Source organism: Rissa tridactyla, chromosome 2, assembly GCF_028500815.1.
Source record: "Rissa tridactyla isolate bRisTri1 chromosome 2, bRisTri1.patW.cur.20221130, whole genome shotgun sequence".
Lineage (NCBI taxonomy): Eukaryota > Metazoa > Chordata > Aves > Charadriiformes > Laridae > Rissa > Rissa tridactyla.
Window position 1 is genome coordinate 164867091 of NC_071467.1, and position 102680 is coordinate 164969770.

A 102680-nucleotide genomic window follows, 5' to 3' on the forward strand; every position below is an offset into this window, starting at 1 on the left:
AGATACTGGCCCTTCTGCTCGGTTCTTCCATCTGTTTTGAAGCCGGTTTAAAGTTTTATCTGCAGGTGCAGTAGCAGATACCTTCCAAAGACTTCCCAAAGACACAGAAGGACTGCCCAAGTTTTGTTAGTAACGAAACTCAGCAACGCCTTTGAATCAATGCAATTTCATTTCTGAACAGATAATTTGTACTATTGCATGAGCTGAACATAAAAAGAAATTATTTCCTATTAAGTCCTGCTTTACACTTCAATATCTATCCCCAAGCTGAAACTTTGCCCATTTGGAGCAAACCAAAGCAAATTAAATGCTCCCCAGCCGCCCACGAAGCAGCCTTGCTGACGCTTCCCAGCATTATGAGATCCAGCAAACTGTGGAGCGCAACAACTGCCAGAGGCACGAGGTGAATTCTTACAGGATTAAACGAGCAAACAGCGTCTTTCCTCCACCACATTGCTGGCCTCAAGGAAGAGCTCAGAAACAGCAATTTTAGCACCCAGCTTTTTTTTTTGGTAATGTCTATAAGGGGCCAGCTGTACTTACTAGAATTACAAAGTCATGATAGGTTCGTTTTTACCACTGTCATGATTAGCAGCTCAATGACTCTTGGTAACTGATCGCTGGACGCACATGGGTGACGCTTCTCTGAAAAACAGAACAAACACCAGAAAAATTCTCCACCATACATTGAGACATAAATAATGAACTCCCTGCAGGCTGCACCGCCAGAATCTTTAAGAAGGATTAGGTAATTAATATGCAGTAATCACTATTTGGAGATGCAAATTATAGCACAAAGCAACTACACCAGCCCCACTTGGCAGCCCTGTGACAAAAGCCTCTGCCTGGCCTCCAAGCCACCATCTCTGATCCTGTTCATTTCTGAAACGAAGGCACATTTTTTTGGAAGGGCTTCCACCAGTGCAGCTCGTTTCCATGGTTCATGTGGTGCCTTTCAAAGATGGACAATAAACGTCTTTTTAATTTGTCTTTAGCCAGGAAGCGAGACATGTGGAATGTGGTGTTTATTTTAAGGAAGGCTTTTAAACATTCTGTGGTCAGGAAACCTGAGCAATCCTTTTACACTGGGAGGACAATCCTCCCTACAATCCATGAAGAAAGTGCCCAAACTGGGTTTAATGTCATATATAATGGCATATTGTCACCTGTTTACCTAATGGGAAAGAGGATCCTTGTCTGGATTGTTCCCCACCTTGGCATATTGTCATGGAGCATTTATCTCATTATTTAACTGTAAGTTCCTTCCAGGTCAGCTTACGGTGTCTGCCAATACTCAGGACTAGCATCTTCTAGGCACCACGTGGACAAGCGATAATCAATCCCTGTTCTTGCACCAGCCACCTCTGTTTTGGATGCTGTCACTCGCCCTAATTATCTTAACACGGCGGGATTGCCTGAGGTACCCTGAAAGCTCACTAAAAATGAGATGAACTGAAATATCTATAGTACCAATGTGTTACTTAATTCACACAGGAACTACAACAGGTCAAGGGCTTAAAATAAAGTAAAACCTACATATGATGAGCTAATAAAAGCTTGAATTTATAGAGAGAATGCTGAAAGGGTTGAAGGGCTCTTTTTCTTTGAGAAACCAACACATAGCATTTCCATGAGTATGTTTTCTTCCCACTCCAAGCATCAGGGAAATGCGCTTTAAATAGCAGCTTATACTCATGCAGTTTTAAAATACAGAAAATTCTTTCCTTGCACTTGAAAACTATATCTCTGAGCTCCAAAACTGCTCATCTAAAGCCTTAAGTTGAAAGTAAAAGGATGTCAAAGTGATTCAACAATAGCTTACAGACACTGAAACAAGCTGGGGTTTCCTCCAAGAAATCAATTAAATCATTTGAATTACTATAACTAGCAGGCCCTGAGGCATTAGCTCTTATTTCAATATTCCTCTTAAATACTTGATTTTTTTCATAAAAAGGCAGGGTTTTGTCAAAAAAAAAAAAAAAGATTCCTGCTTCTTCCTGTGGGAAGATTTAATTTCATTTTTTTCCCATGTGATACCGTACAAAAATGTAAACTCTGACATCATTTTTTCTTCTCGGTATGTGTATTCAGTTTTTACAGAAAACTAAAAAAAAAAAAAAAAAAAAAAATATATCTTGCTCTTTTGTCTCCCCATCTGACATTAAGAAAAATTCAGGAAAAAAAAAAATCTAAGCTAGTAAAAAATTCCCACATAAATAACCCACAGGCAACATGAGATATTTTTCCTACCACATTTAATTCCGATAGGTAAGATCACCTAATTCTGTGTTAAACATCACCAGCAGCGCCCTACAGCACTCCTAATGTGTGAGAGCATACTCCTCCAAAAAAGGTTACGTGTGCCTGGCAACGTTAATTAGTAGAGTCATGAAGGACACAGAAAATTACTATATTACAAAGGAAAATCTAAGGACTATATTGAGCTAAAAAAAGAACAAAAGGTGCTGGATGCACTTTTTTTTTTTTTTTTCAAGGACGGTTTTCAGAACTTTAGGAAAAAATTGATTTGTTGACAGACAACAATGAAATGGCAGAAGTGAGACATGCTTGCCTGGCTTGGTATGAAAGGCTTCCAAAAAAAAGCTTATAAAGGTTCCTACATCTTTTTGAGTGCTTCCCTGCTCTTAACATTAAACTTTTTCCTACGTAGCTGATCTGAATTCCAAAATTCCTCCTGTAATTTAACACCGTATACCCCAAACAGCAAAGCCACTTGGTGTCCTTCCATTTGGGCAGGACACCTGGAGATGTTTGAAGACCACTGTCTCCACTTGCCTCCTCTTCTCTGGCCCCAGTGCCCCCAGCTCATTGCTGAGCATTTCCATCTCTCTCGGCTGGACCGACTCCAGCTCCCTACATCCACTGGAAGAGCGAGGACCAAACCCGGGCACAGCCCTCTGGCTGCTGCCGTATCAGGGAAGATCAGAGGATTACTGTGTCTGCACTGCCGCCTTTGTACTTCCCATGATGGATTTTTGCCTATTTCAAAGCAGTCAGGCACTGTTGATCCCAAATCCACTTGGTGCTTCCCAGTAATCCCCAAATCCTTCACAGAACTGCACCTGAGCAGCATTTTCCTATGCTGCCATTGAGCACTAAATTATTTTTTTAACCCTTTCAGGGAACTTCACGTATTTTTTCATTCACGAATTTGCGATCATGGAACTCTAAAGCCTGACTTGCCAAAATCTTGAGACATCCTGCCAAAAATCAGATTTTTGGTAAAAATATCATTAGTGCACCTGCAGCACAGCCTGGGTGGTTCTGCTTGACCAAACCTTCAATAACTACACATTGAATAAGGCTCCGCACCCGTTCTACAGCACTTTCCAAAACACATCACATTCCAAAACTGCTTGCAAGACTGACATAAAAAACAGTGTAAAGTTTATTTTTTAATTCACTTTATATTTCTATCTGTATCACTGTCATACAGAGGAATCGGACCAGACTGACAAAGCTTCACACAGGCTAACTGTGACTCTCCTTTTAGCATCTTTTCAGTACTTACAAGATACATTCTTACTTTTTTTTCTAATATCTTTCTGGGACTTGAGGTCCAAATACCTGACCTACAATTCCCTGCTTTTGTTTTTGTTTTTTATCTTTTTCCATTTTAAAGACAGAAGTGCACTTGCCTTTCACTGGTTTTCTGGTACGCTGGCCACCATCATGAGTTCCATTGTGATGATGTCCAGATTTGCTCACCATCTGGAACATCCCGATACCATATGACAAAGTTCATGAGGTCCAGACATTTTAAAACATCTCTCCTTTTTATGCACCTTCTAACATTCTTCTTACCTGTTAAAAACGAAAAGTATTTACCTCTTTGTTACAGGCATTAGCTATGATACTCATCTGTTTACAGCCTGCTTTATAGTCTGTAAAAATGAAATAAAAATAGAAAAAAACAAAACAAAAGGAATTCTTTAGCAAGTCTCCTGCTTTACTGAATATTCAACCAATCTTTACTCAACCTTTTCTTATCCCTTATACAATTGTAAAATTATTTTTGTTATTCTTAAATCCCTTGCTATTTGCATGTTATTTCATACCTTTTCTGGAGCATCTGTCTGTGCTACGCACCGTCTTTGAGCGCGCTTCCACCCACAGTGGGAACAGCAGCACAGCCACACTTATTTTTTCTGATCAGTCCACAAACCTTCCTTGATTGCCGTGCTCCGCTCTGAACAAGGACATCAGCATTTCTCTAAGTGCAACTCAAATTCATCTGCATCTCAACTGCATATAAGGCGGGGAGGGGGGGGAGGCGGGGAGGGGGCAAGTTCTTTGTGAGGGTGGTGCAGCGCTGGAACACATACCCAGGGAGTGGCATGTCCACCTACAGAGATATCATAGAACTGTTTGGGTCAGAAGGGACCTTAAACCAACCCCTCTGCCATGGGCAGGGACACCTCCCATCAGACCAGGTTGCTCCAAGCCCCATCCAGCCTGGCCTCGAACACCTCCAGGGACGGGGCAGCCACAGCTTCTCTGGGCAACCTGTTCCAGTGCCTCATCACCCCCACAGGGAAGAATTTCTTCCTGATATCTAATCTAAATCTCCCCTCTTCCAGTTTTAAACTGCTACTCTTCATCCTATTGCTCCACTCCCCAATCAAGAGTCCCTCCCCAGCTTTCCTGGAGCCCCTTTAGGGACTGGAAGGGGCTCCAAGGTCTCCCTGGAGCCTTCTCTTCTCCAGGCTGAACAACCCCAACGCCCTCAGCCTGTCCTCACAGTGGAGGGGCTCCAGCTCTCTGATCAACTTCATGGTCTCCTCTGGACCTGCTCCAACAGGTCCATGTCCTTCTTATGTTAGCGGCCCCAGAGCTGGATGCAGCATCTGAGTGGACAAGGCTCTGAGCTGTCAAACTCGCCCTGCTTTGAGCAGGGGTGGGAGTAGATACTGCAGAAGTCCCTTACAATCTTAGTTATTTTATGTTATGATCTTAGAAGCTGATCAGTTCTTCTCTTAAAATAAGTTTCTTGGAGATTTCCCCCTTAAATCTGTCTATGAAAGCTGTCTAGTACTTCTTGAATATTATATGGGTTACTTTTGATTTAAAGGGAATAAAAGAACCACAAAGAGTTAGGCTTCACTAGTTTCTCCATGGATTTATACTCTACATGAAGAAAAAAAATCATGCTGCTAGAAACAGACACGGGGTTTACTTCTTTTCCACTGAGGGCAGTGCAATTGCCATCGCTGAATAAACTCTTTGTAGAAAGCGGTCACCTTTTTAATAGAACTGTTTCTCAAAAACTCTTCCATTGCTTTTAAGTTCCCACCATGCCTCCTACATGTGTTTGTCTTTTTTCTTTTCCATCCCTTCCTCTCTGTCACAACTTCAATCTTAAAATAGTCCATCCTTTCTGTAAACATGTACATTCTTGAAGCGCAGTTTTTTTGCGACAAGCAGTATTGCTGCCTGGGAAACCACCATTTTCCTGAAAGTTTAGATCCAGAAGCATTTTCACAGTAGGCTCTGTATCGCTGCGCGTCAATGGTTGGCCAGCTATTGCCTGGCAACCCAGGAAGGTTTTATAGCGAGGTTAAGGGGTACTATACTGGATACATTCAGATTCAATTCTGATCTAAGTAATCTTTTCTTTGTGAACAACTTCTTTGCTGAGTGGTGAAGATCTTCGTATGCAAATATCTTGGATCACACAGAGTCAACTGAAGAGAGCAGGGAGAAGCAGGTCAGAAGCTTTTGTATGTAAATATTCAGGCAATAGTAGGACATCAGAAGAAATTAGATGTTGATTTGCCTTGTGGAATGGCTTTTACACAAGACATTCAATCCATTTCAGAAGGTTCCCTAAAAGTAATGTCTATTTTTAAGCAGTACCACTGGTGTCAATGGGATTAGACAGATGCTCGAGGCTAGTCATACGCACAAATCTCTTCCTTGGTAGTGGTTTCAGCTGGGGAAGAGGAGTCAGCATTGATAAAATTGTCTTGGTTTCTCATCCCGAGCCTTCTCTGGACCTCATCCAGTGACTCGGCTCTTCCCAGTGCCTACCCATCACAGCCGCCTGGCTGCCGACAGGCAAGTGCCCGAGGAACATGCTTGAGTGTCGCCTCAGCCTTTCTTCTGCCTCTCCACTTCACCCATCTCCTGGACTTCACCACCAGCAGAGCCTGTAGTGGCAGAGATAGCATTCTCCTTGTTAATACATCACCCTGCAATCAACGACAACAAATGTATTACTCAAAAATAAAACTTTCATGACTACATTATTATTGGCTGAGGCAATTTCTACTTTCCAGGGATTACCTAATTGAGTGCATATTACTTATTTTGGACATGATGGAGAAGCGAATACTGATGCCTAACCTCTAATTTCTTCCAATACCACTATTATTAAGCTGAGTACGTTCCAGTCACAACCAATGCCTGTGTCAAACGCTGAATCTGGAAGAGACGTGGCATTCTCAGCTCTGAATTAAGAAAAATGGCCATAAACATACCAGCTGATAGATAAGGGAATATTTAGATTAGAGGGTGACAATCAGGTTGGTTTTTTTTTAAAAAAAGCTATCTTAATTATTTTAGTTGTATTAAAATTATTTTTTTTTAATTATTTGAAATGATCAACGATTGGGTTTGAGTTTTTCCCCATTATCCTTTGGAAGGGATGCAAAGGTCCTGCAGGAAAGAAGGAAAGAGTAAGCGCCAAGTTTCTCCTCCAGTCTGCTCTTCTGAAAGGGACCTATCATAAAAGCAATTTCATTTACAAGATAAACAGTGGCAATACTTCACCTTTCAATCACAGGGAGATTCTGAGAACATATTTGTATTGAAATAGTAATGGCATTAACATTGCACAGCTTGTAAAAGTTAAGAACAAAGATAATCTTTAATCTTCCTGCATTAAATACTAAAACTCATGGAGAGCGTATTCATCTCCCCATTGAACACAGATGGGTTTCGTTGGATTTATAGACTCCCGCGGCCACTTCTAAAATTACTGGGGGGTGACTTTATGTCCCTTGCTCTGCATGCCAGTGTCACCTTGGCTCTTGTACCTTACATGTTTCCCTAAACTTCAAGGCAAGACGTTTGCAAGTTATCTAGTGACATATATTCATATGATTATTTATACAACCATAGTGGTAGTCAGTGGCACCTACAGACCTTTCGTTATGTCCCAATGGGACGCACGTCCACACTCTAAAAAAAAGTGTCTGCACAAAGGATTTATAATCCTAGTGAGGAAATTTCTTTCCACTTCACCGTAGAATTCAGTCCTTAATTTCACCTAAATTACAAGGTGATTAAACATCCAGGAAAGCCTTCACTTATACACCCATAAATCCACACACCAGCTTCTCTTTGCAATTGCTGTCAAGCAACTGTCTTCAAAATCTAACTTGGATACTTGGACTGAATTTTGAAGTGATTCCAATGAAAATGGAATATAACTTTGTTTGCTGATAAACGATGCCTGTGCTGAACACAGGGAAAACAGAAGCTGCTGCTACCACACACACAGTGATTAATAGCAGAGGACACTGACTCTGTCCTGTTTGGTCAGCAACAGTAGCACAAACAATACAAGAACACCATTCCCGAGAGCCATCCACACACCACGTTGGAGGAATGTGAGTACAAGACCTGCAAGACGAGTGTAGTAACTTACTCTATAAAGCATTTAGGGAGCCTGAGGAAATGCAGAGGGTGAGTTCTAGCCACAAAACAAAACAATAAACCCATGGCAGCAAGTTAAAAATCTATTAAAAGCTAAAAATCTATCAACCCCACACTCAAGTTTGCAGTTCATGACAGATCTCCAGCTCTTTTACCCTGCAACATTAATGGTTTGCTGTGACAGACGTTTTTCATCCACCATCACAGAGGAGGAAGGTCACAAACACAAGGGCTGGGGCGGGGGGAAACTGCATTTGAGTTACCGATTACCTTCAATAATGACTTACCCAAGCCACAAGGATGTGGGAATGATGTACCACAGGCAATAGCAGAAACTACTTGGCAGGCAGTCATACAGGCTGAAATTACTGCAAAAAAATAGCGTTTTGTGGTAAAATTTAGAAGGCAAGCAGTGGCTCTGCTAGGAGGAAGAAAACGGCAGGAGCTGGTAAGGCAGTACGCCTTGTATCACCAGCGAAAGGGAGATCCATTTCTAGGGAGAGACATAAGCACTTGTCACTTTTTTAGTTGATCATTTGTTCCGTTTTAACAGCTGGACTCAGATCTTTACGCTAGATCTCTTTTCTCCACTTCTGATGTTCATCTTCTGCACTGCACCCACTGACCCTAAACAAATGATCACTTCAGATTTACACTTATTTATAATCCATTTGCAGTAACATTGATTTTTCAGACAAATACAATACAGCAAAATTTGTTCTTTAAACAGTGCAAAAAAATGCGGCTTCTTTTAGGATTACTAATTCTTCAAGAGTATTTAACTGAATTCACTACTTACTGAGGCTGTGCATCTTTTGCAACCCAACACTCTCGAACTACATATACATATGTATATATCTATACGCAGCATGATTCATCAGCTAGAATCAAAGGTCTCCTCGGTAAGTTTAATGAGCTAGCACTGTGGAAACACAGTGTTTTCTTTTTTATATGGGACCATTATTCAAATCAGAACAGTACAACCAAATTGCACGGCTTCACAAAGGTCAGCCTATCAAACAGACACGGATTTAAAATACTTTCAATTATTTAAAAATCAACACAAGATACCAAATGTTATCAGACTAATTCAGAGGGTACAGGCTAGGAGGAAAACATTTTGCTGCGACTGTTTTCCAGAGTATCTTCACAGCCAAGTTGCCAGCATAGTTATACTAAAATAGTTGCAACTATTCCATTACAGGTGTTTTGGAACAAGTATCAAAGCAACCAAGCTGCATTTGAATAAAAGCAGATCATTAGGGAAACATCCCTCCACTAAATAACAGTGCTTTGGAAATCCTCCTCTTTACAGAAAAGGAAAGAAAGAAAGAAAGAAAGAAAAAAAAAAAAAAGAAAAAATTAAAAGAGAGAGGGGTCTTCTTGCAGTGTCCCCAAAATTGACTTAAAAACATGGGTCCAAAACAGCAACGACAGTAGAAACCTGATAGAAGTAGATGAAGATGGCTTAAGTCCAGAAACAACACACAAATCTGATCTGCTGCCATTACCCTTGTTCGGCATTTTTACAGGAAGACTTCACGTTTGGTTCTTAAATTATCCTGCAGTGATGGCACTGAGGCTATTTGGTAACCAAAATTCCTGTGGCCTGAGAAAAGTGACAGCCCTTGATCATTCCTAAACCAAGGAGCATCTACAACCTGACCCCAGAGTGGAACGGTGGGATGGATGGAGGGATGCCTCAGGGAGACACCGTCATCTCCTCCCTTGCTCCACTCCTGACGCTTGCTCTCGGTTCTCTGTGGTATTAATGTTCCTGCCCTGTGGTGCCACACAAAAACCTCAGGGCATTCTTCCTCGGTCACCTACTAGATACGGGAAATGCAAAAAGTTGGGGATTTGGGTTGGGAGTGAAGGGAAAAGGGAACCAAAAATGTTCGTGGGGTGGTGATTTGGGAGGAACTCTTTCAAAAGTGATCTATGGAAAAAGAGCTCAAGTAACGTCATACTGAGATATTTGACCTGCACAGGTCAGTTGCATACGGAAATGCCCTGCCTGTAAGTTACATGTGTAAATTATTCAAAACACCATGAAAATTTTTTATAAATTTTCCACTAAGGAAAAATAATTATATAAATTATTTTTTCTGCATGCCGCCAGAAATAAAAATGCCTAGAAATGTTAAACTCTAAGCTGAGGAACATTTTTTTTTTTTCCCCCCCCTGCGAGGTCTGAAATTTCACACTAGACTCGACAAGACAAACAAGCTGAACTCTTGTATTAGCTGCGCAATGCTTGACTTACGACCAGTAATAACATTCACAAACTACGCAGGACAGGATTAATCCTATCGACAATGTAAGTAGCAACAGGGATAGTCAGCTTACGCTCCATCTGTTACTAGTGGAAAAAACAAGGGCAATTCCAGCACAGGTGATCTGCCGGACCGGCACCACAAATCTATGTTGCTAAGAGGAATCTCCCTCGATGCTTATGAAGTACATAAAATGCTGGCTGTTAAATGCAGAATAGAAGGGATCCTCGAAAGCTTATAAAGAGCAGCTGACAGTGCAAACAGAAGCAAGTGTTCACAATATACCAGCAATATGTTTCCTTTTTTTGAGTGCCTAAACCTATCTCCTGTGCACGTACAGACACACTATGTGCAATTCCAGAACAGAGAGTTTCCATATACCTAAATTTACCTAAATTCTTTACCTAAATTCCGCGCCCAATAATGCTGTGTGAAGTGATGGGTACAACTTAGTGAAGTTACTTTATTTTCAACTATTTGATGCAATTCTACATTTTCAGAAGTGGTGTCTTTGTGTGACCTCGCATCCAGGTCAAAGGACATTCCTCAGACCCAAGCACAACAAACGCCAACCAAAACCCCCCATTCTTCTCCCACAGAATTTGCTGAAGCAATAAAACCAGTCACGTAAAACATGAAGAATTTTAATTTTTTTAACTGCGTTAAAGCAGAACACATAACATGTCTTTTCAAGGCAGAATTACCAAACCCAAATTCATCTCACATGGAGAACAGCAGCAGATAAATAGTGTGAGTTGAACTAAACAAAACAAGAAGCTGTAACTATTTATTAGGGACATACATACAACACACTTGATTATTTAAATAAAAGGAATAAAATCACATACATAAAAATACTAGAAAATTACACTGGCCATGATTTATTACAGAATTCTTATATTTCTTCCATACATGTAACACAAACTGTATAATCTCTTTTGACCATTGTACCTTTTGCTGAATAGAAACCACGTGTGTTCGCGTGCACAGCGTGCCCGAAGCTACTCTCCGCAAGGGAACAGACTCCAGCCCCAGCCACAAGGCATCCCGGTGTTCCACAGAAAATAACAAACAGAAAAAGAGGAAAAGCAGATGAAATCCACAAATTAAGGTGTACCGATGCCCCATAATATCAAAGTACATCCCAAAGAGATCTGTGAAGTATAATTTGAAAAATGGTACACAAGAGGTAGAAGTAAGATTTTTGCAGCGTTCAAACATCCACAGTTGTTTTACAGAAATACTTAAATAAGCCTAAACTGATAAATGATTAAAATCTTGTATAATCAACAATTGACTTTTTTTTTTAAGCTAAATTATACTTCCACATACTTCTGTTGGGCCTGCTGAATGGATCAACTCACAAAATTCTCCTCCAGTAATATTTCACTATCAGTGTAAAATTTGCTATTTTAAGTAAATGAGTTTGACCAACAAACATGTAAAAGATCTACTTCAGACACCAAATAGTATATTAAAATATAGACACTATTAATCTTTGTATATTTGTCATAAAAAATAAAAGGAAACTTATTTTTCCCATCTATATTGGAAATAGCCTAATTCTGTGAAAAAACTATGCTCATTAAGTTATTACTGTGCATAAACAAGTTTTAAATTGGTTGTATTTTATACAGTAAAAAAAGGTAAAGCAGTCTTTGTCTCACAATGATTTTAAGTTGACTCTGATTTATTCTTTCTCTCTAACAAGCTTTTTTTTTTCCCCTTACACACTTTATGTAAATATTTTCCTTTTAAAAGCTCATTTGGCAAACAAGCAAAGAGGATTTATACTTCCAGTTCCTCAGTTTTTTTAAAGTTGCTCCTAACCTGATACATTTTCAATCTCTAACAGCACAGACTACATAAATAATACATCTTAATTTTTTTTGCACCTTTGATTACAGTATTGCTAATGAAGAAAAATAAGGACCTTCTATTCTATATAACTGATAAAATTGATTGCCAAAGTTGTTATTTAAAAAAAATAAAATTAGAAAGCAATATCTACCAAAAAATAAGAGATGCTTGATTTTTACATAATGTTCTGCAAAGCAAAAAATTGCTGGTGACTGAGATGGACAAACTGCACAGGAAATAAACCAACACTTTAGTACGGATAAGGCTATATTAACACCAAAGCAGATCAGGATAAAACAAGGTGCAAAATTCTCACAAATTCAATTCAGCCAAAGTTTCTGCAGTAAGTACATTCCTTGGCTTGAAAAGAAAACAAAATTATCCTGCTAATTCCAAGTTGTCAGTGTAGCGAGAAACCTTATAAAAAAGGTTGGGAATGCATCCTTCTGGAGTTTCTCAATAACAAATGTTCAAGGTGAACTACTAAGCTTGTATTTACAAAGAGCCTACTCAACTCGAGATATCATGCCAGGAAAGCAACAAAGCCAGATAAAGACAAAAAAATCTGTTCAAGCTCCTGGCTCCGATGGAAGCAGGACCACCCCCATCTCTTCAGTAGCCTAATTGCAAATGCACCTATTAAAAAATAATAATAATAATATATATGCCAAAGCCAACTGCTCTCATATTCCTAATGTGCAGTATTCCCTGTTCTTGTGCAATATAACCTACAATGGTGAAGAGTTAAATAACCAGCAACTCAAGTTTTTCCACTTTAATGACTGTATTAGAAAAAAAAAAAATCTGTAGAAGACTGTGGCCATAAAGTAGAATTAAAAATTTAGTTTTACAACTATGATCATGTACACTGTCAAAGCAATAAAGCTACAAAGAACAAAAAAATCCAAACTACTGCTTTGGGTTGCTCCAACATGCAGTATTTGACATCACAGCTCCCCCACAGAGAACGGGGGGGGGGGGGGGGGTAGGAACAACAAAACACACCAGCTTTCAGAGCAGGTAACAATATATCTTTTAGAAAAATACATATAGGCTTAAGGTCTATTTGTTGCATAATCTTTACAGCATTTAAACAAAAAAAAAATCCAACTTCCTACAGAGTTAGAGCTATGACCTAATATAAATTGCGTATCTGAGAAGATCATACCGAGCAAAGCCGAGTGCTGCCGCTTGAGGAAGAACAGATTAAAACCCAAACAAACAGTTCAATGGAAGTTTTATGCTAAGCGCGTGCCTTACCATTTGTCATTTGCTAAGTCTAGAAAAGCTGAGGATTTAAACCCTACCTCATTCTCTTCCCTTACAGACAGCAGTTGAGAAGCAAGAGATGGTGATCTCGATCCAAGAGGGATGACCATAGACCATTGGACTGAACCAGCGTTCCCAAGCCCTATTCTACCCCCTCAAGATGGTGCACAGCTCAACGCCATACGATTAAAGCACACACGGGTGGAAGGGTGGCTACCAGAGTGGGACAAGAACAATCCAACTCTGCCGCAAGTCTCAGCAGTTGGACCCTGACAGCTCGTGTGAGCAGCAGATGGGGAAAAGGATAATAAAGTTCAAGGAAAGACAGACTCCTGGCCCCTCAGTCTCACACCCTTCTGACCACAGGAGCCACAGAGGAGTGATTCTGTCCACTGGAAGCAGGGTTTCCTGTGGCTCAGTGCTTGCTTCCTTCCTGCAGTTCCCCTTCCCTTCTTTATTTCCCCAAACAGGATGGGAGAAGGCCTAGGTAGCAGATAAAACGTAATCCCCAGGAAGCTGTGCTCGTGGTCACTTCTGGAAAAGTGCATAGGCCTAAAGCTAGGCGGCTTCCAACAAAATTTTGGAGTATCTCCACACCTTTCCAAAAAGGCAGTAAAGGTTAAAGTACCTCAGAGTCTCCCACTTCCGTAACCTCCGTCTTCTACTGTTCATTTACTTCACCAAAGAGAAAAGGTACCAGAAAAAATAGTAAGAGACTTATTACGAAGACCAGAGCATCAGTTTTCAAGCTGCAAGGCAAATTATTTCCAAATTATATGTATCCAGGTACAGACAAAAAGATCAGTAGCAGCAGTAAACACTAAGAGGATAAGAGAAGAATATGCAGTCTGGAAAAAAAAAAAAATAACAATAGCAGTAGCTTGGGAACTAATAGTCTTACACCCATTCCTGAAAAGGCCACAGCAAGACAAGCACCGCAAACCTAGATAATCTCCCTGTATGCTGTTCTAACTAATACCAATTTCGTAGTTTAATTTATATAGATACCATCAGACTAACTTAATTGCCAAGGGACCCTGCGGATACAGAAGAAAAGCAGATACCAAACCTATAACCAGAAAAAAAAGTGCTTACTCTGATGCTGGCCTCTCTTCTGGGAATCAAGAAGGTTGAATCACCAGAAGCCTCCAGTTATTTACAAACACAGAAATAACTGTAATTCTTAAATCTATGCCATATTGGACTATCAATTTTGTGATTTTAAAGCATTAAAGATTCACTACCAACTATCAAAACATTTTTCAAGAGTCAAACCCAACTCCAAACAAGAACACCTTTCCAGCTTAAATACGACCTAATTAATACCTTAACTCTGCTGCCACTGAAGTCAGTAAAATGTGAATACAATTAGTCCCTAAACCCAGAAGCTTTATACTTATTTATACCAACAGTTCAGTGCAATACTTACAGAATTTGTACATTGTTGCCAAATTAAACAGCAGACAGCTAAAAATATGTTACGACTGTAACAGAGCTGCTGCAACTCCAGGTGGTTATTTTACAAAATACAGTGGTTTTTTCCCCCCTGAAATACAAAAGGGTGTGTAATAAAGCAATAGAACTGAAGCATTCTTTTGTCTTTGTAGGTCTAATGTTGTCCATAATCAAGTCATTTAAAGAAATGGGCATAAAAGTCATTTTGATATGAAGACCCAGACTTTTTATGAAGCAAACAGAGCAAGGCAAACTGAAACATGAGCGCGTGCTGCTCGCATTTGTAGGGCACGACAAGGAAAATCTGATACTAAACACATTTGACCTGTGGCGACTCTCTGCAGCTACAGCGCTTTAGGCTCATTAAAGAGCCCACGGCTGGACGGTCTAACAGTATGAGAACAATATTAACAGTGTATGCTAATTGTTAGCTGGAGTCAAATGCAGCCACACTAACTCTTTTTAAATGCATTTTTAAACTGCAATTGAAAACAGAAGTGAGCATACAGCTATTTACCATTTTTGAAAAATGAAACTGTTAAAGGCACATTAACTATATTATGAACCGATTAAGACCACATTCCTTCACAATAATAAACAACACACGAGCAATACAATAAGGTCCTACCTACGCCCTACACGTTCACCACTAGAAAACAATCCTGCAGGACTACACTCGTTCTGTAAACAGAAAAGCCGATCAAGACTTCCAAAATCTCATTTCCTGTCAACACAGTAATCACAACTAAAAAACAAAATTATTCATTAACTGAAATACTGTAGACTCCACTTTTTAAACCATGGAGTATAGTTAATTAGTTTCACAAACGTAAATTTAACCTTCTTAAATTAGTTTTTGCAAATAAATTGCACATGCACACAGAGAAAACACTCACACTAAAATAACTCTCTCCACTACCTGCTTTTTAGGCTAAAGCTGAAAATGTTCTTTTAAGTTGAATTTACTTTCTTTAGGGGAAAAAGAAAATCTGGCTATACTAAGATCCTGATTTCCACCGACTCTTATTTTTAAACTTTACTGAGTGGACTACGATGAGGCTTGTGTAACTTTTGCCTACAATATTATGTAGCTACTGCCTCATTACAGTTAACGATGGTACTATTGAGACCACACCTGCTCTAGAAACATCCACAGATCCAAAACTACAGAACGGCATTTGGAACATTTTGCAAGTACATATATATATATATATTTATATGGAAACAATTAGTTATTGATCCACAAAATGTCAAATTCAACATCGAAGACTATGGAACATAAAAAAAATCTTCATTTTTGTCTTTCAAACTTTGCTCATATCCCCAAAGTAATTCACTTTTAAAATAAGAACTGCTCTTATCTAAAGCCATTTGTTAATACACCGATACTTACGAACCGTAGTTGGTTATTAGTACACGTTAAGAGATCATGTAACAGTAAGACAGTTATTAAAGCATTAAAATATTTATAAGTGCCCCAAGAACAAAACTCAAATTCCTCATTCATTTCTAATTCTCACCCTGAACATTCACACCAATACACCACACTTCTGATTGTCTAAGCCACAGAATGGAGACTAGTTAACAGCAATTAAATATATTAAATCTTCCATGCGAAAAATTAATCAGTTAAATAGCTTTGGTAACCTAGTATATAGTTAGCTTTGTGTAAATATTTTGCAAACATCCCTTCCCCCAAAAAAATCCCTATATACCGTGTATATTTATATAATAATATACATATTTCCTGAGTAAATCGTTAAATCTGATTATTCGGAAGATTTGGCAAAATATCCAACTTTATATTACTAAAATAGAATTTTAAATAAACATTCAATAAACACATTAAAATAAATATGGAATGTTTCTGAAAATTATAGTACCGTGAATTTACATTAATAACAAACAATAATTTTTTTAATTAAGTGCATACTATGTTATATAGTTACCATTTTTTAACCCACTGAGTAATCAATAAATCTAATTTCTAATCCTGAGTGACAATTTTTATCACCTGCTAATGTGTACTTCAATGCAAATCTACAAAATCCTTTTTTTTTTTTTTAATGGAAAATTTTAACAGGCTATGCTATAGAAAAGCTCGGTTTACATTGGTTTAACTAGAAACTGAATTGGCAGCAAAACTGCTGAAGCATCTCACACAACCAACATTAAACACTGATTATTCTTGTCAAACTGCTAGCGATAACCTGAATGACCTGACTCCCTGTCACAACAACAACACAGGAGTGTGGATTGCCCCCCTATGGAGTGATCGGATGCAAACTACTTAGTGATCACTTTGACACTTAAAAGAACTACATATCGGTGCCAAAACCCCCTGAACAACTATGAAATAGCTTTCAAATCGATTTTTTTGAGTATGCTAAATTGTATCATTAACAAAAAATAAGGAGAATTAAGTTCTGCCACACTCTGGTTTCTCAGGTCATGGCTTGACTGACAGCTGACACATAGCTGTGGATAAGCAAACAAGGAAATGCTCAGCTATTGTTTAGTTCCTCTTAATAATAAAATTCTTATGCAGCAGACATTGCAATATCAGCAATATTAAAATTGCATTAACACTATTACAAGATGTGTCTCTCAACACCAGAATCACAGTAATCGAAGTGCAGCACTGATCAGTTATATGAACCCTTTTGCATGTGGCTAACCTGTCCAAAACACCTTCCATGGCACTATGCAGGGCACTTTGCCCTTCCCTCCCAGTCCTCAGCCTTCTGCCCTCCCTTTTGTTATTATTGTTATTATTATTTGTTATTATTCCAGAATTCTCATGGGTTCCTCGGGTTTTTCTTTTTTGCTTCCTTTGTTTTCATGCTCCATGCTGCTTTTTTCTTGTGTGCTTGTGTTTGGAGGACAAAGCTCTTGCAATGCCCTTTCAACAACTTCTTGTTTTACTGGACCGCTTGAAGAGGTTTTTGGCAAAGTCATCTGTAATGCACACCATAAAGCGGTACGAGCCTTGCGTGTGGAAGCAGCCAACTCCCTGATGGCAGCCGCCAGAGCCAGAACATCTGCAACAGAAAAACACGTTACAGGTTAAACTAGTATACAAGCCTCGTAATACTAGAACATTAAAAAATTCTGTAAATTTGATCAACCCATCACCAGTACCCAAAGTGTCCTCAAGAAACAGCTAATGCTGTGCCCTGGGGTACTGCACTGGTTGAATTCCATCAGTTATCTTCCTTCTCTTGCAAGTGATAGCTAGAACATCTCACACTAATAGCAACCATAATTGTGTCCAAAATTCAGTGGCATAATCATCAGGCCTGCAATAAAACAATTAAGCTCATTTAATTAGCGTTATCAGAGCGGACTACCTACAACGATACTAACAAGTATGACTAGTAAAACTACCTACTCAAATCTAGTAGCTATGTCCTTTTTTCCCTCCTTTGTCTTGTTTCAGTGGCCCTGATACCCACCCAGCCTCACTGCCGACCTTTGGATTTGCGATCACCAACAGAAGAACTCAAAGAAACACACAATTCACAGGGGAAAACAGACCAAAGGCTTTTCCATACATGATTTAGATTGTGCTCAGGCACCCAACAGCAGCACAGGTCTTCTTCAGAAACATAACTACACCACAGATGTTACCATTAACCATAAAAGATTAATTGCAATTTGTCTAACTACAAGTATGATACAGGATGGTTCAAATCATGCTTCTATATGCCTTTACTAGAAAGCATTATCGAAAACATGGTTTGTAGGATTTTTCTTTTTTCAATAAGACTATGACTACCTGCTTTCCTGGCTTATGCTTGGGGCTAATGTCACATTACTCAATTTTAGGAGTACTTTTAGAAGTTGGTTTGCATATAGGATTATTACTTTTAAGGATATGACATCATGCTTGACACCTAACTCGTGAAAGCAAACCATTTTCACTCTTCACGGTTTATGTTTCCCTTCTTACAAGGAAGAACTATCCCATAATACATCGCTGGAAGCCAAAGGAACCACACTCTCAGCTTCACTGCAGCAACAGGAAATAAGACAATATAGGACTGTGCTGAGCAAGGATCCAAAAGAGGATGGAGGTGAAGCAGGGGAAATGCATTCCTCTTTGGAAATCATTTTCTGAGACACAGGTATTTTCTGCAGAAAGATAATGTGATCTTTACCACCAACCCCCAAATTCTTGTATGTATCAGCTGTATGATAATTACACTGAACAGCAGGTTATCACTTACAGGATGCTATTAGAAGGGAATGCAACTTGACCAAGTTTTGCACTACTTCTCCAGAAGTACATACACCTGGTACAAATTATTCTGGCTTTACGTCAACAGAAGTTGGGAACCTTAAAATGTAATTTCTAGCATTTTTGTGATTTAGATAAGGTAGACAGACACAATTAACACAGCACCAACACATTTCTTTTACTTTATAAGCTGAAAAGAAAGACTAGCTATACCACTATAAAAAAAAAATTAAACTTGTTTAAAAACAAGTATATTTTTACTTTTAGGACAACTACTATGGTTATATAATATCACTGAACAGTTTTTACAGTTCTTTTAGTTGAGAGGAGAAGGTTTCAAAGGGTTTAAACTAGTAACAGAAAAATAGAAGAGGAAAAAAGATCTCAAAGTAATTTAAAGTCTTTTTAAAAGTGACAGGTTTAGATTTACAAACTTTTTTGGTCGAAGTTGTAATAATTGCTGCATATTTCAAATTTGCATATTTTAAATGGCACACTTTCACAATTAAATCTTCAAAAAAGCTTTGAAAACTACAGAAATGGAAAGCAGTTACCTTTCTCATTGTTATAACGTGGTGCTCCTTGTCTCTGTGGATTAGCAGCATTAATAATCTCATCCTTGCGCCTCGCCTGTGTTACGTGAATGGCTTCCATATGGTGTTCCAATGCAGTGGATATGTTCCCGTGTACAGGGGTACCACGAAGCCTTTCCATTTTTCCTATTAACGTGAGCACCTGCCAGATACATTGAAATTATCAAAACTGCTAAATCTCCATTAAACAAATGTAAAAATCAAGCTCAAGAAAGCTCACCCTGGCTTGTTCTCGTAACTGGTCGACAATCAAACGATCAACGCGTGATGGGTTAGCAGGAAGTCGGGATACAGGAGTGTTATTTGAGCTAGATATGCGCTTTCCTGGAAAGTTTCTTGCAAGGTCAGCCTCAGTCTGGAAGGGAAATAAATAGCCATTAACAATGTTTAAAATTAGTACAATATTTCAAGCCATATTTTTGGGGTCACTTAGAATTTTCAAATAAATTAGAAGTGCACTTCCTATCTTTAATTCTGACTGCATTTACCAAAAAAACACTCCCAAATATCTGTCTAGGTGTAAAACCAGATGTTGTAAAAACAATAACACTTCTCTACTCCAGCTCTACCTCAGCATGCAATGCTCAGCAGCAACATTTAGAACCAATGCTGTACAACTTTATTTTAACCAATCCTGGACCTAGGCAAAGCTATTCTTGACAGTACCCCAGGAATTTAAACTGTATGCCTCTCCCTGCATCTCTCAAGTGTCACACATTATGATTATTACCAAAAGAAACAGGTGATCACACCAGCATAAGTTGTATCTGAAGTGCATCAATGTTAAAAGCCAGATTTAACACAAACTGGTATCAACTCTGAAAGAGTCATCAACAGAGCTGCGAAACTCCCTATTGAGAAAGGAACCGACAAAAACACTGTACAATGCAGACAGTGACTAAACATCTCCAAACTTATTTCTGGACAGGAACTTATTATACTTGGACTAAAAAAGACATAACTAGCAGCTGATACTCTCTCCTGTTCCTTCTGCAGTGTACACTGGACTTAGGAGAGAAATATTAGATACCACATTACAGTTCAAGGCAAAGTTAAGTCCACATCCACACTATGCACATTCATAATGAAGGTATGTGCTGAAGTCCTTTTCTTTTTGCTTTACTGACATATCCATATTATTTAGTCTCTGTCCTCACCTAACATGAGCTACAAGAGCTGATTGACTCTACTTGCATTCATCTCAGAAGGCTTAAAGATATTCGGAAAAAAATGGATGGAGAAAGGGCCATGAATTCATGTAACACCGCCAGGTATTTAAGAATTACAACTAATAAGTAATTCTCAGTACTCGTCTATTCGCGCATTTAATATTGTGGGCAATTCCAAACAGACAATTTGTAGAATTTTTTTTAAAAGAGGGATCTGTAGAAGAGTGAGATTTATAAAAGGAAACAGGTAACCTCACTGTCGCTGTGAACACCAAAGCAGCTGCAATGAACAGGTTGCTGAGAGCTGAAAGGGCTGACTGATTGGACAAACTAGAATTAAATGCAAGTCCTGCTGGGGGGGAATTTCTGTCTACACTCTTAAGGAATTCAGGTAGGACAAAAATATCAGAAGGGTGAGAATATCAAAAGAAAGTCCCTTCCCATGTACATATGTACAGGTGAGCTATACATACTAGTTTGTTAAACAACAGTTTAGGTGTGGCCAAGGACAGCGCCTTGGGATAGTTTAGGTTGTTCAGACTGTAAAAACAGCTGCTGAGAGTTTTAAACCCTGCCAACTAGCAGCCTCCCAAACTGTACCTACAAACAGGGACTAATGCAGTGCATGTACATTCCCGCCAGGCAGACGGGATGCAGTCATCCTCTTTTGAGGAATAAGTAGTTTGGTTGTAGGAATGTGAGCCACACTATGGCAGCTGGTTTGCAGGACTGAGATCAGTTTATACTCATAAATAAAGCTATCTGCAGGTGTAGTCTCTAACTACAAAAATCAAGGACTGAGAAAGCCTGAGTAGATCACTAGGATAAATTTGGATGACATAGAATGGACCAGATAAGTTCAACGATTAAATCCCTTTGATTATTAACAACATCATGAAATGAAGGTAAATAATTTTTTTAATGATGAAAACACAAAAACATAAATTATGAGATAAAAGCTATGATTCAGTCTTCCCAAATGACTTAATGGACCCAAATCCTGCATGAGCAGGTTTCGAACAGCCGCTTTTGCCACAACAGAAAGCAGAGTGGTTTCTCTGTCTCAGACACACTGGAGCAAGAATCATCATCACTCTTTCTCACTTGTAGAGAATTCCTAGAAGACTGGACAGGCAGAAAGAAGTCTTGTTTAAAGGCATCAGTGTGCAAACAATACAGGCAATTCTATTTACACTTCCAAAAGTCCATTAGCAAGGTCTCACAGTTGATGCTGGAAAGAAAAAGGTGCTCTCCAGAGATCCAGTTTGGTCAGATACCTGTCTCTTTCTCCAATCACCAGGAATCTTCTCCAGCATGGAAGAAGTAGACAGGCACTCACTGTAGAATTAGGACCATGGGTTACTGACAACCTAGTTTTTGAGACCTCGTATGGAGATTTGAATCCTCTTGGGAAAGCATCTCCTGCTCCTTTTGAGCACAGAGCTTTCATTCCCAAGTGTAACACCTTTATCAGTAGCGTGACCCCTCCCTGACAACAGCTCTTAGCAAGAGAGTCTGAGGCAGGAAAGTGACTGTAACAAGAAGAGTATAAATTGAACCTTCCTTTAGGAGAAGTCACGTGCATTCAGAACACTGTATGTTTTCCCTACAGCTATGTACAGGGTGCCCAGGATTACTTACTTACTACTCTTTTTTTCCCACTAAACAAAAGATTTAGTAAAACAAGAAACAAAAAGAATAAGGGAAAGACACCACTATATCACTGACAGTAAAAAAAAAAAAGGAAAAAAAACCCAGCAAAACCAAAAAAACATTCCACAGTTTCTTTCCTTAAATGACTGTGTGGGGAAAAGGAGAACCTGGATTTGTAATACTGGAATTAAAGATTTAATTGGAGAGAAGGAGTATGGGACAAGAAAAAAAAAAAAGAAACGCATCTAACCAAACTGTGCAATATGGACATTTAGAGCACTAAGGTGTATTAAATGCCAGGACTTTAAGAACCACCACCTGTGGCAGTGAGGGCCCTGCTGGATCACCATATATGGCTGGTGGCCCTAGAGTCATAACAAAGGCAATAACAACTAGCTAATGATCTTTTATTGACCATATAAATGAAAAACACCCACGCTAACGACAATTCAGTGCTTTGGCCAGTGACATTATTACCACACTTGCTGTAGCAAATACTGTAAGTTAACAGAAATCTGTTAGCAGCCCTGTCTAAGGGGAAAGGGCGTTAGAAACTGAAGCTCAAAGCCACACACAATTTAAAAGCAGTCATGGCAAACAACACAAGCGTTATATTTAAAGCAGATGTTGTAGGTGGTGCTCTAGGTATTTAACATGACAACAGACTTCTTGCCTCCTCAAATGGAGTGACAGCCCCGAGGATCTACTCTCTATAAATTGTTTCAAGCGCTCACCAGCTTTGATAGGAAGCTATTATCAGTTGGGTTTTACCTTCTTTCTCTCTTTCTCCAAAGCTCTCCACTGCTCGTAACACTCCTCCAGTCGGATATGAAGCTCATTAGCAGGTCCACTGCGATTTCTGGGAGGCCTGTACTTGTTAAATGGTGTTGGAAAGGCAAAGTACGGTGCAGCTATTTCCCCACAAAACAGATCGTTGATGAAGGGATTCAAGTGGTTAAAATCATCGTAATGAAAAAGATCAACAAGTTCTGAGAATGGAAATGGTGATGGAGGAAAACTGAAATTATTTGCTGATGAAAACAGATGGTGATTAAACGGAGGAAAGCTGGGATTTTGCTTAAAATCAGACATTAATGGGAAAGAAGGAAGAAAAGAAGGATTGATGAAATCTGCCATGCTACCACCATTCTGTTCATGTTTTTTTCGGAACATATTGAAGTGCTGACGGTTTGGGGCTGTATACCCAAAATGAGGAATCCAATTCTTTTTGCCTCTTCTGTCATCTTTATTACTAATTTCTTGGGTCTGCTTTTTTTGAAATCTGTGGTATTTTTCAGGGTCTTCACTTAGAACATTCTGCTGTGTTAACCAGTCAGATGAAAAATTAATGGGGAATTTACGGTATTGACCCTCCTTATTAGTCAATGAACCATGCTGGGATCGTCCCATGGGTTTTATTTGCTTCTGATTTTCTGTGATGAAATTAGAAACTCCCAAATTATTAGAAACACCATTTGATATTTGTAACCTTCCATCTTTCTTTGAAGGGAGGAGAGGTAAGATCTGTGAGTAGTAAGAGGACTGTGTTACAGACTGATGTGTGGGAGAACCACTGGACATGGTTGAAACCCCTGAAGATGATTGCGGACTTGTTACCACTTGCTTTCCATACGTGATATCAGATGCAGATGTTGGACTTGTAATTTTCCCATCCAGCCACGTATGTCCATGGTACGATGAAAAACTCCCATTTTGCATGACATTTTTTACAGATAAATCATATTGAGATACTTTATGAGAGCATTCTTTCGGACTAATATGGATCTTACACTCATTATTATTAAGAGCATCCCCCAAAGTAAAGCTATGACGACCATTTTGCACACGGGTTTCCTGTGGTTTTCTGTTTGTCCCTCCAGAAAAATTATTTTCTTTAGGGGATTGATTGAAAAAATATAGCGATGGATGAACAGATGGCTGCAATTTGTGAGCAGCTGTAAAGTTTTCATATCTTTTAGAAAACAAGTGGTTGTTCTGGGACACTTTATCCCAAGAGTCATCAACAGGCTGATTGGAAAGATCAGAGGAATACTTAGTTTGTTCTTGAGCATCATTTTTCAGAGCTTTGCCTCTTGCTCTTTCAGTTTTCCAATAGTCTTTCTGAATGCTAGTACCTTCTTTCATTATGTTCTGAGAAGAAAAAGTGCTAAAATTGGAGCTGAATTTTTCATAGTCTCCATTTAACTTCATGTGGTCATAACTGCACAAATGCTGATTATAGTCCACATTTTGAAATGAAAATCCTTCTTGGTGAATTGTATTATTATTATGCAAAGAGGAATTTTCAGGATAACTGTTCTTCAGAATATTATCTGGCTGAGAGCAAGGGCCAGATGGAGAAAGCCAAGACTCTATGAGATGAAGATCTTCCAAACCTCTGTGTAACATCTCCACATCATGAGACTTCTGCAAGTGCTCCTGATAGTAGTTCTGTGTGCTCAGCAGGTTTGAAAACTCCTTACTTTCAACAGAATGCTTAGATGAGAGCCCTGAGAATTCACCATTGCTTCCAAGATCAGGTGCCCACATCGGTGGAAACAATCTTGAAAGAGAATTCCTGTAACAAAGTTAAACAAAGCTCCTGTAATGATTTAAAACTTTTCATACATTAAAACAGTTCATGTATCACAGTTATTTCCCCAACACACACATATTTCCCTCATTACATTCTGGGCTAACCATACACAGCTCTCCTCTGGAATGTAAAGTGGGGGAAATATTCCTGCTGTAGTTGAGTAAAGGCTATGTGAAATCTGACTATAAATGCTGTTCTCATTTACAATATGTATACTCAGAACTGCAGAGTTTATTTGGATTTATTAAATATTTTACATTTGACTGTATTCAGTCAACTCCCTACTGGTTAAAATAAGATTATTCCCCCCCGCCCCCCCCAATGCTGTAGGTTGATGGAAGACTTCAGAAAATTTGCATTTCTAACGTTTTGTTGCCTTTTTTTTTTTTTCTGACAATTGAAGTAAAGAAAAACACTTCTATATTTCAAGGGGATTTAGACCTTCATTACTCAACTCCGTGAAATAATTCAAAATGTGTATCATATCCGTGTGACAGAGGACATAAAAACCAGTACACAACACATAAGAACTTTCAGAACAAACTTACCAATCTGTAACTGGTTCTGGCTTGCTTGGCTCCTCTAAAATGCTTGACACTAGCCCAAACATATCAGGGCCATTGCCAGAATAAGAAAGGTTTATCGGTGCCCTGAAAAAAACCAAAAAAGCCTAGGTAAAAAAAGTCTTTTTCTCCTAAACAAAACAGGTAAAAGGAAAAGTAAAGCATTAAACCTTTGATTTATTTTAGCAGCGTCTGCTAAGTGTTCTGAATTTCATGTATTCTCAGCACAATATATTTCATATACAGAAAACTCTCCCTGCATTCGTGAATTCTACAGCCTAAATGAAGTAGAACAATTTTCCTAACTTCTTGCTTCGACAGAGACTTCTCAAGCTGTTATGTGAAGAGACAGGAGCAGCAAAAGATTTTCCTCTCTTCTCAATCAACATAAGTATTTTATAGACATTTCCTCAAATCTTGACTGCCTTCTTTAGAGGGCAAATAGGATCAGTCTTCTCAAGATCTTGAGCATTCTAATTGATCTACTTCCATAATTCAAGAACTATTATTTTAATCTCAAAAAAAAATTTAAGTTATACTTAAATTGAGCCACTCCTTAATCCCTCCTTAGAAAAAAGTTGGTCACAACTGCATTAAATATTCATGATGAATACCAAAGGTTCAAGCATCACCACTCTCAACACAACCCCAAATTTTATCTTTTACTTCAGATGCAAAATGAGATCTTTACAGAGCTGTCTGTAATGATACCTAAATCTCTCTCAGAAGTTAATTAAAACATAACACTGTTAAGAGATCCTTGCCTCTAATATGCATTGGTTTGCATCAATAAATTTCACTCATCATCCTATTCTCATCCATCTGATTGTTTCAGTGTCCCTGAAGATCTCTCAGGCTTCCCTGGTGTCAGTTTATCCAAACAACTACATCTTCTGCTAATGCTGCCACATAACTACTCACGCTGATTTCACAATTTGATTAACAAAGACTATAAAACATGGGATAAACTATGAAGGCTGTCACCTTGTTAATCTCTTGCCACAATGAATATTAGCCACTTACACTTTACTACTATTTAAGTCAAAACCACATTTTGACTTCTAGCTACCTCTATTATTTACATCATGACCACTCAGCTTCCTCTGTAAGGAATCTGGCCTACATGATTTTGTTTAGAATATACATAAGTGCAAAGATTCTTGAAAATGTTTTATGAATATAGAACTGTAACTAATATTTGATAGCCTGATCTCTTCTGTGTCTCTGTCAGATGGTAATTTTTTTTTTTTTTACTTTTTTTTTTTAAATGAGACTGACTTACTGCCAATTTCTGCAACCAACTGGAGATCATAGATGAAAGCCTGCATCTACATGATTTTCAACAAGGGTGAGATCAGAGTCAATTTACAATGTGGCATGGAAATTAAAAATAAAATTAGTGGCCATTTTAGAACAGCAGACAGGGCAGCAGGAAGCTGGGTGGACTATAAAAGAAAAAAAGAAAAAAAAGACAAGAACAAGCACAGGACAGCAGTGAGTGTGTAAGTGCCCAAATAAATTTTACAGACTAGATGAAGGTGAGATGAAATGTTTAGCTTTTCCTTCTTTTTTTTTTTTTTTTAACCTTAAGCGCTAGTGTATATCTGCAGTCTCAGAATGGGTGTACAGATGGATTGCCAGTAACAAAGAGCACTTAGTTGTTTAATTCTTTGGATCACTTAAAAAAAAAAAAAAACAACACTAAACACAAAACCACCCTACCTTGCATTTATTACCTTGCAGTAACCTTAAGGCTGTTTTTAAGAAGACATTGTGTATTTTAATGAGTGGATTGGCACTCAGAGGTTAAACTTAGAACTTACAGCTAATACTGGGGGGCCCAGGACAGCTGGTCAGTATTCAAGGATCACCTTCTCCATGTCCAGGAGCAAAAAGAGGAAGGCAGGAAAGAATGCTAGGAGACCTGCCTGGATGAACAGGGAGCTCCTGGACACACTGTCACACAAAAAGAAACTTTATAAGGAGTGGAAGAAAGGGCAGCTAGAATGGGAGGCATATAAGGAAGCTGTCCAAAAGCAGCGAGAGACCTGGTGAGAAAAGCTAAAGCTCGGTTAGAATTAAACCTAGCCGAGGAGATCAAGGGAAACAACAAAAATTTCTGTAGGTACATTAATGGTAAGAAGAAGGCTAGGGAGGGTGTGGGCCCCCTCAGAAAGGAAACGGGGCAGCTGGTGACAAGTGATATGGAGAAGGCCGAGGTTCTCGATGACTTCTTTTCCTCAGTCTTCACTGGCAAGGGCTCCAGCCACACTCCCGGCGTCACAGAAGACAATGGCAGGGGCTGGAAAGAACTGCCCATCTTAAGTGAAGATGAGGTTCGTGACCATCTGATGAACCTGAAAGTAAACAAGTCCATGGGACCTGACTGGATACACCCACGGGTACTGAAGGAACTGGCGGATGAGGTTGCTAAACCGCTTTCTATTATATTCCAAAAGTCACGGCAGTCTGGTGAAGTCCCCACCGACTGGAAAAGGGGAAACATAATCCCCATTTTCAAAAAGGGAAAGAAGGAGGAACCAGGGAACTACAGGCCAGTCAGTCTCACCTCTGTGCCTGGTAAGATTATGGAGCAGATCCTCCTGGAGGCACTGCTGAGGCAGAAGAATAACGAAGAGGTGATTGGGTCCAATCAACACTGCTTCACCAAGGGCAAATCGTGCCTGACAAACCTAGTGGCCTTCTATGAGAAGGTCACAACATCAATAGACAAGGGGAGAGCAACTGACGTCATTTACCTGGACCCGAGCAAAGCCTTTGACACTGTCCCACATCACATCCTGGTCTCCAAGAGGATAAAATATGGGTTTGATGGACTGACAATTCAGTGGATAAAGAACTGGCTTGACGGCCACACCCAAAGAGTGGCTGTCAATGGGCCCATGTCCAAGTGAAGGCCAGTGACAAGTGGAGTCCCTCAAGGATCAGTACTGGGACCGGTCTTGTTTAACATCTTTGTCAGTGACATGGACAGTGGCATAGAGTGCACCCTCAGCAAGTTTGCCGACGACACCAAGCTGTGCGGGGCGGCTGACACACTGGAGGGAAGGGATGCCATCCAGAGGGACCTTGACAGGCTGGAGAGGTAGGCCCATGCCAACCTCATGAAGTTCAACAAGACCAAGTGCAAGGTCCTCCACCTGGGTCGTGGCAATCCCAAGCACTGATATGGGCTGGGCAGGGACTGGCTTGAGAGCAACCCTGAAGAAAAGGACTTGGGGGTGCTGGTGGAAGAGAGGCTCAACATGAGCCATCAGTGTGTACTAGCAGCCCAGAAAGCCATTCGTCTCCTGGGCTGCATCAGGAGAAGCGTGGCCAGCAGGTCGAGGGAGGTGATTCTCCCCCTCTACTCCACTCTCGTGAGACCCCACCTGGAGTACTGCGTCCAGTTCTGGAGCCCCTACCACAAGAAAGATATGGACGTGCTGGAACATGTCCAAAGAAAGGCCACAAGGATGATCAGAGGGCTGGAGCACCTCTCCTGTGAGGACAGACTGAGAGAGTTGGGGTTGTTCAGTCTGCAGAAAAGAAGGCTCTGAGGAGACCTTATAGTGGCCTACCAGTATCTTAAGGGGGCCTCCAAGAAAGCTGGGGAGGGACTTTTTAGGATGTTGGGTAATGGTAGGACTAGAGGGAATGGATTAAAACTAGAGATGGGTCGATTCAGAGTGGACAGGAAGAAGTTCTTCACCATGAGGGTGGTGCGACACTGGAACAGGTTGCCCAGGGAGGTGGTGGAAGCCCCATCTCTGGAAGTTTTTAAGGCCAGGCTGGACGGGGCTCTGAGCAACCTGATCTAGTGGGAGGTGTCCCTGTCCATGTCAGGGGGGTTGGAACTAGATGATCTTTAAGGTCCCTTCCAACCCTAACAATTCTATGATTCTATGAATTGTTACCTTTCAGCACCTTGTGAACCAGTGAACTACCATTTCTCCCCACAAACTTCCTCTTGTTAGGCAAGTGATAAAAAAATGCAATGAGATTGAAATTAGAAATGCTAACAGCATAATCATCGCTGTCAAAAGCTGCTGTGCCAGTCTGTACCAACCAATGCTGCCCCCACCAAAAGGTAATATTTTGTTGCCAGCACTTGGCATTAAGCTGGAAAGAAGAAAGTGGGAAGCCTAATATGAAATAATTATTTACGCATTTCTAAGGGTGGAATAGAAACACTACAATTTCAATTGCTGTACACAAGCTATAAAATTACCAACGTGAAGGAGAGGCCGAATTATTTCAGTGGGTATCCCCTAGTTTCTAGACTGTGAAATAATTATCCCCTGTTCCTTACAATCCTTGTACCATTTGTGATTTTATAGAAATCATTCCTCTGCAGAGCTGACTTATCAAAACCCAAGAGGAGTTTCATTCACCCTCCACTGACATGGAAGCTTTCAAACCCCTGTGCAGCCTCACTGCCCTTCTCTGTAACTTTAATAATTTTACTGCATTATTAAGACTAGATGATCAGAAATGCCTGCAATAGTCAAGAATTGGGCAGAGTGGCTTTTTGCAGGGGAATAAAAATCTTTCATAATTCAAGTAACACAGACCCTTTGCATTCATTCAGCATCCAAAACCACAGGTTTTTTTTAAATATATAAAATCAAACTTGAGTGCATTATATCAAGGGCACAATAAGACAGTAGGCTGGCGTATTTTCAAGAGTAGCTGTATGCATATCTGTGCTTTCAGCAGCAGAGGTACCACTTACACGCGACCTGTGTCTAACACTCTCTGCATTGTTCTTGTTCCAGGAAATATTCTACATTATCAAGCAGGGTCATTATGAGCTACAGTACTGAGGGATGGGAGGCACAGAAGGAGAGTGGCTTTTTTCTTTAAGGAGTTTTCAAATTACATACAGCAGTTTCCCATTTCCTTCCCTCAATGTAGTATTCTTTCCAAATTTTAAAATGTTTTCACATCTATACACACACATCTATACACACACATCTATACACACACATCTATACACACACATCTATACACAGACAGACCCCCTACCTTCCCCCCACCTCAATCTCTATAATAACTTTTATACAGTAAAGAAAAATTTTGAGTTTCTAGTTATCCCATAAATTCTTCCAAAAAGATCCAGAATCCCATTTACTCTGCTCCATAACAATTTCAGCGTTCCAGAACAGTACCCTAAGATTTTACCAAGAATGCTCATACCGTTTCTTTGTGCAGTCTTGAAAAGAAGCTTTTGAGCCAATATCCTCTCCACATGCCGACCAGTCACTATACAGACGGGAAGATTCCAGCGGAGGTGGCGTACTAGTAATGGCTCCTAATAACGGGGAAAATAATTGAGTGTCCATTTTTTGTTTCTTGCTATTTACCTATGTTGAAAAGAGAAGGAAACGTATTTAACATTAGATGTTTATATAAATAAGCAGTAAAGGCAATAAAGCAAGCCTTCTTTTTATATCTTGAGTTAAATAATTTTTCAGGAAAATCAAGTGCAGCTATGACAAAAGGATACAGTCTAAAACTTGTTCCCTCTCCTGCCTTAAAGCAGTCCAAATCTGACAAATGTATGCATCTTCTAAAAATAAATAAGTAAATAATAAAACTTACTTACTATAGAATAATAGGAATTCTCTACACATTGTAGGTGTTTGCGTGTCACGTTCACAAGCTCAGAATCTTCTAGTCTATATGACTGGAAATGCACATGTCACAGGCATACACATCCCTTCTGAGAAAACAAAGGGAAGAGCTATTATCCTTGCTATAGCCCTGCAAACATAAAATATTCCAACAGAGCGCCCATGGTAAGCAAGGAGGGACATTTGTAAACTTCACAGAGTAAAATCTGGGTAAGATCAGTGATCTGTCCTTAAGTATTGGTCCAGAAAAGACTATTATAGATAAATTATTTATTCAAAGAATAAATAATAGGAGATCCAGGTAACATAGCGAACTGTACCTCACGAGGTATCTCAACCAGGAATTACTACAACAGAATCTGTGATTGATAAAGGTTTAAGTAGAATATCAGAAAACTACTTGGAGTTGGAAGGGACTACTTGGGGTCATGTGGCCTAATGCCCTGCTCAGAGCAGACCCCATTTGATCAGGCTGACAGAAACTTGCCCAGATGACTTCTGAGATCCCACCACTTCCTCTCTGGGCAAATTTTTCTAATATCTCACTGCTGTCCTAGTTTAAAAAAAAAAAAAAGTCTTAAAATAGTCTGTACTACCTTCTCTACAACCTCCCGTAAGGCAGCTGCACACATCTGTAAGATCTTCCCTTTCTCTTCTCCAGGCTGATCAGACCCAGCTCTCTCAGCCTCTTCTTGGGCATCCTGTTCTCCAGCCCACAACCATTTTGGGAGCCTCTGTAGGACTCACTCCAGTACCCCTCTTGCACTGGGAGCCCCAAACTGAACACAGTATCCAGTTGTGGTCTCACAAGGGCAAAACAGAGAGGATCATAACTGCGCTCACCCCTCTGGCTACACTAAGACAGCCCAGTATAAGGGTGGCCTTCTCTGCTGCACACTGTTGATTAACGTCCAGCTTGACCACCAGGACTCTCAATCCTTGTTGATTAACTTTTGCAAGTTCTGACTCCAGGAGGAAAACCTCAAGCTTTCTTAAAAAAACAAAACCAAAAACTTTTATGACAGAGAACTGAACTAGCTGCCCTTTAATTCTCCTAAGTAACGGCATTCACTCAAGATGGAGTACTTGTGGTTCTGAAAATAATATTTGGGAGACTCAAAGGAAAAAAAAAGAAAACCAGCCTGAACCCAGAAAACCCAAAACCAACAAAAAAAAAAAAAGGAAAATAAAAATCCAAAAACCCAGATGTATCAATAGTTGCAAGAGGCCATGGAATTGGATACAGACTGGAGCTGACTGTAGCATCCCACCCTGTGCTTTACACCTTCCTGAGGAGGCCAGTAACTAACAAAATTGCCCTAAGGAGAACACTTAGCAGCCTCTGTACCCATCCAATTCTAGAAGCATTTCTCAGTAAACTGAGGCTCTTATAAGCACAAAGAAAAATACCACTGCATCAGTTGAAAAGAATCTATTGAGGGGATTTCCTATTTCAAGATATATTTCATTGAAGATGCTGCCTTTCAGGTTCTTTGAGTAATTCAACCCATCTCCCTGAAACAACTTCTGAATTTGTTTGTGTTCTTGGCAAAAAAAAAAAGTCAGTAGGCCAACTCAAAAAAAATATTTTTTTTTTTTGGCAGGGAGGACAAAAAAAAAAAAAGGAATTGCTTCCTTACAAATACTAATATATTTCATCTTCAGCTCTCAAAGAGCATATTAAGAGTTGCCACCCCACTGACTATTAATATATGGATAGCAATGCCTGGGAGATTGGAAAGAAATTGCAGATTAAATGACAGGAAGTTCCAATATATTTACACTTAACTAAGATCACTTCTGAGGGCATGAGACAACCTGGAGATAGTTTGACGATCCCCAGCTTCTCTTGGATGTGTCAGTGACAAAGGTTTTCAACAAAAGCAGCAGGTTAAAAAGAGATGATGTTGTGCATGTCACTCCTCTAGCAAAGCCCTCCTGCTAAGCAAGTTTGTCCATCTTTCCAAGTCTCCCATTACAGACAGAAGGGCCCAGTGTTAGGACATTAACGAACTGGAATTTGCAGAGGTGCTGTTGGCAGGTGTCCTGTGTGTACAACCTGGAGGCAGGAAGAGTTCCCAGCCTACTGCAGAAAAACAGTGCAATTAGCTTACTCTAAGACCCTAACATGCTGAACTGTGGATACCTGGCTGCTAAGGATGGAAAACAAGAGGGTTTTTTAGAACTATGAGGATAAAAGTAACTTCTGTCACATTGTTCTTTGTAAATACAGCTGGGATAGGTACAAAAAGCCAGCTAAAGAAAGCTCTTTCATCAGGATGGTCAAACTAGCCTTGGATCCAACAAATGGAACCATTTGCTAAATCCTTATTCAATAACTGCAGAAAGATCTCAACCATGTACTTATAAAATTCCCGAAAAGGCTAAAAAACACAAAATGAAAGGAACAAATGGTGCTGCAGTGATGACTGATCCTCACACTTAAAAACATTTAAGCTGATCTACAAAACTTCCATTTTATTGCTTCTGAGATAAAAATTGCATTGTCACTAGGAAGCATATTGCCAACTCTGTGAGACTGGTGCTTCCTATTGGACAAATACCTCTGAAGCCCTGAACAATCCAATAGAAAACAGAGGGTTTAAGGGAAATTTACACTGTCTGAACACAGCCTTATGCATTCAGTCTGTCTAGAGTCACATTAAAAGTTTTTTGTAGGTAGAGCTTTTTAAAAGTTTTATCTAAATAAGCTAAAAGAACAAAACTTCAATGTTGATCATTTCACTATCTCATGTCTCATCCTTTTAAAAAAAGAAAACACTGTTAATTTAATTTTTCTCTCTTCCCTCTTTTCTCAAAGTAGAACAGTAAAATTTTGCTTACTACAAATCCTCAGCTAGAATTTGGGTTAGTGAAAGCTGTCACAGACTCGGAAGGTCTCCCTTCCTGGGTCTTGTCTGAAAAGGTAGTAAAGTATTACTTGGCCAAGTGTGCTTCTACCAGGAGCAGAACAGAACAACCCTTTAGTGAACTGCTCCAATAAAAAATAAAATTTTACACTAAGGGCTTATCACTTCCAATAAACTTGTCTTACCCATCCAAACATACCCTTATTTAATAACAGAGTTACTATAACCCTATAAAGGCTAGACACATAATCTGTAACATTCCATACAAACACACTGTCAATATCTATATCGTTAAATAAGAGACAAGAACAACTAAGTGGCAGAGCAGTGCTCATGTGATAGAAGTAAATGCTTACTCTGCAGAAGAGAAGGAGAGTGATATCCAAATTGTCTGCTACAAATGACTCCTGAACCACACGTAGAGTATCCTCTAGGAAAGCAGTAGCTGACCAAGGCCAGAATTTTAGCAGCAATCTAGCAGTATCAACAAGCACACGCCAATGCCCAGGCCCTGCTCTTGTTTAGCTTACGAGGAGGCAACACAGAGATAAATTATGCTCCTTGGCTAGAGTATAAAACACGTTTCCATCGATTAAAAATAGGATCTGTAACTAATGGATTTATCTTTTCTTTTCAGAGCCATTAATCACTGCTAATGAAAGTTGTGCAGGACAATGTGACTAAAGATCAGTAGAAGAGGTACTTTATGTACCCTGGATACAGCCTCGTCACTCAGCACTTACAAAACAATGGAGTCTGTCATTCTACCTAGTTAAACAGAATTAAAAAAAAAAATTAGAAACTCTTGTCTGTGCTTTACATATGAACTACTAACAAGTTACAGCAAAAAAGTGAAAGGGATAAAACAGTGTATTTTCTCCTACAGTTTGCTTTAGTTTCAAAATTCTTCACTGAATTTTAGATAGTCATAACCTCTGTAACTGGCTTTGGAAAGAAAGGACTGCCTGCAGAGGCACAAACGTGTTTTGCTCAGAACTCCAACCTTAAAAATCAGTGAATGAAATACTGTCTCAAAAAAAAAAAATTAAAAAAAACTCAAATGACAACTCCTACAGTCTCCCATAGGGCTTTTACTTCATTCTTTACACCCTGCAAATCATGGGAAAGCCACTGCTTTCACTAAATTTCCTCTCAAAACAATAAAAAAATTACCACATCTAAAACCTAGATACATTATCTCTTTCTTTTTTCCTTTCAAAGCATAACAAGACACAGCTTCTGTTCTTTCCTGTAAAATAGAAATGTGCATTGACTAAACTCTCTCCCTGCGTACAAAACTGAAGACACTTTTTTCCAAGACATCTAACACTGTTATTAAGTCACACCTTATCTTCAAATGAGCTCAGAGGGCTTTTAACTTCTGCAAGAAGCTCATCACAACTGAGGTATTTACCAAAAACATTCACTATTTCCAAAAGCCTCAAGCAGTTCCTTGTATTTAGAAGCTCTTTCAACGTTTCTTTTATTTGAGGAGAAATAAACGAGTAGAACTTCATCGGTATAATGTTAACATTTCAACCGTAAATATATATGAAACTAAATAGTATCAAAGCTATTAGGCATTGATATTGTTATGGTATCTGTGACATGAGTTCTGTGCACACTGACTTGTTTTGCGACCCAGCTCCTTTGTGCTTCTGCTTCGACCAGGCTGTGTGCTAAGGATTTGCTGTTATTACGTAGATGGCTTCACTGCTCCAGCAGCGAGGGCAAAGACCTTGAGGAAGGCTGTTACTCCCTCACTCTTACTGCTGTCCTCCCATCCCCCCAACCAAGTGCCAAACTAGCACAGCTGCCAGGCACGTAGAGACAGATGAAAGCTACAGATCACAGTTAAGGACTTGATAAACAGTAAATTGTATTGGGAACAGAGAATCCTGCATGGCAGAGATCTCGGAACAGCTGAGGTTGGAAGGGACCTTTGGAGTCAAGGCCCCTGCTCAGAGCAGGCTGCTCAGGACCACGTGTGGTCAGTCCTGAGCACTGCCATGGATGGAGAGAAGACACACAGAAGTGCCAGTGTGCCCCCACTGTGCCCCCATACACAGACACAAGACAAATTTTCCACAGAGAGAGGTTTCTGCCTTACCACCACAGCTTGAGATGGGCAGCTAGGAGACAAGAGATCTGTGACCTTCCAAAAATCCTTCGTCCAAAGATTTAACAGCACTGTGAATACAGCGGACGACTCTAATATTACTACTTATTACTGGAAATGTTTTGTTTCATGTACTATCCAGCTAAGTACTGGAAACAATTCCAGACTGTCACCATCTATTCTGAGATGGTAATAGCTGCTGACAGAGCAGTGAAGGCCCCTCAAGCAGACTGGCAGGAGTTTTAGGGACTTTCACAGAGACCACTACATTACGCCAATTGTATAAAACATTTGCAGTGACATTATGTATATCTGGGGTACCTTGCTGAACTATAGCATTAGAGGACACAGGCTAAAAAAATTCAATAGGGTTTCACTGTCCTCCTGTTCGGAGGTGAGAACAGTCTGCAGCTTATATCAGAGTAACAATTCTCTGAAAAGATATAAGCTAAAAAATAATGTAATCAGAGCTAAATATTTGCTTCTTTATATAATTAGAAAAAATTACTTTAATTCACATAAAGTCCCATCCGACAGGAAGTTCTTGATTTGCCAAAAAGCATTTGAGCTAAATTAGGTAACGGCCTTTTTACAGTCAGTTATCCTAAAACTGCAGGAACTCACTGCTACAGAGCATTGCTCGCAGATGCTTTTTATAAATATCTATCACAACAACAGTAAATGATAGCACTGCACGGTGTTATTACTTCTATACTGAATGTATTCTTCTCTGATTTCTTGGCAGGATAAACATTTCCTGTTTATTTCTTGTTTTTCTTGGCAAGATAAAACAAACAAAAAAAAAGTACTGTTTTGTTTTTTTTACTTAAGGCTTCTAATAACTCCTGCCTACAGCCATCTTAATCTATAGCTCACTGAAACAGGTTAACCCATTCAGGATGCACTGATATGAATTCTCTGAAACCAGTGGGTAAAATAAATAAATAAATAAATAAATCAGAATTTGATAAATTGTCCTCTTGGACTACCTGGGAAACTAACTAGCAGAAGTTAACAGGTGATGAGGATGTGTCAAAAACTAAAACCAGGGGATTAAATAGGTCAGTTATTCCGATATCTCTTAATATCAGGGACAAAACCATAAGAATGGCAGATTACTGGAGACTTCCTTCTGAATCCCAATTTTGTATCATCAAAAAGGCTTGTTGCTGCAGCAAAGGGAAACGTTCCTTTTCATCAGTCAAAAAATTAAGATTTTCTTTTGCTGAGAAAAAGGAATCAATTCTGTCAGACATCTCATAGACACTTAAGTCAATATCATATAAAAAAGAACCGCTTAAGGTGGGGCAGAGCGGGAGAAGTACATTTATGAGCTGCTTGTTCAATATATGGGTTGTGTAGCCCACTTACAATTAAGAACACTCATGGGCTACTGGGCTATTTCTTTTGTTTAAACACTAGCATGTAAATACAATTATTGAATACAACAAAAAAAAAATTTTGACCATGGTAACTTCCAGCAGTTGTTCCTCAGAAGACTTTATGGTAAGTCTCACAAACACCCTTGACAAGAGGCACTCAAACCCAGACTGAATAAGGAACTGCTGACTTCCATGAATAGAGGATCACTCTTCTGGACTGACACAAAGTAATAGTGAAAGCTGCTCCATCTGTAATGTAGAATTCTCTTCAGGTGCTGAGGGGTTTTTTTGTTATGTGGTTATTCAATATATTTAGTTAGAAAAACCAACATACCATACAAGTATTTATTTCTGTTTACTATTCAAGTTCACTTTTTGGACTCACCTGTGACTCATAATTACCAGGGGCGGCACTTTGTTTGACCATGTCCTTGTTATAAGGATACAAGTTCTCTTCCCTGAAGTATGCAGCATTGCTGTGCAAGCAGAAATTTAGATTCCTATGGACAGACTTAGCCTATTTAAAAACAATTAAAAAAGAAAAAAGAAAAAAGGTAATAATTACCAGGTCTGTTAAAGTTGTATTTATTATGCATGAAACTCATTTCTAGCTAGCCCTCATTGCTCCTCCCACCATCTCTCCACATCAAACCACCCACAACTCCTCCAGTACCACCTATGTCTCACATTCGCAGAACAATGGCAACGTTGCTTTACTGCTGTGAGAGGCCACATGACAGAACAGCTCAGCAGATATGAGAGCTGCTGACCACGGGTCACGTGGAGTCCCAGAATGGGTAAACCAGCTGCGCTGAGCTGCACCTAAGATCATGCAGGCAGAGGCAGCTTGACAGACAAGACTCCTCTCTTCAGCTTTATCCTGTCACATAGATACATCACACAGGTCCACATCTACGACGCCAGTATGTAAGCTCACCCCATGATTCTGCTCACCAGCACACGTCTGCCACAGAACTGAACATCCATCCCTGTCAAATGACAGGACAAACAATCCTCAACTACCTGGGACTGCACCCATGTAAGGGCTCCACTCCATCTTCAGACTCGTAGCTTCTCTCAACGGCAAAGGCAAGGTTGGCTCCTGCCACACATTGCTATCCAAAACCAGGAGTCATAAAAGCATGTTCCCATGAAAGCCCAAAGTATAACATGCTGATTCTGAAATCCATTCCTATGCTCTCTGCACATCCATTCACACATTACAGTATAACCTCCTATACTTCCCTTATTGAAAAGGGGATTATCAAGATGCCACTGCCTACTGACATGCCTGCACTTTGCACGCGTGCCATTTCTCCAACTTCAGATGTCTGCACTACATGACACAGCAAAAGCCTGTGCATTACACAAATATAAGGCTTCATCTTCACTGACACAAAGCCCTAATTGGTGGAAGAAATGAATGGGGGAAGGGCTGCTTTTACAATTAAGATAAACCAAGATAAAGTGTGCAACAATATTATGATAAATTCTTAAAACTTAAAGCACTTGCTCTTCTCCTAAAGTAATAAGACTGTGTCAGACAATACCCACATCCAACTGTGGCTGACCTACTCTGACCTGCTGAAGGACAGAACTAAGGATTTACCTATCCTGATGTCCAATCTGAAGTCTGCTACAATGATTTGTTCAACCCACAGTCAAGTCCTTGCTCTTCTCTTTTCCCAGGGCCTGCTGGAAACAGGCTACAAGCTGGATAAATGAGTTCATCCATTTCTGACAGTCACTTGTGACGGGTTTCCTATAGTGTTTCCATCACCATGCAGCAGAGAAACATGCTCAGACTGACAGGAAAGTCTGCAGCCAGGAATGGGTTGCAGAACAGTTCCATGAAATGTCCATGTAGATGTGTCGACGCTTCTGGGAAGTGCTGAGCTTGCTGCTCTTGCGCCAGTTGGTCTTCAGTGCATGTACAATACACCAGCTGTATTGCAAGGGAAGAGCTGCAGCAACACATCCCTTGACACTACAGAAAGCTCTGTGGCCCACACAGATGGAAGATTAGGCTCCTTGTATTTAAGCTAAATTAGTGGGCTCTGCAATGAAATGACTCAGGTGCACACAATTGCTCCTAGGTGCTAATTTTATTACCCACAGTCTCCTTTCAGAAGGGATGACTAGTGATGTCTTTATACCTCCCATGATGATTTGTTCAGTCAATATGTGTCTAAGCTGCTAACCTTTACTGATCCGTTAACTATTTGTGTGATTTATTAGCTGCTGTTCTGTCAAAGCAGACTTAATGAAACCCATTAATGATTTGGCTAATCACTACCTCTGTGACACAGTGTAACTATTCGGAACTTTAAAAGTGGGTTTCACAAAGCATTAATTGATATCTGAAACCCCAATCAACAATCCATTTATATCTCAAAATAGGAACTACTTCAAATCATGGGAAACTTTCAAAGCGTTACAGATGCTGCAATTAGGCTGCACAACCTATGTAAAAGTACAACCGAAGCTTAAAATTTACACAGCTGTTCAACAAAGGTACGAGTGCTACCCTCCGTGCTCAGGCAAATACACCTTCTTTCAGAAAAATGGATTTTCAATGGTAACTTTCTGCGGCTGTCACTTAGCTTTTAGGGGCTGATAAAACACATGCTTATTGCACTACTGATAAATTATTCATTCCTAGAAAGACCTTTTGGGATATCTTCAGGATGTGAGGGTACTACATTAGAGCTTTAGTGGAAGCCAATGCTTTACTTAAAGAAGCACTGCCAGCTTGCATTGCGTTAAATTAATAATATTCAAAAAATGATTCTCATTGAGTACTTTAATACCACATCCTCAATTTGTAAATGGTTTTGTTTTCTTCTGACGTTGTTCAAAAAGAACTCTTAAGCAAAAAGATGAATGACCACAGCTCAATACCAAAGGGAAACAAGTTGTTCCATCAGCAGCAAAGATGGATGACCTGCTGCTTCTCTGTTCATGCTGTAACCCAAGCTCATCCTAACAGAAGCAGTTTCCTTACTGCATCATCTCCATCTCCCCAGTCCCTCCCTACTCACCCTAACGGCAACCAGCTGGGAGCCCACTGTAACATGACAGGATAAGCAGGCCACACTGAAGACTTAAAATCATAGAATGTTTCGGGTTAGAAGGGACATGAAAGATCATCTAGTTCCAACCCCCCTGCCATGGACATCATGTGGAAGCCTTTCTCCCTGCAAGGACATTGATCTGGATCTCTCCTCTGTGGTGCTGTCAACTTCCATGGCATTTACAGAAATTCTTTACCCTCAAGACATCCATCTGCCTCACCCCCCATTTCATTGAATTTGATGGACAGTTCAAAACTGACTAGAGGAATGACAGACACCCCAACAATGTAACCATTCAGCAGCTGGAAAAAAGCAATGCCTCTGATCTTCCTTAGGAATGAAATGTCCACTCACCTTCTCATCAACACTTCTTAAAGCTAACACTAGAAATTTTAAACAAACCTTGCAAATAGCAAGCCCTCTCAGCATGTGTATAGTCACCCTACTAATTTTGGTGCCTTCTGCCCCCAAATATCCTGTCCCACAGTAAATACAGGGATAATGTATTCCCTGTACACATATGTATGTACACAGACACACTTTCCACAATCTTCTTGCATTTATCAAATAGAAGCCATAGTAAATATGAAACTTAAGTTTGAATTATTCCTCACTGATTAATGTGAATTTTGCTAATCCGAATGCCTGCTTTTCAGAGTAATACAAATAGTGGTATCTTCAGGTGGATTTATATTGCACTTCCAGAGAGACACAGTGTGCACATGTACACACACTGATGCCATCGTGGAAAAGTCACAGGTTTTGCAGTTCTGCACACTACGGTACATCGAATCCTTCAGAAAACAAAGTCGATTTGAAACATTACCTTAATATTGTAAGGAGATCATGAGGAAAGCCTAAAAACTTCCACCTACACTACTTGAGGGTTTACAAGTTCCAGAACCAGGTTACATGGGAAAACTACTGTTAAGTCTAAAGACCCACTCTTCTTTTTTTAACACACGTGTTTTGAACCTCTTTTATATTTAGGCCTATCTGCTTTACGAAGCTACATGGCAGAAAGTTTGTTGGGGAAGATTCCAATCTGCTCCTCAATTTTACCTTTAGAAACATTATCCTTGAAACAGTACACCAGTACTTCTGTGAGCTTCCTCAGTTAAACCCAAAAACACAAAGAACATTTCTGCAACATTTATATTAAAACTTAGAACATCAATGACAAGAAATTAAGCATAATAAGCACTTGGGAAATCATGTGATACAGATTTATCTACCAGGAACTGTGGCTATGTACGTGCCATTATCATAACTTCAGCCTTCCTAAAGTCAGTAAATTCAGAAATTCAAATTTGTAACCTCCTCACTTACTGCAACTTTTGCTTTATTAATTAGAAAAAATAAGGATAACTTGCCAGCAGGTAGTTTAGAAACAAAGCCCTGATATGCAATTCATTTAAGCCATTTTTTAAAAGTTACAATATTGCTTTTAAAGACAGATTTTTAGAGATCTAAAAACTCGAACTGTGATCCAAAGCCACAAGTACTTCTAACACCAAAGTCTTACTATTTCTAAGTACTTCTGCATGCAAAAAGGACTGAAGCCTCCTGCCCTTACTCTGGAGTTTCAGAGGATGTTTTTTTCTTGTTTATAAGAGCCATGAAACCCTAATCCCCCATTAAAAAACATCCTTAATGAAATATTGACATGAAGTTTCAGTTTTAAAAACAGCAAACACAACTCAGCTGCAAGATGTCATTATCCAAAAGTTCAAATTTGGGACTGCTAAAGGAAAGTTTTAGAAATGTGGTGAAAGACAGCTACTTTAATGCATCTATCACTAAGCAGCCTATGACACTCAAAATATCTAGTCAGCAAATACACATCTAAGTATTTGAATAACATATTCATGTTTAATGCAGGCTCCATGGAAATAAAAGGGAACTTAATACCATCTACCTCTATATATTCACCTTCACTTACAATTCTTACCACGTGTCACACTCCATTATCTCCTGGTAGACCAGGGAAACACAAGGGACTAAAACAAACAGGTACAGAGTTTTTTAACTGCACTTCCACTCATTTTAGAGTCAACTAATCCAAAGGTAACTTAACTGCGTGATTTGTAGGTTACGTCCTTTCAAACACATGTAGCTGCAAAATAGGATTATTGGTATTAATATACTCTCAGTATAAACTTTTTTGTTTAGGAATATAAAATTCTAACTGCAGTTGCAAAATGTTTTTCCAGATTCATTTTGACAGATGGACTATCTAGTACAGTTTAAACTCCACTAAATCAAAACGTCTTTCCAAATATATTTTTAAACAAACAAAAATTATGAAATTATCAATTACTGTATGTGTAAAAGCAATTTTTTTGAAGTTACAAGCCAGCGTATGTGGCCAAATAAATATTTTTTTAATCAGCTGCACAAGGATCTGTATACACTATATATCATTATATGGAGACTTGTATCATTACATTAGACTACCAAGATCAGGTATAAAGCTACTTTTCCCACTTGACCTGCTCCTCACTTTGTGAAATTCAAGTACTAAGTAGATGCCTTCAAGATCTCAGACTTGAGCAAACACTGTCATAATGCCATTCAACAGATATAAACTGTTTCTAAAGAGAAATGAAAGGGGATCTATTACCTGTTTGAGAATTTATTACATTTCTCAGTGAAAAGATCACAGCAAGTATTCCCAGGTTTCCCATTCACTTTGTAAGCCTCTCCTCATTCTCCCTATTAGAATAATCTGGCAGTCAACACCAAGAGACATTTGTGTTTAGAGAATTATGTTTTTGTCAGGCACTTACAATATGTGACCACATGAAAGGCTGGGCACTATCAGGTGAATAAATCATTACACTTAGTTTAAACTACAGCAACATAAGCAAATACCCCACTGCAGAAATTGCTTTGCCAGATTGTTTTCCACCTTTCTAAAATACGATTATTACTCCAAACCTCTAACATCTCTCCTGAACAACAAAATCGACATAAACCTCATCCCGTTGAGAGAATCAACTTCCACGGAGACAAACCTGCACAGATGTTGCCACCAGCCATTCCCTGCCTGCATTCCTCCCACCGACACAGGCCACTGTGGAAGCACAGGCAGCACAGGCACTCCAACATGCCAGCTGTACACACTAGAGCACTGCAGCAGCAGCTGATCCCCGTGCTTTCAGGTCCGGCCGCTGCCGCACCTCATTTACCTCCCCTCAGATCGCTGCCATGGGACACACACTACACACCTCACTTACTACACGCACACAGAAACTGTTGCCAGGCTATGGACAGCGTCTCTCCTCCATCCGTTGAAGCTGCAGGACAAAAACAGCAGAAAAGAAGCAAGCGGATTTTGGGCTGTGGGCAAGGAAACGGCCCCTCGAGACAAACTAGCAGCGCTGGCATTAAACAATTACTCCACACAGCTATTCCTAGACAGAGGAGTCTCTAAGCTGCACCAACACTACGAGAAACAGTACAAATTGCTTGCCCTTAAATGTCACCTCATGTTTTCTTTAGATACACACCCTTTCCAATATCTCTGCGGCAACTGAAATCCTCCCCTAGTAAGCAAAGATTTCACACTGCCAAACGCCCTGCTACAGAAGTGAAAGAAACACCAAGCTTACATTTTTAGTCTTCTTGCTTTACAACCAGTCTCAGCCATGTAATGTCTGATGTCACTGGAGTACCAGTATGTGGAAGTACTATGGGAATTGTAGTCTTTCCTCCGTTGTGCAATAGCTACAAGGTACGGGATCGAGGACTGCAGCTGTGAGCTTTACAAACTGTCCCTTTCACACAGAGGCTTACAGGGACCACCTGAGAAATGCAGTTGAACTGCTTTATTTGGCCAGGAAATGCTTCGCAGATGGGAAAAAAAGAAAAGTGTGTGGAAGGTTTTGAAATGCACCTTCCCCTCATTCCCATGCAAGAAGTAATTTCTAAGCAATTATTCTCAGGTGATCGCATATTTCCAAAACCATTTAAGTTGTAATCAGGAGGCACAACCCAGTGAGAAAAGTTTAATCACTATAATATACATATAATAAACAATATACATATAATAACCTTGTATTTAACAGTACAAGAGTTCTTATGACAAGTTCATCATCTTCTGTACCTCTGGGGCTTTGGTACATCCACATTATAATTCTCTGGAATTGATGTTTTTTGTCAGTGGTGATGATGAACCTGCCACTTTTGTTCCTATCTCTCCACTGAAATCTACCATTTGGCTCACCTCAGCTATGTAACTATGAAAGAGTTGCAGCGTGAGCAAATGGAGCCCTATGCTTCCTGCAACAAGAATTAAAAATAAAGGTTATTTTAATTAAAGCACTTTCAGGCTAAAGTGCTGCACCTGATGAAGAACCTGAAGTACCTGACTTACCATCTCCCCACTTTTAGTTGAGCATCTCATAGACAGTTACATTTTATCACCTTTTACACATTTTTCCTTAGTAAAGTCATTATTTTCCCATAACTCTTTGCCTTAACTCAGATGATGATGATGAACTCAGATGATCCTTCCCTCACATCGCCATATTTTTAATGCTACAAAAAGACCAAAGAGATATAATTTAAACAAATAAAGGAATCCAGAGACAATGGAAAAGGCTAACAGAGCCTTTTTCATCTTTTTGAAGAAAACAATATAAAAATCAACTATAACACAGTTCGGCTGCTGGGAAGCATAGTCCGTCCTCAGTCAAGTATTATTACAGAGCCTTGAGACTAGAAAAAAAGAGAAAGCATAGTTCTAGCAAGTTTCGGCTAAATTTTTCCAAAAAAAAAAATCACGATAGTCTTCAGCATAAACTTAAGTTATCTGTGTTAAATCTAAAAACATATGTTGTTCATCCCGAACAATAAAACTGCCCCAAAATCCATCTTACAGAATATGAGAAAACTCCTACGACAGCTAGAAGTGTTACAGTGGAAATCAGAAAAGCATTCCATCTTAGGTTCTTCAACAACTCTATGGAGGCAGATTAAAAACAAAAGATCCTAAGAGGGAGGGAAGGAGGAACAAAACTTTCTCCAAAGTTTTCTTCTGTTCCCAAGGCATTTTCACAAAGCCTTGTTCTGCAGAGTCCTTCCCTCGTCACTATCACTGTAGCCCTTACCAGTAAAGCACTGCTAAAACACACTGCAGAGTGCCACGTAGCACACAACCTTCTCCAAATATTAAGTGTATTCCGTATAGCTTTTCTGACACAGCAGTAAATAGGAAGTGAGGTCACCCCTCCCTAAAAAACCTCAGCCCTTGCTTACATTATTGCTATTCTCCCTCCGGTTTCTCTCCACAAAGCTATAATGGCATTCAAAGAATGTGACCGTCCTCCTCCAGCTCCTACAACAGTCTGATATAAGCACAATTTGAGAATGACAACGTATATAAAAACGACACACTAAGCTTTTATACCCATTTCCACATTTAGGTTTTCAGAATAGCATATCGGCACCAGTGCTGCCGATAGTACGCACTGAACTCATTTGCTGCAAGGAGGGGGGTGGGGGAAAGAAAGATCAAAAATCTCAAGCCATGCTCTGACCAGGGATTAAAGAAAACAGTGAAAGCCCAAATGTTGCCAGTGTTATGGCAGCACAGGACTAAAGTATATGCAGTAATTTTAGTCATATGAATAAACCCCAATAGCTTCGAACAAAGTCCAACAGCAGAATTTCACACTTGTTTGGCCCAAGCAAGAGAGAGGGAAAGAGAGGAAATGCAGACACAAATCCTCAAGAACAGTTTAGGCATAAATTATTTCCACTAGCTGGAGAACAGTGTGTTACAGAAGAAAACAAGACAGCCTTTTCTGAAGGGCTCACAGGCTACCTAAAAGCAAAGTAGTGCACACAGAAAGGAGCGAGAGAAGAGTTTGATATCAAAATGTAGCACATCTCCTTGTTACCATCCAGCAGAAACTGCTCCCACCAACATTCTTACAAAGTAGCTAGAAGTAGTAGCAGCTACACCTTCCTCAAAGTAACATGCAAAAATGCCCCTAGTGCCTGTGCAAAAGCACATCAACAGATCCTGGCTTCAGCAGTAATGGCTGTGAACAAGGGCACCAAAGCTGCCAAATTCTCCTGCCTTTAAAACTCTGGAGAAGACGTGCCTGCTGGAAAAGCAGGATCACCGCAGGCTGCAAAGGATAAATCACATTTGTGAATCTTAGCTGTGCAGTATTCAGATACCTCATGAAGATTGCAAAGGTTTCAGCAACGTATTAACCAGCGGGCAAATATACTCAAAATATTAATAAAGCAAGGACTTTTTAAACTTGCTAACTTCAAGTAACTCAGCATGAAGATGATGCTCACACACAATGTCCTAGCACCAACCTGGCCAAAGCGGTATAAATTCATTCAATGATGCATTTTAAATAGCAGATTGTAGTGATTTTAATGACTAAGTAGACTATCTGTTTATACTTCAAATATTAGCAGTCATTCTTCCGGACGCATCACCACACCGGGACAACTTTTGTGGCTTTTTACTATGATAGGAAATGTAAAAAACATAACAATGCAATCAAACACTGCTTCCAGAAAAAAAAAGAAAAAAAAAGCCAAAAAAGAAGAAAACAATTTCTTTTTCCTGAAACCAAACATTTCAACGTATGCCCCTCCACAGCCTCAGAAAGCATCTTACTCCTGTCTTACCCTATTGGGATTTCAGGCTAACACAATCGCTTATTCCCCGCTCTCTTCTGCTATCTCTCCGTGCAGAAACATCAGTCATTCCTGGTGTGTCAACACCGCTCACGGCTCTTTAACTTCGGAGGGCGCTCAGCTTTCTGACAGGCTGCATATGACAAGTGGAAGAGGAAGACAGCCTGGTACTTTCGCAGACAGGTCCTTTATTTACATGGTTCTGCTCCACCAGCAGCCACAGGGCTCTCCCTCCCTCCAAGGGAGCCTCGCTGCAGCTCCGCCGCCGCCCCTCACCGGGCAGAGGCCGGTTCCTCCCCTTAGAGAGTGGCCTCACGACCTCCCCTCCACCGTTCACCCCACTCGGCTCCGAGACCCCAGCCCCGTCCTGACAGCGGGGGCGGCGGCGCTGACGCCTCACCTCTGCCCGACAAGCCCCGCCAGGCCTCAGGGCGGCCAGCCGGCCGCTCCCCGCCACCATTTTATCCTCCCGCCTCACACTCCCGCCCTGAGACGACCGGGCGGCACGCGCCGCCGGCCAAGGAGGGAACGGCGCGCGCCGGGGCGGGCAACACCACTGCGGGAGCGGGGGGGGGAAGTGGGGGACTGGAAAAGGCGAACCATCGCTGAGCACGGGAGGGGAGCGGAGGGGGTGGCCCGCCATGGAGGGGAGGGCGAGGGGAAACTGAGGCAGCGAGGGGGAACTGGGGGGATGAGGGGAAACTGAGGCAGCCAGGGGAACTGAGGGAATGAGGAGGAAACTGAGATGGTGAGGGGGAACTGGGGGGTGAGGGGGAAACTGAGGTGGTGAGGGAGAACTGATGGGATGAAGGGAAACTGAGACGGTGAGGGGGAACTGAGGGGATGAGGGAGAACTGAGGGGATGGGGAGGAACTGAGGCGGTGAAGGGAAACTGAGGCAGCCAGGGAAACTGGGAGGGTGAGGGGAAAGTGATGGGATGAGGGGAAAGTGAGGCAGCCAGGGGAACTGAGGGGGTGAGGGGGACCACCCAGAAAACAGGTATGGGGAAGGGGTTGGCCCCTTGGAGAGTGGGGCCCTCATTTTGCAGCTGTATTTAGTCTGAGGCAAGCACCCTGAGCAGTTTTACCCGATGGCTCCCCTCAGCTGCCATGTTCATCCCATGCTGAGGGAAGCACAAAAATATGACGGAATTGTGCCATAAAAGCGTCTCGGCTCCCCCCAGGGGTTGTGTGGGCCTGATTCCAGTGTTTTATTTCTCAACAATTCCCCCTTCCTGCAGAAATCAGTTATGAAAAGTGCCATTGAGGATGTTTCAGCCCTTTGGTTGAGGTGAGGAAGAGGTGATTGGTTATTCGCCCCTTTTTAGCTGGCTCCGCCATGGCTTTGGCCAGCAGCGGGGCTCTTCGCTCAGTCCCCGCTTGGCATTTGCTCTGTCAGGGATCGTTGGCGAGACAAACACCTCTGCAAAACCAACCCTGCACCTCCACGGCCAATCGCCCGACCCTCCAGCCCAACCTCACCCAGCTGAAGCTGTTAACGATGGAGCAGGCTGCGAGGGAAAATAAAAAATGGAAGGATAGCGTGGATCAGGGCTGCCCTCTCCCACTTCTGCCACATCCTTCCTCTAGAAGTCATCTAGTATTACCTCTGAAAAAAAAATCAACCTGTGTGTTTATTTTGTGTCTAAGCAGCCGCATTTGTAACCTGCAGCTGTTGGCAACAGAAAAGCCTTTCACATACGTTACAAAGACAAAAGAAACGTGTGTGCGACAGAAAGAGATGCAGGGCTTCCCCTAACAGAAAAAACATGGTGTTTATTCAGGCTGTGTGTATACCAGGACAATATAACTATTCTGAGAAGACATTGCACAATGGGCAGCAGAGGAAGAAAAGGCGCTTCTGGCAAAGCGGCATCAACGCGGGCAGCACAGTCTCGCCTTTGTGGCATTCGGAGGATCCAGAAAGGGTGAAGAACTGCAGTTTCATTATTTTTTCCGGCAGAAAGACTTTCTTAACAATCTCAAACCTGACAAAAGGGTGTCAGCGATGACAAGAATGAACAGCGTAAGACGTTTCTTGTCAGCAAACAACCCAAAAAAGTATTCTGTTGTGTATCTTCACACAAGGTAAATAAAAGGCAGTGTCTCTACTCTTTCAGACAAGTCACATTTAAATTATTGATACAATAAACTTTTAATGAGAGATTCCACAAACTCATTTTACAGCAAGCATAGAGTTTTCACCAATATGAGCATTTTTCACAAATCCCCTTCACAGTACCAGTGACACTGAAACAGTGGCAAAATGTGCTTTGGACGGTTTTTGTTACAAATATTCATGCGAGGTCTTGGTTTTTTGGCCAGAATGGGATCTCACCAGCTCATCTCTCTCATCACCCCCTTCTGCACAACACGCCATTCCAAGAGCACGCACGCAATGGAATTATCGTAATACAACAATACAACAGTCACCCCAGGCCACGCACCAATGCGCCTTATTTCTGTAAAACACCCCTTTCCTCTCCGAAACGGTCGTTTGGGCGAAGGACGGAGGTCGGGAGCGGCAGAGGAGCTGGCTGCTGCTGGCTGTGCTCCCTCTGCCGGTGCTGAAGCTGGGGACCGGGATGTTTGAGAGCTTTCACACCGGGGACGACTTATTAAAATCAAGGTCTGAAATGTGGAGTACAAGGAATTCCTCTTTCTGAACATAATTACAAGTTGGAGTGGTGGGAAAAACCACCTACCCAATCGGGAAGTTTAAGAAGCAGCTCAATGCAAGGAGTCATTTGCAGTGAACAATTTAGCCTGAGTACGTACCTTGTGCAAGGAAAGAGTGGCACACTCGCCGTTAAAAAAAGACATTATAATACCACAGAATGGTTACTCTGAACAGAAACATTCAGTGCACACAACGGATTTGAAGAATCCTGGAATCCTGGCATCAAACACCACAAACAACAGCTGAAGGCAGAGTCGCCTTCCCAAACTTACCACACAAGAATATATCCTCAATAAGGCAAATGTGCGAGTGGTGGTTCCTCATTTATTTACTAGCAGTTTTTGGCCACCACTCAGGTATATTTGCAGTGAGCTTCACTTTATCACCTGCTACATTTAAGCAGAGAGTTTCATTTATATTAGCTAACCTCAGCAAAGCTATACCCAGTTCACCTCCTCCTGCCCGGAACTTGCCGGCTGACTTTCCCGATTCAGTTAAGATCTCGGCACCCTCGGGAATGCTGTCCTTGGGAAGCGGAGCTGAAAAGTGGACTGGCAGCAGACGTTTGCGGATGACACCCATGTGGTGGGTCCTGGCTGTCAATTCCTGCCCGATGTAACAGCCTTTGGTAAAGCTGATACCGTTCATGTAGGCCAGGTTTGATTCCAGTGGGAGGGCTACTCCAGGAGGGAGATCTTTCACACCTTCGGGAATTCCTAGGAAAAAAGTAAAACCAATGGGTAAATGCTGTAAGACCTTCAGTATTTAAGCTTTCTGGAGTGTGCCTCCTTGGTCATAAACCAAGAGAACCCATAAGAAGCAGTGTGAAATAATGAACTTCCCAGTACTCTGGTTTGGACCTAAGTGAAATCATTAGCCATAAACGACGTTTACTGTTAAGGGCTAACAGAGAACAGCACTAGAACCTAACTTCATGAAGCGTACAGCACCTCCCAAGCACACCGGTGGAACTTCAAAGCACCCAGAGAGATGCAGACTCCCACACAAAGGCATCAACGTTGATGTCAATGCCGAAATCCTTCTCACCCACAACTTGACTTTACTGTCGATAGACAGTTGGCCGACTGTCTTTCTTAAATCCCAAATGCCGAATGTCTGTATAAGTAGTTGTCCTTTTAGTGACCAATGACACAAAAATATTATTTTTTTGAAGCAGAGCATTGGACCAAGCTTTCTGCAGTGGCACCGCAAGAGGAGTGCTGGTGTTCTAGGGAAGTGGCACATCCCCACAGTCCAGCCCAGTCTGACCCATTAACAGCTTGCTTTTCCGAACCAGACGGACTCAGGTTCAAGCAGAGGACCATGATCTTTCAGTCCGCCAATTAATTTAATCCACTGTCTGCATGGACACAGTAAAATCGATGGGAGCTCTGCACAGGCAGGGGGACTCCCAGGACCAAGTTCCCTCTCATTTCAATCATCCGCCCCTTGGCCTCCGAGTTAACTCTGCAAATCCAGTCATGCATTTTTAGGAAAGTACGTTAGGGTGTTTCCTTTTCCTCCCTTAGCAACAAGGAAAACACACACTGTGCACAATCCCAAAATAATCAAAATGACTCAAACCACAGAAGTCTCCCTCTAAGAAAATGAATAACTCTGGTTTTCTTTTGTGGTTAGCGTTCCTGACCCACTGCCCCATAATCTTAGTAATGGGGAACTATACCCAAATATTGATTCTGACACAAGAGAGAATTGTAACTACCTTCTATCCTCAAAGTAGTAAATAATACCCGTACTTATTAACAAGTTAAACACTTTGAGACATACCAATGTGGCTTTTATAATTTATTCCTCTGTCTTATATCAGCTTATGGACTCTGATAATAAGATGGAGCTGTGAAAATACATGAATAAATAAATTTCCCCAAAATCCGGTGACACAGAGTGCAAAACAGGACTTGGCTTTACCTTGTTTGTACCTGTGCCTGTGGTAATCCTGAATATTTCCAATCTGACTCCCAGGGATAATCTCTGACAGATTTGCTCCTTTTTTTGTAATCAGTCTCCAGCCCATGACTTCTGTCCTGGGGTCAGGAGTTAAAATCAGAGCCTGGTCTGCAGATTTAGCGAGGGAACTGGCGATGTCTCCAGCCTGCTCCCCAGGGACGACGGCCCACAAAGAGAGGTCAAGGCAAGGGGCGATGTTTACTTTCCTCCGGATCTTGTACAGTTTGAGATGTTTTTGTATGGCCTCCAGCACGCCGCCGTCACACTCCAGCAGGATGTGCGGCTCTTCTTCTGGATTCTCGTGGAGCCTAAAAAAGTAACACCTACAAGGTCAGAAAAACAAACCTCCCACAGCAGCAGAAGCCAACGCGCTTTATCTTGATCCTGGTGCGAATCCAGGGATCTGGGGAACCTCACTGACGGCTGCTGGTGCACACAAAAGCAGCACTCAGCTCCCTGTAATATTTTTTTCAGCCGCCCGTTCCACTATTTTCTAGTAAATGCTGCCTTCACCTCTCGTAGGGACAGAAATGGGTCTGGCCTTGCAGTTTTCTGTACCGGTCACACTCACCTAAAGCGACGTGAGTTTCAGCAGGAGAAGAGGCTTCATTCAGCTCTGCCATCCGTTAATTACCACACTGTTACCCTCACGCGACACTCCGCCAGCCCAATTTTTCCCTGTCACCATACCTGGCTATAGGGTGTAATTATTATATGTCATCTGTCAGTGACTATGGTGTCTGTAAGGCAGCACAAAACGCTTGTTTTGTATATGGCCTGAATATACTCATAGATGCCGTGCCTGGGGCCTGCCCTGAGGCCTGCTTTAAACATACTAAGATTACAGAACATAGAATTGTCCAGGTTGAAAGGGACCTTTAAGATCATCAAGTCCAACCATCAACCTAATACTGACAAAAACCACCACTAAACCATGTCCCTCAGCACCATGTCTACCCATCTTTTAAACACCTCCAGTGATGGTGACTCAATCACTTCCCTGGGCAGCCTGTTCCAACGCTTGATAACCCTTTCGGCGGATAAATTTTTCCTAATATCCATCCTAAACCTCCCCTGGTTCAACTTGAGGCCATTTTCTCTTGCCCTATCGCTTGTTACTTGGGAGAAGAGACTGACCACCCCCCTCGCTACACCCTCCTTTCAGGTAGTTGTAGAGAGCGATAAGGTCTCCCCTCAGCCTCCTTTTCTCCAGGCTGAACATCCCCAGTTCCCTCAGCTGCTCCTCACAAGACCTGTGCTCCAGATCCCCCACCAGCTCTGTTGCCCTCCTCTGGACTCACTCCAGCACCTCAGTGTCCCTCCTGTATCGAGGGGCCAAAAACTGGACACAGCACTCGAGGTGGGGCCTCACCAGTGCCAAGATTGAGGGCAACGATCACTGCCCTAGTCCTACTCACCACACTATTCCTGATAGAGGTCAGGATGCTGTTGGCCTTCTTGGCCACCTGGGCACACTGCTGGCTCATATTCCACTAGGCAGCTTTCCACCCACTCTTCCCCAAGCCTTTGGCATTCATGGTGGTGGTGTGACCCAAGTGCAGGACCTGTCACTTGGCTTTGTTGAACCTCACACCATGGGCCTCGGCCCATCGATTCAGCCTGTCCAGATCCCTCTGAAGAGCCTTCCTACCCTCCAGCAGATCAACACTCCTGCCCAACATGGTGTCATTTGCAAACTTACTGAGGGTGCACTCGATCCCCTCATGCAGGTCTTTGATATTAAACAGATCATAGAATCACAGAACGGTTTGGGTTGGAAGGGACCTTAAAGATCATCCAGTTCCAACCCCCCTGCCATGGGCAGGGACACCTCCCACTAGACCAGGTTGCTCCAAGCCCCGTCCAACCTGGCCTTGAACACCTCCAGGGATGGGGCAGCCACAGCTTCTCGGGGCAACCTGGGCCAGGGGCTCACCACACTCACAGTAAAGACTTTCTTCCTAATATCTCATCTAAATCTCAAAGGCATTACCCATTGTCCTATCACTACATCCCCTTGTAAAAAGTCCATCCCCAGCCTCCCTGGAGCCCCTTGAGGGACTGGAAGGGGCTCCAAGGTCTCCCCGGAGTCTTCTCTTCTCCAGGCTGAACCCCCCCAGCTCTCTCAGCCTGTCCCCACAGCAGAGGGGCTCCAGCCCTCCCAGCATCTCCGGGGCCTCCTCTGGCCCCGCTCCAACAGCTCCGTGTCTCTCCTGTGTTGAGGCCCCAGAGCTGGAGGCAGCACTGCAGGGGGTCTCCCCCGAGTGGAGCAGAGGGGCAGAATCCCCCCCCTCGCCCTGCTGCCCACGCTGCCGGGGATGCAGCCCAGGACGTGGGTGGCTTTCCGGGCTGCGAGTGCACGTTGCCGATTCATGCCGAGCTTCTCAATTATGCTATTCCACTGAGGTAACTCACAGAGGCCAGCGGTGAGAAATATCCAGAGCGAGCCCTTTGGTTTTTTTACGCCTTGATTTGCAGCGATGAACCAGGACCGCGTCAGCGACTGGCGCGCAACGTGGCGGCCGAGCAGGGAGAAGCCCGCCAAAGCGGCGCGGCCCCGGTCTCCATGGCAACAGAAGGCCCCGCTCCCCCCGCCCGCCTGGCCCCGCCCCTCGGCCTCACCTGTAGAGGATGACGTCGTACAGGCAGCGGCCCTGGACGTTCAGCGCATGCGCGTAGAGCGCGCGCGGCAGCCCCGCGGCGGGAGGGGGGGCCCCGTCCCCCTCCACCAGCCGCGTGACGTCATTGGTGAGGAGCCCCTGGAGGAAGATGGCGGCCTCGGCGCCCCGCACCGCCAGCAGCGCCCGGCCCAGCTGGAAGCAGGCGGCGGCCCCGCTCCCCCCGCCCCGCCACAACCGCCGCAGCCCTGGCAGGGTGGTTGTTGCTGTTGCCGCCGCCGCCGCCGCTGCTCCCGCCCTCACCAACATGGCGGCGGGCAGGCCGAAGGCTGTCAGAGGGCCCCGCCGCAGCTCACCGCCGCCGCCGCCATCTTGTGTGTGTCGGCGGGGAGGGCGCCGCCGGCCCCGCCCCTCTCTCCCTCCCGTCCCAGGGGCAATCGGGTACCGGTCGGGTAGAGGTCGAGGGGCGTTTTGGGGAGTGATGGGTCCTGGACACCCCTAGCTCTGCCCTGCAGCTGCACGGAGGGGCGGCAGCGTCCCGCTGGGTCGCGGGTCCCTCCGCCAGGCAAGGGGACGATGGAGGAAGGGAAGGAAACGGCCTAAACTAAAGCCACCTCCTGCGGTTTGGTTGTGCGAGTCCTCGGGGGCTGTTCAGGCTACCTCTGCCCTGCTCTCGGTGGCTGCTCGCAGCATTCCTGCTCCCTTAGTCATTCCTTCCCCCCCCCCACCCCCCTGCCGAGCCTTTAATCCCCTGGAAACTGCAGATGGATAGGGTACGTACCCATTCTCCTCCAGTGGTGGTTTGGCTGGCGTGCTGGAAACGCTGCTGCTCCAAAGGTTCCTGTTTTCCACTCTATTTTAATGCTCCGTTGGATATGTTTCTAAAGGACCCGTCAGCTGGCCCCATCCTCTTTTAACACTCCTGGAAAAACAGTCAGTAGCTCTCTTTTGGAATCAACGACAGTGTTTGACAGTAGTAATTTCTACTCATTGACACTGCACAGAAATAAAGTCCCCGCATTAAAAGCGTGGAGCTGAAGGTGCTGTTCTCCTGCCTCTTTAACATTAGTTAGCGCTGTGAAGGGCCTAGGTAGCCCCGGGTTTAGCTGCAGCTGCTTACGCTGGAATTCATCCCACAGTTCAAGACATGGCCGTGAGTCACGGCTGTCATTTGTGATTGCTTTTCTTCAGTTGCCGCGAGTCGGTTTAAGGCCATTCTGCCCCTTGCTGCGGCCAACGCCGGTGCGTGTGCGGCTCTGCAGGGAGGGGGCTCAGGCTGGCCCAAAGTGAACTCTGCAAAACAGAGCCATCTGTGTTCACCGGGACAAGCAGCACCGGTGCAGAGCTCCAGCTCAAACACACTGAACCTAAAACCCTGAGAAAAGGGGCTCGTTTTTCAGGAGCTGCAAATGCAATGGCAGCAGCCGGCGCATCCAACCAGCTGGCCCTTGGGCAGGACCAGGCGCTCCCTGCGTGTCCCGGCAGCGATAACCTTATCACATATCCCTGTGTGCAAGGGGACAGATCCGCTGCCGGTGGTGGAGAGCGATGCGGCATGTTGGCCCCTGAATTCGGCGCTGGCCCTGCTCGGAGGCGACGCTTGTCAGGCAGCTGCGCCGGCAGAGCAGGTGGAGAAATAAAAACAGGCCGCGGATGTGATTCAAGGTGACCTTGGCGCACAAACGCACTCTGCCCGGCTGCTGGCACGTGCTGTGTGTAAAAAATGGGGCTGAGGAAACCTGCCTTCCTTTAAACCAGGGCTGAGGATGCAGAGAGCTTTTTCCTCTCCTTGGAAGTGTGAATATGCCAAGAGTAGGAGCTGCACTTTGCTTTTTAGAGATCTGGGAGAAGGGTGAAAATCATGTAGCTGGAAGCACGTCTGGGCTGAGACGCGAGGGTCAACGGGCACCGGGGACCCACATCCAGATCCAGCTTGGCCCTTCTTTGCCCAGTGCTGCATCCCTGTTGCACCCACCAGGACACGGTGGCTGTCCTGTGAGCAGCCCTTTGTCGTCTCTCTCAGTGCATGCCTGTGCTGCCTCCTAACTATCACATGTGTTGGGTGAACCCCCCGCCCCGAGCATATTTGAAAGGATGGCAACGGAAAGAAAAGTGAAAACGGAAAAGCATTAGGGAGCCAGTTTGAGCCTTTATTTGGTTTTTCACTTCCTACAGCTTTTATTCACTTTTTTTCTGGGTTTTCTTTTAGCACAGAGTTACGCTGCCAGTAAAGGAGTATTTAAACATTTCAGTGATCAGAAAATACAACTTTGCCAGTTTAGAACATTAAATTGGCTCAGGGAATGGTTTGAGGGAAGCTATAGTGTGGTCAGGACCTGGGATGCTGAGAGCCAGGGGGAGGTTTGTGGCAGCGCTCGCTGAGCGTGTGTCTGAACTAAAAGTAGGGGACCTGAAACCTGGTTGGAGGGACAGTGTGATTCCCAGAGCTTTCTGTGAGATTAATTTGGCAGATATTGATTGGGTGATTCTTCCCTGTCCTCCACATCCATTGCTCAACGCTCTTTGGGTGAAGTTACGGTGACTTTAAACCCCACTAGCAGAGCAGGACCCGTCTCCACTGGCATCAGCATGGAGTTGGCTGCTGTGTTTAAGGCTCCCAGGTATGGTCACGGATCCCCTCCTTCCTTTCCTCTGAAACCAGAGTCCCAGCTCAGCAACCGAACAAAAAGGAAAGCATGATAAAAGGAGTCTGTGTCCTCAGGTTTCTTCTTCATTTCTGTGCTTTGAAGGCAGTTTAGGAACATCAAAATGGCCTGGTGCTGAGTGGGGTTGGCAGAGGCAGGGGGAATTTTGAAAAGCAAATACTCTGTGATGCTCAGTCGACTTCTGTCAGAGTCTCTGACCTAAAATATCTAAACTTATACTGGAAAACCAGTCCTCTCCTCTACGGAATTCATCTACCCAAATGTGGACATCCGCACCCGAGTGAGCTGGGCTCCTTTGTAGGTGACAGAGGTGAAAAAACACTTTCAGCATGTTTTACCCTGAAGCCTCTGCATAAACCAAGTCACACCAGCTGCGCCAAAAAGTGCCTCTTCTCCCCACCCAACTGGTCCTGGGGGGACCATCTCCATGCAGGCATCTAATGGTAATGGAGATTGGTCTCTCCTCTGTACCTAAGGCTATCCACGTCCCGGTGAGACCATAAAAGGTACAGCTCCCTCTTATGATACTGCACCCACAGCAGCCTGATGAATTGTCCCCCACCAGCTTATTCATTTCTAACGTTTTTTGTGGAAGGAGAGCTGGTGGCACGGGTGGCAGGGTGATGAGATGCAACGTCCCCAGCTAAGCCCTATCCCAAAGGGGACATCCACTGAAATCCCTCCCCCAGAGGAGCATCTCTCACCCAGGCAGGTATCTCGGGGCAGCTCAGAAACCTTTCTCACAGCTAAGAAAATGGTGGAAAAGGACAGGGAATCTCTCTCTCTGTTCCTCACCGGTCCCTGGGCAGTTGCACAAGCTGCCGGCAGCCTCTTGCTCCATCAGCTTTCCGCTCTCTGCTCTCCCACTGCCCGAAACCCTGCCGTGTCTGGGGCTTGCTGCCTGCCGGAGCAGCAGGTCAGCTCGCGGCGGCTCATCCTCGGCGTTTATTCATCCATAACTGAGCTGCACTAGCATAAAGCGGGGATAACTGCTGTCTCTCTGCAGCCAGCCCTGCGGATTAATGCTGTTATAATAAAAGCTGTTTCTCCAGCTTTTTCTTGGGGTGCTAAGCACGAACTCTCATCCACGAACCCATGTGAGCTGCAATTATTCAACCCTAACCCTGTGCATTAAATACTCCCCAAGCTGTGCTCCAGGAGGTCAGTCGCAGGCAGCCAGCAGCTGGGACGCGGGGCTGCGGTAAACCAGAGCAGCACTTCTGGCACGGCAACAGTATCCCACAATCTTGGAGAGGAAAACACACATTATGGCCTGGGCAATGCAAAGGCCGGTGAAGAGGTGGGGGAAATTGCAAGGACAACAGGCTGGATGTAGAAATAAAGTAAATTGGCAGCTCAGGGGCAACCCGGCTGAGTTTGCAAGGAGTGAGTCTCTGCACTGAAGGGGTTGTTCTGTGCTAGCGGGGCTGAAAATGAAGGTAAAGCTGTTATTAGCATCTCCCCAGGGGGAGCGATTAGGAGTTAGTGAGATGCTGTTGACAGGAATACTGGCTGCAGCATGGAGCAGCTGAGGAAAAAGACGGGTCTTGTGATCCCAGAGAGAACGGGACGCTGGAGGGTCACTGGTATTTTTCAGCCTGGCTTTCTGAAGGAATGAGGGGTTTTGCAATTGCTCTGTGTGTTTCCAAAATACAGGCAGATGGAGGCTGGTTTTGCCGCTCCTCCTTCTACTGAGCATTAGACTCAGGGGCACCGTCACCCTCTGGCTCTGCCCTCCCTCTGTCCCTATCACACTCTCCAGTGACAGCAATTTGGAGGTGACCTGGGGACAAGGGACGAGGCTGCTCCTCACTCACTCCCCACTGATGCCAGTCACCCAAGCCATCAGGGCAGGACGTGGCTGCCTGGGTGTTGGGGCACAGAGACCTAGAGCAAGCCTGGCAGCGAGGGATGAAGGACTGCTAGCGAGGAAGACTCGCTACAGGGTTTGTTCCTGCGTGACTGTGGCTAGCACCAGCATCAAGCTAAGGTCAGCCACCCGTTGGTGCTTCAACGGGCGAGTAAATCTGGTACCAACCCAGCAGCCAACAGCAAGGATAAGTTCACCTTATTCCTCGGACCTTTATGGTTTGAAGGACGCCTTGTTATTTAGCAAAATTTTTCTTTCTTTTGCATGTTTGATGTAGCGCTGCAAAGGATGTGACCTACGAGGCTAAAGTGCTTCTGACTATTGACCTTCCTTGTGGACTTCTTTGAGGATCCTGTTCTTCTCTGTCTCTTGGTGGGAGCTGGCCCTGCTCATGTCAAAAGAAGTGGTAAAGGTACCACAACTGCCAGAGAAACAGCAAAAAATGCATGATTTTGTCCAGAATTTGTTTCCTGAAGACTCTTTGGACAGTGGTTGTGAGTGAACGTGCCTGCTCTTTAAAGGGATGAGCAAAGATTGAGGTCGTTTGGAAAGTCAGGCTTTCTCACAAGTGCTTTCCCATTGTTTGCTCAGCTTGAATCATCAGTTTCTCCCCACGTCCGCAAAGTTTTCTTGCTTTTGAAAGTACAGGCTTTCCTGAGCAGTTTCAGCTCTGTGCCTGAAGGAACTGTAGGCAGTGATTCATCAGAGAGACAACACATCCCAAACAACTAGAAGGTCAACTGCTTCTTAAGGCAAAAATATTTTGCAGTGATTTATAGCCATATCTGGGAAAATAGAGCTCTTAACGTGGCTAAAAACAGGCAAATAATAGATGGAGAAGAATTTCTTGTCATCAACACTCAGCGCCCTTCTTATGGAAACACCACACGCTTTACATACTGTAACAAAATGTAAGTTTTATTCCTTTTTATTAGTAATGGATGTGGAATAGCCAGTTGAAGAGTTGGGCTGATGTATCTTTCTCTTTTGACCAGTGTTTAATATTGTAACTACAGTCCAGATGTAACATTTACACTGAAAAATACTTACAGATTCAACCTCATACTCAAAAAATTTCTAGTACAAATACAGTTAGTACATAAAAAAATGAACGACAAAAAAAAAAAAAAAAAACAATCCCAGAAACTTCGTAACAGCACAGACTAGTTATGGCCTTGAGTTAAGTTCAAGTATTTCCCAGTGGAATGCAATGCAAGCAACAAGGTAATCTGGCTTTTACGTGGGACATTCCTGGCCCTGAATGGTAAGAATAGAAATATAAGTGTGGGCACTTTATCCGACCAAGTTTAGCGAGAGAGTCAACATTTACGATTAGTTCAGCTACAAAGCCAAACCCGTCTTGTGTGTGAACAAAACTGCTAATTGTAAAAAAAAAAAAAAAAAAAGCAAAGCATTAATTATACTACTAGTGTTTCTTCTGTGGCCAACTGCCTGTCGTCTAATTGAAATTCCTCGAGCCGCTGGTTTAGTTTGTAATGTTGTGATGGGGGTTTTGCTTATGGTTATGCTTATTTTGCCTCTCTATCCTTTTCCTTCCCAAACTGACATCATAAAGGAGGTATTTTTGCTCTTGCCCTGAAAGGATTTGTTTCTGCAGAGGCATTAATGCATGTCTGTTGCCTTTGTGGCAGTGACTTGGTGGAAATATACAATATTCTAAAGGCTTTAGAGGCCAAGGAGTGGAGGAGGAAGGGGGGAAGTGAGCAACTCAGTATACATCATCATAATAATAATTCCTTATATTTCTAGGGCTGTCTGACTCAAGCTGGCTCCTGTGTGTGGCTCAGATGGGATCTGGGAGAACTGGGGTCCCTCCTCCCCAGGGTCAGAGGAGTCAGTGGTGTCCTCCGGGCTGGCTGGGACCTTGCAGGCAATTTTGCATCTCATCCAGGCAACCCATGACACCAGAGAAATCCTGCTGGGAATGTGCCCTTGTGCTTCTGTCCTTGTCAAAACGCTTGGGAAACATGAGAAAGGAAGATCAGCTCCCACTCCCAAAGCATTTTATGCAAGGAATTGTTTCAAGCCTGATAGAGGAGCGGGGCTGGCTGGAAGAACGGCTGAGAGAGCGGTTACCCTGTCTCTCTGCCCAACGAGGAGGTTGTATTGATCACCCGAGAGTCTGCCCTGGCTCTAGTCCTTGTCAATATTGCAATTATTGACTCTCACTGTGGAAAACAGTGTGTGCGTATTAAATGCGATGGTGACACCAGCCGGGAGGAGGCTGCGAATCTGCCACAGGACAGACAGATCATTCAAATCTCCCTTGGTGCACTGGGTCTGTGGTGTGAAAATAAAAAGGCAGTTTGATGGAGGACAGGAAGATCCCAACTGTACAAGCACACGTCTGAGGAGGGGAGCAGTTCCCATGCCTGCAGAAGATAGGGTTTTGGGGAGGACCAGGGTGGCAGATGAGCACATGAAGAGCAGCAGAGTGGGAAGGTGGCCTGAGGACCATCGCTGCCACACTGCTGGGAAGACATGGACTGGGTGGTGGTGGTGGTTCAAAGCCACCAAGGAAAACCATGCTAGAAAAGCAGCCCTTGGAGAAAGGTTGATGAGACCAGAGTTGTTTAGCTTAAAGCAGACTGGAGGAGGGTGAAAACAGACTTCAAACACTCAAAAGCTTCTGCAGCCGTTAAAGGCATGAGATGTTCTCCATGGCTGCTGAGGAGAGGAGACACTAGGGGTTGCAGTGAGGGGGGTTCATGTTAGCCATTAAGGAAGCATTTGATGGTGGCAAGTTCAGGAGAAGATCCATGGTCCTTTCCAGCCCTGTTGCTCTTAAGTGTCTCTGAACCTGCAAGTATGGTGCCCAGGGATCTCCTCCTGTCAGGCACTGACCAGCTATATTGTTGGGGAAGTGGGTATAGCCCTGCTGTATAAAATGGGTTTAATGATTCAATCAGTTCCCTGTGATCATGTTCTGGGGTTTCTGGCTTAAAATCTACCCCCCACCCCTCTTCCCCATGGTGAGGCCAGGATGGTTTCCTGAAGCAAGAACAAGGGAGGCACATGCCCATCCCTGCGTTTGGTGACTCGCTTGTGAATCTGCAGGTCAGCAGGAGCCGAGGGGCCAGTCTGAGTCATCAGGAAATGCTCAAGCCGTGTCTGGGGCTGAGGGAGGTATCGCTGGTATGGGCAGAAGAAATCCAAAATCCGGACTCCTGCACAGCACAGTGCCTTCCGGCATTGCGTGAGAAGGATGAGTTTATCTGGGGCTGTGATATTGCTGCTCATCTCAAAGGAATCAGAAAAACTCAGACAGAATCCAACCATCGCTCTCCTCAGAGTTTCCATCCTTCCCTTGGGATTGTGACTTTAAATACACGCAGTTTCCCATGGAACGCAGGGCTGGCCGTAAGTGAGAAGTCACATCAATATGGAGGACGGGCTTGTGCCCTGAACAGCTGTAATTACTAGGGAGCAAATTTCCACCCACCAGCACCTCTGCTTTCCTCCCCGGCAGCCCTGGGCTGTGGACCTGCATGTGTTTATCTTTATGGTAATAGCAGCGACAGCAACCAGCCTCTCCTGCATTGCCTGGTGCAGCACAGCCCAAGAGGAGAGCCTTCCCACGCGCAGGAGAAGGACCAACAGCACGGTTGGATATGTTTGTCTCCCCACCACTGTGGTGTGAACTATCTGAGCCTGTCATTCAAAATTCACGGCAGAAAGGCTGTCCCTCCGCACGACAGATGTGTGTTACTCCTGACCATTGCTGGTGGGGGGGATGAACCGATCCTCCTCCCGGATGCAGTTGTCCATTTTCAAGGGGAAGGTCTAGCAGCGAGAGCAGGCAGCACTCCAGGCATTTTACTGATGCCTTCAGCAGGTCCAGGAATAAGCCTGAAATTGTTCCCCAGACTGTTACACAAAGCCATAGTGAGTATTTAAAGCTGGATACTTCCCAGGATATTTCTTTGATTTCTTTTTAAGTCTACTTTTTTGCTGTCAGCACTGTTCTTTAATGGCATGCCACAGCTCAGTCGAGGTCTGGAGGAGCTGAAGTTCTCTGTCTGCTCCCCAGACTGCCCAAAGGGTCTGGCTACCTGGAGAACGGGCATCCTCGAGACTTTCAGGGACCAGTCTCAAGAACATGAGAAAGATGCCCAGCAAGAAGTCACATAGATCCAATGCATAAAAAATACTGGCACAGGGACCTGCGTGTGACTTTCAGTGTCTGGCATGGCCCTGAGGGAACAGCTCGGCACAGGGACAGCTCTGTGTTCAGTGAGGATTTATTTCATTCGCGTTAGGTTTGATCCTGGAAGGCTCTGCCTATTTGGGTTCTCCATGGTGGTGAATCAACCGTTGGACTCTTGGGAGGTTGCAAGAGCATCTGCCAAGCCACAGGCATCTTGGGAGCATCTCGGGGATCAGACCTGCTCTAAGACCTGGCAGAGAGGTTTCAGCCTCTACCAACCTAAATGATTCTATGATTCAGTAGGAGATGCTCCCTGTGACCCCAGTGATGAGGTTTTCTTTCTGTTTTGTGTTACTGGAGGGGTAAAAAGCCACAGCCCCACAGCTGTGCAAGAGACACAGTATGAAACCACACTGACAAAGCACGTTCTCAGCACTAGCAGGAACCTTGGAGCTCAGCAGCTTGGTTTTAACACGCTCCCAGTTCCTGTAGCTGCCTGAAAACCACTCTAAAACCAAGCCAAGCTCAAAAAGCTCCCTATAAACTAGTGAAAAACTTCCTGCTGCTGTCCTGGTCCTGTCCTCCACTGAAGCCAGATCTCCTGCTAAGCCCCACAGACAAATGCGTGACACTTGCCAGTTCCCCAGGGGAGGCTGGAAGCTGGAAGCCCAAAGACTGCTCTAGGATGAGATCAGCCATAGTCCTGGACCAGTGGGGTTTTCCCAGGAGAGGTGGAAGGCTGTAAAATTACCAGAGGGTTGATATTACGTTTATATATTCTCTCTATGGCTATATTCATACACACATGTTCATATGTGTCTGTATATATACGTACATGTACACACACACATCATATACACACTATGCATAGTTCTGCCATCTGCCACTATTTATAAGGGTGTTGATTAAACAGAAAAACAAATTTGCCAACGCTGATCTTCCAATCTCTACTAAAATTCAGCAAATAAAGAAGTCCAAACCCTTTATAATTTTGTTTTCCTGGTTGCATGAAGGCACTTTCTGGTGATGTGAAGCAGCAGTTTGTTAAAAACAGTGTGACTGCAGCCGTTCCCATCGCATCTGTAGCAAGCGCTACACAGGCACCAGTACGACGCAATGTCACTGCTCGCTCCTGCTGTGTAGTGTTTAATCGTATTTACTTTTTGCTTCAACGCAGAGGAATAAAAGACGAAAACCATCAGCGCCGTGCTATGCTTTTAGGTCTCCCTGTGTAAGAGAGTTGCTGTGTTTCTGCCCCATAACCTGATGTGGGTCCCAGCTCGTGGCTCGAATGATGCCTCCTAGAGCATCTAGCAATTCAGGCAGGACATCAGCTGTAAGCATGTCACGAAGGTTCCTGCAGTGTGTCAGTTGTTTTCTTTTATCGAGGGATCAGAAATTAATTTTGATTAAGGATATTTAGTAATTAAATGCTGCCTGACCTACAGCACTCTAGCCTCGCCATGCAGGAGGGGAGCTGCTCATTGTTGGCCTGACTTCTCTCCTGAGCCACCAGGAGCTCCGCTTCCCATCATGGCACGTTGTCCAGTCTCTGTTGGGAGCTCCAGTGGTGGTGGGAAACGCAGGGGGTTTGCTATTGCTCACCGGAGGTTCCCAGCTGGAGAGCATGTTGGAAACAGGGAAGAAACGTCTTTTGTTAATGCGCTGGAAGACAGCATTAAATTGGTCTGAAACTCCGTTACTTTCTTGACTTCCATATAAAAATTGCGCCTGTGCCCTGTGAAACGAATGCAAGACAATACCGAAAAACAGAAACAAACCAAAATAAAAACCCCACTTACGCTGCCTTCTCTCCTTTTGGATGACTCTATATCCATACAGACGTCTTTCCATCTTTACTGCTTGAGCTCCCTTTCTCCAAACAGGCCTTGGGTTTAGCACCTTGTTTCTCCTGGGCGGTGTTGGCCCTGTTCTGCTCTACCACTGTGCCACCCGAGGCAGGACTGCTGGTTCGAGAAGGTTGTGTGTTGCCCTGGGTGCTGCTGTAGCTCTGAAACGCTATGTCTAACTGCTCCTGGGCCACTCGCAAGTGTTTGTGAAGGGTGGACAAGTCTGCCGGGAGGTTCTCGTCTGGGCTGGTGCACTGCTGCTCCTGGGCGACGTTAGCCAAGTTCTGCTCATGAGCCATCAGGCTGTTGGGGATCTTGGTGGACTTCTCCGATTTCACTACCAGGTTGTACTCAGGAGGGCAGGAGATGTTCTTTGGGTAGGCATAGTTGTAGGGAGGCTGCCTAAAGCTGTTGATTTTCCGGTTGCGAATGGCATCTCGGATGGTCCCAAACCCTAAGTGAAACATCTCACACATGTTCAGCAATAAGCACAGGCAGCTCACAACATACATCACCAGGAGAAAGATGGTCTTCTCTGTTGGCCGGGACACAAAACAGTCCACAGTGTGAGGGCAAGGGACTCTGTTGCAGACATAATAGGCTTCTACCTCAAAACCATAGAGCAAATACTGCCCTATCAAAAAGCAAACTTCAAACGAAGCTCTGGTAAGTAGCTGGAAGACATAAATTTTCATCAGTCCTTCTTGCTGGATGCGCCTCCTCCCGTCATGCTTTTGTTGCTCTTTGCTCTTGGGTTTGGCTTTGGCTTTCTCATGTTCTGCTGTATCGTCAGAGATCATGGGCTCCTCTTCGTCAGCCTCCATGGGGTCCTCCATGTTGCGCACTGCCTGCCAGTTCAAAGCAAACTGCTTCTTCTTCTTGAATCCCTTGAATTTCTTCTCCTCCTCCGCCGACCGGGCAATCCTGTGGATGGCATAGCCCAGGTACATGACCGAAGGGGTGGATATCATGATAATCTGGAAAACCCAGAACCTGACGTGTGACAGCGGTGCGAAGGCATCGTAACAGACGTTGTCGCAGCCGGGCTGCTTGGTGTTGCAGGTGAACTTGCTCTGCTCATCGGAGTAGATGGACTCCCCCCCCACCGCTGTCAAGACAATGCGGAAGACGATGAGCACAGTGAGCCAGACCTTCCCCACGAAGGTGGAGTGATTGTGAATCTCTTCTAGCAGGCGGGTTAGGAAGCTCCAGCTCATGTTGGTCATAAGGGCTACTCAGTTATAACCTGCAGGAAGAGGGGGGAAGAAAGAACACATAGCTGTAAGTTAACATCTGTGGCTGCAGTCAGCGATACGGCTGTGACATTGGCACATCTGTGACAGATGAAGTCATTTTATCTCAAAGAGGCACCCTTCGCTGCTGCAACCCATCTCCCCAGTGAGGGACCATGACATGGGGCTGACCATGAGAGCGCAGCATCGGGGAATGTGCCATGGCCAGTGTGGGGATGTGCTGCACCACCATCATCGGAGGAATGGATACCTGGTGGTACCAGATAAACACAGATTAATAACGTAACAAGCCACGGCACCCACTAGGTTCACCATTACCCACTTTGTCACCTGTTTCAAGACCTTGCTCAGCTGCAAGAAGGGTTTGGGTGACTGTAAAAGTGGATGCAAGATGCCACGGAAGCCACGTAGGCACAAAAAGGTGCTTAACTTGTGACAATCTCTTGCTTGCACACCATGGGCTCAAGCGCCTGAGCGGAAAGCGGGAGTAGAGGATGCTGCCCCCATCAGAGAGACTTGCGCTGCTGAAATATCTTTCATTAGCAAACCCAGAAAAATGCAAAGAATCAGCAAAAGAATGGGAATATTTATGTTTACATGCTGATGGCCCTTTTAAGTTCCTTTTGAGAAAACAAAACAAAACAAAACAAATGTTTAATCAAATGCAGGCTGTTTTAAAAATAAACCTTGAAAAGATTTCAGAGAAAAACATGCACTTATGAGAAGACCTGGACAGCTGGGGAGGAAGAGCTCGTAATACCCATTTTGTGTTTAGCTTAACTTGCGATGGGGCCTCAGCCCGAGCTCCTTGGGATGACCCCAGGCATCATTAAAGGCAGGAGGCAATTTTACTGCTTGACTGGCAGCAGCCCTGACAGATACCTGGAGACGCAAGCAATAGGGAAAGCACTCAGATCCAGAGCACCGTGGTGGGGGACAGCAAGGCTCTCACTCCATGGCAGCAGAGGATGGGATCATCCTTTCTGCTCCCCTGAATCCTTCCTCTGAATCCTTCTCAGGCTCTTCATGGGGTTTACCCACCTTGTTTGCATGCAGACACCAGATGGCTGTCAGTAAATTAGGTATCCGTGAACTCGATCCCACCCATGAACTGATGCCTACCACTGCGCCCAGAAGAAGAGTGGATGTGTTGGTGGCAGATATAGGAGCACATGAGCGTGGACACAAGTGAGTGAGTGCGGAGTAGCACATGGCAGAGGTGTGTTATGGCTTGGCAGTAGCTGCCTTGACGCAGGCTGCTCCCCTGCCGTCCTCCATGATCACGCAGAGAACGAGAAAGAAGCCGTTGTCCATATGTTGCAAGAGTATGGACACCAAACCTACTCCTCCATGCTGGCTGAGCATGGCTGGGTAAATATCCAGGGGGTAAAACGATGCCGTGAGACGTGATCCTGGTCCTAACGTGGTTTTGCACCACTTTTCCCTGGAGACACAAAATTATGCCCTAGGGTTTCTGTGGCACAAGCCGGGCTTTGAGCCCATTGCCCGTGCCAGGCGCAGGGTGGGAGAGACACCAGCATCGGCCATGGGCACAGCCCCACACGGGAGCAAGAAGGGAAATGTGCCTTGCTCCACGTCAAGCCTTTCTGGAATGTGATTTTGCTCACGCTGCTTCTCAGGACAGGAGCCAAACAGCACTGGTTCGCTCAGCCCTTGCCTTCGCGCCACCCTGAGAGGCAGCAGCACCGTCCGAGGCTCGAGAAGCATCGGAATTCTTCCTCTGTCGACGGCTCTCGAGAGCTGGCAGATGGAATTTTCTAACCCTGCTATTTCTAGATCAAACAAATCCTCTGCGAACCCAAACTCCCAAGTCTTCACACGCCAGACCAGGACCGCAGGAGCACTCTGCAGATGGTGTTATTCTTGTCCTGTAGCTGGAGAAACTGAGGCAGGGAGCAGAGAAACAGCTCACTCCAGGCTGGGTAATAAGCCAGAAGAAGAAGTGGGGAAGGTCTCCTTTCTTTCCTCAACTTACTTGGGGAAGCATGACAGCCCTGAAAGCTGCTGGGACCAGAATCCCCATCTCCTGCCTCAGAAGTGACACCTGGGACCCAATGGTCAGTACAGAAGTGCTGCTGCAGATACAATTCAGCCATTGCAGAAGAATGTGGGAAGCGATCCCCACAAAGCTTATTCTTTATTTATTGAGGAAATTGGGTTTATTCAGGGGTGAGATGAGAAAGCATCCCCTTTGAGTGCCTTTTTTGCTTCTTGACAGTGGATACACTCTAAAGTGTCTTTAACCCTTCCTCTGACTTGTGTCCCCACTCAGATATGGGCAAAATGGGGCATTGAATGATTTGCAGGATTAATCCAGGCACTGGGCCAAGCTCCAGCTGACAGGGGACTGGGAAGGGAAGACCCTGCTGGGTGCAGCAATGTCCTGCTGTGGGACATGGTGCATCTGTCTGTGGAGCATCCGGGTCCGGCCGAGGCAGGGCTGGGGCTTAGCTGGAGCACACATTGGCCCCAGCTTGGTTGGCCCCATGCGGGCATTCAGCCACCTCCTGGCTCCCATCCACATCCCCGATTAGCTGCAAGCCCCACATTGTTCTAAAACACGGGCTGTAGAGCAGTTCATTTATAATTGTAGTGCTCACCTAAAGGGTTTACGAGGTCTACACCGGGGATAATTTACCATTTTGCAAGTGTTACTCAAGGACACAGTTCCCAAAGCTCGGACTTAGCTCCCAACAGCAGTTTTGCTGGGGCGGGGAGGGTCTAACCAAGGTAACGATGGCTTTTGGAGTAAATGTTCAAGTTTTGATCCTATATTAGTCAGGGTTGTTAGCAAAGCACCCAGTGCCTCATCTGGGAGACACATTTTGGAAAGGAGCACCCGATAGCGTTGGCCCAAAACACTGACAAACCTCCTGAGTCAGGGAAAGGGAAAGAAATTGCAAAATAACCAAAGTGGAAGGTTGTTGCTTTGAGACAGCCACCTCTGGTTACCAGCCACCAGCCCAAGCTGTTGGTCCTGCCATTGGCACTACGGCTCAGCCCTCCGTGAACATCTGGGTCTGCAGGAACATCTGCAGGAAACAGCCTCAAGCGGTCTCTGCGCCCCTGGGACCCCGCTATTGCCTTTGCGGATGATCACACCTTGACGTTAGACTCTTGTGTGTCCACCCACTCTTCTGGCACCATTTTTGAAAGCAGAAGATGAAGGAAATGAGTTAAAAACCCCTCCTACAATCAGTTCAGTTAAAATTCCAGTGGTTTTTGCGACTCATTGGCTAGAAAGACTATACTATGAGATTTCAATGCCTTTAATTGCTGGGGGGGGGTGTTAGTACACCACTGTATTTTGGAATCAATTACAAGGCAACAAGCTTCCAAGGAAGGATTTGTTCACAACACTTTTGCTGATGAATAGGATGGCACTAGGAAAAGACTATGTCGCGTCTCCTCACAACGCCAACTATCAAAACAGAACAAGTCCATTTTTGCACCTTTTGTGTGCTTCAGATTGAATTCCTCCACGCAACAGAAAAGTTACACAGTCCAACTCCCTGGGGAAAAGTCCCAAGTCCCTCCCTGGGGAAAAAAACACCTGTATGCGTCTACAGCAGGTAGATGGATTTGATTAGGTGGTTCAGGTAGCTAAATTAGCTGCCAGAGCGATCGCATGAGAGGGCACACCATCCCTCTGGCTTTGAAATCCATTCATTCACAGTCTTCACCTATCTTCACACGTCGCCTCCAGACTAGCTGACATGCAGTGTATGAAGCGCAAGCGGGGTACAAGTTTCACTTCGAAACAGCCATACAGGCAGAGCTGAACCGCTCGACCCGACAGCAGCACTTAAAATCATGAAAATCGTGCGTAGCCAGGTACAGGAATGAGCTGTTGGCTCCATGTTCTCTTCACTACTTCACTACTCACTTCACCTCTGCGTAATCTCAAGCACAACTGTTGGAACTGGGAAAACTTTAAAACCGGAGTCTAAAAGGAGCAGAAGAGGGAAAAAGCTAAATAGAAAAAAAAAAAAAATATCTGTGCTAGCTGGATGTCCTTCCTTTCCGCACGGTTGCCACAGCGTTGCTTAAACTGCAGGGAAAACAATGGGGAAGAAAAAAATCTACTCACAGAGACATGGTGCTTCTCGCGGCGGCTTTCCCTCCTCCGCCGACATTCCTGTGCCGCCGGCCCTCCGCCTTGCCTTAGATAAACTCCCGCCGCCTCGGTCCAGCCATACCCCGGCCGTTGGAAACTGGAGCTCGAGGGAAGTATTTAATGTGCTATCAAACCCCGCCTCTGCCGGGCACCCACCACCGGAGGTCCTGCCCGAGCTGCCTGCACCCCTACGGCCGATCCCACCGCCGCTCCTGGCTCCTCTCTCCCTCGCCAAGCCTTGGGAGAAGGAGGGAAGGTGCTATATATATACATATATATACCGGGGAAGAAAGGGGCATTGGTTTTAAATCCAAACAAGCCGCCGGGTCTGGTTTTAGGAAAGCTGCCTGGAATTTTGCTGTCGAGCTCTTGAGCCGGTTGGAAGTAAATTAATAGCATCAGCTAGTGGCACTGGTAACAGATTTGTAAGACAGAGAGCATGACTAATAGGGAACATGTGGAAAACACATTTTGGCAAAACTTCCTTGGTTGCTGGGGGGGAAAAAAATAGCAAGAAAAAGAGGCAAGGCTCACTAGTGAGAAAAACCGCTCTGCAGCTCCTGCTTTGCTGCACCCCCAGGAGAGGCTTTGCCTGAGAGAGGTGGTGCACCTCTGTCCGAGCTGACGGATGGGAGCAGGGAGCAGATGAAGGATGGGGAAGGGGTTTTGAGCCCACACAGAGACGTTTTGGCTTCTCTGCAGAAACGAGAAGTACGGGAATGTACATGAAGCCTAAGGCAAGTGGAGAAGAAAACCTCCATCCTGATGGTCCAAGGATCCCTTCTCATCTTTGCTCTGTCTCTGGGAAGCTTTGGCATTGCCACCCCAGCGGGATCAGAGCTCCAGGTAGCTGCTGAGATGGAAATGGAGAGTCAAGGCAGAAGGTCTCCCCAAGGGCCAGCAAGGAGGAGAAGGAAGCAATAACATCAGCCAACAAGTTAGGGAATGATCAGACCCAGCCTTTGAGGGGAAAAAGCATGGGAAGATGTACATTTTGATCAAGGGAGATATTTGAAACCATGTGGTTTATCAGGAACTTTCATCCCTGGTCCTGACAAACCAACATATTCACTCTGCCATCAGACCTCTGGTTTCCCAAAGAGCCCAAAGGAGGAGCAATTCCTGCTCGCTGGAGCATCTCGTGCTGATGCTCTTGCAAGCAGCAGCACTTCCTGCACTGCTCCACGCTGGCTAATGCTTTGGCTGTCCTGCTGGAAGCTGCTCTGTGGAAAGCCCAGGAGTGTGTGAGGCCCTGCTGACACCAGAGCTCGGCTGCGTGACACAACCCCATTGCAGCTAACGGGGTCTCCAGGGAGGGGCTAGCATTTCTGGGCATGTTGTAGTAACTTTCCTGAAGGTTTTAAGTTATAAACTAATTACTTATACACAGTGATAAGTTAATTTGCTGTTCACAAGTAGCTGCCTATGACAGGCAGGTGGAAAAAGCCTTATAATCAGCTGTTAGGTGTAGGGATGGACATACCCTTCAGGGAATATGCCACACTAGGGAAACCAGAGTTTGGGAGGTATTTTGGGGGGAATAAGCTTCTGAAAAAGTTAAATTGTCACAACTCTGGCTGCCTGCTTCAATTTAAGCACACAGCACTCCAACAAAGCTTGCACTCTCAAAGGACATGGGGAGACAGGGAGCTGGTTTCAGAGGAGAGCACCAGGGCTGGAGGTCTCCTCCACCAATGCTCTGACCTCCCTGGAGATCTCCCATCAGGACCCCTCTGAGGGGCAGAAAGCATGCAGTGAGCCAAGGCCACATTACCCCTGCGTGTTCTCAGGGCTGGGTTTGGCCTCCAGCACGCTGGGGCAGTGATCTCCTTGCCCTCATGGTCCTTCAAGCCTGGAGACAGTGCGTTGGGTCACCTCGTGGTCACCTCCACAGGGGCCACAGCATGGTCCTTGGGTGCATCCCCACCAAGAGGGGACCCCATAGCTTCCAGCACATGTCACACCATCTACTTCTAAAAGACAAGTCCTATGAGATCCATCAGACCTGAGGGATGGCCACCAAGATCTCATTCCCACAAAGATCTGTAGCGAAACTTCCACCCGTTCCAGCTGGTGCAGGATGGAGAGGAGTATTATTAGTTATTTAAAAATAACTAGCTGAGAACAACTTCCAGGCTCTGCAGGACTGCAGGCATCAACTTAGAGATAAAAGGCAGCTCAGCACGGTCCCTGTCCCGTGGGTCATGCAGCCTTTCCAGGCCTTTTGCTTTCTAACCGTGCGTGTTATTTATACACACAGCAATCTCGTCTGGTGGAAGTTTTCTCAGGGCATCTCTGCTTGAGGCAAGCTGAGCATCATCTGCTTCTGCTCCAGCCTCCGGCCCAGCAGGTCTGGCCATCGCACTGGCAGGGATCGTGTTGTTCCCATCACCAAACCATCATCCATGGGCTAAAGCATCACCTGGGGAAGGAGGCAGAGGGCTGGAGGCAGAGCCAGACCCGTGCATTTTCTCCTGCACTTTTTAGCTGGGTTTTCACTGTCTGAATAGGTTGTGTGAAAGCCAAAACCTCCTGTGCGTGGGTAATAACAGAATGGCAGGACTATGCACACAGTTATAAATAGTTTGTGCTTTCTTTCTCCCAAGGAAGGCCGTGGAGAGCAAACAGAGCTTTACTAGCCATAAATGAATGTACAGGCTAATAAAGTTATAGGCACCTTTTCACTCCCGACCCACCCCTGCAGCATCCCATGTCCTGGATTTAATGCTTGGCACTGAGAAAAGGAAATAAAAGAGAGGGTGGAGACAGAGGGGGGATGGATGTAACGAAGCCTTGTGCGATTCTGGTTTCTGCTGGGAGTCACCTCGCCAAGTCACCTCTCCACCCAGGCACTGCTCCTCTTTCAGAGTACTGATCTATCTATATTTCTCTTAGATATCCTATTGAAATAAATAAGTGCTGTCACTAATGATACTGAGATCTGGTATAATGTCTCTCTGCTATGTCAGTGGTGAGTAGAAACCGTAATTATCCGCTCTGGCCACTAATCTACAAAGCTCTGTACCATATTGCAATGAAAGTTCATTTTCTTCTCTAATTTTCGCCTCTGGGATTTTCATTCGATCTGTTTTAAAACCAAATGAAATGAAGTAACACATCTTCGTTCAAATGATAAGCCCACTTTTTTTAAAAAAGACCTGGGAAGCAACATGACTGTGTCAAAAAACGTCACATAACTGAAATAAATTAAGAATGTCATTCCAAATTGTTGGATTTAAATTAGGAGACTGCAGAATTTAATGCCTGAGAAACAAAAACATTTGACTACCACAAATGAGGGCAAAGATTAAAGCATCAGTTTTAATTCGTACCTTTTCTTCTTTGGCTAACGTCACTAACCTTTTTGCTCTGACCTTTGGGGGTGGGATGCAGGACACATCTTCACCCTTGGTGGCTGTGGGTGCCATCCGCTTTGAAAGCAGTTTGTGATGGAAAGGGTGACAAAGGCACTGCCTAAAAGGAAATATTAGACTTGGAAAATATTCTACTTCTTTGGCATAACCTTCAAGTCCACTGCAGAATTGCTGAATTTTGTCATTATTCTTACTATTCAGTAATTTGGTGGCAGTTCGAGAGAAAAAGGGATGTTGGGGGGTTACAGCTTTGCCAGTGAACAACAGAGTCATGGAAAGGCGCGCTGAGGTCTTACCTTTGCAAGCGAAGGCGGTGCTTTGAAATACTGCAGCTACACAGAAAAAGAGTCAGGTTTTAATTTAATTAGTGTCTCTGGTGTGGCCATTACTTGCAGCTCCGTGCCTTTAGCGGAGCACCACAGTTCTGGAAATGCTGTAAACAGATTTATTTTTTTCCCCTAGATAAGTTAAGATGTGCTTCAGGGCACAGCAACCTCCTTTTTCAACGCATCCTCCTTTCCTCCAGTCCCCCTCATTCTGCTGTTATCCTCGCTGTCTTCAGGCCAGCTGGTCCTCAAGCACACAGGTGTAGGGGCATTGATGGGTTTGGAAGAGGACTTGGGCTCATTTTGTACAAGTTTGGTTCAAGTCAGCATTACAGCTTTGACATTTCTAATGGATCGTCCCCAGCCACGTGCCTGGTTGATAGGACCAGGTAAACCAAGTGCTGCAGAAAGGTCCAAGCGTGTATCTCACTTCATCTTCATGAAGATGAAGAAGCCTTGAAGGCATCTTCAGGGCTGCCTTCCATTTCCTGATGGGAAAGAGGCCATCAGCACCCATCAGAGCTCGCTCTTCATGCCTGGAGTCTCCAGAGCCTTCAACAATCCAAGGACCCAAGTTTTGTCATTGTCCCGATGACATGCCGGCTGGGATGGGGACTTCTGCTGGGACAGAGAGCCATGTCTCTTGTGTTAAGGTGCTTTGGGACAGGCCAGTCCCTTCCAGCAAGGGCAGAAGCAATGTCCTGGGATAGGACTTGGGTTTATGGGTGGAGGGACCATGCCTCTGTTGCCAGCCACAGAAAGAGCCCTTTTGCTCATGAAACAGTAACTGAACCAACACCCCTGTTTATGGATGGTGGTATCAAGGCCAGTTGTGGATGTCTCAGGGACCCGTTCAGGAGCTGTGATGCAGAGATGGGAGGGAGAAGGTGGGAATAGCCACAGCGCTGCTCAACTCAGCCACCCCTGGGCTCCCGTTCAGTCCCACCATGCTCCCTAGCTTAACCCAGAAAAAAAATCTCAGTTGTGCAAACGTCCCTCCTTCACCCAGAGCTTTGGGCATCCTCCAAGATTCAGGACTAATCAGGGCCTGCATCGCAAGAACTCTGCCAAAACCTCAACTCTCTTAAAAAAAAAAAATATTTACAGGCAGCAGAAAAAGCTGTGCCAGTGTTTGTTGCTAAAATTTGCTTCGTCACAAATCTCTGTACGGACTTTTCAGGACAGTGGTGATGACAACCCCAGCACAAATGTGCCATTTGAACAACACGGAGCCGAGGACTCTACGTATTCATCCTCCAGTTCATTTTTCTTCCGCATCCAGCTCTGCTTGTTGGATGAACCCAAGAAGTTTTTGATCTGGATCAGCACGTTGCGCTTGGTCTCTGACTCTTGCAAGAACCAAACGGAGAAAATCGGGTCTCAGAAGTTTTTCCAAAGCCCATGGGGATTTTGGCTGTATAATGTAAGGATGTTTGAAAAGGAGGTGACGGCTGCTTTTTTTCATGCTCTCTGAAAATATAAACTCTGGCTCTGAATTGCCATGAAATTTGGATCACGGTCGTGCCTCAGTTAGCTCAGAAAACAGAATTTCTGTTAAGTTTGCATTGGTTTGTGATTGGCGCAAAAAGCCAATGCTGTTAGCAAAACGAACAATATTTCTGCTGAAAACCAGGGAAATGTTTCCTTTGGATATCACTGAGTGATGACTGCAGAAAGGTGAAACCACTTCACTTTGAAAATGACAAAAAAAAAAAATCTGATACGGTTAAATAACAATAAGATTTAAATTCCACAGTACAAAAGCCCAGAGGAAGCACTTAAACCCTGGGCTGGAGAGCAGAAGCGATTTATTCCAGCCCTTCCCAGATGAAAATTTCACTGTGATGGACACATTCTTGAGATAAAATTCAGTGTTGACAGAAGCACATATTTTTTTTCCTGACGGGAACTTTTCTGCTGAAGTTTTCAAGGCTGGCAAGATAACACGGGCCAATGTACCAAAAGGTGGCAAGAAGGGACTCGCGGAGAGCCCCGGAGATGTGGCTCAGCAAAGCTATAAAGCATTTTTTCCCTGCGTCTGTTCCTGCTCCAAAGAAAGCATCTGCCTCAATAGTCAGAGGTCAGATCGAGCAATTATTCCCTTCTCTATTTGCTTCCCTTTCCTGAAGTAGCTGAAGAAGCAATGGGAATAAAAGGCCGTCTCCAACCGCACCCGTTGGGGGTCATACCTGGTGTTAGCACTGCCCACGTCTCTCCTGCGAACCCATGGCGTTTCCCCGAGCTCTCATAACAGGAAGCAATAAACTTTCCAGCCGGTGTGTCCCAGCCCTGGCTGGGCTGCAGCACAACCCTGTGAAGCCAAGCCAGGCTGGACTTGCCGTCAACCTTCCTGAACTTGTACAAAAGAGTGAGGTGGGGGGGGCGGGGGGGGAACAATAAAAAACAGAGGAAATCCATCCCCTGGCGAAAATGGCTGTTGCAAAAGTTCATGGCACATCGCCTCCTCCTGCCGTTGCTCCTCCATCTGCAGTTCACCGAGCAGCGGTGCATTGATAGAAGCAGGGGCAGAGCAAAAAGGTCAGGGTGCATGGGAAAGATGAGGGAATGCTGGAAAAAAAGACGAGCGGCCACATTTTTGGCTGCCCCAGAAAGGTGGTGGGTTTTGGTTTTTTTTCCCCTGACACCTGTGGACGGGCAGAGATGGTGTGTTAGGACGGAGCTTGGAAGAGCCCCAGGAAAAGGGGACAGGAGCGGGGGCAGAGGTTGGAAGCTCAGCCACGGCTTCTGGGCTTGATTCAAGAGCTGCTGGGTGAGGTTCCTGGCTCGTGCCGGGCGGATGAGAAGAATGGTTTCCCTGCTTTTCAGCTGCGTGAAAACCGTGTGTGCAGTGTCAGTGGGGGGAGAGGGAAGAGGATGGGAGCAGCCAGCGACTCTGCATAGGGATGAACATCTTAGACACAGCTTGAGGGGAAAGACAGCGACGCCCCCCCAAAGCGAAGGTGCGGCAGTTGTGTCCTCTGCACATCCACACAGGCACAGCAGGACATGCTCAAGACCTCCTCCAGCTTTCCTCACCAAACCCCTCTTGCAAATTCCTGCAAACACAGATAATTTTTGGTTTTCTTATGGAACGTTCTTTGCAACTGCACAGATCGGCTGCTGACTCTGAGAGTTTGACTCTATTTTTTGCAGCATTTCCAAAGAGAAAAATGATGGTGCCATCTCTGTCATCACACGCTTCATCTGTCAGACATGGGGAAGTGCAATGGCCACCGTAACAGGCAGGACAATCTCTACACCACCAATGCTGGTCTGACCAGGACATTGCTGTTCAACCAGCCCCATTAGATGAAGTAGCCCTCTGGACACCAGGATTTAAACCAGGTTCATATGGGTTGGAGCAATCCAAGGAGACACTGCCACTGCCCTTGGCTCTGGCTGAAGGGCCCTTTTGCCCCTAGTAAAGGACAGTGTGACACACCACGAACCATGGCCCCATTTGCCAAAGTGGAGACTCAGGTCTATAGGTTCAATCTTGATCCTGCCCAAACCACAAGTGCAACAGGGGAGAAGACTCTGGGTTGGGGATTTGGTGGAGGTTTCTTTCGCCCCTGACTGCAGGAGAAGCACAGCATGAGAACTGGGTCCAAAGCTATCTTTGTTTCTTTACTACCCCAAAAATATCTGTAATTTGCCAACCAAAGTGCAGGTTAGAGGAACCGTGTCTCAACCTTAACAAGGACAGGAGCTTGCAGTGAGCAAGTGCCCCACAAATCGATGCAGGAACAGGACCCATAGGCTCCAGCCCAGCTATGTGAACCAGGTCCAAGCTCTACCCACCTTCACATGGCGGTCCCTCATCCAGCCTTGGACATACATCATGATCATTGAGCAAGTGCCCTGTCCTGCGCTGTCCTCCGGGCAGAACTCATGCCTTACTGCTTTAAACAACTGCGTGGTTAAAGACCGTGTGTGGGTGATTTGGAAGAGCTGCTATGCTCGTGAGCGGATTTAAGGTCCTTTTGCTTTGGTATGGCATCTCCTCAGGGTGCTGAGTCCCATTCTGTGCTCTGCTCTACCAAGAACTTAAGGGCGGTCTCCTAAACCCATCATCCAGCACCTCAGCAGGTGGCCTGGTTGCAGCCGCTGAGGTGAAGCTCAAGGAGCAGGACTAGTAAAATAAGCCAAAATCCTATCATCCGAACCAGGACATGTGCAACTAAGACACCAAACCTCTCTGAACATCTCAACGCTCCTCACTGGAGCATCTATTGCTCAATCTCCTGGCTTTGGAGGACCCTCTGACTTGCCAGGACAGATGGAGCTGTAACAGTGAGGGCACTCCGTGACCCAAGTGTTGTGCAAATAGGGAAAAGGGATGGGGACAGCAGCCAAACCCTTCCCTCTGCAGTATAAACGCGTCCCTGCTCCCTCCCCAAATAAACTCTGTGCTGCAGACCTGCAGACACTCTTCATCACCAAAATGTTCTCCTGAGCTCAGCTCTGGCTACCCGGACATCAGACCCCTCCTCACAGTAAAAATAAAATCCAACATCAACTAAATAAGGATATCGAAGACAAGAAAGCAAACACCAAAATGAAAATGCCAGACACTTGGATATGACTTTATGGCCCATTTTTCTATTACCAATAAGATCTAAACATAGTTAAAAGGGAAGAGAGAGAGAGACTTGAACGTGATTAATGAGGAAACAAACGGGTTGGACATGCTTTTGCCAACTGTTCTTAGATAACAGACAAAACAGAAAATAAAGAAAAAAGGAAACGTTATTACTACAAGTGCTTTCCTATCCTTCTGGCGGGGTTCCCAGCATGACCAGGGCAGGTTTCTACTCTGCTCACCCAGATTTATCGTTACACCAGTATCACCAGTAAATATTTAAATAACTACTTGGGTAATTACACACAGAGACAATTATATGGTCATGATTACATGCAGAAAAGAGGAGGATGAGAGAGAAATGCCCGGAGGAGTGCCCGGTGCCAGGCGAGCAGTACAGTACCTTCCCCGGGAGCTCTGGGGACAGAAGCATCAGCGAAGGCTGGCCGATCTGATCTGAAGGCAAGCGCAGGGTGGAAAAGGGATGGGAGCCTTCCTGGACGTGTTTACATAGGTGGGCCACCACCCGCTGACGCCGCAGAGGTCAGCAGCTCATGCCTCACATCTGGACGCCACTGGATCCCCCGTGCCAAGAAGGGAGACCACGTGTCTTTTCATCCCCAAAGCTTGTAGGACTGAAGTGGTGTTGAATCAACCCTTCTTCCCTTCCAGAGGTAGAAAGTGGGATGGAGAAGGTGCCCTCATGCTGGCATCCACGTGGGAATGGAGCCAGTCCCATCTTGCCCTGGGCCATGCTGATGCTTGAAGCAAAGGCCGACTCTGAGATCTGCAGTGCTAGAGGTCCAAGCCCTTGGGCATCCAGTGGGGTGCTGGCAGCACCTTCTCCACCTCCACTACACTGGGCATGAGCACACACCTGCTTGTCTGCAGTGCCCACCATCCAGCTATCCAAACCCTACATTAGCACCACCAAACCCTACACCAGCACCACCAAACCTTACAACAGACCACCAAACCCTACACAACCTCCACCAAACCCTACACCAGCATGACCAAACCCTACACCACCACCACCAAACCCTACACCACCACCACTAAACTGTATACCACCTCCATCAAACCCTACACAACCTCCACCAAACCCTACACAACCTCCACCAAACCCTACACCACCACCACCAAACCCTACACCACCACCACTAAACTGTACACCACCTCCATCAAACCCTACACAACCTCCACCAAACCCTACATCAGCACAACCAAACCCTACACCACCACCACTAAACTGTACACCACCTCCATCAAACCCTACACAACCTCCACCAAACCCTACATCAGCACGACCAAACCCTACACCACCACCACCAAACACTGTCAACAACAAACCATACACCACGTCCACCAAACCCTACAACATGCCCCTAGATTGGGACCATGGGCTTGGGGTTTTGCTATGGTCTCATCATGCCCCACGCACAGGGCTAAGGCAGACAACCCCCCCGCAACCTTACTGCCTGCTCTGTCCTACCAAAAGTTGAACCGAGCTGGTCCCTGCCACCCATCTGCCTTCACCCCACGTGGTGCCGGGTGGGAAGGAACCACAAGAGCTGGGCTGCAGCCAGGTGCAGAGGACTATCATGGGATGGCACCTTCCTTGCTGCAGCATCACCCTCGCAGGCACAGGACCTGCTGCATGACCCCTGCTATAGGAAAGCATAATCTCTTACGGTCTCAGTCCTTAATGAACACAAGGCTCTGTGCAGGTCGTTGGTCCCAAGGTGGACAGCCACGCTCGCTGCCCCTCAGGAAGCCAGAAGCTGGTTGTGCTTCAATGTGAGCACACTTCAACGTGTGCACGCTGCTTTGCAACAGGTTGCGCTGGGGAGTGAGCAGCAATAAAAAGCTGGAAAGAAGAAAGGGTAATATCGAATCCAGCTGTGAAAACAAAGATTTAAACTCTCTGAGCCTACAACCTCTCTTGGCCAATGCGCGGGAAAAAACGTGCCAACATTAATTCCTCTCCCCACATCCATCCAACAGACATTTTTTCATGAATGAGCGTGTTGAGGCGGAAGGGGAAGGAAGGGAGATGCAGGAGGAGGAGGTGGACAGCCCTACCACGCCTTTTACACAGGGGAATCTCTGCAGCTCATGGAGAGGCAGGGCCGTGGGGCTGAGCCAACTGTGCACCAGTGCTTGGGGCTGATCCACAACCTGAGACAAGCGGGCAGCTAGGTGAGATTTTTCTGTCTTTTCTTATACAACAGGCTGGTCCTGAAGGTAAAGATCTTCCCTAGAGAGCACCAGGCACATGGGTGAAGGTTTTGCTAGAGACGTGAGTGGCTCAGGTGCAAGCTACCCTGCTCACACCAAATCCTCCACCACCCACTGGGATGCACTGGGCTCCTGCTGCCAGAGCAGGTACCCCTGGCATCCTTAGGGCTTGCGTAGAGGTCAGACACCCCCATACCAGGTACTTGGTTGGTTCCCAAGCAGAGATGCGTGAAGCTCCACTGTGAGGCTGGGGATGGGACACAGAGGATGCTACCCTCACAGTTTAATCCGCAATAATTTTGAAGTCCCCACCATGAAATGCAACAAGTCCCTCCGTAGTCTCCTAGTTTTGTGCTTACATTTCTTTTCTTCCATGTTCTCTGCCAGCCCAGAGGCCAGTTCAGCCTCCTCTGCTAATTGGAACATTGCTAAAGAGGTAAACAGAATGGAAAATGCTGCGGAAAGAGGGTGCAAAAGAAAAGATCCTCCTTCACTTTGCAATAAATAGCCCTTAGAAATGCCAAGTCAGAGTCTCTGACCTACAGGCAGCTATTGGAACCCATCTAAGTTTGCTGCTGGTCAGTTGAGGTCCATTCTCTTTGCTGCGTCTCTGGCGGTGGTCACTGGCTGGGCACGCAGCCCACCACATTTCAGTATTCCAGGAAACCCCCTGGAAATTTGCTGGAGCAAACAGATGCGATCAGTGACCTGGCCATTACCAGAAGCTGGAAAAGAAGATGAAGTTGTGGGAGGCTCTTCTTGAAAATTCACTCTTTCCATCTCTGGTTCTTTCCCTCCCTTCCTCTCCAAGGCATCCTCCCTTTAGCCTCCAGACAGAAATAAATAAGAAACTGCAACACCATCTGTGTTTCTGAGAAAGATTAAGAAGCAACAACTTAAGGGAGGTGAACCAAAACCCCGAATTATTTTCTGTGGCATTGCTATAAGACGGGTCGGTCTGTATGCAGATGGACAAGGTAGAGCCCTGTGGGCCATGTGTGCAACCATGGAGCTGGAGCCAGAGGAGCAGCGTCCCACAGCCAACTGGTGGTACCTGACTCACTGAGCCGTGACAAATGCGGAGCCTGTGAGCTTCCTTGCATCATTTGAAAGCAGAGCTTCATCCATTGTTGTCTTTTCCCCTGGCTGCTTTTTGGGTCCCTACTGGCCCCAAAGCCTGGGAGCCTTCACCTCAACCCTCTGGAGCCTACATCAATGCTGCCTGGCCAACTTTCTGCTCTCTCTAGGGTGAATCCATGCAGAAATGGGCAGGGCACCCATATTTCCACCTCTCCCAAAGGCAACAGCACAAGGAAGATATGTTTTGGCCTTCTCTCAAGCAGTAACAGTCCTGCAAACCATGAGCCCTGATCATTAGCACCAGACACAGCCCTGTGATGGAGGGTGGCCAAGACATGACGAGGGAACGGACTTCCCTGGTGGGAGATAATATCCAAACCAAGCCCAGGAGGTCCCACAGGGGGTCTCTCCCATGGCACTGCCATGCTGTCCCATGTGGGACTGGACCTCCAACCAGCAACGTTATCGCCTCCTGCTTCCATGTGTCTCTTCTGCCTTCACCCTTGACAAAATGACATTGCATCGCCCTGCTGTGATCCCAAGCTCCCCTTTGTGTCCACCCCCACTGGTTTTATCTATGCTGCTGGCTCCAAAAATGAGCAGGCCTTCTCCTGGCACACCTAGTGTCACATCTCACCACCTTCAGGACTGCAGATCCAGACCCCAGACAGCTCTTGCTCTGCTGCGGTCCATTCAAAGATCCACACTCCATCCCTGTTTTAAAAATTCAGCTGACCAAGTGGGTTTTCTCCTTTGGCCGGGGCCCTTCTTTTCTGCTCTTGATTTAATTGTCCAGTCATAATAGCCAAGAATTTCCAAAACCTGGCGGAAAAATTAAAGAATCAGTGCAGGAGCAAAATCACCCCTGCCTTGGAGAACGGCGCTTTTATTTCCTGTCAGCCATCCTCTTTCAGGCACTGAGAGCCTTTCCAACCACTAAATCACCCCGTTGGACTCATAACAGGGGCAGTTGAACTACACCTAGTTCCACCTATTGAAATGACGGCAATGGTCTCCATCCCACAGGAACTGACCCCTTTACTGTCGCCGATGCCGGTGGAAGTGCTGATGACATATGAACGTTAGCGGCCGTTATTAATTTCCAGTGGTGTTTGCTGAAGTTGGAGCCAATGCAGAGCCAGGGCGGAGGGGAGTGAGCTCAAGGGACTGGAGGTGGGATGTGGGGATGCTCAACCCAATGGAGAAGCCAAGGGCTGCGTGGAGGGGGAATTACGGCTTTGCTTAAGAGTTAGCTCCACCAGACTAAGCAAGGTGTAGGCTGGTTAGACAGGATGCTCCGCTTGTAGGATATCCATCCCAGTCATCACACTGAAGTCCTGCATTCAAAAACACATGACGTGATCTGTGGGCTTCGTAGGACCAAGAAATGGGGTCATCACAGAGCAGTGCACATGGCCTCCTCTTGGAGCTCTCAGCAAAGTCTACCCAGCAGAGAAGTCCATGCACATACTCAGACCACCACCTTCCCCATCCTGGCCAGCCCCGAGGAGAAGTCATCGCTCCCTCACCAGCCCAGTCCCTGCCCAGACTTCTGTCCAGCCCCTGCTTATAGCATTTTGAGTGCTTTTAGCTGCAATTTGAGGAATGACCAATTTTTCATGCCTGTCCATGCACCAGCCCCATTAACGCCACAGAAGAGAAGGGGAACGGGGAGAAGTTCGGCCTCTCCACGGTGCAATGGAAGGGGCTGGGTGAAACGTGCATCCCTGGGCAGGTCTGTTTTTAAAAAGCAATTACTGGCAGGGAAGACGGCAATTCCTGCATTCCTCGGTGAAGGAATCCGGATGATGTCATCTCCTGCCCGTTGGCAGGAGCATTCCTGCCTGCCACGGGCAGCCCCTGTCTGTGCTACAAATATTTATTTTGGCTTGTTTTTTGGAAGCTTCCCATTACAAGGAATAACAGCAGGATGGACTCTCCTACTATAAGCCTCGTCTCTTAGCCACAGCCACATTAGCACGGGCCACAGGTTAATAGAGGTTCACACACGCCAGCCAAAATTTTACTGCAAGTCAAAGAAGTGGGGGATTTTGTTGTTTGTTTTAATGTTTTTTTTTTAAATCTGCCATGCAGTGCAGTCTGAGAGATATCAGAAATCTCTTAAAATAGAAGGCTGCCTGCTCCAGCAAGCCCATTTCAACCAAATTTTCTGAATTTTCTAGTTCGTGTATTTCTATTGGAGGCATGTAGATGTTCTATTGGAAGCATAATGTTGTGGCTTTCTTTCCCTCGCTTTCTAGTAGGATACATCTGGTAGGATTCGTCTAGTAGGATGCCTAAAGCAAGTCAGGATCTTTCCTAACCAACTGGCCAGGAATAAAATGCCCTTTTGCCTGGAAGGGGGGTCCCAGTAGATGTTTCTAGGGAAAGAGTTGCAAGGATATTGGGCAATTGCGGGGTGGTGTGGAGGCAGGACCATGTGAAGCGTGGTGGCTTCTCCTCAAAAGGAAAAGATCCCTCATTGTGTCCTCCAAGACTGTTTTTAAGGCACTTCAGTGGGATTTAGTTGCCTAAACCTGGGTGCTCAATCCTCCTTGTCCTTGGAGCTGAGCTCAATGTCCACCTGGCCTCCGAGGGCTGGTCTGGGACACGGCTCAGTTTCCAGCTCTTCTCTCTGCTGCTCTAAATTACACTACTACATGCTGTCAGGAACGAGGACACCAGAAGCACACCCCCATCCAAGATGTGATATCCTTCTGCAACTCTTTCCTGCTAGTTTACATTTTTAAATACCCTTAAAAATGCCCAACCCACGCAACGGTGCTGCTTGCACCCCACTGTTCACCCACTTCTTAGCACCCGTGATGCTGGAGGAGGAAAAGTGGACACAAGCAGAGGGGTCAGGACCTGATCATAAAGTAGGTGTCTTACAGCAGATGGATGAATTGCGTCCTTATGCTCCAAGATGACCCATTGCTGGCACCTGAAGAAGTTTCGTGCTCTCAGACCTCAACTGGAGGTCTGGCAGGAGAACAGTCCTGCCCTTCAGTGGAAAGTGTTAGAAGAGCAGGAGGGTGTGTTTTGTGAGATGCTTGTGAGGTTAGATTACTCCAAATCCCACAGATGTTGATGGGATCTCACTAAAGACCCTGGTTTTATTAGAACATGGGCTGTGCCCACCGAGATCCTAGCAAAGGCACAAAGAGAGGAGTGATGGCAATGGAAATGAGCTGCATTTTTAACACCAGGATAAGGTATTGCCCCTGTATTTGAGTGCATTGATGAGTTGGTTTGTGTTGTAAAAAAAGCACGTTTCAGCAATCGCTTTTGGAGATTTCCCAAGCTGGTGCCCCTTGCATCTGCTGATCATATTGTCCTGCCAGGCCAGGGAGGCTGTGAGCAGAGACTGGAACCCCAGGCATCATGATCTGTCTCTCTCGGTGCCAGATACAGCCTTCATTGGCATAATGGCTAAATCTGGGCTGATCCCCACCACACTGACGCGTGAAATCGTCTCTCCTTCCCCATGGGGACTGCAAGCTGCTGAGCTGGGCAGCAACCAGGCATTTGTGTACAGCTGCTGGGCAGCCTGAGCCCTACATCATAAAATCATAGAATGGTTTGCATTGGAAGGGACCTTAAAGACCACCCAGTTCCACCACCCCCCGCCATGGGCAGGGACACCTCCCACCAGCCCAGGTTGCTCCAAGCCCCATCCAACCTGGCCTTGAACCCCTCCAGGGATGGGGCAGCCACAGCTTCCCTGGGCAACCTGGGCCAGGGGCTCACCCCCCTCACAGCAAAGAATTTCTTCCTCATATCCCATCTAAATCTCGCCTCTTACAGTTTGAAGCCATTACCCCTTGTTGTATCGCTACATGCCCTTGTAAAAATCAACCTTTCTTCAATTAGTGCAGGACTTTCATCAGCGCTCTTGTTGTTTTTAAGCTCCAGCGATAAGAGGTTTCAGTGAATATTTCAAACGGTACATAAACTCCAGCCTGCCAACATAAACACTGTCAAAAAACACTCCCATAAATCATGCAACACAGTTCACCCTTACTAGAACTATTAAAATTTTCTGGAGTGGCTAAAAAAGTGCCGTGGGCTGCCAGGAGGCTCTGCGGCCACCAGATCTGGGAGAGAGACACGCAGTGCGAAAGCTTGCAAGAAAGCAGCTGTTGGGAGCAGAGCTTCCTTCCCCTCGGGATCTCCGGGTGAGCTCCGCTCACGCAGGACTAAATAAATCAACCCCACGCCCACGCGCGTCCTGGCCAGCATGCGAAACCTCCCACGTGTTTGCCGTGAGACACGGTATTTCTCGCAGAAAGCCGCCTGCTTTTCCCTGCTGCTCTTCTGGCCTGGCTGCATCCATCTCCTCCGATTTTCCAGGGCATCCCTCTCTGCTCTGACAGCTAGGAGTTAAGGTTATCTCGCAAAACCAGCTTCGGAAGTGCCCCGTGGACCCCCGCAGCTCACGCTGACCTTGAGGACTGAAGCAGGAGATCAAAACTTCTTGTGTTTGCCACTGGAGGTTTCTCTGATCTCTCTTTCTGCCTCAGTCAAACCCTACAGCGACCCAGAGAGCGGAGAAGGGGGAGGTCTGGAGCAGCCCCCGTGCAAGGACCAGCCCCAGCCCTGGTCTCTTTGCCATAGGTCGCACCCACTGAAAGACCAGCAGCACTGCAGCACGGCCAGCATCAGCCCGGGGCCATCTCCCAGGCTGGGTCCAAAGGAGAAGACGCAGCCATCCTCTCCCTCTCCCAAAATCCCAGTGGCCTGCAATCTGTCTCACCACCCCGGGGACATCCAGGAGAGCTTTGCGCTCCTGCTGGAGCTCCTCACCTCTCCGCTTACATGGGGATGCCAGGCAGGTCTCCGTGCCCCGGCCAGGGCAGTGGGATGTCTCACGCTCCACCAAACCAGCATTCCTCACCAAACGCCATGTCCGTCCTGTGCAAACCCCTGGGTCCGTTCAAACGGCAGCTGAAGCTATGGCTGATCCCTTCTCGCCTGTCTCCCCCTGGTCCCACCACGTGAGAGATGCTTTGTCTGGGGAGTTTGCAGCCTGAGAGCAACCACCTCCCGCGAAGCCAAGCCAAACAGGCAACAAAGCCCCATTGAAAGGCAGCCTTGCTCCGGGTGCCCTTGGAGAAGTGGCTACATGAGCCCTGAGCTGCTCCTCCCAAGCTCCGTATCACCGCTCCGGCAGCGGCAGCATCATGCCAGCCAGCAGCCTCCCACGCTGCCCTGGCAAAACTAATGGGTTCTGGCATCTCAGGTGACCCTAAACACCTACATGTGGGCAACTGAAACCAGCCCGGGGTGTCCCATATGCAGCCCGTGGAGTCTGGGTGCTGGGGTCAGCACGGGGTCCTGGCCCTGGTGGTCTTCCCCTTCCTGGGGGACCCAACCACAACCCCGTGAGGACCCACACTATCAAGTGAGGTTCTTCTATGGCAGAGATTGCTTTGCAATGCCCGTGGCATCATTTTTTCTCTCTCTCCTCTCCCTCCCCTTCTCCAGCATCGCTTTCTTTTTATTAGCTTGATCTGTTTTGACTTGAAACTCTCCAGAGCCGGGGCCAGCTGACGTCTTCCCCAGAGCCACGAGGTGCTCCCATCCCACCCATCACAAGAGGAGAGCAAAGGGCTGCTCTCGTGCTGCACAAAGCCCCCAGGGGACCTGGCAACACTTGCACAGGCCACCAGGTCACGGAAACACTGCCAGGGCGAGGGAGAAGGTGACCACGTCTGCTCTTGCATCATGTCACTAGATAACGGTTGGGAGCAGAGACCGGCAGGGGGGAGGCAGCGGGGAGCTGCCTGCACTGGGAAGGAAACAAGGACATTCACTTCTTCGTGCGCCTGGTTAACTGTTTCTGTCTGGGCGCACAGAGGAAAGGGCTGGGCAGAGCAGCGAGCAACCCCATTGTCCCCGGCAGGAAAAATAAAGGGATGATAAAAACGTGCCTGGAGGAATTTGGCTCAGGCTCACATTTGAACCGGCATCTGGTTTCCGAAGGAAAGGCTTCCAGATGCACGGCAGGGCGTTCTCCGGTGGGGAATGGCATTTGGGGTTGTGGGTTGTATTAACTCTGCATTGACCCAGAGGGTCAGACAGAGAAAGGGTTTAAGCACCCGAAGATGCCTGGGACCAGGCAAGAGCCGACAGTGATGCTTCAGCCCTGTGGCTTAGCCACGGCAGGGGATGAGCTGCGTTTCTGGGCTGTTTTCCCATGATTTTGTCCATTTACACCCTGCCAGCAGCCCGCTGGTAGTCCCACACGTGCCATCTGCAGCTCGCTGCCTTGCTGGCCTCCACCTCGCCTTTGAAAGGCGCTTTGCACAAAGCAGACGCTTGTAAAGCTCTTGGCCGAGCGTGTGTTTAAGAGGGTATTAAAAGTTGCAGTCAGAAATAACAAAGCAAAGCAGAAATGCAGCCTCGGGAGATGCCGAGATCCCTCAGTCCTTGCTACATAGAAATGGGTCTTACCTCCATTGAAATGGGGATGCTGCATGTAAATTCACCCAGAAAATAGGGCCTCATGACCTCAACATCATCCTGGCCCCCAGGGAGCAGCTGGTGCCACCCCATCACCCCCCAGTGCTGGGAGGGTCCCCTCCCGGCAGAGGCTGGATGGTGGTGGCATCTCCCAGGGATGATGGCTGGTGCCAAGGCTGTTGAATGTCATTAATGATCAGGGTGATGGGACCGAGTTTAGGGCCAGTCAGTCCTAGTTGGGGGGAGCAGCGGAGAGGTGCAGTGGGGCAGTGCTGCTGTGTTGCGGGTCCTCAGCAGGCTGGAGAAAGGGGCTGGTGGGACCCAGGTGAAGTTCAACAGAGGCAGAATGGTGGCCCTGGTAGGGGACAGGACACAGGACAGCGGGGCGTGACTGGCTGGGGAGCAGCTCTGCAGGCAAGGATGGAGGCGTCCTGGTGGTTGGGTCGGACGTTAATCAGCAGCGTGGCCTTGCAGCAGAGAAGGCCACCCCTATGCTGGGCTGTCTCAGCAAGAGCAAAGCCAGAGGGGTGAGGACTGCTATAATCCTCTCTGTTCTGTCCTTGTTAGATCACATCTGGATACTGTGTCCAGTTTGGGGCTCCCCAGTGCAAGAAGGGTGCTGGAATGATTCCTACAGAGGCTCCCAAAATGGTTGTGGGCTGGAGAACGGGATGTCTGAGGGGAGGCTGAGAGTATAGGGTCTGATCAGCCTGGAGAAGAGAAAGGGAAGATCTTACAGATGTGTGCAGCTGCCTTACGGAAGGATACAGAGAAGGTGGTCCAGATGCTTCTCAAAAGCGCACAATGAAAGGTCAAGTTGCAGCCAGAAAAACTTCAACCAGATACGAAATAAAAGTGTCCCCATGACAAACACTGGCACAGAGAGCCGGTGGGATGTCCACCCTTGGAGATAACTCAACCGGACAGGGCCCTGGGCAGCTTTATCCAACATCAAACTTGGCCCTGCTCCATGACTTCCTGAGGCACCTTCAGCATCTGTTGTCCTGCAGTTGCACAACGCACCCTTGAGATTCCCATCAGTCCCACCTTGCTCATCATCTCCTGCATCTCCACAACCACCAGTGGCTGGGAGAAGTTGGCACCCTCCCCATGAGACTGCTCTGTCCCCAGGGAGAGTGAAGACAGACCACAGAAGGGGGTGTGAAGGTCTCGGAGGAGCTCTTCTAAGACCCTGTGGGATGTGGATGGACCCTGTATAAAGCCACCTCGTGCCCCAGGGACAGCCCAGGGCACCTGGCAGGCAGCCCCAGGGTCTCCACCTTCTGGGAAGCCAGCCAGAGAGCCAACAGGCCACTCCACGGTGCCAAAAAATGCCACCAGACCTCTCTGCAGAGGCAAGGAGCTAAACCAATTCCTCTAGCAAAGTTCGAAATGAAGAAGTTAAGAATGAAATTTACCCCCATATGCCTTAATTTATAAGGCAGGACTCCTCATTTTCTATCCATTTCACCTGTCCCCTGCTGCTACCGCCCCGGGGTTGCGCTGATGGCATGCCGTAACCCCGCACAAACTCCTTTATTTTCTCTTTTCCTGGCAGCAAGGAGCAGAAACCATAGCAGTTTACATGGCCGGTCACCAAGATCTCCAAGCAACAGACTGGGTCAAAGGAAGCTGCTCAGCCTTAAAAATGACCCTTGCACTGGTTGGATGAACCTTGGGTGGAAGAGCGCCAAACAAGGCATAAATTACAGGAGAGGAGAGTCCTCCACAGTGCTGCAGAAATAGGGTGCACGTCGTGTGCCGCAGTCCACCTCCACAGTGCATTACAGGGGAAGGAGGGGTTTCCTTATTACACACACCGAAAAAAATCTTCTGGTATTTTGGTCTTGGACAACACCCAAGGATTGTCTCAGAAATAGCTCTCGTAGCTTGCAGGAGTACAAGGCGCAAGATTCCCCATCCGTGACATGTCCCTTTCGCCCATTTCCAGCCACCCATGACTCACTTGCGCCGGGTTCCATTGGATTTCCTTCCTCCAAACTTCCTAAAGAGGCTTTGGACAGAGGACAGATTGCCCTCCTGTGGCATTTCAAGGTAATTTGGGTGCAAAGAGAAGGTGCCTGTGGCCTCCTAAGACTCAAGAGACTCTCTGTTTCCCTCTGGTTGGGTATGGGGGTGTTTGCTCACCCCCTGCCAGTAGAGGACATGGCTCTCTCCCATTAAGCACAGCTCAAATAAATTTATTAAGCCAATATATAGATGGAAAGGGCGTTTTGGGATAGGAGGAGAAGGAACCCCCAGGGTGTGTGTGAGAAATGTCTGCCTACCATGCATGGGGCACAGCAGGGAGCAGGAGGGTTCAGGAGATCCTTCCAGCCCTGCTCTCAGGGGATCCCTCTGGACAAATGCTGGTTGCAACCAAGTTTTCTACGACTGTACCAGTGACCTGGAGGTAGGAGGGATGTAGTTAAGGGTCACCCATCAACCACAAGGAAGTTCTTAAGGTTTTAGTGAAGATGGAACTGGTAAAGGCTACAGAAACCTCTACATGAGGTTCATCTAAGGACCTAGAGGTGTTGCTGGGGGATACAAGTTGGAGAAGGAGATCCCACCTCAGAGGAGCATCCTGTGTATTTGGTAGCCAACAGGAGAGTTTTCTCTCAAGGAAGGACAGTTGGCCAAGAAGATGAGGCCACCAAGGAGCAGGTTCAGCTCCTGCTGGTGGTGATGCTGCCGAGCCACTTGCCCTCCCTGTGCTTCAGTTTCCCCGGCTGCGCAGGAGAGAAGATGCCCTTTGTGAGGGACTTTGAGATGCGAGGATGAAAAGTGTGCTCACATCCCTGGGTGTTATTTAAAAGACAATACAAAAGCACCTTACAGAGAGCATGAACTTATCAATGGACCTTTTGTCCATGGGTTAGAGACACCAGATGCAAAACCACATCTTCTGCTGGGATGAGCTCCCACCGCTGCTGGTCTCCGCCTGCACCTGGTCTTTAAAGAGGAGCTCGTGATACATGAGCACGTACCACCTAAGCTGGTGGTCCAAAAACAAGCAGGCCAGAGATCCCAAAATTTGCTGTACGAGCAGAAGACTCAGAAACGTAACCCAAGGGACCAAGAGCAGGGAAACCAGGACAACCAGACCCCAAAGCATCTTCCTCTGGCAGCCTGAGATGGGGAGAAGGTTCGGGATGGGGACTGGCCAGAAGGTCCCGGAGCACATAGGGGGTTTCATCAGGAAAAAACTAAACCACCGAAGGTTTAATCCCAAAATCCCTGGAGACAGATTCGCACTGCCCCGCGCGACGGGGGGTGATTTATGCCCACAAAGCGTGCGCAAACTGTCGCCAAATAGGGATGTTCTGTCTCTTCCCACCGTCAGGAAAGACAACACAGGAGCGTCAGGTTGCGGCAAACGCGTTCCCCACCCAAGCGATGGGGAAAAGGCAGAAAACGAAGAGCAGGGTGGGAGCAGAGGTGGATCGAAACCGAGGGAGGGGGTCGGCGAAGTGCCGGCGGGCATCCAAACTAAAACCACCCCGCAAAACATCCAAATAAAGCGGAAGGGAGGGGGGTAAAAAAAAAACCAACAACCCAAAAAGTAACATACGGAGAAGCGCCGGGCTCGGTCCTTTGCACGAACGGTCCCATCCTTCCCCGCCGCGGTGCGCGGAGGCGCGGGCAGCGCCCCGTCTCTGCTTTCCCTCCCGTCCTGCCCCTGCCAACCCGGTTCTCTTCCCGCTGCACCAGCGGGGAAGACGGTGACGTGGAGACCTCCACCGGGGAAGCTTCCTGAGACGGGAGAGAGCTCCTCCGAGTCTCAGGCTGTGAACCCGTCCTTCTCCGGGACGCCGAGGATTTCTTTCCCTCCCTTTTGTTATGGATTTTTTTTTTTTTTTTTTTTTTTTTTTTTTTTTTACAAATTTCCTTATAAGCACCCAAAAAAAAGTCTGGGGAAAAATGCTAACACAGCGATGCTTTCAGGAGCCAAGAGCCGTGCTTCGGGGGGGGGAGGGGATAAAATCAAATAATTCAAATAATGTAAGGGTTTAGGGCTAATAACAGCAAAGAGAGCTCTCCTTGGAGCAGGGGAGGGGAGGCGGAAAATGGGGGTGCTGAGAAATGCTTCCTCCTTCTTTGGGATTTCTTTTCCTTTCTGTTCCAACAGGGGGGAAGCGGGAAAAAAAGGCTGCAAACTCGACCTGTCCTTACAGCTACGGTGACGTGCGGCAGCAGCCTCAAAAAAAAAAAAAAAAAAAAAAAAAAATCTCTTTCCCGCCCCCCCCGATTTTGATGTCCAAGTGAACAGCCCAAAGCAGCACTCATTGCTATAATATATTTTTAGTATTTTATGGTGGCGGGGGGCTGCTGGCTCAATCCCAGACCTTCTCCGTCCCTTTGCTCTCTTCCCACCCGCCTTTTTGCAGGGCAGATGTGGGGGGGAGGGGGGCAGTTGGGAGCATCGCGGATGCTCTGCGGATAACAGCTGGAAGGGAAAACAGCTGGAAGGGGACAGAGAGGACATTTGCCTCCTCCTCCAGCCCCTCCTGCTCCCAGCCAGAGGGTTTTGCCCCCCACGCAGGGCTCCGGTTGAGAAGGATGGGGGGGGTGGGATGTTACCCCATGCTCGAATGCAACAAGCAGGGATTAAATAACCGCCGCCGTCCGGAGGCTGCGACCTTTGGCGCGTTGTTATCTGTTCCTTCGCGTTGCCGGCTCGCATGATTTTTATGGCTGATCTCACAATAATCGATGTTTTCCTTAAAGGCCCCGTGCTGCCCGGCGAGATTTGGCTTTCAGGGCTTCAAATCAGCGAGGTTTTGCTCGCTGCAATTAAAGAGAAAAAAAAAAAACAAAAAACAAAAAAACCCAACCCAAACTTCACAACCCCGGCATGAAGATGGCTCTAAGCCTTTATAATCTGGTTATTCTTTAATCTCCTGATCACCCAGGGAGCCCGTGCACGTCCCTCGGCACTTCTTAAGTAGCGCCCGCCATGTGAAACTCCTCAAAATAACTTGTTTTTTCCCCGGTTTTAAAGAGAAGGGATGTCTTTGCTCCCCGGCACAGCTGGGATGGGGCAGCCAAGTTTTCATCCTCTGATTTAATTTTTTCAAGTGTGTTTCTTCTCTCCAGCTGTTTCAGGGGAAGGAACGAGCTGGGAAACAGCCTGGCTGACCGTGCCGGAGAGGGGGGGAATGCGTTCACAGAAGGGGTTTTTCAAGAGGAAATTAGCTCGGAGGATGCTCCGGGGATAGAGGAGGATGGAGAAGGGAGGCATCGCCGCAGCGCTTGCTCCTGCAGCTGCTGCTGCCCTTGACATGGTCACGAGCCAAACCTTCAGCCCAGATTCGAGCTTTTTCGAACAGATTTTGGGTGAGGAAAACACCGTTCACCAGAAAGCAGTCAGGGAAATCCTTTCGTAGGTGCCCAACTTCACAACAACCTTAAAGATGCTTCTAAAAAATCTCAGCCTTGCTCTGTTTTGGAACCGGAGCAAAGTCTCAGCCTTGTTTCAAAGAGGTTCAAGAGAAACCCTGTATCCAAACCCTGTATCCAAATTTTAAGGCATTTCCCAGACCCCAAGTGGAGTTAGATTTCTGTAGCTTAAGCACGTATTTAACGCAAAACATTTTATAGGCATAAAAAGACGACAGTTTTCATGGCTCAACGTGTTGACTTTACATATATTATAGATGTGATATATATAATATATACTCTATATAATATATGCAACATAATATATACAAAATATATTATGAGCATCGATGAAAGAGTGACATGCGTCCCCCCAGGGTGAGGAACAGAGCATCCCTTTTGTCCCCAAATCCACATTTTTTTCCCCATCACTGATATCCCCGGAGTCGCGCCTCGGCCAGCCGTACCTTTCACAGCCAGGAAAAACAAAAAAAAGGTGCGTCTGAGCTGCGGGTCTTCACCGCATCACCGGAGACCTTCGGGGGGAGGAAAAGCCCAGCAGCACGACCGACCGCAGCCCCTGCAACAAAGCCAAGGAGGAGGCGATTATTCCCGGGCATCTCTCTGCCAGGCACAATACGGCAGCGTGTCAGCGCCCACGCTCAATGCTGTCATTGTCCCCTCCGGAGCCACAGGGAGAAGCTTCTGCTCCTCTGCAAGCTCCCAAAGGCTTCATCCTGCCACAGGAGAAGACCAGAAGACTTGGGTTTCCTCCTAAGGCAGGTTGGACGGGGCTCTGAGCAACCTGGTCTAGTGGGAGGTGTCCCTGCCCATGGCAGGGGGTTGGAACTGGATGGTCTTTAAGGTCCCTTCCAACCCGAACCATTCAATGATAACAGACCGAGGGACACGGGAGAGCTCAGTTTTGCCTTGCCAACGCCGTTACGCTATTGCCTGGTGAGATGTTCCTACGAGAGAGGAAATGGGATCTTAGATAAGATACATCAAGGGTGCAAAGGTGATGGGAAGATTGGTTTGAGAACGGGCGTTCACAGCTCGCTGATAAAACAGAGGGCTGCTCTGGGTGGTATTTTGTACAGATCCTTCCAGGGACTTCGCATCTGGATGCTGCATCCATCAGAAGAGCACACTGAGGAGCTGGAGAGGAGCCAGTGGTGGCCACCAAGATGGTCAGGGTCAGAGGATGGGACACGTGAGGAGAGGCTGAGCTGGGTCTGATCAGGCTGGAGAGAGCAGGGGAGACCTTATCGATAAATGCAACTATTAAACGGGAACGTGGAGAGGAAACGGAGCCAAAGTCTTCCCAGAGGCACCAGAGAGGCAGCAAGTTTGCTGCAGCCAAGACGATGTGAAGGTGTGAAGGAAGATCCTGCTTGTCTCGGAGGAGCTGCTGCAAGAAGACTGGTGAAATTTCTTCTCTATGGCCACGGCGGATAGGACAAGGGCAATCAGGTGGGATTCCAGTAATAAAAAAACAGTAAAGAACCCAGAGATGCTACTACAGCGGTGCCCTCTGCTTTCTTTATGCTCCCGGTGTCTGCAGGTTAGGAGCAGGTCCTAGAGCCGATGGAGTGAAGCTGCAGTGTGATGGCACCATGGAGCAGCAGCACCCATGCTTGGAGGGCAGATAGGGTGAAAAAACCTGTGCTGCATCCAAAAATACATATACATATATATATATACATATATATATATATATATATACACATATATATATATATAAAAAGAGGAAATTAAATGCAGGAAAGCCGCTGTGATGGAGCTGGGCTGTTCCCTGGGCATGCAGCAGGGGCAGGGTGTGAAGGCAGGATTTGGGAGCCCGGGGCCAGGAGGAGGGAGCAGAAGGGACGTTCAGCCCAGGTCTGAAGGCACGAGGATGCCTATGCTGGCCGAGATGACTGTCGGCGTTATGGCTTGCTGGCCTCCACAGGTCAAGCTGCCACAATAATTAGCAATCAGATACCGCATCGATGAAACATGTGAGATCCTCCTCCTCACTCGGGGGAATGGCCTGACGAGCTCCCTCACCCCACGGACGCCGGTCACGGCTCCCCTGGGAGGGCGATTACACCAGCGGCGTGGGCAGGGACACCAGTGTCCCCTCTCCACCTGGGTCTGGGTGTTGGTTTCTCTCTCCGGTGCACGCCGCTGTGTCCAGGAGGGATCCATGGGACCACCACCATGAGTGGGAATGCAGCGCAGTGTCACAGAATGCTTTGGGTGGGAAGGGACCTTAAAGACCATCTCGTTCCACCCCCCTGCCCTGGGCAGGGACACCTCCCACCAGCCCAGGTTGCTCCAAGCCCCGTCCAACCTGGCCTTGAACACCTCCAGGGATGGGGCATCCACAGCTTCTCTGGGCAACCTGTTCCTGTATCCCGCGCTTCCAATGAGGAAGAATTACAAGCCTCCCCTTTTTTTTCATCCTACACCCAGTACATCCACGTCAGCACGCGGCTGGTTGCAACAGGGGGAAACTGGAGCATCGCACCATTGGCTTTTTGGAGATTTTTCCCAGCAGGGCTCCGTCCCCATCACTTCCACACTGGCTTTGCATTAGGGAGCTAGGGACACCCCTGGGGCTGGATGCCCACCATGTAGGAGCTTTGCTTTCCATCAGCAAGTCTTGAGAGCAAACAGGAGAAGTAACCCCTGGTGATTCAAGGGATTATCTTCGGGGGAACAGGTTGCCCAGAGAAGCTGTGGCTGCCCCATCCCTGGAGGGGTTCAAGGCCAGGTTGGACGGGGCTTGGAGCAACCTGGTCTAGTGGGAGGTGTCCCTGCCCATGGCAGGGGGGTTGGGACGAGATGATCTTTAAGGTCCCTTCCAACCCAAACCATTCTGTGATTCTATGAATTAATGCTGGACTGAGGACTTGGCCACCATGGGCCTAATGGCAGCCACCCCGTCCTTCCCGGCTGGTTCTGGTTCCCAGGGGTCTCCTGCCCATGTGGGTTCACTAAAATAATCCCCTCTATGGGGCAATAAAATAAAATATATTAATTCTTTGAGCTCAACCTGGGCACCGGCATCTTGCCTTTTCCGCCTCCCTTCTTTTTATCGCGTCCTCGCCTCTCTGCCAGCTGGGATGGGGAAAGTAAAATGCGGAAAACATCCTGTTCCTCCCTCCTTTCGTGCCAGCGGAGAGAGAAGTCAGGCGTCAGGAGGGGGACGTACCCCCGAGCTCACAAGCGTCCGGTTGTACCAGTTACCGCCGCACGCAATCTGAATTGCAGATGGCTTCTGGCTATTTACAGGGCTGGAGCCACGTCCCAGACAAGCGGAGTCACGGCTGCTATTGTCGGAAAAAGCTTAGCCTGTACTGGATTCTCCATTTTTTGCCCATTTTTTGAGCTGGGGAGCAAGGTTTTGCTTGAGGAAAGGGGAGCGTGGTGTTGATGCCGGCGTTTCGCCCCGGCCAGTGCTCCTTGCGGTGCCCGCCACCCCATCCGGAGCCAGTTGGGTTTATGGATCGGCGTCCCGCGCTCTCCAGGGATGACACAGTTGCGCATCCGGTCGATGAGGCTGACCCAAATGAAGCGCCCAGCAAGGCAGGCACGTCCCGGCTCCCACCCTGGCTGCCAGGGCGGCTCTTATCCTCGCGGAGCCGATGGAGCTGGGATGTCTCCTACAAGCATCACGTACTGACGGGATGCTCCCGAAAACCCTGCACTAGAGAGAAAACTCCATCCACCCCCACAGCTCGCTTTCCGGCAGCAGCGCCGTCAGGAAAAACAAGCCTCGGAGGAGCGATGTCTTGGCTGAGGGGTACCGGTATTTCGGATCGGGTCCCACCGGGGTCAGTTAGCCCCAGCGAGGGTTATTAATTGTGGGTTTATGGGACCTACCTGTGTCGGTGGGGTCTCAGCGCGCAGCAGCAGCAGTTGGCACGTGGTTGTCACCTCGCTGTCCTGCGGGAGAGCACAAAAAGGGAATCAGCGTCCCCGGGCTGGGACCACATCACCCAGCGTAACACCAACCTCAGCCGCAGCCCCCTGAAAAAACAAGCCCACGCTCGGGCACGGCTGGATTCCTCAGCTGGGAAAAGCCATCCCCAGCCCTCCAAGCCCACCTCCCTCCTGCTCCCGTGGACACACGCTCCTCCTCTCCAGCCCAAAGCCAGCCGCACTGCGAGCTGATGGAGGATTTTGCACGGAGCTGGGTTGGGAAACGCCGGCGGGTCTCATCCAGCGGCTCCGCTGGGGTGGGGAGACCCCAGGGAGAGGGGTGACACCCCGAACCCCCCCCGCAGTCAGGCTCTCGGCTCCTGCTTGAGGCCACGCAGGCTGCCAGAGGATTTCCTAGAAGAGGCCGGCTGCACACTGATGGAAGGGCAGGCACTGGATATAGCAGAAAAAAAGGGTTTTTTTCCAGAGAAGCCGGTAACTGGTGGCCTCAGCCCCCTCCCCAGCCACGCTGGGGCCGGGCAGCACTGACCCCATCTGCGATTCCACGTGCTGCACAAACTGTCTGCAAGGTCCCAGGTGCGTGCCAGCAGCCCAGGATGGCGCGCAATAAGGTTTTTCTCCCCCTGATCGTGACTTCCCACGGCACTGTAGCCACAGCCCGACTTCACACACCGTCCCCGCGCACCGACATGAGCACGTCCCACCACACCTTCTCACCCTAAATTTCCAGTGCTCTCCATCGGAAGCACACACACAGACCGAGCCGGACACCGATGGGCAAGCGAGAAAACCATGGTTATTCCTACTATTTTTTTTTCTTTTTCCCCCGCCTCGTTGCTTATTTTATATGCCAGCCGCCCAATTATTTCCCCGGGCCGGCTCTGCCCCATGGTGCTTTTTTGCAATCGCATGGAAGGAAGCCTGAAAATCAGGGCTGGCTCCAAAAGCACTGAGATGCCAAGAAAAGCCACGACAAGGACAAGTCTCTGGACCGTGGGATCATTGGGAGAGGGGGGAGGGGGTGTGATGCTGGAAGGAGCCGTGGGCTTTGGGCTAATTTTGGCTGCTTGAAACTATCCGGGAAATGTGGCTCCAGCCTTTCTGGGTTTCCCCCAGGATGATTTGGGCACTGGCTTTGGGGACTGCCTGCCCTCGGGCATCCCTGCACCATGTCCTTCCCTTCTCGGCGCCGCCGGGTCAGAGCAGAGGTCACCTCTGCGGCTAAAGCCACCAACCCCACGTTTGTCCCTTGGGAAGGGTACGTCTATTGCCGAAAACCTTGGATGGGCAGGAGGATAGGAAAAATTATCAACTCCTGCCCCAGAAGCGGTGTGTCAGCCCGGATTCAGCACGAATCACAAGAATAAGACCGCAAAGGAATTGCTTTGAAGCCAAAGCGCTACAGGGATTTATTCTTTTTTGGGCATTAGCTCCGAAATACCCTCAGCCCCCACCGGTGAGAGCCCCCGCGACGGGTTTTATCCCAGCTTTTCCCCGGGATGGCTCCTCGTACCCTCTCACGCACCCTTCTCCTGCGGATGAGCCTTCCTCCCCCAGCATCCTCCTCCCGCAGCAGGGATGCAGGATGAGGTGCCGCCCCGCTTCCCAATGCATCTCACGGAGCTGAAAAAAGCTGAAATCTGTGCAATTTTATCCCAGTCCGATGGAACAGTGGAAATTATATATGTATGTATATATAAAAATACCCTTTTTCTGACACTTCCGCAAGAAACCCAGGAGAAAGCCCATTCTTTCACCCGGATCTACCCGGAGATGGAGCGACCACCATCTCAGCCGGAGTCACAGCCGTGCTCAGGGGGAGAAATTCATCCCCGTGGTCCCATGGGGCCAGGTGACGAGGTTTTTAACCGCCGTTGGGACAGCTAAATAAAATCCCTATTTGACAGCGTCAGCTTCCTCTTGTCCTTCACCTCACCCACCTTCACCCCAAAACGCTCCAAACCCTTTGGACCCTGAATTTGGTGGCTGCCACAACCGTGATGCTCGGTGTGGTCTTCACCCACCCCAGGGATGCGGGGATGGCTGCATCCCCAGCGAGCTGGTACCGAAACTACAGATCCAGGAAGGTATTTATGTTTGCAAAGGCAATTAATAAAATAGACGTCCCGTTTCGAGGAGGCAGAAATTAAACCTATTTCAACAGGTGCCTTTGCCCACCCCATTATAAGACTCAACATGCGGCACAGCCCCTCCAAAACACTGAACACGGAGAAGGGCATGGCTGACAGCGCCTGAAAACGACTCGCCGGAGATGCTCAACAGCCACATCATCCACTCAGCGACCAGCCCAGCTCCAGCAACCTGCTCCCGGTCCCTCCACCACCCCGTCACCTCGCATTAGCGCTGGGCACCCCGGCGTTCGCTGCCTCCGTCCGTCAGACACAGCGGCAGCCGCTAAAAGCGGGTCACCCGGTATGGGGGGGGGCGTATTTAGGGCTTCCACCTCTGTTCTCACCAGGGAAAGGGAACACAAGTGATCTAAATGATTTCCCCCTCCCCCCCATTTTTCCAAGTGCTGGCACCGTAGGGCTGAAGCATCGTCCCTTCCCGCTCCCAGGTACCACTCACCTCTCCCGCGGGGACAGCCGAAGGCTGGGCTCGGGGCTGGCAGCCGTGGGGCTCTCGGGACGGTGGCAGGAGGGCAGGGCAGGCAGCGGCTGGGCATTTCCATCTGGTGACAGCGCCGCAGGTCCCACAGGGTGGCCGGAGACCACCGGACTGAGGCCAGCACCGTGTCCTGGCCACCCCGGCGTTTCGCAGCACCGGGGCCCCCCCTGCGTCTCTCCCGCTGTCATTTCTGCCATCTAGAGGGGACGTTTCCCCACTGCAAACGCGTCCCTCAAAAGCACAATGAAAGCTCCCGATTCAGGGAAACATCCCTCGTCCGTCGCTTGCCACCGCGGGAAGAGCCCGGCCGCAGCGATTCCCGCCGCCAGGATGGGGAAAACCAGACGCTGGGATGCTACACCCCCAGAAAATAACTTTGGGGAGCATTTTCCTGCTCGATTAACCAAAGTTAGAACCTCGCAACATGAAACTCATGACAACAGAATGGATTTCAGAGTCTAAGCTAGGAAAGATATATTTAAAATGGCCCAAGAGAGGTAAATCATCAAAATAACCATCACATCACCTTTCTGAAGGCAAGCGAGGTACTAAAAGGGTGGCCCAAGGTCTGGTTCTGCTTATTGGTGTCCACAACGTGAAGGATGGAGCTTGGTCGATTAGGAGGTGACCTGGATTGAGAGGGAGTGCAGGTGTGCCGGAGCAGAGCAGCTGGGTAAACTGGAGAGATGGAATAGGAAGAGGATGAAAGCCAAGGGTTGAGTGTAAATGACGAGCCTGCCCTTGGTAAGACACGCTTTGGGGTGAGAAAGTGTCACAGCCTGGCGCTGCGCGGTCCAGCCGCCCGTGGTCTGCACGATGCCAGCTTGAGCTGGGTTTGGTCTGGGGGGAAGCCGGCTGGAAGCCACCACCCGTGGGAGGGCAGCTCCGCGGGACTCGGCACTTCTCGAGGATCCAACGCAAACCGCCTGTGTCCTTTGGGACAACAGGCTCCGGGACAAGCAACCCCACAAGCCTGTTTGCAAGCCCAGCAGTCCCAGACCAGGTTAACCCCCTGGAGGTACCAGATGCACCACTGCTCGTCTCTCTCACGCATTTACCTCGGTGAAGGTTGGGGTGGTTTGAGTGCAGGGGCTCAGCGAGGAACCAACCCCTCCGAGGAGGCTCAGGATATGACCTGCTGGAGGGACCAAAGGGCTTGGAAGTTTGGGGGCATGAGGGTTAAGGCTGAAGAAAACCGGGGGAGGGAAGGGCAAAGCATCCTCCCAGCCCTCCTCAGAGGAAGGTCTCCATGTCTCAAGGCAGAGACGAGCCCGAGGAACAGTGGTGAGACCAAATGGATCACAGAATCATAGAATTGTCTAGGTTGGAAGGGACATTTAAGATCATCAAGTCTAACCATCGACCTAACACTGACAAAAACACATCACTAAACCATCTCTCTAAGCACTACGTCCACCCATCTTTTAAATACCTCCAGGGAACATGATTCCACCACTTCCCTGGGCAGCCTGTTCCAATGCTTGATAACCCTTGTGGTGTAGAAATTTTCCCTAACATCCATCCTAAACCTCCCCTGGTGCAACTTGAGGCCGTTTCCTCTTGTCTTATCGTCTGTTACTTGGGAGAAGAGACCAACCCCCACCTGGCTACACCCTCCTTTCAGGTAGTTGTAGAGAGCGAGAAGGTCTCCCCTCAGCCTCCTTTTCTCCAGGCTGAACAGCCCCAGCTCCCTCAGCCGCTCCTCATTAGACTTGTCCTCCAGACCTCTCACCACCTTGGATCTCTCCTAGGAAAAGGGATTTATTGCTGCCCTCAAGCACATCATCCAAAAAGGCTGCACAGCTTGGAAAAGAAATAATTTCTCCTCCAGCTTGCAGGTGTAAGAGCATCTAAAAATCTACCTGCACCTAAAGTCAAGTAGAACAATTAAGTATGTGTGAATGACGAGATTGCCACCAGGGTGGCAGAGAGCAGGAGAAGCTCACAGTACTTTTTCCCCCCCAAAAAAGCACAGAGGATAGATCATATCCTGCAACCATTTCCTTCTCTTGGCTTATTAAAAAAAAAACAAAAAACCAAAACAAACCAGTGGCAAGAACTGTGGTTAGAGCAGCCAAGACATGCCGACATGCTGCCCCGCCACCGCGACACAATATAACACCGTAGAGGGTGAGGGTGGCAGGCACAGACCATCGAAGCGCCTGAAGGAGCTGTAGCCAGATCGGCAAAAAGAAGCAGGAACCAGAGGGAGCAGGAGGGTGCCAACATGTGTGACAGCCGGTGACAGTAAAGATGGGAGCCCCTCCATCCGCAGGTGGAAATGGGGGTCACATCCATCTAAATCACAGAATGGCAGGGGTTGGAAGGAACCTCTGGAGATCATCTAGTCCAAACCCCCAC

The 102680-nt window shown here is 46.2% G+C and overlaps 3 protein-coding genes across 11 annotated transcripts; all 3 read right to left on the reverse strand.

The window, feature by feature from the left end:
* Positions 1–10811: 10811 nt before the first annotated feature.
* LOC128906000 (meiosis-specific coiled-coil domain-containing protein MEIOC-like) lies at positions 10812–47170 on the reverse strand. Of its 7 annotated transcripts, XM_054192767.1 has the most exons (9): positions 43948–43989; positions 37747–37878; positions 30963–31079; positions 30554–30720; positions 25340–25441; positions 22967–24773; positions 19594–19728; positions 19335–19515; positions 10812–17581 (listed from the first exon to the last, which is right to left on the reverse strand). In XM_054192767.1, the coding sequence occupies exons 4-9, from the start codon at positions 30697–30699 to the stop codon at positions 17325–17327; spliced, it is 2628 nt and encodes an 875-aa protein (XP_054048742.1). In that variant the 5' UTR covers positions 30700–30720; positions 30963–31079; positions 37747–37878; positions 43948–43989; the 3' UTR covers positions 10812–17324. The 7 variants fall into 7 exon arrangements, with proteins under 7 accessions (XP_054048742.1, XP_054048741.1, XP_054048744.1 ...); XM_054192766.1 differs by lacking the exons at positions 30963–31079; positions 43948–43989 and adding an exon at positions 47096–47170; XM_054192769.1 differs by lacking the exons at positions 37747–37878; positions 43948–43989 and adding an exon at positions 47096–47117 and having other exon boundaries at positions 30963–31076.
* A 2063-nt stretch (positions 47171–49233) lies between these two features.
* IBA57 (iron-sulfur cluster assembly factor IBA57) lies at positions 49234–54761 on the reverse strand. The gene is made up of 3 exons (XM_054191768.1): positions 54374–54761; positions 51713–52059; positions 49234–50499 (listed from the first exon to the last, which is right to left on the reverse strand). Exons 1-3 carry the CDS (start codon positions 54676–54678, stop codon positions 50108–50110), a joined length of 1044 nt encoding a protein of 347 aa, XP_054047743.1. The 5' UTR covers positions 54679–54761; the 3' UTR covers positions 49234–50107.
* Positions 54762–59775: 5014 nt separating this feature from the next.
* Positions 59776–92156, reverse strand: GJC2 (gap junction protein gamma 2). 3 transcript variants are annotated; one of them, XM_054191766.1, is made up of 2 exons: positions 91954–92156; positions 59776–66169 (listed from the first exon to the last, which is right to left on the reverse strand). In XM_054191766.1, the coding sequence occupies exon 2, from the start codon at positions 66147–66149 to the stop codon at positions 64902–64904; it is 1248 nt and encodes a 415-aa protein (XP_054047741.1). In that variant the 5' UTR covers positions 66150–66169; positions 91954–92156; the 3' UTR covers positions 59776–64901. The 3 variants fall into 3 exon arrangements, with proteins under 3 accessions (XP_054047741.1, XP_054047742.1, XP_054047740.1); XM_054191767.1 differs by lacking the exon at positions 91954–92156 and adding an exon at positions 79000–79195; XM_054191765.1 differs by lacking the exon at positions 91954–92156 and adding an exon at positions 70288–70738.
* Positions 92157–102680: the final 10524 nt, after the last annotated feature.

Bases quoted from the DNA above. Each gene is read 5' to 3' on its own strand.
- LOC128906000 (XM_054192766.1), bottom strand. From the start codon at position 37,788: ATGGTCAAACAAAGTGCCGCCCCTGGTAATTATGAGTCACAG. The intron at 30,721-37,746 runs GTGAGTCCAAAA...TTTTCAACATAG, and splicing joins CTGGTAATTATGAGTCACAG to GTAAATAGCAAGAAACAAAA. The intron at 25,442-30,553 runs GTATGAGCATTC...GGTTTTTTTCAG, and splicing joins CAAGACTGCACAAAGAAACG to GGCACCGATAAACCTTTCTT.
- IBA57 (XM_054191768.1), bottom strand. From the start codon at position 54,678: ATGTTGGTGAGGGCGGGAGCAGCGGCGGCGGCGGCGGCAACAGCAACA. The intron at 52,060-54,373 runs GTGAGGCCGAGG...TTACTTTTTTAG, and splicing joins TACGACGTCATCCTCTACAG to GCTCCACGAGAATCCAGAAG. The intron at 50,500-51,712 runs GTAAAGCCAAGT...CTTTTTTCCTAG, and splicing joins CAGGCACAGGTACAAACAAG to GAATTCCCGAAGGTGTGAAA.
- GJC2 (XM_054191766.1), bottom strand. From the start codon at position 66,149: ATGACCAACATGAGCTGGAGCTTCCTAACCCGCCTGCTAGAAGAGATT.